Source organism: Eublepharis macularius, chromosome 17 (genome assembly GCF_028583425.1).
Source record: "Eublepharis macularius isolate TG4126 chromosome 17, MPM_Emac_v1.0, whole genome shotgun sequence".
NCBI lineage: Eukaryota > Metazoa > Chordata > Lepidosauria > Squamata > Eublepharidae > Eublepharis > Eublepharis macularius.
The window spans coordinates 12,972,578-13,116,756 of record NC_072806.1 but is presented as its reverse complement, the minus strand read 5'-3'; the positions used below and the strand labels follow the sequence as shown (position 1 = coordinate 13,116,756).

The 144,179-nt window shown below is 45.1% G+C and overlaps 2 protein-coding genes across 3 annotated transcripts in view; both read right to left on the bottom strand.

The window, feature by feature from the left end:
- Positions 1–48,061: 48,061 nt before the first annotated feature.
- On the bottom strand, positions 48,062–115,391 carry PRDM2 (PR/SET domain 2). Its single transcript, XM_055001674.1, has 9 exons — positions 115,325–115,391; positions 105,093–105,166; positions 91,153–91,270; positions 89,005–89,108; positions 86,836–86,988; positions 76,827–76,953; positions 56,749–56,856; positions 51,258–55,683; positions 48,062–49,351 (listed from the first exon to the last, which is right to left on the bottom strand). Exons 2-9 carry the CDS (start codon positions 105,132–105,134, stop codon positions 49,339–49,341), a joined length of 5,091 nt encoding a protein of 1,696 aa, XP_054857649.1. The 5' UTR covers positions 105,135–105,166; positions 115,325–115,391; the 3' UTR covers positions 48,062–49,338.
- Positions 115,392–126,608: 11,217 nt separating this feature from the next.
- Positions 126,609–144,179, bottom strand: part of PDPN (podoplanin) — a 19,739-nt gene continuing 2,168 nt past the window's right edge. The window contains exons 2-5 of one of the 2 annotated variants that reach the window (XM_055001740.1): positions 136,901–136,965; positions 134,975–135,104; positions 128,201–128,312; positions 126,609–127,307 (exon numbers count right to left, since the gene is read on the bottom strand). In XM_055001740.1, coding sequence (XP_054857715.1) covers positions 127,301–127,307; positions 128,201–128,312; positions 134,975–135,104; positions 136,901–136,965 — 314 coding nt within the window. In that variant the 3' untranslated portion in view covers positions 126,609–127,300. The remainder of the gene's footprint in view (positions 127,308–128,200; positions 128,313–134,974; positions 135,105–136,900; positions 136,966–144,179) is intronic. The other variant, XM_055001742.1, reaches the window with a different exon arrangement.

Here is a 144,179-nt window from a genome sequence, read left to right as displayed (position 1 = left end):
TTTTTTGTTGCATGCAGGTGCCAATGAAGTGCAGCAGAGAAGGAGAAATGTGGAATGCAGAGATGCCATGTGCTTTCAGTAGTGGGCCCGCATGAGCCACATCATGTTGTCCAAGTCTTCTTTGGCGAAAATACACCCCCAAAATAAAGCCGGAGGAGGGATTGCATATCCTTTGATTCTTAAACTCCTGTAACCCCCCCCCCAAGACACTTTAAGGGGTGTGGAAATAAGCTTATCACAGCAATAGCTTTTCCTGCTTAATCCCTTGTGGTTTCTACTGATCAGACAGTAGTATTCTTTGGGGTGGAAGAAAGTGATGGATACCTGAGGCTTATCAACACATCTGAGCCTTATCAACTTAGCAAGAGCTGATTTTCAGAAAAGCTGCATTAACCCTCTCTGATTAATTCAGCTCTTTGAAATTTCTGTCCTTTTTGGTCTTAGCAATTCTCACGGCTGTGTTTTTAAACTTCCCAAGAATGACACAAGCCAGTAAAATGGTGTCACAAATACTTACTACCCTAATGAGTGTTAAATGCTTCGTTTCTTTGAAGTGGGGATTGGGTGAGGGGTGGGAAGTAATTTTAAATTGACACTTCCTTAAGAAACTATCCACCTTTGGTTCTCTTCAGCTTCAGGCGTTCAATGTGAAAGTTGTGTTTGAAAAACAAATGAGCAACAGTTTCGGTTGTAAACAATTACCTATGTGACACCAAGAACAAAGAATCCCAAGAGAAGGTCTAGTTTTGTAAAGCTATCTTTTGAAGATGGTTTCAGGTGGGTAGAAATCAAAAGAAGATTGAGACTTGAAAAAGCAGCTGTGAGGGAACTAGAAAAGATCCTTAAAGATAAAGATGTCTCTCTGGGAACCAAGATCAAAATAATCCAAACTATGGTATCTGCATTACCACATATGGATGTGGAAGTTGGACAATAACAACAACAACAACAACATTCGATTTATATACCGCTCTTCAGGACAACTTAATGCCCACTCAGAGCGGTTTACAAAGTATGCCATTATTATCCCCACAACAAAACACCCTGTGAGGTGGGTGGGGCTGAGAGAGCTCAGAGAGAGCTGACCCAGGGTCACCCAGCTGGCTTCAAGTGGAGGAGTGGGGAATCAAACCTGGCTCTCCAGATTAAAGTCCTGCTGCTCTTAACCACTACACCAAACTGGCTCTTCTCACGACAGTCACCCTGCGAGGTGGGTGGGGCTGAGAGAGCTCCAGAGCTGTGACTAGCCCAAGGTCACCCAGCTGGCTTCAAATGGAGGAGTCAAACCTGGCTCTCCAGATTAGAGTCCCATGCGCTTAACCACTACACCAAACTGGCTCTCTGAAGAAAGCTAACAGAAAGAAAATTGGTTCATTTGAAATGTGGGCCTGGAGGAGAGTTTTGTGGATACCATGGACAACCAAAAAGACAAATGAGTGGGTTCTAGATCAAATCAAGCCTGATTTCTCCCTTGAAGCTACAATAACCTCCATTTGGTAATTTTACTTTGGTTACATCATGAGAAGACAAGATTCTCTGGAAAAGTCAACAATGCTAGGAAAAGTGGAAGGCAGTAGGAAAAGAGGAAGACCTAAAATGAGATTGCTTGACTCAATAAAAGAAGCCACATCCTCCAGTTTGCAAGATCTGAGCAAGTCTGTTAATGTTAGGACATTTGGAGGTCTTTCATAAATAGGGTCACCATAGGTCAGAGCTGTCTTGATAGCACATAACACACACAGCCATGTTGGTCTGTAACAAGAGAACAAGATATGAGCTCCCTTTGTCAGAGAGCTCTGACTCTTGAAAGCTCGTACTCTGGAAATCTAGTTCAGCCTTAAGGTGCTCCTGGACCCGAATCTTGCTCTTTTAAAGACAGGCATTGTTAATATGGAAAGGATCACTACTGTCTCAGTTCTATGCTGCAACAATGACCACCACCAAGTGCAGGAGGCAGTATTGTGATTGCTCTAAAACAGCCCTTCTCAAACCAGGATATATTAGCATGGCTTGAGAAATCAGAAAATAACTAAATGTTCCTGCAAACAGGTCCTGGGACCTGTGGATCCGCGCGTGCAGAAGGTCCCAAATTCAATCCACAGCATTTCCAGTTAAAAGGATCAGATGGTAGGTGATGTGATCTCTACCTGAGATCCTGGAGAGCTGCTGATATTGGCCTTCATAGACCAGTGTGATTCCCTAATAGTATGTTTCACTATAAAGCAGCTTCATGTGAGTGACCCATAAGATGGATATCCAACTCACTGCTCTAACTTCCGCTCTACTAAAGTGGCCTTTGCTTAGGAGCTCTGTGCCCTGTTTAGGCATCAGATTTGAATGGATCAGTCCTGAAGGAGAGACTCAGGAGACTTATCTGCCCTTAGAAGAGGCTGCCTGATGCAGCTCTGCACGAGACCTTACTCTGGGCTTGCTGCTTTCGAATGAAGAGGCACGCTCAGGTCAGAGACTAAGAGCAGAACTACAAGTGACAAAAGGCACAGGTTGGACACTTGTCAGCTTCCCTCAAGCTTTGATGGGAAATGTAGGCATCCTGGTCTTACAGCTTCGCTCTCTGACTGCTGTCCAATGGACTTTTCAACTGTCACTTGTCCAACATTCCGCCAAGCTGCCTACATTTCCCGCCAAAACTTGAGGGAAGCAGACAAGTGTCCAATCTGTGCCTTTTGTCACTTGTAGTTCCGCTCTAACAGAGAACAGCAGAGTCCTATCTGGGGCACAATGATTCTTACACATATGCCTTCTAAAATAGTGAAGATTTTATCAGTTAGTAGCACTGAGCCATATTGGCACAGGCTCAAGACTTCCTGGATCAACTACTTCTCAGATAGCAGTGCAAGAGTATAAAAAGTACTTGTGATCCAGTTTCAAATGCTTAACACAGGCCCTTTCCACACATCCTCAAAGGGATGGCCCATTCACTGAACCATGGTGGTTTCCCCCCTTGACTCCAGACGTCTCCGTTTTCCAAATGACTGCAGGCTGTTTGGCTTCTGTTTTTTGGCGCCTTTTCTGGGACTGTGGGAAAGTGCGCTCCCAGAAAAGGCACCAAAAAATGGAATCCAAACAGCTTGCAACCATTTTGAAAATGAAAACATCTGGAGTCAAGGGGGAAAGCCACCAGCGTCCGGTGAGTGGGCCGTCCCTTTCAGGATGTGTGGAAAGGGCCACCAGGGCCGGCGCGCCCATGGAGGCCAGGTAGGCGGTGGCCTCGGGCGCGTGGGCATTGGAGGGGCGCCGGAGGGGGTGTCGGGGGCAGAGGCACGCACAGTGAAGCTGGCATGACTGGGCTGCAGCTACTGCTGCAGCCAGCCAGCCAGCTCCGTGCTGCCACCGCCGCCACCACCGCCACACACCCCAGCCGGGCACAGCCTCCAGGTGCCGCCCCAGCAGCGGCTCGCGGCTTGTGCGCCCAGCTGGGGTGCGTGGCGGCGGCAGCAGCAGCACGGAGCTGGCTGGCTGCAGCAGCAGCTGCAGCCAGCCACGCCAGCTCTGCTGTGCGCTCCTCTGCCCCAGCCGAGCGCAGAAGCCGTGAGCTGTTGCTGGGGCGGCGCACGGAGCAGCCTCTGCGCGCCGCCCAGCAGCAGCTTGCAGCTTCTGTGCTTGGCGCTCCGCGAGCTGTCCAGCCCCCCTGCGGCGCGTGATGACGTCTGCGATGTCATCACGCAGTCCGTGGCATGCACGTACGCAGAGCGCGTGCGCATGCCGCCGCGGGCACCAGAACCTCTTGAACCGGCCCTGAGGGCCACAGTCAGTTTTTGTAGTCAAACAGAAAAAATGAATGAAGCTGGAATATTAGACAGCCTTACAGGGTCATGACCATCAAGGAAAGAACATCATTTCTAAGTTAATTAATATTATTTTTCTGTCAGGTTTTGGCTCTGATGGCAGACAAGGGAGAGGGACAACCTGGGGAAGTTGTGAAAGGACACTCATTTGCAATATATTTTAGAACAGGCTCAATTGCTTGATAAAAAGAGAACATTTTTTCAAGCCTCAGAGGTGCTGCTTGCAGTTCTTAATCAGGTAGAGAAGAGATTAAGTGCTCTAACGCAGATTGCTCTAAAACAGAAGTGTGCCTCCAAGTTTCATGCTGGGGAAAAATGCGAGAAAAATTGATATAAAGTCAGGTACTGCCCAATACAAAAGGAAGAGCCAGCTCCAGTTTTCAACCTTTTCCCAGCTTTAAGCTGTTTTTCTATCGACTACTTGTGAAAAATGTTGGTGCCACTGATAGATTTAAGGTACTTCAGAGGTCACAGTCTGTCAGATTCTCCTTCTGCAAAAGTGAGTTTGGCCTTTAGAGCGATATATTTGGAAGCCTGTCTCGGCCACTTGGACAGGGAAATTAATTTACTGGAAGGTAAGAGGTGCTTCAAGTCACAGGCAATGCTGCTGCCTGCCTTTGTCTTGGCATTTCTTGTCCTTCACTTAAATTTTAGTGGAATCCTCCATGCGGCTGACCAGAAGCAGAAGATCACAGGAGAGATTCATCAATGAAGGAAGAGGAGCTTCTAAAAATACTCAGGAAAATGACAAGTTTCAGTGAAATCCTAAGCAGACTTACTCCGGTATAAGCCCATTGACTTCAATGGTCTTAGACTGGAGTAACTCTGCTTCGGATTTCACTGCTAGTGACCTTGGTATTTTGGCATTATAGGAGATTGTAAATGGCATCCCAAGCCCTCCTTTTGAACAGCTTAGGATGGTAAGGTGACAGAGCCCTATGTTGGCATATCCTAAAGCTCTGAAGATGGGCTGGTGCCAGTGTACAAAGAGATGGTGCCAGAGATACGTTGAAGGTGGAGTAGGATCTAATCTTGTAAGTGGCCAAAGCCACCAGTACAACATTCTGCCAGTTTTCATTCAAAAGCCCAATACAGCACAGTGAAAATACGGGTGGAATTTGGCATTACCCTAGTTATTAAAATCTTCATCACAGGTTCAGCTATTCCGCCATTCCCCCCACCCCCGCTTTTGAAAATGTGATGGATGATTAGAGATCCCACTTGTGAGGTTCCTTCTGCTCATTATCCTGATCAGGGGTCATTTTGTAGAAAAAGAGCTGGAGGAGCTCATTAGCATAACTCATTAGCATAACTCATTAGCATATGCCACACCCCTTGACAGCACCAGAAGTGTGTCATTAGCATAACTGATTTGTATATGCCACACCCCCTGACATCACCTATCTTGGCTGTTTTGGACCCAATCCTGGCCATTCAGGACCGAAATTGGGCCCCAAATGGCAAAAAAGTGCTGAAAATGGCCAAAAAGGGGCCCAAAAAGGTCAGGATTGGGCCACTGCTGAACAGGAGAGTGATCCACCACCTGTCAGGGGCCCAATCTGAGCCATTTTGGCCCCAATCAAAGACAAAACGGGCCCAAAATGGCCAAGAGTCAGGTGGGCAGGGCCACCTGACGTGACCTCTTTGGGGAACTGCTGGAACTGAGTTCCTGCATGTTTCCCCTTCGAAATGAGCCCTGATCCTGATGATACACCAATGCGCTGGTAGGGATAAGGAGTATACGCTACTCCAGCAGTGTAGCGTGGAGGGGGCAGAGAGGCAGTTGCCCCTGGCACAAATTTCATAGGGGGGCAAGAGACTGTGCCACACCCTTAGGGAAGCAGCCAGCACTGCCTGCACGCCAACGGGGCGGCCAGCTCACTGGACACCGAACTGGCTGCGGCAGCACAGACAGCTGCAACGGAGAGGGGTGGCTGCGCCCTGCATAACGATGTCACCGGAAATGACATCATCACACTGGCCCAGGAGCACACGTGAGGGAAAGCAAAAACCAAGGCACAATCCTTGCCTTGCCCAGGGTGCACTCAACCCACACTACACCCCTGCACTACTCTGTTGGGTACTGTTGTCTGCTGATATGGACATGTGCCTATTAGGGAGTTTCCACATTGCTAAATATGCCATGTAAATTAGTTGTGCTTTGTTTCAGAAAGATTTCATCTCTGTGCTCGACTTTTATGCTTGTTTTTCAAATTTTCTGCTACCCTATCCTATTGTATCTCTTTCACTGAATGTCCTAACGTTGTATTTTGCTCAGCGAATGTGCTAGCTGTTGATTATATTCTATTTTCACTCGCAGTATGTAATCCACCTTGGATCTGAGAAAGGCATAACAACTACAACTATAACAACAATAATAATTCCCTGTTCTTTAAATATCTCTCCAGGTGCTAATCCTATTTCTGGTTTTAATTAGTTTAGTTAGTTTATTCAATTTTTAGTCCACCTGCCTTGCAAGCAGGCTCAGGGAGGATTACAATGATGATATATCACATACAAAGATACAGAGAATAAACGTATATAAAATCAAGAGTCAATAAAATATACAATATAAAATAGAAGTTAGCAATATCAATCTAGATTATGGCACCTAAAATACAAATCAGACAAGGCACTCGAGTCATTGTAGGGCTAAAGTAGATAAGGATAAGCCAAGATCTAAACAGCAGAAAACAGAACAGAACCAGAGCAAGAGAGGCCAGTTTGTGGGTGTCATTTTTGTGAGCCCTTTACTGTTGTCTTATGATTGATTTTAAAGTGTACTATTAGCCACCTTCAAAGAGAGACAGGAAGGGGCCATAGCTCAGTGGCAGAGCATCTGCTTGGCATGCATAAGGTCCCAGGTTCAATCCCCTGCATCTCCAGTTTAAAGGATCAGGTAGGAAGTGGTGTGAAAGTCTACTTTCTACTCAAACTGAGAGTCACTGCCAGTCTGAGTAGACAATATGGACCTTGATGGACTGATGGTCTGATTCAGTATAAAACAGTTTCATATGTCCATGTTTTTTCATATGTCCACACAGGGCTTTTTTTCTTGGAAAAGAGGTGGTGGAACTCAGTGGTGGAACTCAGGACCACACAATGACATCACTTTGGGTCAGCTGGAAGAAGGGGAGTTTTTAAAAGTTGAAATCACCCTCTGTGAAAATGGTCACATGGCCGGTGGCCCCGCCCCCTGATCTCCAGACAGACGGGAGTTTAGATTGCCCTCCATGCCGCTGGAGCGGCATGGAGGGCAATCTAAACTCCCCTCTGTTTAGAGATCAGGGGGTGGGGCCACCAGCCATGTGACCATTTTCAAGCGGTGCCGTTCTACCACGTTCCAGCTGAAAAAAAGCCCTGTGTCCACATGTTTTTAAAGAAAATAAAACCGCTCTGACACCAGAAGGAAAACTTTTGCAGTAAGACTCTCCACACCATTCTGCCAGAGTATGAAACATTTACCTAGTCTTGGAAGAACTTAAATTCCAATTACAGGAGGGATTACAAAGGTAACAATATTACCTTCACTCAGAATTTGATTGTGGCGTTTTTTCATCAACATCAAGGCCTTGGGTAAGTTTGTCTAATAACAATTTTGCATATATTTGATTAGGATCTTAATTATATGTTTGCCTATCCAAATAACTGTTTATCTACCTGAAGCTTCTCTCCCAGAGGAAGCGCTGGGAAAACAAGCACTTCTTATCGCTGCTAAGCATTCAGTGGCGAGCAGCAGTTAAATGCTTGGCTAGGCAATTGTAAGGAAGCGGGAGGGCTCTGGTCCAGAGAGAAGCTCAGCAGTCACTGAACAAGACCTCTTGTGGGCTTCAAACTGCAATTCTCAGCAGGGGAGAAACGGGAGCACCATTTTCTAGTCCTTCTTGTGACATCAGTCAGGGGTGTTAAAGATTAGGCTTGCAGTTTGTACATCAGAATACAACAGTGAGTTTGCATCAATGGCAAAACTTACTTCACTGATTAGGGAAAAGACATTAGTTACATTTTTGACTGAATGAAACCCGTTTATAGACTTCGTACATGAAATGGATAATAAGGATTTGATGACATCTGGATTTATAGGTTAAGAACCATGAACAATAGGAAAAAAGAGGGCTTTTATGTTTAACTTAGAATAAGTGAGATTCTGAAAATGATCTATATTTGTGGTGGAGAACCTCAAAAAAAAAAAGAATAAGAATACAACAGTGGGGGCCTAGTGGGGTGGAGACAGAATCTGCCTTGGCACCTTGCTTGTGAGTAGAGATGGGCACAGACTGGAAAAGACCAAACCATGTGGTTCGTGGTTCTTCAAATTTCACAAATCATGAACCACAAACTTTCACGAACTTGCCTCTGGTTCGTGAATCAGTTTGTTTGGTTCATGAAAACGTCACATCCAGGTCAGAAAAACATCACTTCCGGGTCAGCAGAAGGTCACTTCCAGGTCAGCAGAAGGTCTGCAGGAAATCCATCCCCCGTTGCCTAGGAAACTGATTGATTGGCACCAGGCTGTCTGCAGTGACGAACCAAAAAATGAACCAAACGAACCAGCCAAAAGTTCGTGGTGGTTCATCAGAAATGGGATCTGACGAACAGTGGTTCATGAACCACGAACTGGCCTGGTTCGTGCTTAATTTTGGTTCATATTTCGGTTCGTGCCCATCTCTACTTGTGAGCTCCTTGGAAGCCTCTGGTGGACTCTTGCTAGGAAATGGGATGCAGCGCAAGGGGACAGGTTAGTTAGATCCATTTCTTAAGACACACATAGTTTTCTCCTTGCCCCTGGAAAGCTTCCTTGCACCGGCAGACTCTTTTGTCCAGTATAGTACAGGCCCGCTGAAGCAGAACCACAGGTAATGCACTGTGTCAGGAATATCAATATTGCTTCCTCCTATCTGAAATGTCACAGCAGCAGTAGCAATAGGGGCCTCGAAAGCAAGCAGAGACTTAATGAGAGACTCGGGGGGAGGGGGGACAGCGGCTCTTGCAGCAATTTCAAGAGGATTAAGTGAAACTCCATCCTCTGGGAATCCAGGAATGAGTCACACTTTACTTTTCCAACTTGTTTAAAGGGCAACTTAAACCTGCTTCTGGCAAACAGTGTGTGAAGCAGTAAATCAGACTGAAGGTGATAGAACACTCACTCGGAAAGGGTGGGGGGAGAAGACTGTTTCAGTTCTATGCTGGAATAGAAGGCTAGAAGATGGAAGGTGGAGCTTCCTTCTACAGGAACAGTCTACCTCTGAATATCAATTGCCAAGTAAGCAAGAACAGGAGGATGTTTGGGCCTTAGTGCCCCAGCTTGTGGGACCTCTGGGCCATCTAGTTGGTCACTGTAGGAATGAGGATGCTGAGCTTGATAATACTTTGTAGGGTTGCCAACCTCCTGGTGGGGTCTGGAGAGCTCCAGAAATTACAACTGATCTCCAGACAACAGAGATCAGTCTCCCTGGAAGAAGAGGCTGCTTTGGAGGGTGGACTCTATGGCATTATACCCCACTGAGGTATGACATTATACTCCACTGGCCTAATTCAGTAAGTCTCTCCTTATGATCCAGCTTGCAGAGTGGTACAGCTTCCTTGCTTTTCATTGTTGGTTTTGCAGTTGTGCATCTGTTGTGTGACCTGGATAGCCCAGCAGAGCCTGATCTCATCAGATCTCAGAAGCTAAGCAGGGTCGTCCTTGGCTAGTAATTGGATGGGAGACCTCCAACGAAGACCAGGATTGCAGAGGCAGGCAATGGCAAACCACCTCTGTTAGTCTCTTGCCAGGAAAACCCACCAGGGGTCGCCATAAGTCAACTCTGACTCAAGGGCACCCTCCACCACATTGTGTAGACATAGATGTTGTTATATAGGCAATTTATGAGAGATTTATACATATGACATACATCATTGATCTTATATCTAATAGTGATGGATCAAAACGTTCCCAATGAGGGGTCACCCAGAATATATCTTTCAGCAAATCTGGGGGAACTCCTAGGTTTGCACAAATATATGGATTGTTGAAAAAGAATTGAGGGTCAAGCCCCAGTGAAAGTCAGTATGATGTAGTGGCTTAGAGTGTTGGACTAGGATCTGGGAGACTTAAATTCAAAGTTGCATTCTGCCATGGAAGTTTGCTGGGCAACATTGGGCCAGTCGCACCCTTTCCACCTAACCTACCTCACAGGGCTGTTGTGAAGATAACAACAACATTCAATTTATATACTGCCCTTCAGGATGACTTAACACCCACTCAGAGTGGTTTACAAAGTATGTTATTATTATCCCCACAACAAAACACCCTGTGAGGTGGGTGGAGCAGAGAGCTCCGAGAAGCTGTGACTGACCCAAGGTCACCCAACTGGCTTCAAGTGGAGGAGTGAGGAATCAAACCTGGCTCTCCAGATTAGAGTCCTGTGCTCTTAACCACTACACCAAACTAGCGGAGGAGCGGAGAACAATGGAGAATGATGTAAATGACTTCTGGCCCCCCTTTGGGGAGAAATGCATGGTATGTAAATAAATCAACTAATTGCAATGTATGTGCATATGCAGACACTGCCAGAGATGAAGTAAAACCCAGCTGACACGGCAACACTAGATGCATGAAAATAAAGAATATCATGATTGATGCAGACAAAAAAGAAGGCAAATTAAAAAACATGGATTTGGGGGTTCAGTTTTGAAACCATCCCTTTGACCCTGATAAAATGCAGGAAGGAGAAGGCTGGCAACTAGGATTGCTAACCTCCAAGTGGTGGCTGAAGATCTCCCTGAATTTCAACTCATCTCCAGGCCACAGAATCAATTCCCCTGGAGAAAATGGCTGCTTTGGCGGGTGGACTCAATGGAATTACAGCCCGCTGAGATCCCTCCCCTCCTCAAACTCCACCCTCTCCAGGCTCCACCCACAGAACCTTCAGGAATTTTTTAACATGGAGCTGGCCACAGTACTAGCAACCTTCCTAGACATCCCCCCTCCCCCATCAGGAGAATCCCCGGGTTAAGATTCCCGTATTACTAATGCCGAATCAACGAATCTCAGCATTTTGTGCATGGACAAAATTTTGCAAAGGACTATCACTACGTCATCCAAAAATGGCTCCTGAGCAAGGCAGTGAGGACTGATTGCAGCGCCTGCACTTACTTGCTCACTGTACGCCCCCCCTGTTGGGGAGGCAACAATGCCGAAAACAAGATGAGCTAAAGAGATGCCTATTAGCAAGCTTTTCTTTTCACATGTCAGTACAAGTGCGACCGGGCACTTCCCAGAGAAACAGAAAACTGTTTCATTATGATCTAAACATCCCAGAAGAGAGCTTCCACTCCAATCCCAGGAGAAGCAATTATTTTGGACATTGATTATCTCCAGCGTGGGAGCAAAATATTTGCAGCCTCAACTCGCCAGAAATGACCACTCCGCTAGAAGTTCACCATCTCGTAAAGTAAATTAACTCACTGTGGAACAGGCAGGGGAACGGAGGTAAGTAAATGTCCCGCTTAATATGCAAATTAATTGACATGACATAACTCCATGTGTTAATTTAAAGTGTGATTAATTTATGAAAGAGAAACAAGGCAGGCGTTAGATAGAGCCAGCTCGTCAGTGTGAACAGCGATGGGGGGAGAGAAGTTACCATAGCAACCTATTTGGCAGAAACACAAGAAGTGGTAGATTTCCCCCCACTTTGCTCATCAATGGAGTATTAATGAGACATAGATCCAAGCAATTTAAATTAGTGGGGTGGAGGTGGAGGCCGAACTCGAGTGAAAGCGCAAACCGACATGTCATCTTGTTTATGTTGCACAAACTCCGTAAGAAAGAGGATATGAATCAGGCCACAGCTAGCAACCACCAGGAGCATATAAGGAGTGGGCACTGGGGGCGTACTGACATAGCTTCTGGTGGAAACCAGAAGTGACATCATGGGGCATTCTAGGATTTACAAAACTCTTCAGTTTTTGTAAACCGTTCGGTGTCTCATGACGTCACTTCTGTTTTTCACTGCAAGTGATGTCAGCATGCCCCTATTCCCCCTACCATTTCCTCCTGCCGGCACAACAAACTTGGTTGCCAGAAGATCTCCTGCTATAGGTATAGTCGGGGATTGGGCAACCCTAATGTGAATGGTCCTAAATAATCTCCTCTGATTTTTATTTTCCAAATATGAAAATTATGAATGACAAAGTCGGAAAGCAATTTCCAATTTCTGGGCAGTCTGAGGAACCTTGACAGAATTTTCAAAATGGATTCGCCCCTAATCTATCAGAGGCAGACATGCCATGTGGGCAAATTTGCTCTGATGAATGTCGAGTGTGGCAGCATGCATTAGACATTTGGGGACTTGCTCTCCTCCTCTAAATCATAAACATATTTAGAGGGATAGCTGAGTATCAGATTTGAGCCACCATTTGGGCAAGACATTTTCCCATCTCCAAATGGGTCACTTTCCTTGCCCAACAGCTCTTGTTGCCCAGAGGCTGAGGATAAAATGAATGGTATAAGCTGCTGCTTCTTCTGGTGGTGGAGAGTGCTGTCAAGTCATAGCTGACTTATGGTGACCCCTGGTAGGGTTTTCATGGCTATCAGAGGTGGGTTGCCATTGCCTGCCTCTGCAACCCTGGTCTTCGTTGGAGGTCTCCCATTCAATTACTAACCAAGGCTGACCCTGCTTAGCTTCTGAGATCTGACGAGATCCGGTTCACCTGGGCTATCCAGGTCAGGGTGCTTCTTCTCCCATCATTGCTTAATTGCTGAAAGAGAGTTTTAAAAGAGATAGAAATTGCCAAGCAGAAAGGGAGCACAAGCAAGGGGGCACCAGGGGTTGGCAGCATATCCTGGCCATGTGCAGAACTTAGCATAAAGCTGCCTTATAACAAGTCAGACTATTGCTCTGTTAAGGCCAGGATTGTCTATTCAGACTGGTGGCATATCTCACTGGTTTCAGGAAGAGGTCTTTCACATCATCTTACTTTCTGATCCTTTTAACTGGAGATACTGGAGATTGAATCTGAGACCTTCAGAGAGTAAAGTTGATGCTCTACTACTGAGCCAAGGCCCCTGTCCAAACTGCCTTATGATGCTGATCCCACAGATGACAGCCTCAGAGCCGAACTACACGATACGAATGACACACGAACAACACGTGAACAGACTTACATGTGTCTCCTCATTGCTTTCCTATACACGTGCCAGCGTGGCCAGACTGTGCTTGATCCTGTGTCTGTGCTGGCACAGGTTTCTTCTGCACTCTTCCAAGATGCAAGAATTTTATCCCAACAGGTACTGCCTGTTTGTGCATGCTTAAACTGTCCCCTGTAACCATCCCCTATCCCCTATTGGCTTTCCATGCAGGAAGAGGGAAGTGGAATCACGACTGTACAGCGGTGACTCGACTCGATGGCATGGTTTGTGGACACTCACCAATGTAAACCGCTTTTTTGCTGACACGTGCACAGAGCAGAGCCACGGACATGAGTTCATTGGGGTGGGGGGAGAACATGGGAAGGTGAGGGAAAAAACTGCATCTGGCCACTCATATAGATTCGTGTAATTCGCCTCATCTAGTTTGGCTCTCAGTTAACATAATCTTGGAGAAAAGGACAAGGAGCCAGAGAATGTTGACTGAGGCGGAATAATTGACTAGAGCAGGGTGTAAATGGTCTTTGCCCTATCTCCAACTCTATTTCGATCACACTTTTCCTCCAAGGAGGAAAAGTGCATGTTGTTACTCTCTGTTCTATTTTGTCAATGACAATCCTATGAGGCACGTTAGGTCGAGAGTGTGACTGGCCCACGGGCTCTCGCTGAATTCAGTGGTTGAGTGGATATTGGAACCAACCCACTCTTTTAGGAACAAGCATCTTATCTGTGCCATGTCTTTCATCTGCTGGGGTCACAAGTTCTGTGGTATCAATGCAATTGCCGGTGAACAAAGGAAAGCCTGGAGAATTTCGTTAAATAAGCTGCACTGATGATTCTGGGGACCAGCAGCAAATGGAGGGCCAAAATAAACTTGATGCTGGGAAAACCTATGGCTGCAAACTTCCTAGGTTTGCCAATCTCACTAGTGACACAAGCACGACGACACCATTTTCAGGGAAAGCCCAAAAGCAACGGCAGTAGCTCTAGGAATCACTGGAAACTCTATGGTAAAACCTTGGATTTTCTGGCAATTCCTAGAGCTACTGCTTGCATCTGCCCCCCATTTTCCCATCTCCAACCTGGCAACTAATTTGTACAGCACAGGGATGGCCTATGTGGACGCTGTCCCTGAATACCTCCACAGAAATTGGGTTTTTTTCTGCCCCCATGTAGACACAGCCATGTGCATTATGTGTTACTGGCCCTTGGCATAATTATTATATCATGGTGTCTTACGGCTACATTAAAGCATAAACCCTATTCCAAATCAAAGAGCACTCTAAAAATATGGCTGTATGTATATGGTAATATCAATATTATTAAGAGTAAAATTGAGTATACTGCAGGGCAATAAAGCCTTTTCAAGTCTCAAAGAAAAGGACATTGTTAAAATTATAATAAATTAGTTTTTATTACTTTATTACTCAGTGAAATGCCGTGGCAGAACTTCATGGCATTTCCCCCCCTCTCCGCCTGTCAAGTGTACGATGCTCCATCTAGTGGGAGAGACGCTTGATGCTGCTTTGTATTGAGTCTGACCATCCATCCAGCTTGTACACTGTGAATGGCAGCCTTTCTCCAAGGTCTCTGGCAGAAAAGGGTCTTTCCCATTCCCAAATGCCTTCTGACTGAGGTCTGGTCTACACCACACAGACAGGAATGAGATAGTAGCACAGTGGTTAAGTGGTCTGGCTGTGAATCAGCACTCCACTGGTTCAAATCCCACTACTGCCATGAGCTCAGTAGGTGGCCTTGGGTAAGCTGCTCCTCTCAGCCCCAGCTGCATTGTGGGGATAATAATAACACTAACTTGTTCACCACGCTGTCTAGAAGAGCGATATATAAGTGCAGTTATCACTATCGGCATCGTCGTCATTATTATTATAATAATTATTCAAATTCACTCTACCAATTCAGACTGCAAGTCCCGAGAACACAATATTAATGCTCCCCCAGGGAAACCATGGAAATAAAAACTGAACACCTCTATGATGACGGCTGCAGCTTTGCCTTTCACACATTGAGCTAGTTGTCCATTTACAGGGATTATTCTCAACAGGGAACTTGGGGAAATCAAAGAAATCCCTCACCTTACTCCCCTGCTGCCTTGTTACCATTCCACTGTGTGTTTATACTAGGCTTGAGATCTTTTAAGATGGTGTTTTGCCATCTTCTGGGCATGGAGTAAGGGTTACTTACTGGGTGTTTGTGTGGGAGGGGAGCTACTTATGAATTTCTTGCATTGTGCAGGGGGTTGGACTAAATGACCCTAGAGGTCCCTTCCGATCCTATGAGTCTATGATTATATACTGCCCTTCAGGACAACTTAACGCCCACTCAGAGCAGTTTACAACATATGCCATTATTATCCCCACAACAAAACACCCTGTGAGGTGGGTGGGGCTGAGAGAGCTCCAGAGAACTGTGACTAGCCCAAGGTCACCCAGCTGGCTTCAAGTGGAGGAGTGGGGAATCAAACCCAGCTCTCCAGGTTAGAGTCCCGCACTCTTAACCACTACACCAAACTGGCTCTCACTACATACCTGCTTCCAGAACATTGCAAAACGCAGCACAAAAAATGCAGAAGATAGCGTCTTCTCCCGTGAGTTTTGCGCGACGTCACACGAGTTTGCTGCTGCTGCAGCCAGCCAGCCAGCCAGCCACATGCCGCCGCCACCACACACCCCCAGTTGGGCACAGCAGCCACGGGCCAGGCACAGCAGGCGTCCGGGGTGGCGTGTGGAGCATGGGCAGCCTCTGCGTGCCATCCCAGCCACCCATCAGTCAATGGGGCTGGCTTTGCTGTGTGATGATGTCGTCATGTGGTGACATCATCATGCAGTCCAGGGGCGCACGCGCATACTATGTGCATGCGCATGTAGGGGCAGCCGCGGGTGCCAGAAACGCTGGTGCCGCCCCTGGTCATCACAGCCAGTGGTAGTGTAGTTTGTCTGTACTGTATAAGTGTGTCGCTTATATGTACACTCTGCATCATTTATAATATAATACACATGTAATATATAATGCTGATTAACTGAATGAGTATAGTTTATGGGGGGAATGCTGCAAGGAGACACAAAAGGGCGTAAAGTAAAGAAATGGGTTTGAGTTGCAGAAAGAGAAGCAAAATTGAAATAGGGGTTGTTGACTTGGATCAGAAGACAGAAGTAATTCAAAAGCATCCCTCATTTGGCCACTTAGCTCAGTGAGGTAGACAAGGGGCATTAGCTCAACCACTGATATCATCTCTCCCGAATAGAAGCAATGCAGAAGGCAATTGTGATCTAACCCCATTTGCCACTGCAGAGGAGGGATCTGAGCCAAGCAGTGCTGGAGGCTCAGGCAATGATGCTGAGGCTCAGCTCAACTATCTCCTGGCCATAGGATTGCTAGGTCTCCTTACCCTGCCAGCAGGAGGGAGGGAACTCGGCACTTACTTGGCGGAAATCTCTCTTGTGCATTTTGTGCTTGCACATTCCCGGCAGGCACGATGATGTCACTTCCGGAAGTGACATCACTGCACCCAGCAGTGGGCATGGTCCCAATTTGGGCTCCTGTGAAGTACGGGAGCCAGGTGCGGTGATCTGATCCCAGTAACCTGTCCACTGGTGATACTTTCCCCAAGATTGCATGTTCTGAGTCACGCTGTGCTAACGGCAAGATTCTAGCATGCCAAAAACATACCAAAAACATCACATACTTGTTTTCTTTTCCCCCTCCCATACATTTTATTAAGAATTTTTTAACAGAATGAAAAAAAAACCCTTTAAAAAAGAACACAATTATAAAGAAAGAAAAAGGTCTCTTCGTTGTGGAAATATCACCTTCCTCACACATGATAGTGTTAGTAAATTCACCAACAAAGATTCTATCATCTTTACACCCTCTCTTCTGTATGCTTTAACTTTTCTTTTTGTATCTGCAATCTGCTGTTTTAGTAGTTGGATTATTGAAAGCTTTTAAAATTGCAGATTGTACGTGCTTTGTTTCCTCTATTCTCATTGCGTCCAGCAAATAGCGAAGAATTTCTTGGCCATCCTGTTGTCGAAATCCTTTAAATTGTTGGGTCTTTTGACTAGAGATGGGCACGAATCGAATTACAACCCCCCAAAAATGCACAAACCAGGCCAGGTTTGTGGTTTGCGAACCAGTGCTTCGTGGAAGCTTGTTTGAGTCATATTAAAGGGCAAGTTTAAATGGCCATTTCCTTAGGCAGGTCCCTTTAAGCTATCAGCTGGCAGGCAGCATCCCCCCATCACCTGCCAGCTGATAGTTTAAAGGGACCTGCCGCTTGCAAGGCAGGAAAGGGTCCTTTAAACTGTCAAATGCTCCTTTCCCTGCTGCTGCTAAGCGGCCGGAAAGAGGCATTTAAACCTCACGAACCACGAACCATGAACTGGTTCGTAAACTTGCCCCAGTTCGTGCCAGTTCATGGTTCGTGAAAACCCACGAACCACGAACCTCATGGGGTTTTTTTTGTGTGTGTGGTTCGTGCCCATCTCTACTTTTGACAGAGCTTACTGAAAAGAACTTTGGGAGAAAGAGGATCCTTTAGACTGTGGTTTTAACTTTTGTATTCGAATTATGACACTGTGTATTTTACGGTGTATTTTATTGTGTATTGTTGTTTTAATTTATTGTATTACAATATAATGTTGTAACCTGCCATGAGCTCACTCGTGGGGAGGGTGGGCAAGAAATCTAATAAATGAAATGATTATCTTTCACCAGGCCTGTAAGACAGAGATGTTCTGCCAGGCATATGGCTGAGGTTGGGGCATGGGCGAGCTCCTTTGCCAATCTCCTGTTGAGGGGGGGGGAATGTAACCTCCCCCCCAGTTGTCTGCCACCTCACTTAATGTGTATACCATCTGTCAGTTCATGGGATGTATTGGGTTGGGGTTGGCATATGGGCCGCTGTGTAGAGTTGCTGCTTTCTTGTGCTGAATTTTATGTTTTTAATGTCTTTTAATGTGGCTTTTATTACTTGATGTTACCGGCTCTGAGCCTGCTTGTGGGTAGAGCGGGCTATAAATCCAATAAATAATAATACTAATAATAAGTTTGGCTATACTTGCCTTCTGGCCATCATATCCCCAATGATACTCATGCGAATGTAACCTGAACGTCTTGTATAGGTGTTCTTAGGGTACCAAACGGACCTGTGAAATAAAATGCTACCATAAACCAAGTATGTCCCTTCTTTTAAAGAAAAGAAGTAGTTAGATTTACGACCCAGGATGGAATCATTCCTCCTTTTCCACAATACAACAACTCCCCTATTATGATTTCTGGAGGGGATAATCTATAGAAGAATAATGTTTCTTCTTTGTGATTACATTACCATATGGAGTAATTTTTCCCGACACAAAGGTCATTTCTTCTGATGAGTTTTCGAACAGAGTTAACGGGTATTTGCTTCCTCTGACAGCAAAGGGCAAAATGAGTTATTAACAAGGTGACAATACTGATTTTTTTATTAGTCAATTTCTCATTTTGGTTCCCTTGGAAGCTCAAGACATGAATTGGCTTGGAAAGTCCCAAAGGAAATATTAGCGAGGGTTCGATTGAGTGGCTGTTATTCTGAGGAGGAAAATCGTTTGAAGTATGGAACTTCCAGATCATCTTCCCCCACAATTACCTTTTATGAGGATTTGTTCAACCAATAAAAATGGAACTGTTATGGCCAAATGGCCCACAGATCAGAGGTCAAGTCCGGGTCAGAGACACCGTCAAAACGGAAGAGAGAAAATCTGTGGATGCTGATCATTCCCCTGGCCTGAATGGACGCATGAATGACCTTTTAATATACTGTAAGGAATGCGATGAGAACAAATCCAAGTTTTAAACACCCTTACTTTTCAGGAAAGCGATGTGGGAAAGAGGAACCAAGCCTGAGAGGAAAGGCGGCACAGAAATATTTTAAATAAATCAATGAGTCCTGCTGGTCATTCAGCAGCAGTCTGGGAGGATTGTTTGGGGCAGAAATTTTTCGGCAACCGGGTGTTTTTCAAGTCCAAAGACTTCCTTTTGTTGAAAGGCTTTTGCAAACAGATAAGGAACATCTGATAACTGGAGTCAGAAGAGATACCAAGGGCTAAAGGTTTTCAAATAATGATTTTTGGGGGGCTTGGCAGATTTAACTCTTTTCTTTTCAAGACAACTGCATCTGGACATAAACTACAAAATCTTAATTAGTTCCAAAAATGCCAGCCTTCGGCTTACTTGTGGGTGCTCCAGACTATTAAAGAAATCAAAGCAACTGCATCTTTTCATCTTCTGCTTTCCTTGATTTTCAGGTCTTGTAGGTGACCTGACTGCGGCCAAGGTTGTTCAAACCATTGGTTTGAAAAACAAAGAAGAGAAATAGCGTCCTTCACAATATAACTAAACATTCAAATGAGCAGAGAAACTTATTCCAGGAGCTGAAATTCTTAGACACAAAAATAATAAAAATCATACTAGTATGCATGCAGACGACGCAAAACGCTCCACTAGTCTGCACCTGTTCGCTGCCTTCGCCCAATGAATTTGCTCCCAAGATGTCCTTTTAGGATGCTTGTGCAGTGGAGTGAGTGCTGACAGAAGGAGGAGTCCAGTAGAAAGGATGTAGATATCGAGGAAAGGGCCCATGAAATGGGTAGCTCAGGTGAGACTGATCTCGTCAGATTTCAGAAGCTAAGCAGGGTCGGCCTTAGTTAGTAATTGGATGGGAGACCTCCAAAGAAGACCAGAGTTGCAGAGACAAGCAATGGCAAATCACCTGTGTGAGTCTCTTGCCTTGAAACCTCCAGCAGGGGGTCACCATAACTCGCCTGTGACTTGAGGGCAGTCTCTACCACCATCAAGGTAGAGAAAACATCTGCTATCATATCTCTGCATTCCTTGCCGAACTGAAGTTCCTTCTACCATAAACGTACAACTGGTAGGGCATGTTATCCAGTAAACGTGCAGAAGTGAAGCCAGTCTGGATCAGGCTACTGCATGGTTAGGAGATCTCCTGGGAAGCCTATGGACCGCACCTTGAGTTCCATGAAGAAAGGCAGGATATAAAGTAGAGGGGTTTTCTCAGCCCCAGTGTTGCAATTTGGTTTCTCCCTCGTGTGAACTGGCCCAGCAGGTTTTTATTCCAGAGTCAGTTTTTAAAAAAAATATCTTTGCATCTAATTTTCCCATTAACATGAATGCATTTTAATGCTATTTTGGCATATAAAAAGCACCGAACGCGTAAAAAGGCATTACATTGCAAATTGTAGTATTGATTTTGTGGTTTCGATTATGCATTGTAACTCCCTTGGAGAGCAATGTGTTGCCAAGTGAGGCATACATTTCCCAGTCAAGCAAACATGTAAATTTTGTACAAAGATGCAAATGCACAACTTCACATGAACTAGAATGAAAAGGGTTACAATTATGGAGGCAACCTGTCCTCAATGCCTCCCCCACTGCTCACTCATTTTCCCTCCCCCTCCAGCCCAATCACCACCTACCCCCCTGATAGCTGCTCCTTTTCCTTGCTCCCATCACAGCCCATCCCCTGGAGGAGGGCAGGTGAAGAGAAGCATCAAAGCCAAGCGACACCAGGGGCTGGCCTTGGGCCCCCAGGTGAACAGGAACCTTTGCAGGTGTCTTATTCACTAGAGGTGGGCATGAACTGAAATACAAACCAAAATTCATTACAAACTAGGCCAGTTCGTGGTTCATGAACCAGTGGTTCATCAGAGCCCGTTTCTGACAAGCTTCCATGAACCGGTTCGTTTGGTTCGTTTTTTGGTTCATCACTGCAGACAGCTTGGTGCCAATCAATCAGTTTCCTAGGCAACAGGAGGAATGGGCTTTCTGCAGCCCCAGAAGTGACCTTCTGCTACCCTGGAAGTGACATTTTCACGAACCAAACGAACCGTTTCATGTACTGGGGCAAGTTCGTGAAAGTTTGTGGTTTGTGAAACGCGATGAACCACGAACTGCACACTTTGTTTTCCCCCCAGGTTGTGCCCATCTCTACCTATGACCTATAACCTATGACACCCATAACACACAATTGCTCCCCCCACCGTGTGACTATAGCAGCTGATTGTGGTCAGTTGCATTCTGTAAGAGCCCAGTTACAAGCGATGGCATCCACAGGTCCATCCTGTGGCCATTGTCACCATTTTAGAAGCATCTCCAGATCCAGAGCTCGAGCCCAGGACAGCATTCCCAGGAGCTCGTCTTTCTCCCCTGCATCTTTTCAGGTGCTGATGCAGTCTTGTAAGAATATGACGAGGGTCTTCTTAATCAGACTTTATGAACCGCATAAATCAAGGAGAGCAGAATGAGGCCCATTAGAGTCCTTCATAGCTTGCTTAGATCCAGATTAACAAACAGACATTAAAACCCAGCACGGAGCTTCTCCAGATGCCGGTAGCCTGAAACTATAATAAAACATGGAGCCGAGTTCTGAATATTACAGGATCTCCTCCCCTGAAATAAACACCAAGATGCTCTGAAGGAATCAATAGTTTCCCCTCGCAATCCTGGCTACAAATTATACTCTGCCTCCCCCTCCTGGTTCTTTTTACCACTTAACATCACAAAGACTCTTACCTCTGCAAGGCCCTGGTGTCCATCTCAAACGATATACCTCTCCCTTTTAAAAAGAGACAGTGTGGTGTAGTGGTTAAGACAAGGGCCTGGGATACCCAGTTCGATTCACCACTCTGGCCTGGAAGCTTACTGGGTGACCTTGGGCCAGTCACACGCACTCAGCCTTACTTACTTCAAGATTTACCCTGAAAATCTTCTTGTTGGTCTTTGTGGCACAACAGCCACGCTAACCCATGAGCGCTGCCCCTTCTTGGCTTCTGGGGTGTCTGGAGTTCAGCAGAGCAGTCCACCTGGCATGTGCCATCCATGTGGTGCCTCCCAATCTCCAGAGGGACTTTTGCTCCTTCTCTCTTGTGCCCGCTGCCATGACTTGGCCTTTGTGGGAATTGCCCTTGGGGAGAATCAAGGTGTCTCACTCCCCTGTACAGGCTTGCCACTCTGAGTTCTGCCTTGTGCCCAGTTTCTTGCTACCCAGCACCTGGTTGCTGCACGGACTGTTCACGGCACTTGCACACCACTGGGAGAGCAGACTAAAGTGCCACTGGACTCAAATCTTGTTGTTCTGCTGCACATGGCTACCTACCTGAAACTACCTCACAAGGTTGTTGTGAGAATAAAAGGAAGGGGGGAGAATGACGTGAGCCACTTCGGGTACCCATTGGTGAGAAAGGCAGGGTGTTCAGTGAGTAAATAAAATTAAAAATAGGCTTCTGGAACCACCATGAGCTAGTTGGTTTAGCCCAGGAAGGCAGAGTTAGTGTCTGGAGTTGTGCAGCCGAAGAGGCGGAACTTGAAAACTTTTTATGAGCCCTTATTACCTTGAATAAGGTAATTGGAACGACATTGTATGTGAAAACAAATGAGCAAAAACAAAGCCTGCCTGAGGAGGTCAGAGAGCCCCCACTCTCCTGGCTTTCCGCAAATGATGCAAAACTGAACTATTCAAAAAGGCTTTTTACTCAGATAGGAGGGCTATATTGTAGGGAAGGGATCTCAGATGCTCTGCCAATGAGTTAGGAACCAAAAACTTCACCACTATGTTGTACTGGATTCCTGCTAATGCTGTCTTTGTGAACTTGTATCTATTTACCTTATGGTATTGCTTATGGAAATGTTCTTGATATTGACTGTAATCCGCCTTGAGGCAGACTATAAATAAATAAATGAAGGAAGGAAGGAAGGAAGCAGGGCCTTTGCACATTTAGAAAAACTGATAAAATTACTTATAAAACCTTGATATTATATTTTTCCCTGGGTTTGTATATAGATAGTGTCTGACTTGTCCAGGGGATCCCCTCTTGTTGTTGTTGTTGTTGAAGGCCCACAGCTCAGCAGTGTGTCCACTGCCAATGTGTGGCCCATCTTCTGATAATGGGAGAACACAGCAGCAGTGGAAGAAAGAGTGCGCAAGAAAAGGATGCACTCTTGCTTCTTCCAGGTTCATCTCCTGTCAGGAAATGGGACCTCCCCCAGAGATCCAGGCTTTATCTGAAGCTCCTCCTACCACTGAACAATCAACCAGCATCCTGTCCTCCACTCCTGAATTTTTTGTAACCAAAAGAAAATAGGAAGAGGGAAGGGGGAAATGATCTCTATCATTTGGAGAGCTGTTGTAATTCAGGGAGATTGCCAGGCCTCACCTGGAGGTTGGCAACCCTATTTTGAAACAACCCACATCCTTTGTGCAACTCTAAACATGAGCGCCTTTTGACTCAGCCATCTGTCCGTAAGAATTTCCAGTTTGGGTCAGCTTTTACCCTTTCATTTGTGGCAACGTGCCATCATTAGAAGGCCGATAGCAATCCACAAGAGCAAAAACAGCAAAATGCATGTCTCCCTTTTGCTAATCTAATCAGCCCTGTGCATTTGGCTTGTTACCCGAGCATCATAAAAAGGAAAATCGGATGATTGCTTTCAATTTCCAGGAACGACGATGACCGCTCAAGAGCATTAATTGCCCAAATTAAATCTTTCCATCAAGAAAGGAGATGAACGATCCCTGTTATCAAACCGTAGGGAAACCAACTGTTGAGTTGCTTTGGCCTGGATGCCTCTACAACAAAGGCCGGCTTAGAGAATACTGCATGTTTTGCTCAGTTCCAAACCAACCCGTGGCTGCTTCAGAAGCAGAGGGGCATTAAGACCCAGTTGCCACTGAATCCAGCCTCTTGATTGGCCTCACACAAGCCAATGAAAAGCTTGTTTGCAGATGTCTCCTTTATAAACAGGATGGGACACAGTTAAGGACACTTGGATGCTCTTGGTGGCTCTCCAAGATGTGGCTAGCAGGCTCATGGGTGTGTAAGTTGAATGCTGTATTAAGAGCTGGAAGCGAAATCCTTCAATTTTTGTCTTTGTAAACTTGCATTTATTTACTGTATGGCATTGTTATTGAAATATCCTTGATATTAAATGTACTAATTGCACACTATGTAATCCGCCTTGAGTCTCAGTGAGAAAGGTGGACTATAAATGACAAGAAAAAAATAAATTACTGCAACCCAGTTCACTCTCTTGGAAGTGCTAAAATTGAGCCGTCAGAGGGTATCAATATATTAATAACACTATCCTGTTTTTCTGCCATCCTAATCATCACAGTTATACCAGGTTTTCCCCCAAATAGATGCTCAAAATGGCTTACAATTGAAGCATTAAAATCAAACAAAACAAGTATAAATCAATCTGACAGCAGCAAAAGATGAAAAACATCAAAAAACTAAAATTCACAGCAAGTTAGAGCAACATGGGGCTTTCAGTTTCAGGCAGAATTCAAACCAAAGGCACAAGCAATTAAAACAGTAAAATGCATCCTAATCTCTCTTTATCTGGGAAAATTACTTAGGCAGCTGTCCCTGGAATATCAACGTGCCTATTTTTGCCTTTTGTGGACACGTTTATAAAAAAGTTGCTAGTGTGAAATGCTGGAGTTCTTTGAAGCTCAGCTTCTTCTCTGGAGTCTGCAAAAGTCACACTTGTGAATGGGATGGTGATGGATGCATCTTGACCCCAGTGGATATAAGCATGGCCTGTAATTTTAGCTTGCTGAATTTGCTTTGATGCATAGGTCTCAGAGTGTATTCTAAGGACACATGATTAGAGATGGGCACGAACAGCAATACGAACAAAAAAAAAGCCACGATCAGCCCAATCTGCTGTTTGTGAACAAGCTGTTTGTGAGGTCCCATTCTAAACAAACAGGTGGCCGTTGCGAGCCTCGCTCATTGCTGTTCGTCAAGCCAGACAATCTGGCACCTGCAATCAATTCCCTTGGCAACTTAGGCAGGGATTGTCTGAACTCTGTCTGAACTCCTGCTGTTGCCCTGGAAACACCAATCTAAGCCCAATTTAGCTTGAAAGGCAGGTCTTCCTTTCAAGTGTGGAGCTCCAAATTTGTTACAAGGAAGCAAAGACCTGGGGGCTCCCAGCTCTGACTTTGCAGACAGTGGAGAGGGAGAGAAACAGTTGCTGTTGGCATTTTGATAGTGTACATTGGAGCTTGAATTTTCTGTGTGTGTGGTGGGGTAGGGATCTACCCCTTCAAGTTCCAAGGCTGCTGCCAGGTTCTGGGCCAAGCTGTTATTTATTATTGGTACCTTTCCTGCTGCCTGCTCAGGTAAGGTTTCTGGGAGTGGTGCGGTAGGGATCTACCCCTTCAAGTTCCAGGGCTGCTGTCAGGCTCTGGGGCCAAGCTGTTATTTATTATTGGTACCTTTCCTGGTGCCTGCTCAGGTCAGGTTTCTAGGAGTGGTTCAGTAGGGATCTTGACTTGGATGATGGTTGGAGGAGAGCCTGCTGGCCCCCATGAACAGCCAACCACAAACATGTTCGTGAACAGGGCCATGTTCGTGGTTGTTCATGAGTCCCTGTTCGTGGATGGCAACGAACAATGAACATCATGTTTGGGTTTTTTTTTTCTGTTCGTGCCCATCTCTACACATGATACAAGCACCTTGCTCTAACTAAGCAGGTGTGGCTCTGGTCATGTCTAAGCAGAAGAACTTGTGGGAACGCTAGAATTCCTCTTTGCATTGAAAAGGTATTTTATACAAGTGTAGGCTTATGTTACTCTGTCTGGTGCTTTTCCGTTCCCCATTGTATCTTATATAATTACCTACTTGTGCTATTTCTTATTTGCCTCCTACTTTTCTTCCATCATAGAATTCAAGGCCCCTATTCCTGTGGAACGACTTGTCTGAGGAGGTCAGGAGAGCCCCCACCCTCCTGGCTTTCCACAAACTGTGCAAAACAGAATTATTCAAAAGGGCTTTTTTCTCAGATAGGAGGGCTGTATTGTAGGGAGGGGGTCTCAGATGCTTCATTAATGAGTTAGGGACCATAGACTTCACTACTATGTTGCCTTACATATTATCTGTTGCTTCAAGTATGTGCTCCTATGTGCTACCTGTGCTTCAAGTATGATCCTACTGGGTTATTCTAGACTGTCTAATGTCAGCTCTAGAATTGCTTATGCTCTGTTTCAGCATTTCTTCAACTCTGTATCAGAGTTTTGTCTTGTATTTATTTACCCTAGGGCATTGTTTATGGAAATGTCCTTGATATTGACTGTACTAAGCTCACACTGTGTAATCCGCCTTGAGTCTCAGTGAGAAAGGCGGACTATAAATGACGTAAATGAATAATGAATAAATAAATATCGGGGTCTCTCTTAGAGAGGTTCTCTCATCCTGGCGCTGACTAGACCCAAGAAGAAATAACAACGACAAAAGTTCCCCTCTGTACAGTACTCCAATAATAAACACGTTCACCAAGTACAAAATGAACTATGAATCAGTAATATATAATGAAGTTTCACACTTGTAATAAAGCAGTAAATCAATACTGAATAGATGACCAGAACACCCATCAATAATATCACAATAATATCACACCCACTATAGTGCAACCAGAACCAAATAAAGCATGTAACAGCCCAAAGTCATGAGTAGAAGGGGTCAATCACAATAGTGCTGTCAGCAAGTCCAAAGGTTCAATAAGATGGAAGAAATGAGTGTCCGATATTCCTTTCGCTGTATCCAAACCGGGGTGGCCGTAGCTGAATGAGGTCCAAGAACTCCCGGAGGCAATTGGAGATGGTTCAGCCCGACACACTGCCAGCAAAGACGTGTTTCGCCACAAGGGCTTTCTCAGCGGCTTCAAATGTATAATGCAATCTGACGCTCAAAGGAATATGAAGAATGGTCTGGTATCAGTGGCAACAATGGCCGTTGTTGCCACTGGCGTCAGCGCCTAGCAAGGTAGGGAAGCTACCAAGGCCTGTGGCTTCTGGTAGAGCATATTGCAGCTGTCTCCCTAGTCACACATCTGCTCTGATGCTTGCACCCATATTCTTCCACCGCCTGCTTGTGAGTCACCACTGCTCCCAGCTGCATAGGCTGCCTAGAGCTGCTGGAGAAGGGCATGTGGGTGGCGCACAAAGCACCAGCATGCCTGCTGGCCGTGACACTGGCACTCCTAGTTGCACCACCACCCAATACCCATTGGGAATGGGCGTGCTGGCAGGGTGAGCTGCTGTAACTGCAGGTGGTGGGAGAGCTTGTAAATGGGCAAAGGAAGACTGCACAGGTAGGTGGGGGCACATGGTGGGAGGGCAAGGGGAGCCTAGCAGAGGATGTAGGGGGGGCCCTAAGCACTCTCTGCCCAGGCCCTGCAAGTCCTGGAACTGGCCCTGACAAGCAATGTCTAGGAAAAAGCAACTTGTCCAAGGTTACCTTGCAAGCTTTGTGGCAGTGTTGGAATTCAAACCCAATCCTTCAGGTCTTGGTCCAGTACTCTGTCTGCTACATGATGTCTTTTAGAAGTTAGGGTTTCAATCCTGGTCTTTCTTTGTTTTCGCTTCATTTATCATCCACCAGGTTACAGAATTACAACTCTCAAAATGCAATAAAATCGGAATATGCAATTAGAGAACAACGAATTAAAGACCGTGTAAGACATTCAATCAACGGTGCAGTATGAATGGGGAGGAAAAACGGAAAAAGGCCTCCAATTTTCACAGCCAATTAAAATCACAACCCCGTTGCCTTTATAAAAAGTGTCTTCCTGCCCGTCTCTGCCTTACCACATCCTTGTTTTATCTCATCCTCCGGTGATGCGCTCTCTCATTGCCTGTAAACATTTATTGCCCTTCGATGTTTCTTTCCTCAAATTAAGTTGACCCAGCATTGCATCTGCATATATTATACCAATGAACCATCTATTGTTTAGCATGGTGTATTGCAACTGAAAACTATAAAATCCGGCCTGCATAGAATTCCTGCGTCCCACGGTGAGCCCTTCCTCTCCCGGCCGCCCATCCACATAACTGCTTTACCCATCAACTCAGAAAGGACTAGTTCAGACAAAATCACTTTCAATGACCAGCCAGTAGCTCAGTGCAAGAAGACGAGAACAGACGTCAGGAAGGGCTGTGTATTTTTGGCTTCCGTATGCGCAGAAGGGGGGAAAAAAAACTTTCCCTGTGGCAAAGGATGCTCTCTGCTTCCCATCAGCAGAACAGAGACAGCCAGCCGTACTGAGCAGCTCTAGAAGGAAGGGAGATCTTTCTTATGCAGGGGAATCAACACCGGGGAGGGAGAGGCAGAAAAAAGGAGCAGGCCTGGCTGCAAATTCTCAGGGCATCCATCTGGCATCTCATCCCATGCGCCCATAGCCTTTCAAGGACAGCAAGAATGATGAAGCATTTTGCAAAAATTAGACACTCCTCGTTTCCCTGTGAAGTAAGACTTCCAGAGGCTACCCCAGCTTAAGTAATAATAATAGTAATAACAGCATTCGATTTATATACTGCCCTTCAGGACAACTTAATGCCCACTCAGAGTGGTTTACAAAGTATGTTATTATTATCCCGACAACAATCACCCTGTGAGGTGGGTGGGGCTGAGAGAGCTCTGAGAGAGCTGTGACTGACCCAAGGTCACCCAGCTGGCTTCAAGTGGAGGAGTGAGGAATCAAACCTGGCTCTCCAGATTAGAGTCCTGCCGCTTTTAAGCACTACACCAAAGCAGCGATCCTTGGAGGTTTTACGGCATCTCCTCTTTATTTGAAATGTACAAGTGTGGCATTTCTTTGCAAGAAACAAACTGTCTTTATCCTATACTTCCTTCAAGGAGCCCAGAGAGGTGGACATCATTCCTCCCCCCCAATTTATCCTCACAACAACATCCCTGTGAGGTAGATTAGACTGGCAGAGGCCCAAGGTCACTAGGTGCACTACATAGCTGGGTAAGGGGTTGAGCCCAAATCTCCTGGGTCCAAACCTCTGACCACTACACCACATTGGTTCACCATCCAAAAGATCACCTCGGGAGGAGTTAAGGAATCACCTCCCAAGATTGTCCTAGATTCAGTGAATTCCCATGGAAACTTTTGTGTCTGGTTCTCAATCTTTGTTCATTCTTATTGCAAAACTTCTCTCTCTCTCTGTGTCCTACACACATGTACACATCCTCAACTGGGCAGGAGTAATGTCACGGAAAATTCCCAGTTATGCAGACCCTGGACCTATCAAATACACACCTAACTGCTAATTTGAGATTAAATTGCCCATTACAGGAAGTTTTTAGATTCTGCCCATCTTTCCCTGGTCACGCTCTAGTTTCTTCTCCTACAGGGAAGAAAAGAGATTTAAAAACAAAACTCCCAGGAGTCTGCATAAGCAATTCCCCCCCCCCTCCAAGTTTGGAACCCCACAACAACTGAAAGTCAGCATTTTAAAAAACAAAACCCTCCCTTTATCAGTCTGAAAATGATCTTAGCAGGCCAAGCCTAGAAGCTTTAGGACAGAGAGTGTCAAGGCTTTCCAAAGCACATTGATTGAGCTATTAATCTTTCATGATTTTAACCTATCATAAAAACAAGTCCTCAGGGCAGGTCCATGTTTGCAAATCATTAAGCTTGCTGCATTTATAAACACACCCCTCTGTAAGTTAACAGGCAATTGCGCCATGACATAGGGTTACCAACCTCTAGGTGGTGCCTGGATATCTCCCAGAATTGCAACCAGATCACAGACAACGTCAACAACATTTGATTTCTATACCTCCCTTCAGGACAACTTAACGCCCTCTCAGAGTGGTTTACAAAGTGTGTTATTTATTATCCTCACAATAATTACCCTGTGAGGTGGGCTGAGAGAGCTCTGAGAAGCTGTGACTGCCCCAAGGTCACCCAGCTGGATTCAAGCGGAGAAGTGGGGAATCAAACCTGGTTCTCCAGATTAGAGTCCTGCTGCTTTTAACTGCTACACCAAACTGGCTCTCAGAAATTGGTTCCTCGGAGAAAATGGCTGCTTTGGAAGGTGGAGTCTATGTCCATGTGAAGCTGCCTATATTCACTCTTCATCAGAGGCCTCCCCGGGTGGTGCTCTTTTGGAGGTGAGAAGAGATGGGGCCTTCTCTGTAGCAGTATCACATCTTTGGAATTCCGTCGCAGAGGATGTTCCCCTGGTGCCTGCATGGTTATTGTTTACGTGCAACGCTGCACAGATGAAAATAGGGACACTGTCCTAGCCTATTTTCATCATAAGGTTCGCTCGTAGCATCTTTACCCACACAGCACTCTGTGATTATATAACACATTGTTGAAGAAGTTTTAGGAGGGTAGTCATGTGAGTCTGCCATAATACAACAGGATTGGACACCATCTGATGAAACGATCTCTGATTCTTGAAAGTATACACCCTGAAAATCTCAAGACAATGCACCCACCTGGACTGAATGGAGACCTTGGCTTCCTGTTTCATTACCAATGCTGATTTCTCCACACCCACCACCCCTCTGCATACCGCCCCACCCTATTCAATCAATCATTGCCATTCACCAGCTATTATCATTCGGCTTCTGTAATCACTCCATTCTCCAAGATACAAGGACAGATGGACTCACATTTTAGCTGTATCTGAAGAAGTGAGCTGTGGCTCACGAAAGCTCATACCCTCCCACAAATTGATTGATTGATTGATTAGATTTTTAGCCCGCCCTCCCCACAAGCAGACTGAGGGCGGGTTACAATCATAAATAAGTTACAATAGACAAAACCAATAAAATAATATCTCAGTGCAAACATGAGCATCAACATTCCAGATGGGGCACCCTTCCCCCTTTCCCTGCCCACCATACACAAGGTAAGAAAAGGGTGGAAGCATGGGTTGGTGAAATTCTAAGGCATGGGGGGGGGGCAGATGGACCATATGTTCCCCCCCCACACACACACACTGGCAGGAGGCTGATTAGATGGATCCTCTGCTGGCCTCAACCATATGCCTGGTGGAACATCTCTGTCTTACAGGCCCACCGAAAAGATACAAGATCTTGGCGGGCCCGAGTGTCTTCCAACAGAGAGTTCCACCAGGTCGGGGCCAGGACAGAAAATGCCCTGGCCCTGGTTGAGGCCAGCCGAGCCTCCCTGGGGTATAGGTGTTTACCTGCAGATCTAAGAGCTCTCTGTGGTACATACAGGGAGTCTTGGGAAGTCTTTGTTATAGGTGCTACTGGACTCTTGCTCTTTTCTCCTGAAAATCTTGTTGGTCTCTAAGATGCCACTGAACCCATATCCTATTGTGGAAGCATCTACTTGAATCTGCTGAATGCAGAGTCCAGTTAGCTCCTCAAGAAGCCTGTTGATTTAACAGCCACTACAGTGTTTCTCCCTTTGATTAAAGAAGATAGTTGGCCCATTAGGGCTGCCATCCTTCAGGTGGGACCTGGAGATCTTCCTGTATTACAACTGCCCTCCAGATTACAGAGATCAGCTCCCCTGGTAGGGTTGCCAGCTCCAAGTTGGGAAATTCCTGGAGAAACCTGGAGAAAGTGCGGTTTGGGGAGGGAAAGGATCTTGGCATGGCAAAATTCCATAAAGTCCACTCCCAAAAGTAGCCATTTTCTCCAGGTGAACTGATCTCTGTGGCCTGGAGACTAGTTGTAATTCCAGGAGATCTCCAGCCACTACCTGGAGGCTGGCAACCCTATCCCCTGGATAAAATGGCTGCTTTGGAGAATGGATTCTATGGCATTATAACCTACTGAGCTCCAGACCCTCCCCAATTCCACCACTAAAATCAACAAGTATTTCTCAAACTGGAGCTGGCAACCCTATCAAGGGCTGCCATCCTCCAGGTGGTGGCTGGAGATCTCCTGGAATTACAGCTGATCTCCAGCCAATAGAGATCAGTTCCCTTGGAGAAAATGTCTGCTTTGGAAGGCAGAGTTCATGGCATTATACCTCATTGAGGGCCCTCCCCTTCCCAAACCCCACCCTCTCCAGGCTCCACCCCCCAAATCTCCAGCAATTTCCCAACCTAGAGCTGGCAACCCTAAACTTTGCTGAAGGTAAGCAGGTCTGGATCAGCCCCTGGATAAGGGAATCCCACAAATGCTACTGGGAGATCCACAACAAAAGGAAAGGGGATACAAATGAAGTCAGTATCTGACAAATCATTTTAAAAATTTATTTATCCCACTAAAATACCATGCCTGTAGTTTGCTTTTGAGAATGGGCCCCCACCAAGGACCATCAGTTTTACATACCCTTGGGCTGTCAAACAGATCAAGATGGGTAGCTGTGTTAGTCTGCCTGTAGCAGCAGAAAAGAACCAGTAGCACCTATAAGGCTAACACAATTTGTGGTAGGGTAGGAGCTTTCATGAGGCACAGCTCACTTTACCGACCCCAAATTTTGTTAGTCTTATAGGTGCTACTGGACTCCTGTTCTTTTCTGTTGCTACAGACAGACTAACATGGCTACCCATCTTGATCTATTTGATATCACAGGACATGAGCTTTCGTGAGTCACAGCTCACTTCTTCAGATATCTGAAGAAATGAGCTGTGTGACTCATGAAAAACCCATACCCTACCACAAATTTTGTGAGTCGTATAGGTACTACTGGATTCTTGCTCTTTTTGTGTGCTGTCATGTAGCTTCTGATTTAAGTTGACCATATGATTCATCATGACCTCCAAAATGTCCTACCATTAACAGCCTTGCTCAGGTCTTGCAAACTGAAGGCCATGGCTTCCTTAATCGAGTAGACACTTAACTGTCTGCTAATATGGCAGACTGAAGGTCAGCAGTAGCAATGTTTCATTGCTGGAATTTATTCTACTCTCCTGTCGCAAGAGAAAATAATTGTGTATAATTGTAGTTTCCAACAGTGTTTGGTACTTCACATGGAATTGCCATAGACAGAATTGGACCATTGGTCTACCAAGGTCTATTCTAACTGGCAGCAGCTCTCCAGGGTCCCAGGTGGAGGTCTTTCAGACCATGTCCTACTTGACCCTTTTAACAGGATGGAGAGACCTGGAGTTGAACCTCGGACCTTCTGCATGCAAAGCAGATTTTCTACCGCTGAGCAATTACTCGTGACCTTCAAGACGTATCTGCAAGGGATTCCATTCTTTCTCCAGTCCTTCCCGTTCAAGGCCATCTCAAAACCTTTTGTTGTTCCCTCATGTCCCATGATCCGTGCCATACCTGACACTTTTAAGGTGCCATGGAGGTGGGACCTTCTGTGTGCAAAGTGGCTGCCCTCCCACCGAGCAAAAACATTCAAGACATCTATGAAAAAGCTTCCATTCTCTCTCAAGCCCTTCCCATTCAGGGCCATCTCCAATTTTTCTCTCCCTCCCCACAATCACATAAGAGCCCCGTGGCGCCGAGTGGTAAACTGCAGTACTGCAGCCCAAGCTCTGCTCATGACCTGAGTTCGATTCTGGCAGAAGCCAGGTTAAAGAGGCCAGCTCAAGGTTGACTCAGCCTTCCATCCTTCCAAGGTCGGTAAAATGAGTACCCAGTTTCCTGGGGGTAAAGTGTAGATGACTGGGGAAGGCAATGGTGAACCACCCTGTAAAAAAAAGTCTGCCAAGACAATGTTGTGATGCGACGTCCCCCCATGGGTCAGTAATGACTCAGTGCTTGCACAGGGGACTAGACTACTGTTACCTTTACCTACCCCACAGACAGCCACACCCCATGATATGAAAGGGGTGCTTAGCACCTCCTACAGTGTTGCAAAGGATGCTGGGTGCATCCAAGAGAATGTTTATTGGTGGCCCTAAAAATACTGCTCCCCCCAAATGATACGTTTCTGCAGGTTGGCCGGGCCTCCACTTACCTGCCTCTAGAAGTTGACATTGCCTTCCAAAAACCTGAGAGAAGGTCACGGGTCCTGCCACAGAACTGGGAGTCTCAGCAGACGCTTCCATGGTTTTGACAAGGTCCCTTGCGTTAGTCGTGCACACAGAGCCAAGCTGTGAAGTGGCTTCTTCTCTTCCTACCACAATTCTGGTTGGAAAATACAGCCAAATGGAAGCAGGTAGACAGTTGAGTCGACTTTGGTCTGAGGAATACTGACAGCGTCAGGGTCCCTTCTCACCTCAATGGGACATCTCATGCGCTACTGTCCTCTGTCGCCACGAGGTCCAGATCTCAGGCCAGCTTAGTTTGAAGCGAGTTGAATTTCTGTTCTCTCTTGCAGCCGTTACTGAGAAATGTTTCGTTCCCCTCCAGTGGCACCAGCTCCTTTCTTGGGGCGATGCTTGGAATGTTTCCCATCAAGAGAATGGCTAAAAGAGATTTTTGCAAAAGATTTCAGAACAGATGCGAGGAAGCCACCGTCATTTCAACGGTGGATTTTGGACACAGCCGCTGCCGCCCCACCCCAAGGGTGGTTGTGTTCTGCTTGACCGTCACAAGAAACGAAGATGCTCCATCATCCTTTCTGGCATCCAAGTCTCCAAGAGCTGTTGACAAAGCAAAATATCCCTTGACATCGGCCAACAATCTGAGATGGAGACAGATCAAAGCGATAGATGCCCGCCACCACAGCCACCCCAGCCAGCCACCTACCTACTGGGTGTCCTCTTTGCTTCTCAAGCCCAGATCATATCTCAGCTCGGCAACAGCATGATTTCACAGTCCAAAGCTTTGCACTGACGGTACATTCTGGCCTGCTTTTTTGGCACCGGTCCCTGCTTAGTGCTTCCACTTGAAATCTCTCTCTCTCCCCCCTTCTCTCAGCAGAAAGAGAGAGGCAGGAGGAGCCAGCGAGCATCACTAAATTACGTTGCATCTGAATTTGCTGCAGTGTTCTCTCCCCACCTTTCTGTCCCACTTCACTCGGCAATACATTAAAAAAAAATGCTCTCCTGGAAACAGATGGAAGCGCCAGCCGGGAGATGTCGGGGTTAGGTTCTTCACTTTTCGTTCTTGCTGCCCAGCTGCATTTCTCAGGGAGGCAAGAAGCAGGGAAGAAAGAAGATCAGAGGCAAGGGCAGAAGCGTCACACAGGATGAAGTCTTAGCTCTTTACACAGGAGTTGCACCTGAGTTCTAGTTCCCAGGTCTATGAAGAAGGATGGATTTAGAACGTTGTTCTGGAGGCAGTCATAAAAAGGGGGCTTGGCTGTAAACTGGAGGGAGCCAGGAATAATTCGATGTTTGTCATTCCTCTTCTTTCAGCCTCGCAACTCTCTGTTTTCATTTTACCCAAAAGAAAATAGGAGATCTGTTCTGCTCAGATGTAACAGCAGAAGCATTTGGAGAGATGCTTAGAGTTTTGTTAACTAATCTGAGTCACATTTCCAGGCAGGGCTTTGAAGAAATCAGTTGAGAATAATTCATTTTCTTATGACCAATAGACTGAAGTGAAACTCAGAATCATCTCCCCTCCCCCCGCCCCTCAAAAGGTCTATCACTCTTCGCTCTTCTACCTTCTTCACAAACTATTAGCCTGGTTGCCAACTTCCAGGTGGGGCCTAAAGTTCTGGAATTGCAGCTGATCTCCAGATAACAGAGATCAGTTACTCTGGAGAAAATGGCAGCTTTAGAGGGTAGACTCTGGTATCATATCTCCACTTTGCTCCTTCCTCCCTTCAAACTCTACCTTTCCTAGGCACCGCCACCAAATCTCCAGGAATGTGCCAAGCCAGAGTTGGTAACCCTACTTGTTCCCCATAAAAATACATAATACAACTATGTGTGTATGTGCCATCCGGTTGCAATCGACTTATGGCGATCACACAAGGGGCTGCCAAGGCAAGTGAGAAGCAGAGGTGGTTTGCCATTGGCTTCTTCTGCAGAGTCCTCCTTGGTGGTCGCCCATCCAAGTACTGACCCTGCTTAGCTTCCGAGATCTGATGAGGTCAGGCTATACCATGCTGCCTTCCCTCCCCAATACAACAAAATGGAAATTACCTAGGTGTTAGTGCCTGATTCACCTCCAATCCCATTTTACTAGAGCAGGAGTCATAGCTGTCCAGGGTTGAGCACCTCAAGCACCCCAGACTTGCCCCAGCCCCCTTACCTGAAAGCTGATGGGACGCCAGCGGCAGGCACAGGAAGCCCCTGGGAGGGGGGTGCAGCTCCAGCCAGCAGAAAGGGAAGGGAAAAAAGCCAGAGGGAGAGACCAGCCAGGGGCACGCTGCCCAACCCCACCCCAAAGGGCAACAGGCACCCACTCCTGTCCAGAGTGCCAACAAGGGGGTAGAGGTACTGGAAGCCCCTGCCCAAGCCCTGGGGGAGAAAGAGGCAACCCAGCTGCAGGAAGGTGGAGCAACTCCCAAGCCCCAGAGGATCAGAAGGAGCAGGTGGAAGCCAGCCAGCCCCACCCTCCAGTGGGAGATTAAGGGCCCTGACAGGGGAAGTAAGAACAACCAGGAGGGGGCCAGGGCAGAGGGAGAAAGTACAAGAAATAGGGGCAGCCAGCCAGACAGCTACCTTACCGGCAGGACAGCAGAAGCAGCACAAGGCCACGCCCCAAGCTACAAACAGGGAGGAAGGGAGTAATAGAGACCAGCTGAGGTTGCTGGAAGCTCAGAGCAGAAGAAGCTTGGTAGCCAGCCAAGAAAGCACATCTGTAGCTGTCCAACGCAGCCAAACTAGCTACCCCAGCTGCAACTGCTTGAGGCAGGCCAGGCCAATGCTAGAAGGCAAAAGAGGGGTGTGGCCTGGCAGGTGGAGCCTGGGACGAGGGGCAGGATATAAGGGAAGATTTTATCTCACCAAAATGAGAACGATATTGCCTACCTCCTCCAAGGTACAATTTGAAGAGCTGCATGCTATTTTTAAAATTTTAAACAGGCTGGGACTTGGGACTTCATTTATATCTTGCCTGTCTCATCAGTGAGGAACTAAAATGGTTCATATAGTCCTGCCCTCCTCCATTTTATCCCTGTGAGGTAGACTAGGCTGAGAATGTGTGACTGGCCCAAGGTCACGCAGCAACCTTCTATGGCGGAGTAGGGATTTGAACCTGGGTCTCCCAGATCTTAGTCTGACACTCTAACCACTACACCATGGTAGTTCTCAAGGAATAGGAGGGTTTCTGTGGCAGCACCTTGGATACAGAACTCTCTTCCACAGCTTGTCACCTGGCATCTAATTTGCTTAGGTGCCAGGCAAAGATCATTTTATTGAGCTGCATTTCATTGGTTGAGAGTTTTTGTTTATTGTGGTTTGCTGCATGTGAGGCTGTTTCATTTTTATCAGTCTGTTTTTATTGCTTTATTGTGACTTTTACTGACTGTTTATTGAAAGGGTTTTTAACGGCACTTGCGGGGGAAGCCTTTGGCTGAGATAGGAGCTATCGATTTGCTCAAATCCGTCAATAAGTGTACTGAACCCTTTTAAACCGTGGACACTGCCTGGGTTCTGCAGTGCAGACTCTGATCATGTGTCCAGCTCTGAAGTGGGATCGGATTGAGTAAGGTTTTAAGAGTTTGTCCTTCCAGAGCATTACCTGTTTTGCAGCAAGGAGGACTGGGTTAGCAGGGAGGGCTGTCAGAAGCTCCCAAGAGGATCCAAACTCTTAAACGCCACCCGACACAGTTGCAGTAGCGGCAGCCATACAACCACAGGAAGTCCCTTTGGCTGCAGGAGATTGGTGCTCATGCCATCAGCATGCCCCCATCTATTTTGGACCCACCATGGCCAGTTGGGATTCCACAAAACATTTCCCATATATTTTCAAAAGAGACTGAAGTCCAAGTAGACAAAATTCACATAAATGTGCTGCAGAAACAGCCATCTCACCTCTTCTTTAGTACCCAGATACTCCTCTCCTGATGTTGCGTGCACCACAACATGCAAAGAGCAGACAGGCCGAAGGAGCACATGTAGGAGGCAGGCCTTGTGACTGCTGGCCCCACCCCCAGCAACATTCATCTGTTCCCCCAAATCTGCACCTAGGAGTCCCCAAATGGTTGGAGCTGGTTTCTGTTGTGCTCCTGATTTGCAAAGAGAAGGATATGCACATAGAGGTTGACTCAATGCATAAGGTTGCCAACCTTCAGGTGAGACCTGAAGATCTCTTGGAATTACAGTCTCCAGACTACAGAGATCAATTCCCATGGAGCAAATAGCTGCTTTAAAGCGGGCCTCTACGGCATTATACCTCAACTGGCTGAAGTCCCTCCCTTCCTCAAACCCTGCCCTCCCCAGGCACCACCACCAAATCTCCTGGAATTTCACAGATCAGAGTTGGCAACCCTAAGCAGTCTGTGTCAGGTCCAGTGTATATCTAAACTGTACTGACTCCATTTTCTAATGCTTCTAGTGTTTAAGTGCTTTCTTCCCAGGTGCACCAGTTCCCAGGCAGCATTCCCACCGGAGGCGACTGTTGTGTCTAACACCGTTCCACCAAGCATTGGCCTTGAAGGAGAGCAGCTTCCCAGGACTGAGAGATGTTGTTTTGAGAACTGTGGGGGGAGGCAAATCCAGATGGGTATTGTTACTTTGTACCTCATGCTTTGCTCTTCATTGGTAACAATGACTGTGTACCATCCTGAGTCTCCTATTCAGGACAGTGGACTATAATGGACCTTTTCTGCAGTAAAGTTTCCTTGTTCAATCAATGGACTCCTGTTTGCTTTTGAAAGGGAACCTGTAGGAAGAGCCTTATCTAGCCACAAGCTGACATTTTGTTACCAATCGTGCCTGAGTCAGGCCCAGCGGAATCCAAGGTAGTCCCGGACAGGGATCCTTTGTTTGATCCGTATGCGTCCCCCGACAGTCAAACAGTGCAGCCCCAAGAATCTCATGTGCCAGCCGGGGCTGGATCTTCGACGTCTACACCGCCTCTCATCGACCTCAGCAGTGAAGGGACAAGGCCGACGGCTACCGCTCTCCCCTTGATCTCGCTACCCACCCCGTCGGAGTGGGGAGCCAGACCCCGAGAAACGCGAGAGCGCAGGGCCGGAGGGCTTCATCCAAGAGTTTCGATGGACGGACGCCGAAGCCTAGAGACTGTCCCTGAGCTGGATAGCAGCCAACCGTGGCTGTTTTGGAACAGGACGACCGAACAGACGGACGGGAACACATCTCGCCGCGGCGCCCTGAGTTGGGATTATTCGGAACTTGCCCCATGGAAAGAGCCAACGGAAGTTCCTGAACATAGTTGGGTGCAAATGCAAAGTCGCACCCATGCTGTAGATTCCGGCATCTCGGCAGTGACGGGCCTAGCCAAAGGAATCCTAGCAGCGAGATCACGAATCGATCAAGGAGATCCTCCGCCTTGGGGGCCGTTTTCCCCGGTGAGTACAACCGAAGGAGGTTCCGTGATGGGGCAACCGGGTCCTAGCCGAATGCAACAGTTGGAAGCTAGGCTGATTGATATGGAGGAAAGTTTGGCTCATGCCATTCACCTAATCTCAGCAATGGGGGCAGGGGAGAGAATCTCACCTGAAGAAATGGCAGTACAAATCGCCACCCTCCAAAGTGTCATGTCCTATCCAGTGGAGGACGCCCCGCAGCAGCCGCTGCCTTCGGGAGAGGAGGAATACTATCCTGGAGAACCGGGAGAGTCGCCTGCGGAACTCCCTAGAAAAGACGAAACCCCGCCGCACGGGGATACTCCAGCTGAGGTACCTGGAGAGACCCCGACGGAAACCCCTAAATCGGACGGGGATCCATCTCCCAAGGAGACTCCAGCGGAGGAGCCTAGAGAGGAGGAAGAAGGGCCAACCCGTCCAACCGAAACGACGGTGATACCCCCTCCCGCTTCTCCAACGACAGTTCGGCCGGATCAGACAGAAGAGCCTCCGGCCCCTTCTGAGGAGGAATTACCGCAACGACCGCTAGAAGTGGTTCCCATTCAACAAACCCCGAGCGCCCCGACGCCACAAGACCAGCCTTTGCGTCCCAGAGACCCGACGCCGAGAGGGGCAAGCCCGCGCGGCCCACCACCCATCAGGCCTTCGCCGCTGCGGCCCCCTCCGCTTCGACCGCAACTAACTCCTTCGCAGCAACCGATACGTTTGCCACTTGAGCAGCCCGTACTACCACCTCCGAACCAACCGGTGGGGCCTACGCCACTACGACCCCACCAACCCGTCCCTCAGCGGCCGGTCATTACTCAGCCGCACCGGCCACCTCCACCTCAACCGCTACTGCCAGCACCTCCTGTATTGCCACCACCAGCCCGACCGAGATTGCAGCCGCCTGTCCGACCACGACTGCAGCCACCGCCAGCCCAGCCGAGAGCACCACAGCCAGCCCAGCCGAGGCCGCCACCCCCGGCTCAACCGGTGATGCCACCGCCAGCGCAACCAGCACCGCTACCACAACCGGGTCCCCCCATACCTCAAGTGCCATTGATGCTTCCAATGGACTTCTACCCAGCACCGGCTCCGAGGCAAGACCTCCCGATGGGTTGGGTGAAACTGGAAGCTACTTTTGATGGGGATCCCTCCAAACTGGGATTTTTCCTAGTGCAAGTCGTGCAATTCTTCAACCGGTGGGGACACCTCTTCGGCAGCGAGGCCAGTCAAATTGAACATCTCGGCTCCCGCTTACAAGGCAAAGCAGCGGACTGGTATGTAGGACTATACAATATCGGGGCCCCGGAACTTAATACTCTCCAGGGGTTGGTGGATGCTATTCGAGCGCAATATGAAGACCCCTTAGAGGAAACCAGGGCCCGAACAGAATTGCAAGCCATTAAACAGGGCAGCATGTCGGCGAGAGACTATATCACGAAATTCCGACAATTGGCTGCCAAATGCCCTAGGTGTGAGGAGTCCACCAAAATCATTCTGTTCAAGCAAGGACTAAACCCGAGACTTTTGGACAGAGCCCTCATGCAGGACAATCCCCCTACGTTGCTAGGTTGGATCCAACTTGCATGCGAAGTTGAGAATCGCATTTTGGAAGTCCGTTTGGTTGAACAACAACAACAAACGGGACAAAGAAGACCCTTGACTTTACAGAAGGGAGGACGGGGAGCTGGATACGCCACCCGTGGAGCGAGAGATGCTAGATGGCAACAAGGGCTGTGTTTGCAATGCGGACAAGCCGGTCACTTTGCAGCACAATGCCCCTACCGGCCTGTGCAAAGACCTCCGCTTCAACTACGGCGCCCAACCCTTGCTCCATTTCCTACTCTCAAACGCCCGATTCCCGCGCCACGCGCGAACAGAGGCCGCGGCGCTTCCCAAAGGCCCGCCTCAGAGAGAGGGCTGGAAGCGGAAGAAGTTATGGAATACGACCCCGCTTCCCCAAACGCAGAAGTCAATCCAGAAAGCCCCCAGTCGGGAAACGAGATGGATCTGTCGTAAAAGGGCCCAAACGACAGATCCGCCCCAAGCCTGTCCCTGCACGGAACCGGCCGCCTGGGTCCATCTTATTCATGCCAGTAACTCTAATCAACCCAGAGAGAAAAATGCACATCCGAGTGCAAGCCCTTATCGACTCGGGCTGTTCGAGAGACATCATCGCCCCAGCTCTAGTCAATGGACTAGTCTTACCAACTCAGGAATTACAAAATCCAGTAATCTTTGAACAAATGGATGGCACCAATATGAACCCTGTTACCACTGAGACCATCCCAGTGATCACAGGCATGGGACAACATTGGGAAAAAAGGTCTTTTGTCATCAGCTCCACTGCCAAATACCCGTTAATTCTAGGCAGCAAGTGGCTATGTGATCACAATCCCTACATAGACTGGGCAAAAGGATGTATCACCTTCAGTCATGCCAACTGCAAAAATCACCGTTGGAACCAAAACTGGGGCAATGATCCAACTCATACTGAAAAGGCCCTTCTTACTCAAGAAGAAATCAACCAAATACCCGAACCGTATTGGCCTTTTCTAAACGCTTTTTCCGAGGAGGAAGCTGATACTCTACCCCCGCACCGACGAACGGACTGTGCGGTGGAAATTTTACCCGGAGCCTCACTGCCCAAAGGACGACTCTATCCCATGAGTCTCCATGAACGAGAAGAGCTCCGGAAATTCATCGACACCAACCTCCAACGCGGGTTCATCCGCCCAGCCAACAGCCCCCACGCCGCTCCGGTTCTCTTCGTGAAAAAGAAGGATGGGGGACTACGACTGTGCACGGACTTTCGAGGACTTAATGCAGTGTCCACCAACAACGCCTATCCTATACCACTCATCCGAGACCTTCTCAACGTCGTGGCCCAAGGTAAGATCTTTACAAAATTAGACTTAAAAGATGCTTACTTCCACGTCCGTATCAAGGCAGGGGATGAGTGGAAAACCGCATTTAATACGCCCCTCGGACAATATGAATACCTAGTTATGCCTTTTGGATTGACGGGAGCCCCGTCTGTATTTATGTCCATGATAAACGAAGTTCTGCACGAATTTCTGTACAAAGGGGTGGTGGTGTACCTTGATGACGTCTTAATTTATTCAGACACAGAGGAAGAACATATTCAAATGGTACAAAAGGTCCTGGCCACCTTGATGAATAATAAACTGCCCATCAAGTTGTCCAAATGTGAATTCCATAAAACCGAACTCACTTACCTTGGGTATTGCATCTCCCAAGAAGGTTTAAAAATGGATCCAACCAAAATACAAGCGATCCAAGAATGGCAAACACCCACCACCCGTAAAGAACTGCAATCCTTCCTGGGTTTTGCCAACTTCTATAGAGACTTTATAGCAAATTTCGCCCAAATCACGCTCCCCTTAACAGAATTATTGAAAACAAAAGATAAAGGGGACCAAGCTAAAAAACCCTCATCCAAACTACAATGGACCTCCGATTGCCAAACTGCTTTCGAATGCCTAAAAAAGCAATTTGTAACGGAACCCATCCTCTCCCACCCCAACGAACAGTCCCCTTTCGTAGTGCAAGTCGACGCCAGCGATACAGCAATAGGGGGAGTTTTACTGCAGAAGGGGGAGGATGGAAAGTTGCGGCCTTGTGCGTTCTTGTCTAGAAAATTTTCGGAGGCGGAAAGGAATTGGAATGTGTGGGAGAAGGAGGCTTTTGCAGTAAAAGCAGCCCTTACTAACTGGAGACATTGGCTGGAGGGGGCGCGATACCCCTTCGAGGTTTGGACAGATCATAAAAATCTGGAGGCCCTCCGAAGCCCACGCAGACTGAATGCCAAGCAATTGCGATGGGCGGAATTCTTTTCCAAATTCAACTTCACTCTAAATTACCTCCCGGGCAAGACTAACTTCTTGGCAGACGCCCTATCGCGCATGCCCCAACACAAGAGCAAACGGGAGGAGACTATCGACACGGTCTTCTCGCCTACGCAACTTGGGGGCGTGGTGACTACTCGCAGTCGAGCCAAACAGCCCCTCCCGGCCAACCAGGAGTGGAAATCGAAACTTAAAACTGAGGTGGAAAAGGAGGGGGATAAGGCTCCGCGAAGCAAACTGGTCCAATCCCCACAGGGGGATTGGCTAGCTGGGAGCAAGTTTTATGTCCCAGACAGCCTCCGGCTGGAGGTTTTGCAACGCTGTCATGATGCTCCCACTGCTGGTCATTATGGGTATCTGAAAACATTGCATCTAATCCAAAGGCAGTTCTGGTGGCCGGGCATGCGCAAAGACATTTCCCAATATGTTAGTTCCTGCCCCGTTTGCCTCAGCGCCAAAACCAGAAAAGGAAAACCTCCGGGTCTCCTGCAACCATTGGAAACACCCAACAGACCTTGGGAAATAATATCTATGGACTTTATCACTGATCTACCTATTTCAAAAGGACATAATTGCATTTTAGTCGTGGTAGATCTATTCTCCAAACAAGCTCATTTTATTCCCTGTACTACTATACCCACCGCTCGAAAACTAGCAGATTTATTTTTAAAACACATCGTAAAATTACATTCTTTTCCGTCTAAGGTGATTTCGGATCGCGGCGGACAGTTCGTTGCCAACTTCTGGCGGGAGCTTTTGAGAATGTTGAATATTGAGCAAGGCATCAGCTCAAGCCACCACCCACAAACCGACGGACAATCCGAAAAAACAAACCAGATACTAGAACAGTTTCTTCGTTGCTACATTAATTTCCAACAAGATAATTGGGTAGACCTTCTCCCTCTGGCCGAATTCTCATATAACAACAGTGTACACGCTTCAACTGGAGAGGCCCCTTTCAAAATTGTCTATGGAGCTCACTTCAATCCCTTCCCGTTGGACGCTCCCCCTCTCCATTCCTCTAATTTGCCAGATGTATCTTCGTGGTGGGGGGAGGCGGCGCAACAATGGACTCTTATTAAGAAACATCTTGAAAAAGCCAAACTGGATTACAAAAAATATGCAGATCGCCATCGTGTGGCCGAATGGGAATTACAACCTGGAGATCATGTGTATATTTCCACAAAGAACCTGAAACTAGCTCAAACAAGCCGCAAACTCGCTCTGAAATTCCTGGGACCTTTCCCTGTGCGCAAAATAATAAATAAAGTGACTGTTGCTGTAACTTTGCCCAAGAACTTACGCCACGTACACGATACGTTCCATGTCAGTCTTTTAAAAAGAGCTCCTACCGATGACAAGTGGCACATCAAAGCTCCACCCATTCCAACGTTGATTGACGACCAGATACACTATGAGGTGCAACAAATTTTGGACTCTAAACTCAAACGAAATCAGCTTTTTTACCTCATTAGATGGAAGGACTTTGATTCTGGGTACGATGAGTGGGTGAACTCTGTACATGTTCATGCTCCTAGATTAACCAAAGCTTTTCATACTCGCTACCCATATAAACCAGGGGGGGATCTGTTTTAAGGGGGGCAGAATGTCAGGTCCAGTGTATATCTAAACTGTACTGACTCCATTTTCTAATGCTTCTAGTGTTTAAGTGCTTTCTTCCCAGGTGCACCAGTTCCCAGGCAGCATTCCCACCGGAGGCGACTGTTGTGTCTAACACCGTTCCACCAAGCATTGGCCTTGAAGGAGAGCAGCTTCCCAGGACTGAGAGATGTTGTTTTGAGAACTGTGGGGGGAGGCAAATCCAGATGGGTATTGTTACTTTGTACCTCATGCTTTGCTCTTCATTGGTAACAATGACTGTGTACCATCCTGAGTCTCCTATTCAGGACAGTGGACTATAATGGACCTTTTCTGCAGTAAAGTTTCCTTGTTCAATCAATGGACTCCTGTTTGCTTTTGAAAGGGAACCTGTAGGAAGAGCCTTATCTAGCCACAAGCTGACAGTCTGATTTTTTCTGTGCCTGGCCAGTGAAAGGATGCTTGAGCGCTGATGGCCAGCCCAGACTTCGGGTCTTTTTTCCACTAGCAAGACATAGCAACAACAACATCAGCATTAACATCTGCATCAACAACATCAACAATATTTGATTTATATACCGCCCTTCAGCGCAACTTAATGCCAAACTCAGAGCAGTTTACAAAGTGTGTTATTATTATCCTCACAACAATCACCCTGTGAGGTGGGTGGAGCTGAGAGAGCTCTGAGAGAGCTGTGACTGACCCAAGGTCACCCAGCTGGCTTCAAGCAGAAGAGTCAAACCCGGCTGTCCAGGTAGAGTCCTGTCGCTCTTAACCACTATGCCAAACTGGCTCTCCCTAGGGAAGCCTGGAGGCCATGCTTTGCTGGGCCCATTCTTCTTTTAGACCCATTGGCGGTGGCAGGTCTAAAAGGAGCCAAAAATATCACCGCCATGTTACAAGGACTTTTGGACCAATTCAGAGGGAGACACCCCCCCCCATCTCCATCGCATTCGCTGGTTTTGCCGCCACCTCACGCTGCTGCTGACTCATGCCCAGCAAGCAATCACAAACTGATCATGAGTCAGCAATGTGATGGGGCTGTTGAAAAGGCTAATGCAATTTTTGGCTGCATCAACACTAGCGAAGTAATTGAAGGCATGGGAAGCAATAGCTCTACTCTGTTGTGCCTTAGGCCAACCTCATTTGGAATACTGTACCCTGTTCTGGGTGCCACAGTTTAAGAGGAAGGTAAACAAACCGGAACAGGTTCAGAGGAAGGCAACGGAAATGGCTGCAGGGCCTGAAGTCAGACCCTAGGAGGAAACGTTGAAGCAACTGGGTATATTTATCCTAGAGAAGTTTTGGGACAGAATAGCTTCAAAAATCTCTGCAGGGCTGCCACATGCAACAGGGCAAAGGCTTTTCTCTGTTGCTGGTTCAGAAGGCGAGATTAGCTCAAACAGGCTTAAGTTATAGAAGGATGGATTTTGTTTGGTTGGATGTTAGGAGAAACGTTCTAATTTGCAGTTCAACAATTGGGATGTGATTGCTGGGAAGGCAGGGAGAGCTGAGCTGTCCCATGCTGGACCTCTTTGAGCAGAGGCTGGAGAGACATCTGGTGGGAATGTTCTAGCTTTGGGTTGCTTGCGCTGATTGGATTGCTTGGACCCAATGGCCTCTAAGAACCATTCCAGCTCTGAGTCTATGACTGCTCGGAACCTGATTGGAACTGCTTTCCCTCTGCCACCTTTGCTGGGAAATGGGAGAGGAACCCAGAGTCTCAGGTGGGCCAGCTTGAGGGCATCAATAGGTCCTTGATGCTGGCCCTCTCCTTGACCCCATACCTATCCTTGATGCCAGCCTTGCCAAAGCTTCTCTCAGTCAGCTAACAGTGTAGTAGATAAATGAGTCTGCAGTTGCAAAGGACAGCATTGCTTAATGCTCCCAAATGCCCAGGAAACACTTTGGGCTGGAGCGTGACCAATTGCTTGTTACGAATCACCCAGCCGATATCTGGTCTACGTGGCTTTCTTGTGGCACATGGTTACAAAAGGAATTGCTAGTCTTTAAGCCTTTCCAAAAGGCTGCCTTGGATGCAGTGTGGTTACTGTCCCGTACAAGACCCAGGGCCACCCAGGTTCAAATCCTGACTCATTGTGATGCTCCCTTGGGCCAGTTATTCTCTCTCAGCCTCACTTACCTTACAGAGTTGTTTTGATGAGAGGGGAGAACCAGGCAGGCCGTGGTGACTTCACAGGTTTGCCAGCTCTGAGCTGGGAAATTCCTGGAGATTTGGGGGTGGAACCTGGTGAGGGCAGGGTTTGGGGGGATTCTCCTTAGACTTCATTCTCCAAAGCAGAATTTACTCTAAGGGAACTGATCCCTGCCATCTAGAGATTAATTATAATTGAGAGATCTCCAGGCCCTGCCTGGAGCTTGGCAACTTTATAATCTTGATGGGCTGTGGAAGTGCTGAAGTAGTGGCTGTCAGGTGAGATGAATCAGGCCCCTGTGCCTTCCTCATGAGGAAAGCCCCCTTCAAAATACTTAGTTTTATTTGTCCTTTTCGCCAAGATTTCTTGTCTACCCACCAACATTGGCCAGGTAGAAAAATACAGGACAAGTTTGTGAATGGGTAGGTTGCGTGCCACGTATTTTGAAAAAAATGTTCCCAATCTATGCTTGCTGTCATTAATTTTATTAAGAAATCAGAGCTTTAGGAGGAATTCCCCCCAGCCCCCAATCCATGGGTGGTCATTAAAACAAATTGATTCCCAGCTCAAAAGGTGAGATTCAGCCTGACTTGGACAAAACAAGCATACAATTAATTCCCCACGAGGTGGCACTCTTGACACGTAAGAACAACCTTGCTGGATGAAAGCACAGTGCGTCCAGTTTCCCTCTTCCGACAGAGGCCAGACCGAAAAAGCCTTCCAGAGTTTTACATCCCACAGCTGTGCTGCCTCTGGACAGCAAGATCTGTGGCTCTCAACAGTTTGCTTCTTTTGTATATAGAGCCAGAGGAGTTAGCCGTGTTAGTCTGTAGTTGCAAAACAGTAGAGAGTCCAGTAGCGCCTTTAAGACTAACCAACTTTATTGTAGTATAAGCTTTTGAGAACCACAGCTCTCTTTGGCAGATGCATCTAATGAAGAGAGCTGTGGTTCAATCTTGAAAGCTTATGCTACAATAAAGTTGGTTAGTCTGAAAGGTGCTACTGGACTCTCTGCAATTTTGTATGTGTATTTATTTTAAAGCTAATGCGATATAGTGGTTAGAGCATCTGTGGTTATGGGGACGTCAGCGTCCATTATAGCCCCCCTCATGAAAAAATGGAGATCTCCAATGATGCCACATTTGAAAGAAACAACCCCTTTTATATGGCAAACTGGAAATTTTAACGTTTTCAGTCGGAAAGCCTTTGGATCATTCTAAAACTACGGATAACAGCAAACTTCAATACAGAACAAACCTCCAGGTTAATACTCCCCCACCCAATAAACAAACCCTCCCTCAAATAAATGAAAAATGTCGATCACATGCAACACAACTGAAGTGTCCAAAACTGTTTAAATAATTTTAAATATTTTATTTTTTTCAAACTTGCTACAAATGCTTTATACAATAGTTTGACATAAGAGTCCCCATGAACCAAAAAAAAAAATCTTAATCATAAACAGAAAAAAAAACCCCAAACCCCTAGGGAATGATAATGAAAAGGATGGGTGTTAAAGTGGCACAAATTCACCAAACAATATTAAAAACTACAAATTTTAAGAGGTAGATTACTTTTTTTAAAAGTCAAGAACAAATAAAATACGATAAAGTAAAAATGGTGGTGGGGGGAGCACAAATAAAACTAGCTGCTTTTCTTCGCCAACTGGATTGATGTCTAGTTCACTCAAAAAGGTGTGTGAAAACTATTAAATTTCCAGAAAGTAAATCTTGCTTACCAACTAGGAAAAATTTGTAGCTCTTAAGTTATTAGGTACAGATACATCCGCCAATTCAACGATCATTTCATCTGTGTAGACTCGTTGTGCTATACATGTTTTATACGGTGAACAGTTCCTTAACAAATAACCTGCTGACAACATCTGCTTTTAGAGATTTCAGAAATGGAGGCCATGAGGCAGGCTAAACAAATCTCTCTTCCCCCCGCCCCGCCCCTTCCGGCATCCCCACATCCTTGGGGAAAGTTACAGCAACGTCCAGGTCTGGTTCCCAATCTAACTCTACCCTGGCACTTGCCGGTGGAAGAGTTTGGAGACGAGGAAGTTTCCTCCATGCAAACGTTCTTGCGGTTTAAAACACAAAGGCTTTTCAGTGACTTGATGTGCAACCAAAAAAACCCCCCAACAACCACCCCACTTTTTTTTTTTAGTGCAGTTAATGTGTCATCCTGGAACATACTGGGAGCTTCCGAGGAGAGAAGGAGCTGGTTTTGCATACTCTGGGGGATACACCATTCTTCACGCTTTCCCATGCTCTTCCATCAGGAAAAAAAAGCAACAAGTGGAAGCACGAGCTATGGAATCTGTAGCAAGATCCACTCAAGTTTCGCTCGTTGAACTTCCTTGGCAGAAAATTTTTTTTAGATGGGGTGGGACACCGTGTTCCCTCTCTCTTTCTCTCTCTCTGCAGCCAAGTACTCCTTTAGCGTGGCCAGACACAGCTCCGGCCTGAGCAGTCTCTGCTGCCTTGGAAGGGGAGGAGTGGTCGGCTCTGGCTTGTTCTTGCAATCCTGGCTTATTGGGCTGCTGTGGCCGCAGCGCTTGCCTGCTGAAGCCGAGTGCGGAACGCCTCAAGCTTCGCCGGTTAGGAACTTCCTTTCAAAAGTCTGTTTTACTGCTACAGGAGGTTCCTGGAAGACAAGAAACAAAGTCAGAATATTTGCAAAGCTGGACAAAAAAACCAAAAGTTAAGAGCTAGATATAAAATATGTTTTTAAACATTTTAAAAAAGAAGGGGGGATTTTGAATCAGACTCTCAACCCATTGAGCACAGTGCCGAGAATTCTGGCTTGCTGTGGCTCTAAAGGTTCTCCTTCCGGCCTTAAGGTGGAGATGCTGGGAACCAATGCCTAGAGAACTGATTCTCTGCTAGTGAACTATGGGCCCCTCACCTAAGACAATTCCAAAGGGGTGGCTGTAATAATCTATTGCAGCGCCTTAAAAACTAAAACAGCATTTATCGCAGCATGAGCTTTCATGAGTTAGAGCTCGCTTCCTCAGATGCAAAGACAGAAAGAAAATCATTTCCCTCATTTGTATGCAGAAAAGGAAGGGGAAAATGGAAGGATATTAGCAAACAGAGACCTGGTATTATAAATCAGGTGTGGCTCTCTAGATTAGAGATTTGAACTGTTTTTATACATAATGGATGATGAGTCAGAGGTTCTAGCCTGGCTCTCTGGCAGTGAAAATAAACAAAAGTTCCTCCATCCCTTTGCTAGTTTTCTGCATAAAAATGGGGAACATGATTTTCTTTCTTTCATTGCATCTGAGGAAGTGAGTTCTGACTCATGAAAATTCATGCTGAAATAAATGATACGAGTCTTGATGCCACTGTATTTCTGTTCCGTTTAACTCCCCTAAGAGACAGGCTGAATTTATTATTTTTAAATTTTGTATTTACTTTATTTATAGTCTGCCTTTCTGACTGAGACGCAAGGCAAATGACAGTGCAAATAAGCAATGCAATCAAAAGCTGGGACATCCAATAAACAACGCAAAAGGGTTGGATGGGGACTGTGTGTGTGTGTGTCAAATAATCTGATTTGGTATAAAGCAGTTTCATATAACTATGTGAAGCTGCCTTATATTGAATCAGACCTGTGGTCTGTTGAGGTCTGTATTGTCTACTCAGACAGACAGCATCTCTCCAGGGTCCCAGGTAAAGAGGTCTTTTGCATCACCTACTGTGTAGTCCTTTTAAATGGAGATGCTGGGGACTGAACCTGGGACCTTCTGCATACCAAGCAGATGCTCTACCACTGAGCCACGGCCCTGCCCATACATCTGAGTGGAAGAGTGAAGAGTTGAGATGAGGTAGTGGCCAAGCGAATCAACCTCCTATGAGGACCTTCCCACTCCACTCCTCTCCCAATGCCAACAGCCACCAGCGAAGACACCAGAGGGAAGGGGAGGGGATTCAGAAGTCCGAATCAAGCTCCACCCATTAAGTGTTCCTCTATGTTGCCCTGAGTTCACCTCGCTGGCTGCTCTTCCATGCGGTATTTCCAACTCATTTGAACTTTTGAGGCCGCAAACTGAACTGGCAGCTGGTTTGTGTTTCTTAATCGAGTTGTTTTTGCTTTTCTGCAAACAAAGTGGGGTGTCTATGGGTTCCTGCACTGCAGTTCTCCCCCTGCAATTGCTGTTTCTTTCCCCCTTCCTACTGCAGCTCTTCTAGTAAGAGCAGCATGCGACTATCACCCACCTCTGAGCCTCCTTTAGAACAAGAAAGAATCAATGCAATGGTGATGGAGCCTCTGAGCCAACTGGGAAGGTGCTTAGAGGAACAAACAAAATGTGATTCTTTTGTGCTCTTCTTCCTCTGCTGCCTCTGGGTGCTTCTCTGATCGGGAAATGGAAGACAACTGACTCAGTGTCTCCAGTTGGTGGTGGGCCTTCTGTCAGGATGTGCCCTTGACACATGCTCAACCATGCCCCCCCCCCGATGCCATCTCTAGCTATGAAGCTCAATCTCTAAGCAAGAAACTTTTTCAAGACAGAAGTGACTGTTTCAGCATGAACAGAAAAGCTTACCTGAAATCTTTTAACTCCTGCTTTGTGCTAGTTTCTTCCTTCTTGTTCTCTGGGAAGTCTGCACTGCTTGCCTGCTGCAAGCTCCGGGTGACGGGTCCTCCGGTCCTTTCTCTCGACTTCGTGTTAAATCGACTGGCCTTTTTTTTGCTCGATGACGACGACTTGCTGGCCAGGGCCACTTTGTTCCGTTGTATTCGGACATGCAGTTTGCGGGACGTTTTGCTTGAGAGTCCAGAGGAACCGTTCTTCGAGATCCCTTTTGCTTTTTTGCCATCTGCCAAAGTCACTTTGGCCACTCTGACGGGGCTGCCGTTCCTGGCTGCCAAGGTCATGCCTGGTTTTTTGGACCGAACAGGCGGTACAAATTTAACATTTTGCTTCAGTTTGAAGGATGCTGATGGCAGCTGAACTGGTGCGGGTCCAGAGCTCCGAGCTCTAGTCTTGCCCAAGTGAGCCTGCGAGCTTTGCATCTTGATCTCTGCGTCTGCTGTCCGTCTGCGCTGGTTTCCACTTTTGTCACTGCTGGAGGAGGAAGTGGGGCTCTTCTTTTTAGTGTTTTTTTTAGAGGATGGGGAAATTGGTTTTTTGGGACAGCTGTAGGAGGCATGCTTGTTCAAACTTCCAATGTACGTGAATTCTCTGTTGCAATAGGGGCAGATGTGAGCGCTGGGCTCTACTGTGCTGTTCCTCAGTTCCGCCTTCTGCTGAGACTTCTTCTTCTGCAATATTGCTTTCTGGACAAGTTGGTTCTTCCTCTTCAGGGCGCTTAGCTTAAGTTTGTTGGATGACATTCTGCTCATCTCAACACTGAAACTGAGTCTTTTGGGTTGACCCATGCGCCTGAAAGCATTGCTTGCAGGACCCGGAAGGATGACTCCATTTTTGGGGCGTACTGTTTGTTTTAACGGCACTGGATTCTTTTTCGGCGTATACCGTTTCTTGTCGCTGGCTGAAGCGCACGCTAAGATGTGTTTGTGCAATTCGGGCATGTTGTCCACGCTCTTCCCACACTTTGTGCAGCGGATGGCAGTGGTGAAAGTTTGCGGAATATTGTGAGTGGTGAAGTTTGTGGCAGTGACTCCAATCCCATTAGGATTGCGATGGTGATACTGGAATGGAGGGGGTTTAAAACTCGGGTAGTGCTGATTGAGCCCCATACGGACATCGGGATCTTTAGATTTGACCCCCGAAGCCATTATTTTGATGGTGGTATAAAGCTCTTCAGAAGAGTCATTGAGTTCTTCATCTTCCTCCTCTTCCTTAGTTGGGTCAGTGGAATCATTGGGTAAAATGTGCATATGGTCAATGTTTGCCTTACTAGGATCTGTAAAGTTCTGTGGCCGTAGAGTCCCGCTTTCAAATTCATGGTGGGAGCATTCTTTGTCAGGGTGGAGATCTCGCTGGTGCTGTTGCAAATTGCATAAAAAGGCAAATTCTTTCTTGCAGACAGAGCAAACAAAAATGTTCCCGACTCCGTGGAGCAAAAAGCGATGCTCGGACAAGTCTGCTTTATCCCTAAAAAGCTGTACACAGAATTCACATTTGAACGGCCAATCCTCAGCGTGAATGGATAGGTGCTTAGTTAGATCTTTAATAGAGAGGAAAGGAGACTCACAGACATTGCACACAAAGTTCTTGTTAAAGGTTTCCTGAACGAGATCCGTTTCGTTGGAACCATGTGGGTCTTCCCTGGGCTGCTGAAGTTCATTCTCCATGTCCTCTTGCTTAAAAGACATGATGGGAACGGAGTTTTCTACATTATCACCTGAGGAAAGGATTGAAGAAACTGCAGAAAGGGGAGGAGGGGAAGGAGAAGAGGAGGAAGAAGAGGAAGAAGAAGGGGAGGAGGAGGAGGAAGAGAAAGAGGAGGAGGAGGATGACGAGGAGAGATTGGGAGGCCCAGGTGAAGCACAACTAAGAGGTTCTACAGAGGGTACTGGTGATGCTGAGACAGTAGGAGAAAGGATTGGAAGAGGGGACTGAGCAGTAGCATTGGACAGGGGAGAAGGACATGAACTAGGAGTGGCGCTAGCATGTTCTTCTGGGAGTGGTGAAGGGACGGTAGGAAGCAGAGGAGGGGGTGGAGTGGGAACCTTTAACATAGGGGGGCAGGGTGGTGGGGAAGGAGAATTTGTGGGAGTCAGGAGAGGAGGGAGCTGACATGAAGAAACAGTGGATGCCGGAGGTACAGTTTTCTCGGCAGAAGGGCTACAGGAACCCAACTCAGAAGCTGGCACATGGACTCCAGCATGGAGAACGGGACCTGGAGGAGCTTCGGTGGATTTGCCAACACTCTGGCTGGGATTCGTTTCAGCTGCTGAATTTTCCAAGGCTGAATCAGTCCCGTTGTATTCGTTCAGCAGAACTTTCTGTAGCATGGATGTGGTTGGCTTCTTCTTAATGCTACTACCTGCCGGCTGTACCAAGTTACCCTCCTTTGCATCCTTGGACTCGGCATCGGCAGAAGGCTTTTTATGCACACTAAGATCTAACACCGATTCCCAAGGAACCTGGGTCCTGTTCTTGCAATTTGACCTTTGCTTGACGCTGCTGGATAAATCCAAAGGCTGCTGGTTGCATACATTGCCGAACGGAGGACTGACCATCCAATCCTTTGATGCTTTATATTCTTCTACGCAAAGGGGGCTCATGGTCTCTTTTTCTTCCCTTCCTGACAAGCTCCAGACAGGAGAATTGTTATGGTTTTCTACCTTGGGCATTTTTGACCCTAGTGCCGCATCATTCCAAATGGGTTTCCCCTCACTTGCTTTGCCAAAGTCCCGTAGAGCTGGACTGTGCTGGGGAGAACTGGGAGGAGAGCTGGTTCTCCTTTTGAACCTGCTTGAGGCTGTGGACAGAGGAAGTGGAGATGAGGCCGGAAGTCCCAACTTGGGGATTTCAGTTGATGACGATGGCGGGGACGGAACTACCTTATTATTGTCCTGAGTCTGGAGAAGCTGCTTCAGCTTTGACGATAAGAAAATACTTTTCTCTTTGGGAAAAGATAAGCCATCAGTGGTTGATATAGTAAGAGGAATCGTCAGCGAGCACAGTGATGTTATCGGCTCCGGCTCCATTTCTGTTTTTATCTTCGGGAGGAGAGGGGGACTTGCGGTCCTCCGCTTTTTAGGTTCACTGTTACTAATGACTGGGGATTCTTTCGGTACATCGGTCAGATGTGTTTGCGTGGCCTTCACATTTGAGGATATTTCCACCGTTACGGGACTAAGTAAACAGTTTATTCCGTAGAGCTCTGCTGAGCTGGACTCCACCTCGATCACTTCACAATTGCTTGTGCTACTGTTGGACTGGATCTTGCCATCAATATAGTAATTGAGATTTTCAGATATATTGCTGGAAACGTCCATAATATACACATCATCAGTCTCTGCCTCCTCTTCTAAGTCTGTGCTGGCTACATACACATTCTGGGCTTGCTGGGTTTGTTCTGCCGGAACTTGTGGTTCTTCCGGTTTTCTTCGGACACCTTTGGGGATCAGATGACGCTCATGAACCCTACGCTGGTGCCTGCGCATATTGGTATGGGTTCCGAAAACCTTCCTACAATATTTGCATGGGTGCATTTCTTTGGGTTCCCTGCTCTCTTCAAAAAGAACAGGGTTTGATTTCACTTGAGAAATGTTATCGTTCTCCAAGGACACCGAGTCTTGCTTGGTGTTAGTTTCCTCTTTTACACTATCTTCTGCAATCACTCGACTTTTAGTGCCACCGTCCAACAGTGGAGCTGAAGCAAGTGATAGGGATGGCTTCTTTTTTGGCCCGGCCTCGTGGCGCCGTTCGTGCCTTCGCCGATTGATCTGTGTGCCGAAGGCTTTGCCACAATAGCGGCATTTGAAAGCGTGACTAATGGCCGATATGTGGATGTGCATGTGGCGCTCGAGTCCCTGCTTCGTTGTAAATTTCCTCTCACAGTGCTGACAAGGGAACATAAAAGTTCCCTGGATATTGCCATTTGATTCCTCCTGGACTTTAGGAAATTTCACCATGGGCTTTTTCTTGGGGGAGCTTTCTGGAGATTCTTCAGATATGCTGCTCTGCTCTTCCACAGATTCGAGCTTGTCCTCACACAAAGACATGGTCTCTATCTCAGGGATTTCTTTTGGCAAGTTTATATCTTCCTCCTCCTCTTCATCATCATCCTCTGGCTGTTCCTCCTCCTCTTCCTCCTCCTCCTCCTCCTCCTCTTCCTCCTCCATTTCCTCAAGCTCTTCCCTCTCCTCTAGAATGTCAGATTCGCACGTTATTGCTTCTTGTTTCTCTTCAGTCATTGTGTGCGGCTCACTGACAGGACTGGAGATTACTAAGTTTGGAAGCGTGTCTTGATTTACCATCTCCTGGATCACAGCAGTCTGTTCTAGAGACAGCACAGCTGAAACAGAAGGACTTGCATCCTCCTGTTTGTGGCCTGTTTTTTTTTTTTGAAAAGGAAAAGAACAAATCAATTTAGAGAACATGCTTAGATGCAGTTTTGCAGGATTCTATTTTCTCCCCTTACTTCAGAAATTTGTGCGACTGAGTTTGCATCAATGGCAAAACTTACTTCACTGATCAGAGAAAAGACATTATCTAAATTTTTGGTTGAATGGAAACAGTTTATGGACTTTTTACATGAAATAAATAATAATGACTTGATGATATCTGGATTAATAAATTAAGAAGAATAGAAAAAAAGGGCTCTTATATTTAACACGGTGAAGAGCCCCATGGCACAGAGTGGTAAGCTGCAGTACTATAGTCCAAGCTCTGCTCATGACCTGAGTTTGATACTGGCGGAAGCCGGGTTCAGGTAGCCGGCTCAAGGCTGACTCAGCCTTCCATCCTTCCAAGGTCGGTAAAATGAGTACCCAGTTTCCTGGGGGCAAAGTGTAGATGACTGGGGAAGGCAATGGCAAACCACCCCATAACAAAAAGTCTGCCAAGAAAACATCATGATGCGACGTCCCCCCATGGGTCAGCAATGACTCGGTGCTTACCTTTATATTTAACATAGAATAAGTGAGACTTTGAAAACAGTATATATTTGTTGCAGAGAAAATCAGAACTCAAATTGTAGTTTAGTTTTAGTCTTTTTCTTTTCTTATCTTTTTAAACTGTATTTTTCTTTATTATTATTAGCTACTTGTTTGCTATTTTATGTTTATATGTATTATTAGTGTGTTTTTAAAAAATAGTGTTTTTTATCTTTAGTATTTTATAGCGTTTACATTTACTGCTTATAGTTTAAATAAAGAAAAATTCTTAACCCCCCCCCCCAAATTTGTGCCACCGAGATACCACTGGACCATTGCTCCTCCCTTTGAAAATTTTAAGATGTAAGAGGTAAAACTAAACTTTAACAGATTATATTTATTTTCTAAAAATGGCCACAGCTGGCACTGGATTGTTTCTTAGCATCCTTGGACTCTGATTCTAATCAATTAACTTTGAGTGGAATTTAAATAAATACACACATCTATGTAACGATCCTTACCTTCTTTAGGGTCCCTCATATCTTCAGGAGTAATATCTGAAACAGTCTTCTGTTTTTTGTTTGCTGCTTTCTTTCCTTTGTTTTTTGCCTCTTGGGATTTTTTCTTCCCTGAGCAAAGGAAAAAAAAACAACATAAAAGGGAATGCACTTTTAATGCTTTGCATTTTTTAAAACATTACCGTAACCAAATAAAAAATGGGTGGGTGAGAAAGAACACATTATTTAACAATTTAGAGTGATTACTTAAAACATTTTTGCCCCAGTCTCTCAATTAATGCTCTCAAGGCAGCTACCAACAAATCTGTATGAAAGCAGAGTCAAATACAAAAACATCAAAAACATCAACATCAAAATGTTGATGTTTTTGGCCTCGTAAAGTACAAAATATTTTTGCCTGTAGTTGAACAGACTCCGGAAGAGTAGGCCTGAATTCTTCTCCTATAGCTACTTTCTTTTACCCCAGCCCTTTGCTTTTTTAATCCATTTAATATACTTACATTTCATCCTCCTGCCACACTCCCCGCCCCATGGCAGTGTTACCCAAAAAATAAACTAAAATTCCAAAAAACATAACCAAACAAACAGCTAGTTGCAGAAAACAGAAGAATTTTTAAAAAAACCAATCAGGAGGTCCTATTAGAGATTATTAAATGCCTAGGAACTGTGACTAGCTGATACTTAAGACCCATCAAAGTAGTTGAACAGATATGGCGCAGGAGTTCCATGAATAAGGCACCACCACCAAGAAAGCCCCAGATTGTCATTTCCTCCACCTCTGAAATAATTCGTGTTGCTAAAGTTGTTTTTGAGCATACCATGTCTGTGACAAATATAAAGTATTTCTATTTCTATTTCTCTACTGTCCCATGTGTATCCCCTCCTTAAAAAAAACCCTTTGCCATTCATGGTTGATTTTCTCTGAGGATCTTGGGGTTATTTTTGCCTTCTTTTGGGCACAGAGCAGGGGTCACGGGGGGGGGTAGCTAGCTGTGAATTTCCCCCTGCACTGTACAGGGGGTTGGACTAGATGACCTTTGGAGTACCTTCCAGCTCTATATTTCTACATTTCAGAATAAACAACAACAAATTACAACAAGAAAAATAAAAAGTAGGATATGAATCCACTATCCTTAACTGTTCTGTAAAGCACCCTCGAAATCAAATTAAAAATGACCCGTGTATCATGCAGCCTGCTTGCTCATTTCACAGTTAACTCCCAAAGGGGTACTTCTATATTAAGTGTTACAGTGCCCCAAGGTCTTAGGGGTGGGTGACATTACTTTCTATCATTATACCAAGAAGAAGAGAACTTGACTCTGAAGTACGCTACCTAACTTCTTTCTGAACTAGATCTGAGATGAAGGAGTATACACAACTGTTGATCCTGCTCTTAGACAAAGATGGATAGTAAAGTTTAAAAAACATTGGGGCGGGTGAGAGAAGAAAACAGATAGTGAAGAATCACTCCATGCAGAACTCTGTCCTAATTAAAGTTGGGTCCGTTCATGAATCAAATGAAACCAAGACCCCTTGAACTGGACCCCAGTATCACATTATCATTTAAAAAAAAATCTGAAATGGGTCAGGACACCCAAACTGAGAAGCAAAAGAGAAATCATAAGCCGTTTCCTGCAAGGATGTTCTTCACATGTTAACCTATCTACAATCAATTACGTTTCTGTGTGTTACTCTTATCCCTGACCGACACATCAGTCTCTTGCTTTAGGAAAGTCTGATAATTGGCAAACACAACAGGTACTTGTAAGCAAACCAGCAGCAACTCGCATTACTAGCAACCCCCCTCCCGCCAACCTCTCCATATTATTGAGGTTAAAATCTGTATTAAGTTTGAAAAGCTCTCTGAAACGGTGCCATTTTGAGATCTGAAAGTCAACACTGATGATGCTAAACAAGATTCTCTGGGAACAGAATTTCAGTTGTGATGTCACTAATCAAAAAAGCTCTGCATCATGCGCCTGAAGGACTGGAAACATCGTTATCAACATATTTAATTCTCAACGTGGCCCTATCTGCGAATTCTTAAATTGGAGATTATTCATAGTCTGCCTTTTTTGCTGACAGCCAAGGCAGATTACACAGTGTAGGTCAATATACGATCAACAGCTGGCACATTCAATAAGCAATACAATAGGGTAAGAATTGCAGAAATCAGAAAGTTTGCAGCGACCCGATACGAAGCTGAAAACAAATGCTGAATGAAAATATAACCAGATTGACATGACATATTACATGACTCAGAACTATCTAGTAGCATACTTACAGTAACAGATAGTACACAGTAGTATAGTCTACAGCCCCATCCTGTCCCAGTCCATCTCTCTTAACATAGTCCTATTACCTGTGCAAAAAAGCCCTCCTGAATAATTCAGTTTTGCATAGTTTGTAGAAAGCCAGGGGAACGGGAGCTCTCCTAACCTCTTCAGGCAGGCCATTCCATAAGCTGGGGGCCACCACAAAGAATACATATGTATGGGCAGCTGTTGACTTTGCCCACATATAAGGTATGCACCTGCAGAAGGCTGTGTTCAGAGAAGCAGAACTGTCATGGTGGGGCATAGGGAGAGAGGTGGTCCTGTAGCTATGAGGGACCAAGGCCATGATGGGTTTTGTTTGTGATAGCCATTATGTTGAATTGAGTCCGGTAACTGATTGGAAGCCAATGGGTGACTGCCGAATGGGACTAATACGCGTGCTTCGCCTACCTCCTGATAATAGTTAAGGATTGGTCGGTTGGACTCAGTGCTGCTACGTACATGTATATATATGTATTTTAACTACGTAATTTTGGAAGTTTTATGGCATTTTATGGCTTTTAAACTATAATAATTGTTTTATGTATTTTAATGTGTATGTTGGTTGTAATCCACCCTGAGCCTGCTAGTACAGGGAGGGCAAAAAATAAATCGAATATAAATAAATAAATAAATAACTGGGCTGCAGCATTCTCTACCAACTGGAGTCTGAGTTGACTTTGAGGGAAGACCCATGTATAGTGCATTACAGTAGTCTAGTCTCGATGTTACCATGGAAATGGATCCAAGTGGCAAGATTGCAGCAGATAACAGACAAGTCAGTGGATGACCTTGGGCCCATAACACACTCACCCTAACCTGCCTCACACGGTTGTAGCGAGGATATAATGGAAGAGAGGAAAATGACATAAGCTGCTTTGGATCCCCTTTGGGGAGAAAGGCATGGTATAAATGAAAAGAATAAATTCAACAAAGAATTTCCAGTGGTGAAAGGGGGACTTTTCTCTCGCCTTTCATGCAATGTTACCTTCTCCTCTCTTGGCCCCTTTTGTTCTAGGGTACTGGAACCTAAGCACAAAGAAACAACCCAATGTACATGAGCTTATGTACTGCTGTTAAATGGCTCCTCACCCCCCCCCCCACCAAACTAAATATGAAGAGGATTAGGAAGGAATAAAGCTTGGTTTATTACCACACATGTAAAGCACACAGTCCCAAAATCACTCAAACTGTACAGCACAGGACACAGAGTTCTGACATCTCATCTTCTGATTCTATGCCTTATGGAAAAGGGCAGAAGCATTTTGAATGCCACACAGATAGACACCCGGAACATCTGGTGCTTCTCATCCAAAACAGAACTTTTGCATCTTCCCCAACAACGGGGACAGTTTGCAAGCCTCTCTCTGACAAAGGAAGAGGCAGAAATTCAGTTGCAGGCACGGTGGCAAACCACGGAACCAGGAGGTTTAAGGCAAATCGTATTTCAGGTTCTCCTTCTGTGTGTGTGTGTGTTTTTTTTTTCAGATGTGCAGTTTTAGGAGACAGTCAAAAAGCAACAACAGTGTATTACCTTTATTGAGATCAACTAGAATATCTCAAATGTGGCGAGAAAACTTTTGAGTTCATTAGAACTCTTCTTTCAGTGGGATACTATGCACACAAAGGGGAGAGAAAAAGAAGATTCGACTAATGAGGAACACACCACAAACCTGTTTGCTGACTGTAACAGATTCGAATGACTGCCAGCTTTTTTATTTTCAAAGCAAAACCAGCCTTTGCTGCAGCCTAAAATATTTGTGCAATTCAGAGAGGCCTGACTTAACCAAACGTGCATCTCATCTCCGCTCCTGTAACGATCTGCAGATTTCGGCTTTTCGTCCCCTTAACATCCATCCTCAAGAAGCTCTATGGCTATGTTGAACTTGAAAGCTTAGGCTACCTTCCTATCGATGTTTTTATCAGTCTTACTAAAGGATGTATTGAGATTCTTTTTGAACGGACTGAAACAGCTACCTGCCATTTGCCTTTTTAAGAGATTCCCTAAAAACTGCTCGCCCCAAGCCATCAAGCTATCTTGTATAGAAATATATCAAGCAACCATATACACAACTGGGCCACTGGTCTGCTGAACTCAGTATTGCCTATGGTGACTAGCAGCTCTCCATAGGCAGGGGAAAGTTTTTCCCTAACACTGAATACCTGAGATTTTTAACTGGAAATGCCAGGAATTGAACTTGCGATGTCGGATGCAGAACACATGCTCATTCATTGAATCACAGCCCCTTCCCATCATCAGTTTTGGGAGAATGATGGTAAATTTGTCCCTCACAATTTCTGCCTCTTGTTCCTTATGTGTTGTACATGGTGGGGATATTTGCACCCCCTGTTCCGGTTACCAATGCTGCTATGTGAGGCTGCATGAAATAGAAGGTAGCTGCTGGCAACTAAGTTGAAAAGCAGAAAGAAGTTCAAACTGTTAAGGGTGGAACCACTAGGCATTTCTCTACTTTTTGCTAGTTTTGAGTGGCAATAAAGAAGTAAGTAGTTGACCTGTAATAGCTGCTAATGGGGGTGGGGACCAGAGAGAGAGAGAGAGAGAGAGAGAGAGAGAGAGAGAAGATTCACAGATAATGGAAGAGAGAAAATTTGCCAAAAATCCATTCAGCCAATAGACCTTCCTGTTTGGAGGAGGGAAAAACACCATTCCCACCATAAGTTTTGCATTATGGAAATATTCCTAGGAAAACACACTGCAGGCACACCAATCCTGCATTATCACGGGAATGGAAGGTGAGCGTAAAGTAAGCCAAATGGACTCTTAAGACAATCGAAACATGCATGCTTCTTGTTTAAAGCATGCTTAAAGGTTCCCTACACAAACACCAAGAACAACAGACATACTCTAGAAAGCTTCCTCAACAGGATCCAGACGCAAGGCCCTCAACATTCACAGAAGTAGGCGCCTGATCGCACAGAGAAAACTTGCCCAAGCCCCTATAGAGCATGTCTGTTAGTGGGGTTTATTTGGTTTAGGCTCTGGGGTAATGCAATTAGCATGGTTTCTAAAGTATATGTAAACCAGCAGTTAGTATAGACAAAGAAGGGAAAGGAGGTCAGTGAAAAAGCAAGAAGAGTCGAGTGGATGTGGGTAGAAGGAAACTCACTTGCAACAAGTTCTACAGAAAGCCAACCAGGACTGGACATGTGGAAGGATATGTATAGTGGATTTTGAGTGAGTTAGAAGGCTGGAGCAGAAACAAACGGGTCTGAGATTAACCTGGAGAAGTTCTACGTGTTGATTCATTTGAAATATGGTGCTGGAGGAGAGGTTTTAGACAGCCAAAAAGAAAAATAAGTGGGTACTAGCCTGAATCCTCCCCAGAACCTAAAATGACAAAACTAAAGCTATCATACTTTGCTCACTTCATGAGAAGACAAGATTCTCTGGAAAAGTCAATAATGTTAGGAAAAGTGGAAGGTAGCAGGAAAAGAGGAAGACCTAAAATGAGATGACTCAATAAAAAAAGCCACGTCTGCCAGTTTGCAGGATCTGAGCAAGTCTGTTAACGATAGGATGTTTTGGAGGCCTTTCTTTCATAGGGTCGCCATAGGTTGGAGGCGATTTGACAGTGCACACGTGCCTGCGTGCATGTGTGTGTGTGCATACATGTGCGTGCACACACACACACACAGAGTACATCAGCTTGTCTAGTGAGATCTATAGCTCTCAGTGAGCAATTCAAGCCCTCCTGCCAGCTCAGTATTTATAAGGAGAGCCCTAAGACTTTCTATATTCTCTATTACTGGGGTTGCTTTTCAGAGGGTAGCTCTCCCCTTTTTATGCACCTCCTTGCCAGGCCTCTGGTCTGTTTTCTTTTGCCTCTGACCAGGGTTTGTGCTTATTAGCCTTCTGAACAAATAACCATATAGGTTGGAAAAGCCTCAAGAGAACTGAAGAAGCTCTTAAGCGGCACAGCAATTTCAAACACTAGCTCCGGAATTAGGCCTTTTGTGACCTTAACACTGAATTACCCGGGAAGAGGTGATTCAGCCAGCAGCTGCTCCGCCGCTTACTAAAAACAGCCAGAATGACAACTTGAGTGCAAATGTAACTTTAGATCCACTGGATCAGTGTCTGAGAAGCAAGTGGAAATAGCCAAAGCTTGTTGGCGTCCTCTCCTTCGGTGCACTTTCTATCCTTCTTCCAGCCTGTTTGCCTGAACAGAAATTCTTGCATGTGCTAGAGAAACTTCAAAGAACCATCAAGCTTATTCCTGGGCAAAACTTACCATTTCGGCACGATCAGAACTTGGACACATTGACAAGGTATGACTGAGCCTGAAATGCTGCACTAAGGATTTAAAAACTTTGTTACAGGAAAGGGCAATAGTACAACTGGGGTAATTTATACAAGACAGGAAAATGTCCATATATTTAGCAGAATTTTGATGATCTTTTTAAAACTTCCATTTCTGGAGCAGGCATCTGTAACTACTGGAAGCTTTCCAGCCCCATAGAGGATCTCATGCATTCCCCCAAAGACCTAGGAAATGATAGAAAAGATCTGCTCTAGGCCTTTTAAAAAAAAAAGAGTTTATTTCATAGGATTTCACTCTCTGCAGCTTAGCTGATACTTTTATTTCTGGTATTCTTTCTAGTCCGTGTCTGGTGTCTAGGACAGAACAAAACTTGGTAAGATGCCACGAACGGGGGAAGTAACTCCGGGTATTCTTTCTTACTTAGAACTAGAAGTGGCTCTCATTAAAGAAAAAAAACTGGTGACCCCTGACACTGAAAGAGAAGGTGCAAACCTGTTAAAAACACTGAAGGAGAAATCACAACCAATGCGGAGTGTCCCGAGCCAGGACTTCTGAAACCAGTGTGCTGAAGTGGTTAGAGTGTCAGGATCTGAGAGAGCCAGGTTCAAATGCCCTTTCTGGCATGGGAGCTGGGCGCTAGTCACATTCTCTTATCCTAACCTACCTGACAGGGTTGTTGTGAGGACAAAAGGAAAGAGAGGACAATGCTGTCATTAACTGCTTTGGGTCCCCATTGGGGGGGGGGAGAAAGCGGGGCATAAATAAATAAACCAACCAACACTGAGACAGTTTCTAGAGTAGCAATGGATAAAAACACCGCCTGCTGAAAGAGTTGCGCGCTGTTCAGTCAGAGAGCAGCATTCCAACGTCGCCAGAGTGGCAGCCTAGTGACGTGACTAATGCCTGGACTACACTGAAAAGAGCCAAAAGGCCACCTTGCCCACTTTCCTGGCCCAAAGGCAAGACCGGCCACCCATTAACCTCAACCGAGCAGCTTTGCAACAATGCAGACCACGCTGTTTTCTGCCAACAAGGCACTGCAGAAAGAAGCCCATGGAAGCAGCAGCAACCAAATAGCTTATGCTGTGGGGGGGAGAGACACAACCTTCCCCTAGTTCCGCTAGCAGGTGTCTAATGTGAAATCACACGCCCTGTCACACTGCGTCCTGTTTCAGGTTGGCGAACCCATACTTTGTAGCAGGACAACTTTGGCATATTCTATTAATCCTAGGAGGACCTTGGAAAGGTCACTTCTGGAATGTGACATTTGGACGTGGTTGCAGCAACAAACAGTCCAGAGGCTGCCCCCCCAGGTTTCCTGCCTCAATTTTGCTATTCAAGTTCAACTTCTTGGCATTCCTCACCAGCCAATATGTCACGATTTAGAAACCAGGTTCTAGACTCTAGAAGATGGACTCACTGCCATTATAGCGCAGGTGTCTTTAAAAGAACGATTAGGTAGATTTAAGAAGGCATGGTTTATCAACAGAAAACTGCACTGGTATCTCCATCTTTTAGAGTCTGTATACCTCCGAATACCAAGATTCTGCGGAGTAACAACGGTGGGCGAGGATCCGGCCGATGTGCCCTGCATCTTGGTCTTCAGGGAGTAGGAGACTAACTGGATGAGCTTCTAGCCTGCTCTTAGCAGCAGGCCTCTTCCTATGTTGTCCTTAAAACCGAGAGCTACACACTCTCCAGGACTCAGTTCCCATCCACCAGAAGTCCGCAGTCGGCAAAAGCCACATCTAAAAACCTGGTAGGAAGCCTGATATAAGCACACGAGTGCACTTACCATCAGGTTACTGGAGGCTCCTACATGCCTGCTACTGCCAGCTGGCTCCTCCAGTTGGTCTAAACAAGAAAGATACAGGAATGAAACACAAGGGAAGTGGAATGAGAACAGCGATAAAAAGAATAAAAATGAAAAAAAAGGACCAAATGAGTATATGCATGTCGACAGAGCAGAAGATTACTGGAGGAAAGAGAGAGAGAACAGCCGTGTTGGTCTGTCGTTACAGAAATCTTTCGAAGGGGAAGACTCCTGCCCACCTCACCTGATGGCGAGGGCCAGGGTTTTCTTTAAAAAAATAAATAGGGTTTAAAATTGAATATATAGAGCTAGCATGGCTCAAGTGACAGCTCACTGACCCAGGAACTTAGCCAAGAGCTCCTTTTGGGAAATGGGATCAGTAGTGCTCTTTCTCACAGGGACCCTGGAAGGATTAATGAAATAAACAGATTTACAGCGTTTTGCTTACTGTGAGTGCTATATAAATAACCTAATTCTCTCATTTGCTCCCTTGCAACCTCTTTATAAACACATCAAAGTGACAAGAACCTGCTTGTTCTTGACCTGGAGGCTGGGGTAGGTTTCTGATCCAAGATATGTGTGCTTTGAAAGGTGCATGCTAGCCACTTGTGGGACTACACTACTCCCACTCATGGCAAAGCTTCAGAAAGCCATCAGGTTACCTAGCGAAGTCCCTAACTAGTAGGAGGAAGAGGAGGAGAAGTCCCATTTCTAAAAGTCATACTCTGTGATCGCTGCGATGCAGGTTAACAGCCTAGAAATACAGCAACACCAAAAATGATCTTTGGGAATGGCTTGACACTACTTGCTTGGGGATTGTGCTATCGAGTATCCCTTTCTATCGGGCATCCAGAAAGCTGAAGGAGTTTGTGTCACAAGGATTCATTGCTAGGAAGAAGCGCAAAACAAAACCAGGAACTCTCAAGCTTGCCAGGTCTATAGAAACTCAGAAAAACCTGCCGGGTGTTTAGCAAAAGAGCAGGAATAAAGCCAAAACCATCCAACATGATGAAAGCCCAATTTTCCAATTCTGTAGCCGATCAAAAGCCGCCTCTGTTAAGGCACAACCATCAACTCATTTCAAAACTTCTAGGATTTAATTATATTTCCAACTCAATATATTACACCTATAAATTACATTTGGCTAGGGAGTCCTCCCTAAACAGGAATTTTCAGAAGCAAATACAAGTTGAAAAGATACTGGCTTAGGTCCCAAAAACTTTGGTGTGCCTAAGGACTTGTGTGTGCACAGCGGGATTTCTGACTTTTCATTTTTTCCTTCGCCAATGCCCCCAAACCTTCCTCAAATTAACGAACAAAAAACAAACAGCTTCCCTCGACACACAAGACTGTAGTTTAAGAAATGCAAAGCCCATCGACTCCATTAGATGCACAGAAATAGCTATACAATCCTTTGGGTTCTGGGCCCACTTCTCAGCAGTGAATGCTGAAAGCTGCCATGAAAAGTTAACAGCAGTTCAAGCTTAAATGCCTTTTGCCGAGAGGTTTACGGAAAAATTCCAAGAGGGTTACGTCAGCCTTTCGACATCTTTAGAGTCCAACTACAGAATATTCGGAGCTTGACAAATTTACCTCTGCACCTGTTAGCCTCAAAGCATGCCTATTAGAGCATAGAGGGGGAAAAATCTTTCCTTTTTCAGGCTTGTTCAGAACTCAGCAAGGCAGTTGGCACCAGCTATGTGAGAAATGGCACCGAGCAGGGACTGACAATGGGTCACAGTTCACATGTGAATGGGTCTGATTCCGGAAATCTGAAAGTTTGGAAAGGAACCAGTCCCCTTTGGAGGTTGCCTTCTCCTGTCCTTCCCTCCCCTGCTCAGAGTCACTTTTGATTTTATTCATTTTGTTGATTCATACTGTGCTCATCAACTCCCAGGAGAACTCAAGGCAGCCTAGGCTAAAATAGATACACAAAGTGGGGAAAAAATCTAAAAGCTGTAAATATTCAGTAAGAATATAGTAAAACTCAGTAAGAACTTAGATGAGGCAGATCATAAAGATATAATTTTAAGCAGTAGCGAGAAAACCAAATAGACCTGATGTTATCTTTGCAGCATTCTGAGCAACCTCAGAGCCGGAGACTTTGAGAAAAGTTATATCCCCAATGAACAGACAAAGGGCATTGCAACAGAAACAGAAAATACAATGTTACTGCAAAGAACAGCTTGCCATTACACCAGAACCAGCCAACTATGGCTTGTGTTTGTCGTCCAAATGGGCTGCAAAATCAAAGGGGCTAACTATGGACGGTGCTAAAAAGTAAGTAATTGACACATGAGAGGAGGGAGGAAGAAGAGGCAGAAATGTGACAGCAAAAGCTAATTCCAGATCCTCCGAGCCACAATTTTGGAAGACTGGAAATGGTATATGAGGACCAATCCGACATATCCAGCGATGCCAAGCTGATTCTAAACTTTGAGCAGATTATAAATTCAAAGCCTGCACCTATCCACAAACATATTGTAATGCAAGAAGCAAGTCCAAATGCTCTTTGGACTTGCTTCTTGCATGGGACCTGGGAAAAGCAGAGCTTGGGGACAATCATATTAGAACGGGGATGAGGAGGCCCATGTGGGGTGTCTGCCCCCTTGAGGATGAAGAGCGGGCTACGGCCACGCTGCCCTCAACCGTTATCTTCTTCCCCAAGAGAGACCACAGGAAGCGGATGGTTCCACCCCTTGGCTCCAGGAAGTGAACAAATATTTATTTAAAAACAATCAAAACATCATTAGAAATAAATAAAATAGTATCAGATTCTAAGCCAACCTAGAAGAATGTCAAAATCTAACCCCCCTCAAAGAAAACCCAGTAAAACAAAGTTTAAAAAATTAGGAGACAGTGCTCAGAGGAGAGGTAGTCAAGTGCCTGTGAAAACAACCACCTGGGTGCCTGAAAGATCAGGCGCCACATGAGTAGTTGTGGGAGCAGGTGGTATTCCAGAAAGCAAGGAGCCATTACAGGAGGAGCCCTCTTTGGCACTGTGCAATTTGGAAGGTGTGGACAACACACAGAGAAAGGTCTCAGCCGGCGACTTAAGTGAGGTCATTTGGGAGTAGGTGGCCCTGAATGGCCAGCTGTCTCTTGAAGATGCCACTCTAGGTCTCCCCCTCCCCTCCAGCAGTCTCTCCATGCAAGATGCCTTAGCCGCTCCACTGGGGCTCACTATTGCCTTTCGTTAAAACTGAGGACGTGCAGAAGAGACTGTGCGGCCTTTTGCAACGGGGAAATAGCAGCTCAACAGCAAACTAGGAGCCAAGCATGCACCCCGAACCCTCGAGGACTGAGAGAGCGCCTGCACACTTGTCCAAAACAGATGGACTGCCCTGAACATACCAATACAATGAGCGAGAGGAAAGAGCACAAGAAACTCTCCCACAGTCTCAGTCCTTTCCACAGACTCTGGCTCAGTGAAGATGACTGGCCTAACTCTGGACTGTACACATTCAGACTCCCCCCGCCCCAATACCCTGCATGAAGAAAGCTAGTATGTCAGATAAAAAACTAGGCTACAGCCCATCTCCTTGACATGCTAGTTGTCTACAGGCAGGGATCCTCTTTTAACAGATGAGCAGTCAGTCATGTAGGCCCCAGTCTTCAATTTGGAGTGCTACTGCCAAGACTCCGGGGGCTGTGTTTCAAAGTCACAAGGGACAGGAATCCTATTTTGGGAAAAGCCTCGAGGCAGAGCATGGGGTCATCTTGTACCTGGTGTTGGAAAAGAGGAAAAAGTCACAAGCTGGCAGGAAAACTGTACTGGCCAGGAAGCACGGCTCATCTCCATGGGAGACTGGTCATTTACTGCCCCTTTTTGAGAGTACGATTCTGTGCCTCAAAAAACCCCTGCCCAAAGAAAGGCTGGGAAAAAGCCAGGTTAAAAACAACAAAAATAAAATGCAAACTGGATCCCATGAAGACAACAGACAACAAAATAAAAAGACAGAGAAGAAAAAGCAAAATGGATAAAGATTAAAGGCCTTGCTTTTATTTTTTATTATTTTTGTCGATAAGGAGAAAATTCCAAAGATGCTGCTGTGCTGGTCAAAGTGTGGGATGAGCAGGGTGGCTTCTGGTCCCCTGCCCCTGGGGAAGATAATCTTGGCACCAATAAACGTTTTATCTTTAAAAGGTTCCAAATGATGCTCTATACAGGTACAGAGTCCATGTGTGTGAGTGTGCAGAGATCATGAAGAAAAAACGTAAGTGGGCACAAATGTATTTAAAGGACATCTTTTCTATATTGTGGTATAGGTGTTAAGAGTATCAGACTAGAATCTGGGAGACCCAGGTTCGAATCCCCCGCTCTGTCATGGAAGCTTGCTGGGTGACCTTGGGCCATTCACACACACTCAGCCTAACCTACCTCACTGAGTTGTTGTGAGGGTAAAACGGAGGAAGGAAAAACACAGTAAGCGACTTTGGGTCTCCACTGGGAAGAAAGGCAGGGCACTTCATGAAATAAATAATATTCCATTCTATACTGTCCTGTGATCAGGCAGATGTGAAGGGCGGTGATAACAAACCAGTTGTGGTCGGTGAATTCAGATATGGCAGCAAACCACAATTTGTATTACTTGTGGTTTGAAATCCCAGTTTGGCGCCAACCAACAAATCCCAACTTGTTGGTTTATCTATCTTATGTCCTATGTGCACATATTCGGAAGTAATCCCAGCGGGTCCCGTTGGTGAGAATACATGAAAGGGATGGAAGTGAACGTTCAACTGAAAGCCATATAACTTGCATTAGTTGCAACTAACCCATGCCTTTTTCTGATTAGGGCCTGTCAGTTTTGATATAGAATCAGAGGGTTGGAAGATACCTCCAAGGTCATCTAGTCCAACCCCCTGCACAATGCAGAAATTTACAACTCCCTCCCTCCCTCACCCCCAATGACTCCTGCTCCATGCCCAGAAGATGGCAAAACCCCTCCACGATCCCTAGACAAACTGGCCTGAAGAAAATGCTACCTGACCCCAAGGTGGCGACCGGCCTTACTCTGGGCATGTAAGAAGGGGCCACAAGAACTAAGCCCTGATGTAACGCTTCTTGCCCTCTCTCTCATGATCTGCCTAGGTTAGCAGTGTGCATTTTTACCACGGTGAGGGGATATCAATGCCTTCCAATTCACATCATTATATTTTATACAAAATAATAAAATTCTTCACCTATTAGATGCAGCCATCCAACATTGTTTCAATTTTTCCGAAATTTGTGTTACAGAGGGAGAAAACATACATATCAGTCTCTGTAATTAGCCTATAACTTCTGCAGCTGGCCTAAATTTGTGTTCTATTATCATTTGCAAACATCCCAAACTTAAGCTCAAATCCCCCCCCCCATTCATATTATTAGAAACTCACCGATTATCAGATCCAGAGGAGTTAGCTGTGTTAGTCTGTAGTAGCAAAATCGAAAAGAGTCCAGTAGCACCTTTAAGACTAACAACTTTACTGTAGCATACTGGACTCTTTTCGATTTCCCCGACTATCAGATTCTCTCGGTTACTAAATGATGTTGGGGACCGTTTGGGTGACGAATCCGAAAGATTTAGCTACTTTCTTCACTCATAGTCAGCATCTGCAGCAGTTAGGAATTCACAACAGTGCCCAGAAACCAACAGCAGTTTTAACCTGATACAGAGAACGTGGAACAGAGTTTGCGCCCTGACTAGGGATGTGCGTTTCGGCATTCAGAATGCCGAAAGAATGCCGAAACAAAAGTGTTTCGGCTTCTTTCGGGGAATGCCGAAACGTTTCGGGGAATGCCGAAACGTTTCGGGTAGCCGAAAGAAAAAAGCCGAAACGTTTCGGGATTCTTTCGGCTTTCTTTCGGCTTTTCTATGGGAAAATGCCTCCGTCTTCCAGGACGCCTGGAGGAGGCATTTTCCCACCGAATAAGCCCAAAATTGGTGGGGACCTTCCTCTAACCCTTCTCTAACAACCACCCAAGTTTCAGACAGATTGGACTTTGGGGGGCCATGTTATGGCCCCCCAAAGCAGGTCCCCCCATCCTCCCATAAGAAAGCGAAGGAGCAGCATATTGTTAGCATGCTGCTGCTGATCTTTCTTCATTATTTCCTATGGGGAAAAAATGAAGAGGCAGGCTTCCTTTGCCAGGGGTGGCATTTTGCATGCAAAATGCCCCCCAGCCCTCAGGGGCCCTTCTCCCACCCCTCCTCCCACCCCCCACCAAGGCTCAGCCTGCTCCCACTTGGGGGGGCCATTTCATGGCCTCCCCAAGTAGGTGCTCTAATCTCTACCACTGACAGCTGGGGGAGGCTTGTGTTGCCAGGGGTGGCATTTTGCATGCAAAATGCCCCCCAACCCTCTGGGGCCCTTCTCCCACCCCTCCTCCCACCCCCCACCAAGGCTCAGCCTGCTCCCACTTGGGGGGGGCATTTCATGGCCTCCCCAAGTAGGTGCTCTGCTCTCATCTCTACCACTGACAGCTGGGGGAGGCTTGTGTTGCCAGGGGTGGCATTTTGCATGCAAAATGCCCCCCAGCCCTCTGGGGCCCTTCTCCCACCCTTCCTCCCACGCCCCACCAAGGCTCAGACTGCTCCCACTTGGGGGGGGGCATTTCATGGCCTCCCCAAGTAGGTCCTCTCAGCCCCTAAAGTCCACCCCTTACAGCCCCACACAAACCCAATTCCCCCCCAGCTGCCACACACAGACCCAAATCCCCACATTAGCCCCTCACAGACCCAAATCCACCCCCACCTGCCCCACACCCATAACCCCAGGAACAGGCTGGCAAAGGCCAGCCCTCTCCCTTTGTTCCCTGTGCTGGGAACTTCTAAACTCTCTTTCCCTGGGCAATTCTGCACAGCCCAGGGGTGCCACAATGGTGGGCACACTTCTGAGTGCCAGCTGGTCCCTGTGAAAGAGCACCTGAACCACAGACACCCTCCCTCAAATTCCCCCACCACCTACAGAGATGGCTGGCCAGCCAGCCCCATTGTTCCCTATGATGGGAACCAACTGCACAACAAAGAATAAAACAAGAACAACACAAAATAAAGTTTTAAAAAAATTATATTCTCCCTTCCAAAGTACAAGTAGGCAAAGCATTATGACACATTACACCAGCAGTCCCCCACACAGAAAAATTAAAACAAAACTCACTTAACATCAGAGAATCACAAAGCATGATTCCTGTCAAAAACACTTTATTTCTTGAACAGCTTTAGGTTACACAGCAGGGGGGAACACCAAAGGGCATGGCAGCACTATCTTACACAAAAATAACACAACTCACTTAACATCAGAGAATCACAAAGCATGATTCCTGTCAAAAACACTTTATTTCTTGAACAGCTTTAGGTTACACAGCAGGGGGGAACACCAAAGGGCATGGCAGCACTATCTTACACAAAAATAACACAACTCACTTAACATCAGAGAATCACAAAAACACAATTCCTGGCAAAAACACTTTATTTCTTGAACAGCTTTAGGTTACACAGTAGGAGGGCACAACAGGGCATGATAGCAATGTACTACAAAAAATAATACAACCCACTTCACCGTTTTTGACAGCAATTGTGTTTGTGTGATTCTCTGATGTGAAGTGAGTTGTGTTATTTTTGTGTAGTACACTGCTTTCCTGCTCTGTGGTGCCTTCCTACTGTGTAACCTAAAGCAGTTACAGAAATAAAGTGCTTTTGACAGCAATTTTTTGGGGTGATTCTTTAATGTGAAGTGAGTTGTATTATTTTTGTGTAAGATAGTGCTGCCATGCCCTTTGGTGTTCCCCCCTGCTGTGTAACCTAAAGCTGTTCAAGAAATAAAGTGTTTTTGACAGGAATCATGCTTTGTGATTCTCTGATGTTAAGTGAGTTTTGTTTTAATTTTTCTGTGTGGGGGACTGCTGGTGTAATGTGTCATAATGCTTTGCCTACTTGTACTTTGGAAGGGAGAATATAATTTTTTTAAAACTTTATTTTGTGTTGTTCTTGTTTTATTCTTTGTTGTGCAGTTGGTTCCCATCATAGGGAACAATGGGGCTGGCTGGCCAGCCATCTCTGTAGGTGGTGGGGGAATTTGAGGGAGGGTGTCTGTGGTTCAGGTGCTCTTTCACAGGGACCAGCTGGCACTCAGAAGTGTGCCCACCATTGTGGCACCCCTGGGCTGTGCAGAATTGCCCAGGGAAAGAGAGTTTAGAAGTTCCCAGCATAGGGAACAAAGGGAGAGGGCTGGCCTTTGCCAGCCTGTTCCCGGGGTTATGGGTGTGGGGCAGGTGGGGGTGGATTTGGGTCTGTGAGGGGCTAATGTGGGGATTTGGGTCTGTGTGTGGCAGCTGGGGGGAATTGGGTTTGTGTGGGGCTGTAAGGGGTGGACTTTAGGGGCTGAGAGGACCTACTTGGGGAGGCCATGAAATGCCCCCCCCCCAAGTGGGAGCAGTCTGAGCCTTGGTGGGGGGTGGGAGGAAGGGTGGGAGAAGGGCCCCAGAGGGCTGGGGGGCATTTTGCATGCAAAATGCCACCCCTGGCAAGACAAGCCTTCCCCAGCTGTCAGTGGTAGAGAAAAGAGCACCTACTTGGGGAGGCCATGAAATGGCCCCCCCAAGTGGGAGCAGTCTGAGCCTGGGTGGGGGGTGGGGGGAAGGGTGGGAGAAGGGCCCCTGAAGGCTGGGGGGCATTTTGCATGCAAAATGCCACCCCTGGCAACACAAGCCTCCCCCAGCTGTCAGTGGTAGAGATTAGAGCACCTACTTGGGGAGGCCATGAAATGGCCCCCCCAAGTGGGAGCAGGCTGAGCCTTGGTGGGGGGTGGGAGGAGGGGTGGGAGAAGGGCCCCTGAGGGTAAGGGGGCATTTTGCATGCAAAATGCCACCCCTGGCAAAGGAAGCCTGCCTCTTCATTTTTTCCCCATAGGAAATAATGAAGAAAGATCAGCAGCAGCATGCTAACAATATGCTGCTCCTTCGCTTTCTTATGGGAGGATGGGGGGACCTGCTTTGGGGGGCCATAACATGGCCCCCCAAAGTCCAATCTGTCTGAAACTTGGGTGGTTGTTAGAGAAGGGTTAGAGGAAGGTCCCCACCAATTTTGGGCTTATTCGGTGGGAAAATGCCTCCTCCAGGCGTCCTGGAAGACGGAGGCATTTTCCCATAGAAAAAAGCCGAAAGAATGCCGAAATAATGCCGAAAGAATCCCGAAAGCTGAAAGCCGAAAGAGATTCTTGTTTCGGCTTTCGGCTTTAACGATAGAGAATCTTCTTTCGGCTTTCTACTTTCGGCTATAGCCGAAAATTTTTGGCTTGCACACCCCTAGCCCTGACCCTAGACAACACTTCCCTAGTTATACATTTACATGCAAAACTGTGCTGATATTGCTTGAATCTCTTGTGTGGCATATACAACTACCTGCGAGAAGCCTGAAATGCACCAGGATCACTGTGCTGAGCTATCTTTTAGCATCACAACAAACTGGAAACTGATGTTGCCCAGTAACTGGGAAAACTCCTGAGTTTAAAACAGCTACCCACGTAGAATGAGATACTGAATTGCTTGATCATTGGTCACTTGTGCAAGTATCAAGAATAATCTAGTGCTGAAAGCACATTTGGCTGTGTGATGAGCACACCACCATCAGAGAATTACTATGAAATTCAGCTTTCACTGGAAAACTTTAGTGTTCCCCCCTCCCAAATCAAAACATATAGAGATGTGTGTAAACAAGCAACCCCCACCCCCCCAATATTCAAAAGTATTATTATTATTATGGACTGGTTTTGCTTAAGACAGCTAACAAATCCAGCTTGCCAGAATCAACAGAGCTTGGCTAGTTTGCTGCCCAGTCGCTAGACGTGCAGACTGGTATTTACTCTGCATGGAAGGAAGTTCCAACTTTGACAGGCTGTGGCTCTGGGGCAGGGCACACATTCCCTTGCAGCAGGTCCCAGTCTGACCTTCACATCTTCAAGAATCTCAAGCTGGGCTTGGAAAAGAAGTTTCCCTGCCTGAGAACCAGAAGAGCTGTTGCCACTCAGAGTGGACATCAACCAAGTTAGATGGACCACTAGGTCTTGCTAGGGCTGAACCAGCTTCATACTTCCAATGGGATTACTTCTAAATAAGTGCACAGAAGGACTCAAATAGGGTTTTTTTTCTTTCTTTCTACACCATTCTCTTTTGTTGAATTCACCTAGTTTTCTGCCAGTAACTGAAATATCATGCATTATGTTCACTGGGACACGGATGGCTTCTGAAAGGTGGATCTGATTGAAATAAAAACTAACTTACTGGGACTCCTTTCTCCACATGCAGGACAGAAACTTCCCAAAACAGGTAAAAAGAAGTAAACTCAATGTTATTGTTAGTAAATAAAATGCTTTTTTAAAATATCAAAACGCTTGAGGATCGTTACTATGACAGTGGCTACAATGACCCTGAAGTTCCAATTCAAGACGATCTGCAAATAATCAGTCCCAAAAACTTGGTTATACTGGAACAGGAAAGCCTAAATATGACAGCCATTTTTTAAATTATATGTTTTTTTAAAAAAAACCTCTGGCATACTCCGTTTTAGAAGGGGGGAGTCCTTTTTCCTTTTTGCCTGCCCTGACTTTGTTTCAGTCAAAATATTTCCAATCATGGAATCCATTAGCTAAAATATGCTTTTAACATGCTTATATGGGGACTCCCCCCATATCTCCCCTGAATATTGACTAATCTTTTCCTAACAACCTTCAGAATAAATGACAGTGGGCATGTCTGCCGATCAGCCCCCAGCCTGTTCATTTGAAAAGCAGACCCCAACCATATCCAGACATTTAAAATTAAACACCAACGTCAGCTTTCCAGCATAGTGTTGCAAATATACTGCTGTAAAGAAAGAACGAAGGAAGGCAAGTGCCATGTCTGATGAATCATCCCCCAAATTTCAACATCACACAGATATAAACTCTGAATTCAACATGGACAAGTTCTTCAGAAAGAGAGGTGCCATTTGCTACCTGAGTTCATAATATTTAACAAAAACATCCCCGTGCTAGTATAACAACTCAAGTTGTTTGTGGCCTTCATGCCATCAAATGTGCTACGTTTATAATCTGCAGAGTAGATCTGCTAACAAATGCCATAAAACAAATGACAGCAAGTGCAGCGAAACCACTCTTCAAGCAACTGGAAAAACAATTGCTCCACTCTTCAAAAATGTGTGAAATGAGGACTTGTTAAAATTCTTTAAATAGAAACTAACACAAATCCCCATTAAACAAAACTCGAGTCGTGTCATTCCCTCGTTCCCAAGTTTAACCAACTTCTCGTTTCAAAGCTACACCCCTACAAAGAACAGTGAACTCCCTCCTGCCCGCCTTAGAATTACAGAGAACGAAGATGATCTTAACTGTGACGAAGGGGAGGGGAAAGGGGGGGGGGGAAGAGACGGCAGAATATGTTCCTTTAACTGAAAACTAAATTGAGCAGGCAGGCAGGCGGGTCTAGAAAAGGTCACACAGAGCCGGACATACTTGCTTGTCCGACACTCCTTGCGGAAAGTATTAAGAGTGACTTTTTAATGGCCCAAGCAGGATCTAGGGGAAGAGAGAGAGAAGTCTGCCCTTTTCATCATGCCACTCCCAAAGACGTCTTCCCTCTCCTCAAGTCAGCTCCATTCCCCCCACCGGAGGAGAGGCAAAAGTTCTTACCTTTCTTCGCTTTCGGAGAGTTCCTCTTGCTCCGGTTGCTGGCTCTCTCTTCTTCAATAGCAGCTGCTATCTCTGGGTTGTCTTCCCCATTGTACCACACCAAAAGCTCTTCGCCAGGCTCAATTGGCTGGAGGAATAAAAAGGGAGACGACAGGACACCAATCAAGCAGGAGGTTGTTAGCAAGAGGGAGAGAAGCAGGCTCAGGGCCAGAGGGCGTGGAGCTTGCTGTGCGGATTACAAACAGCTGTACTCTGCACTAAGAACAGATTTCCTAACTGCCTGCCTGGCCAAACAGGAAGGACTCTTTAACCCTTCGAGGCTTGTGCAAGCCGATCCATCCGTTCTGCCGCGTCACAGAGAGGCTGAGCCAGACAGGAAAGAAAAGGAAATTGCAACAAGCCCCTCTGCTGGAAGGAGGACTACATTTACCCAGTGGCACCAGCCATGACTTGCCAATTTAATGAAAAAACAGCCATTCTCCGCCTTAGTCAGCAAGGAGCTTTTAGGACCAATGCGGACAAGCTGCCACAGCCGACCCACTTTGGAAGGCAAGAGGAGAAAAACAAAAATATAATTAACACAGATTACTAATCGCTGTGTGAGCTTCTTAGCGAGGAAATGGGACTGCATTTAGCACTGACGACTGTCATCTCCTACTATAATTTACATATTTAACAATGGAAAAAACATTACAAGGTGGAAAGGATGCAAATATTTAGCAAGGTTTGCATTTTCTTTTTAAGTCTGATCAGCACACACATTCCCCCGCCCCCGAAGGACAGTGTGATGCAGTGGGTAGAGTGTCAGATTACCAAAACCCCAGTTCAAACCACACGCACTACCATGAAGCTCGCTGGATGACCCTGGGACCCTACCTTGCAGGATTGTTGTGAGGGTAAGACAAAGGACCTCAGTGGAGGAAGGCAAAACCCCCAAATTTACGCTGCTCAAAAAACTACAATCTCTCTATGTGGTCACTGGCAAGCTTCTCAGCCCATCACCCACAATACAGGGATAACAGCAGTGGCTTAAGATTGCTGCAAAGGCATGAAACATTTCAAACACTGCAAAATGTGCTCTGCAGATGCAGTGGTAGACCAAGCACTGATTCACAGACAAATTATTTATTATTTGCTTCATTTATGCTCTACCTTTGTCCTCCAATGGGGGCCCAAAGTAGCTTACGTTGTTCTCATCCTCTTACATTTTATCCTCACAACCACCATCCCGAGAGTCAGGTTAAGCTGAGAGCATAACTGGCCCAAGGTCAGGGGGGATTCGAACCTGGATCTACCAGATCCCAGTCTGACGCTCTATTCACTACACAACACTGATGCAAGTAACCCCAAATGAATTCATTTTGGATTTTAAACATGATTTCTAACCACTACAAAACTACAGTTCTTTTCCTGGCTAGGGAGAGGGCCGGACTGGAAAAAGGCTGCATGGATGCCACAGGTGTCACCCCCTCCACACTAACGGGGTTTTTTTTTCAAAGGGAAGTGAAAACTGACGAATCCAGAGGCTCCATTAAGCCCCTTGTCAGTTTCAGTCCTTACACCACATTTCAGACCCCTAATTGATGCTGGGAGTGAGTGAAACTGACTAAGGGCATGGCTGTACTTGGCCTAGAGGCTACTTAGCTGTGGCTCAGGGGAAGGCTCCAGCACTGCAGTGGTTAGAGTGAGCTGCTGAGAATTTATTTATTTTTATATATTTATTTACGTCATTTATAGTCCGCCTTTCTCACTGAGACTCAAGGCTGATTACACAGTATGAGGTTAATACAATCAGTATCAAGTACATACCAATACAATAAGGTAAACAGACACAAGTTTAAAAGACGTAGCATTAGCAAGGATCCAAGACAGAGTAGAAAAAATACTGGAGCAAAACATAATCAGTTCTAGGACTAACATTAGACAACATGGAGCACTGGTGGTACATAGGAGTACATATTTAAAGCAGCAGCAAATATATAAGGCAAAAATAGTGATGAAGTCTATGATCCCCAACTCATTAGTGAAGCATCTGAGACCCCATCTCTACAATACAGCCCTCCCATTTGAGTAAAAAGCCTTTTTGAATAATTCGGTTTTGCATCGTTTACGGAAAGCCAGGAGAGTGGAGGCTCTTCTGACTTCCTTAGGCAGGTCATTCCACAGGATAGGATATAGATTGCCACCCATCCATGAGCCATGCTCATAAGGTGAGCTTGGGGCAGCCACCCTTTCAATCCAATCTATTTTACTAAATTGTTGTGAGGGCACAGCACAGGAGGGGAGAACCGCATATGCCAAGACGAGATCTGTGGAGAAAGAGTGGGATAAAAATGGGACAGAAGAGCCTCTTCTCTGCTCAACTCCCCCACCTGTACACATACTCAAAGCTTGGCTGAGGGGAAGTCAACATAAGCCCCTTGCAGTAATAGATATAGACTTTGTCCCCCCACATCTTTGTTGGCCTCCTTCAGATACCAGGCAAAAGCTCTCTGACACCAAAGGGTGACTGACACACGTTGGTTCTCTGTAAATTTTTGTGGCAAATAGGAATGCGCGCTTTATGTGGTTTCTTTTCTTTCCCCTTTTTTCCTGCATACCTTTTGTCATTTTACAAAGGTCTCTTTTTAAAACTTGGTGAAATGAGAACCTCACATCTACATCATATACGAGATCTCTGGATCTCAGAAGCTGATATGGGTCCGGCTTTGAAGTGGGCACATGCAAAAGAAGCCTGGTGCAGAGGCTAAGGAACTACTTTGCGGGCACAAGAGCCCAGTTTTGCTCCCTGCCACTTCTGGTTACAAGGACTTCAGTGAACGGGTGACAGGAAAAGACCCTTCTCCACCTGGGATCCGGGAGAGCCACTGCAAATCATAGCACACGATACTGATGCTGACAGAGCAACAGTCCAACATGGCATGAAGTCACTTCATGTGCACATCAGCTTATGCTCAGCATGGTGTCTTTGAATGCAATACAATATTGGACGCAATATTGTATTGCATGCAATATGAGGCCCATCCCCAACCCCTAGAAACTTCATCTGGCAGTGCTTCAGAAATTTTGCTCTGCATTGCCCACAGACTTCCTATTTTTTTAAAAAAATTACACACTATTTTCCCATGCTGTCAAATGACGGAAATTTACAACCTCAACACTGATTTTTTTTTTTAAAGGAAACAGAAAGCAAATCCTTATACATCAATCAAGATCAAACCCTCTAGAGGTGAACCTTTTCAGAAGCCAGACACGAAAGGAAGTTTTTCAGACTGCAAGCAAAAAGGAATGATTCCTTAATTTCAAAGGGAGGCCATAGCAGTAAAGACCCTGCTTCCAGGAGAAAATGTCCCTACAGTGTGGAGAGGGCCTGGTTTGGCCAGAAAGAGGCTGGGAGGCTCAATATAAAGAAAGAAGGCATCTCCGGTCAGGTATTACGCTGGGCATTCTCTAAATAGAGTCCCCAGTGTTTTGCTTTTCTTTAAAAAGATGTGTGGGGACCAAATTTTGGACTGGGAAGCGGGGGGGGGGGGTAAAGCCTTTCCTTCTGCACTATTTTCCTGACATGAAATGGCTCTGAGGAAGCATTACACCACTTTACAATACTGGTACTTGCATGTTTGTCTCAGTGGGCCAAAGAGCATCTCCAGGATGCTGCTTCTGGTTTAAAGAAAACCATCTATTTAACGAAAAATAAAATGCTTGGAGCCCTGTTCACAGAACGTGTAGTATCACGTCTCAGACTTAGGTCTCAGACCCTATAGGATTTTATAGGCCCAAGCCAACACCTTGTGATGGGCCTGCAACCACCATGGGAAGCCAGCACAGCTACTGAAGCCAAAGGTGCAGAGGCATGCATCTCCTTTCATTTTAGCTTTTTGTCCAGCTATCCAGGCCATAAAGTTGTTTTGCATTTTTTCTAATGACAGCTAGGTGCTACAAATAAAACACTAAGTGAGCTGTGACTCACTTCTGAAGAAGTGAGTTGTGACTCACGACAGCTTATATCCTTCCACAAATTTTGTTAGTCTTGTAGGTGCTACTGAACTCTTGCTCTTTTCTAGTAAAGGACTAAGTGAGACAGAGTGAGTTCTCCTGGATTGGGAAGAGAAAAGGGCAAGAGATTCTGTCTGATTGTCTCCATCTTGGATGGAGATGTCTCCATCCATGAAGCCAATCCCTCTGCCACTAAAGAAACCCAAGATCTTCTTTATTTACACAAAGGACTTTCGGACAACAACTCCAAAGTTAAAAAAGAAAAGTAGTAAATGACCACGTTTCACCAAAAGAAGGGCCTCAATAAGAGGTCTTAAGAATGGAAGGTGTGGAGGAACCATTCAGGAGATGGTGTTCCCTCAAGATCCCCAGGACACGTGAATTGTTATAGGTCAAAACCTGAACCTTGAATTGGGTCTAGAAACAAACTGATGGCCAATTCTGATGCTTGATGGCTGGCATGTGCTTCGCCAACTCACACCCGCTATCAGATGGGCAGTAGCATTCTCTACCAGCTATTATTCCTGTACAGTCTTCAAGGGTAGCCTCAGGCAGTAAGAGCTGCTGGACTTCTTACAGAAGGCCTGTTGCTCAGGGGGCACGGATTAAGAAATTAAGAAAGCAGCCTTCTGTTTTATTCCTATGTGCTAAAGGAAGCACTTCCCTTCCTTCTTAGAACTGTTCTTATTCCTGGTGCAAACCTCCCTCTGCAAACCTTGAGAAACATTGCCTCTTTTGACCATGAATCACACATTTCAGGCTTTGGAGGCAGGAGTAGTAACTCTAGTCATCCTCCTCCTGACCTGTCCCAGAGCTGCCACTGGGGTGGAAGGAGCCGCTGGGAAGAGTACAGTTACTTACTGTGTACTCAGAGCAGCAGCAGGAAAAAAAAATAACAAGCTACAGAGGCTGATCTGAAACCACCGGAAGTCCTGCCGAAAACTGAACTTGGTAGCACCCTCAGAATATCTTCCACGTTCCATATTGACCCATCGACGAATACATGAAGTTGTTTTTGTCCCAGCAGGCACCACTTTATAAGGATTTAAGGTGAACGATGCAAAACTGAATTCTTCAAAAGGGCTTTTTTGCACAGTTAGGAGGGCTGCATTGTAGGGAGATGATCTCAAAGAGATGCTACTCTAATGAGTTAGGGACCGCAGGCTTCACCACCACTATGTTACCTTACATCCTATGTGTTGCTTTCAGTATGTGCTCCTATGTACTACCTGTTGCTTTAAGTATGACCCTCCTGGGTAGTTCTATGCTGTCTGATGTCAGTCCTAGAACAGTTTATGCTCTGTTTCAGCATTTCTTCAACTGTGTTTTGGATTTCTGCTAATGTTATGTCTTTGTAAACTTGCATTTATTTACCCTGTGGCATCGTTTATTGAAATGTCCTTGATACTGACTGTGCTAATCTCACGCTATGTAATCTACCTTGAGTCTCAGTAAGAAAGGCAAACTATACATGATATAAATAAATAAATCCTGTTTGCCACTCCGATGCTGCAGCCTTTCAGACTACAAGTGGGCCAGGTTTGCCGGCGCAGGAGTCCAGACAATGAACCCCTCTGTTTCCCTCCACACATTCCAAGGGTGCATTTATGCTTCCTTAGAACTGACAGGTTGCTAAGTCTATTATTCTCTGCCCAGCAACACCTTTCCTGGATCCTTGAGCTCTGAGAGCAACCCAAGATCCTGGAATACTGTACCCTTAGTCCCTACTGTCAGTGGTCTTGAAGACGACTTGACAAAATCTGGCCATTCTCAGGCACATTCAGTGCAGTTTGGGGCCCCAAGATCCACATCACTGTTTTGATTCTTTCAAGGACGTCACCCCTCATTTGGGGTAACCCTGGTACTTCAACCAATAATCCCAAGGGCGCTATTTATCTTTCTCTTCTTAAATTGCAGGCAAAAGTAGCTCAGGCTTTGACTTAATTAGAAAATTATCCTAGCCCATGCAATGGAGAAAAAAACATTTCATCTTCAGAACATGTTCGAGCCAGTAATTAATACTGGGAAGGGCAGACAAATTTATTGCGAAACCAACACAAGCCGCAACATAGCTTCCAAAAGACCTTCTGGATTATTTTGCCCAAACAACATCTTGTTAAATGATTTTAAAAAATCCAGCAAGTGGGTTTTTTGGCATGCTAAACAGATCAGAGTAATCATTAGTGGTTAAGCCACATGATGCAGAGGAAAGTAACAACTACACTGGTGAAGGATCAATTAAAATTGATACTAATGAATCCTGTAGGCTTCTGAGACACCCCGGAAGACGCATGGGCTTATTTTGCAAGTGTTTCTGCCTTTCATTTGGTGGATCTACGGAATTAAGTATACCTTAAGTATCTCTTAAGTAATCCCATCAGAGGTCCAGGTATCTGTCCTGGACCTCTGATGGGATTGATCTCCCATGATGTAAGGGGAGCTATGGGAAACACAACAACAAAGGAGACGGCTAAAGTGGTGGAGAGCTCAGGCCAAGCACAATCTAACACAGTCTCTACACGAGACATCTGGCACATGAAGAATACATGTTGGGAGATACAATGGTAGCTGGGAAGGGTAGTTTAAAAAGACAGAGCCGGTGGCAGGGCTAAGGCTTTGCTATACACTGGCACTGTGTGAAGGGGCTGTGAAATGCCAGAAGGGAAACTTCTGCCCATTATAACCTCACCAGGTCCAATCCCGGCTCTGGAAGGCAGCTCCAGCCCATTTCTATTCCTCACTGCCCTCTGGTTGAGATCCCACTCAGTTTTAGACGGGAGAGGTGAAATTGTCAGAGCCTTGGGGGAGGCAAAGATGAAATTAACAAATCCTCTGAGGAACGATCTCTGCTGGCCCTGTCTTTTTAAACTATGCTTCCTGGCTAATATTGCGTCTCCTGACACTTGATGAACACGCGCCGAGGCCTCTTGTGTAGAAAGACTCACAGTTGAGAACTCACTTAAAAGCCTATTCTGGGGCAGTTAAGGGACCATTTCCCCCCATTAACACTATCTTCACAATGCCTTCTGGCAAAAGTTTTCCAAATGGTACAAGGACTTTTTTAAAATCTAAGCCCTATCATGAACGGATGCCCTTACTGCTGCTCACTGTGACAATTTCTAAAAGCCGTTTTTGCAAAGTGAAAATCGCTTCCATTTGCTTCAAAACTTTTAGCAGCTCTTCCAAAGGAGATGTCTGATGAATCCATTTGTCAGGTTGTTCTGGATTACAAGCATCCATGGAGAGTTGTGAATTCTTTCATGCTTACTTGACCCCGGCCCTTCCTGGCTCTTTGTATCAGGCTGCAAGACAGAAGGCCCTCTACTAACTGCCACAGTGAGTACAGTATTAACAAAGAGTGCGATGCCTGTGGTATTGAAAGAGGCCAAAACCAGCTTCCATCCTTAAGAGTGAACTCTTAGGTTAGTCAAAGCCTTGAGGATTGTACAACCGTTTCCAGCTTGCCATTAGGCCACAGCACAGTTCCTGGGTCTCTTAGATGACACCGATTTTTCTACACCCAGTTCAGTTCCAACCATAAACTAGCTGGTCTGGAGGATGAACGGCTGGCTTTCCGCAAACGATGCAAAACTGAATTATTCAAAAAGGCATTTTTCTCAGCTAAGAGGGCAGTGTTGTAGGAAAGGGGTCCCAGATGTTTTGCTAATAATTTAGGAACCACAGATTTTACCATTATGTTGCCTTACATATTATCTGTTGCTTTAAATATATAGTCCTATATACTACCTGTGCTTCATGTTGTTTAATGTCAGTCCTGGAATCGATTATGTTCTGTTTCAGCAATTCTTCAACCCTATATTGGATCCTTGCTAATACTATGTCTTTGTAAATTTGTATTCATTTACCCTAGGACATTGTTTATGGAAATGCTCTTGACACTGTATGGAAATGCCTGCCCTTGTCCTTGCCACTGATTGTACTAATCTCACACTATGTAATCCTCCTTGAGTCTCAGTAAGAAATGCGGAATATAAATGACATAAATAAATAAGAAAATAAACTAAGATGGTAGAGTTTGAGGACAGCAACCATGTCAGTTCTTCCGGACTTCTCAGCAGCTATAGATACAATTCACCATAACATTATTTTAAGCTGGAACAAGTAGAAGCACAATGTGGTGTCCCTATACTTGTTGAGACAGTCTCAGGGATTTATAACTGATTCCCTAGATCTCCATAGATGTCTAATTCTCTTTCAGGGTACCCTCTGTGTGACAGGACATGTGGGAGGGATGGAATCCACCAAGTTTGTGTACTTTTTTTCCTGTTGGGGTTTCTGTTGAAGTGTTGAAACAAGAGAGATCTAAACACAAAATGCTTCCTGCCTTTAAGGTGGTACAGCTTCCCTTAAACTGGAGAAAGGAAGAAAGGAAAATGCCGTGAATCAATGAAAGGGTTAAAATTTAAGAGAAAATCTGAAAGAGAATGCGGAGGCCGTCACGGACAGAACAATGGGAGGGAACAAAGCAGTAGAATCCACAGAGAAAGACAGGAGAGCAAAATCATCTAAAACAACCATGTTGGAAGGATCCACAAATATTTGATAGACATGGGTCACTATCCATGATATAAAGTAAACGTGTAAATCAAATCTTCTCCTGTAGGGTAATGCAGGGTTCCAGCACCAATTTAATATCTATATGCAGGTATGCATATCTATATGCAGGTTCCAAAGTTTGGCATCACTGATACACCGATGACACAGGAATACGCTGATGATTTAGTTACTTCTCAGTAGCATACCACCCAGGAATGAATTTCTTAAGTCAGTGACTGGATACTGGGAGGGCACAAGACTGAAAATGCAACCAGGTACGTAGTAATGGGTGATGTAGCGATGGATAGCGTCTCTAGGGACATGAGGAGTGTGAATGTTGGCGTTGGATGGTGTCACAAACCCACGTCCAACTCAGGCTTAGGGAGACCTTCCCCTACCCGGAGGTAAAACTTCTCCTCTTTAAGCCTGTGAAGCTGTATACTGGGCTGGGAAGCCTCTGGTAGCGTGGTTGATGTTAAGCTCCAACTTTCCTTCTTGCCCTACCCTTAAGGATTATTAAAAATGGTTACCCAGCCAAGTCTTAATAGGGGACAGATCAGGGGTTTGTGCTTCCCTTGAGCAGAAACTGGCACACAAGGCTTGGGGAGGTTCAAAAGGCAACAGGAGGTTTATTTACAGTAGGTTAAAGTCAAAAGGCAGGTAGGCAGATGTTTGAACTGAAGTAACAGAAAGGTTTTTGTATAGAAACTTCACTGGTGTGAGGCACTACACACTTGGTGTAACTCTAAGTTGCTGGCTTATTTCAGAGGTTTTGCTTATCAAATGCTCTACTTTCAAAGCACAGCCACAGCACGACTTCCCCTCCTCTCCAGACCTTAAGGGTGCTCCACTGAGACAAACCCTTCCTAGATACTGGGGAGGCGTTATATTATGAGCTATAACCCTGTTCCTGGCACTGAAGGGGAGACTCCTCTCTACCCACTTCCTTGGCCCTCTATAATTCCCAGATCTCTTGAGTCTAAGTAGGAGTTGGTGCTGGTTTTCCCCACTTCAGTCCTGGGACTAAAAGTGCTTCACAAACATTATGTCCTCTCACAGAGGATTTTCTGGCTGACCCTCTCTGGTCTAAAGCCAGGCTCCAACTCCCTTCCACTCTCTTGTTTTCTCTCCCACTCCAACTGACAGCTTCTCCAACATTCCATCCCCAACTGCCATTTCAGGCTAGCCACATTGGGGGCGGGGGGGGGGGGAGGAAACATGTCAATCATAGCTCACTGACTGGAAAACTCAGCATCTGAAGCTGAATCCGTCACAGATGGTATCACGCTTGCTCTAAAGAAAAAGTCTGACACAATCTTATTCGGAACATGAACTTTGTTACCATATAGATTGTTTCCCCCTTCCAGCTCCAAGCCAAAGCAAAGTTTCAGAGCGAGCAACAAGAAAAAGAACACAAAACAGGAATTAAACAAGATGGACACAGACGCATGGCTACCTTTAAGGTTTTGTAGTAAATGGTTCTGTTGATCTCCAAAGGGAAGAGATTCTGCTCTTTTCCGGAACGCGCCCAGTTTATATACCGGAGCCAGTTTCCCTTCTCTGGATCAGTAGCATCGACACACATCCACCCCAAGTTTGGGTAGTAGACCTTGGATAGTTGCATGGAAGGGGAAAAGAGAACAAAAGTTAGTATACATGAGAGAGTACACTACCCAGTTACATCCAGTTCGATATTTCGGTACTTCACTGGAGAAACAAAGCTTGCATTTTTAATACTACACAGGCGCTAACCATACACAGACCGGACGTCTTTAAAGTTTGGAAGCAACTCATGGTAGATATAAGCTGCTGAAACAAATCTTGCACTTTAAAAATGGCAGATAAGTGTATGAAGAAGCAGCTCTTGCCATTTATATTTTTAAAATCCCTCCTATACTGGTAGAAGGAACAAAGATTTTGTTAGATGACTAGCTTGCTCTTCCTCCAAGGAGCCCCATGTGGTATACATGGCCCACTCCTACCATTTATCTGTACCAAGCTTGTGATGATACTTATAGGCTGCACCCACATGGTGAAGATTCTCTAATTCCCTGTCATTGTCACTGAAAATGATGCCCTTGAGCAAGCGGCCATTGAGCATTGAAAGTGACATGTGATTGTGTTTGATTTTTTTACTCTTGGTAACTCCCAGGAGGAAGGGGATGACAGAAACAGGATTCTCTCGCTAGCAAACCCGTTGCAGTTACTATTGATTTGTGAACTATATATGTATCAATTGTTAACTACGATGTACTGAAGGCTTATTGCTGAGACTTGAACTTGGATTATATTGTATTCGGCTACTGCATGTAGCTCATGAAATTACTGTTTGAAATTTATGTGATTTAGGAAGCTGTGGTTCCTTTGCACTATGAAAAAGGAATTTATAAGCACTATCGCACTTTGAATTTTTGAAAATGTATGCTGCTGCTAGCTGCCTTAGATCTTATACCTTCAAAAATTGATTCCTATTGGAAAGATATTACTTCAGACCTGATATTTTCTATAAATTGAGGTGTGTTCATGATATAAAGGAAATCTGTTGACTGTGTTACATTGTGCCTTTAAATTGTTATAGTAAGAAGGTCACGGTTTATTCTTTTGTATTGGATGGCTGAAAATGCAGAGGCGTTCAAACTGGCAAGAGGGCATCCGCTTGTGAGTTTTCTGCTCACTTTCCTTTATCAGCTGCCATTTCCCCTGCATTTTCCAGTTTATCTTTCACCCATGGAGATCTACAAAACTGAATTATTGAGGAGGGCTTTCTTACACAGGAGAAAAGGGCTGTGCTGTAAGGAAAGGGTTCAGAGAGATGCGTTGGTACAGGGATAGGGTCTGTAGACTACGCTACTGTATACTGTCTGTTGTAAATATGCCCCTACTGGATAGTTCCAAATTTAATATGTCATATCAATATGCTTATGCTGTGCTTCAGCTTCATTTTTTCAGCACTGTATCAGATTTCTGCTTGTTTTCAAATTTCTGCTACTTTTACCCTATCGTATTGTTTATTGAATGTCCCAACAGTTGAGTGTCTTTGCTTTTTCTATTTCATCCGCCTTGAGTCTCACTGAGAAAGGCGGACTATAAAAAACACAAACAAAAAAATAAATTGGCATTACACTGATAAGAAACTGAAAACTGCAGTATCGGTGCGCTGATCAGGCCTGCAAAAATCTAAAAGGTTTGTAGGAAGTTTGAGGATTGCAGACAGCTCTTAAAAATACCTCTTGCTTCTTTTTATGCCTCCGCAAAGCTTGCTCCGTAATTGGCACAAGCGAAGTGTTATCTGAACCACTGCTGATCTGTGTTTCAAGGCCACACAGCCAATACACTGACAGCTAATTACAGTATTATCACAAGAGCTTTGCTGTTCCAAAACTAGCACACAGCCTTGGTCTGAAGCTCCGAAAGAAGCAGGGCATTTTCAATAACAAACGTTAATGATAATGTGTTTTCATGTTGCTTTGAGGGTTTTATGCATTTATGTATATGTTTTGCAGTTATTGACAGCTGCTCTAGGAGCACTTTAACAGCCAGGAAGCAGCAGAAAACGTTACCGTAAGAACAAAAGCTTTCCCACATGTAACTTTCTTGCTGGATATACTCTTTCATCAGTTCTTACCTCCCACATGTATACATTGCTCTTAACTTGAGATCTTTTCTTCTTGTCACCAACAAAGGGTCCAAACTTTCTGCCTTTGAAAATTGGTTTTGTTGCCCAGACACCTGTAGGTCAAACCAGAAACTCCAATTAGCCTCTTCAACTCAGGCACTTTTCACAGTTCCAGGACTTCGCAGAGGTGAGTGCAGATGGTTTATGGGGCTGCCAGAAATGACTGCATTATATGAATAGTCCACCTTCCCTTTCATCAGGGTATTCAAGTCAGTGTACACGGCATGCCCCAAGAGGTTTCCCATTCTAGAACCAGTTCTAGGTTGAACACAGAATTGCTCAGCTTCAGCAAGGAAGCTGCATGCTGTTCAAGCCCATGTCTTGGGACTCACACCACACTGTTGCCTTTTTCTGGCTAAACGTAACTTAATTAAGGAGGGACAGGAGAAAGACTGAAAGTTATTCTTCTGCAAGAAGGAAGTGAGAACAAAAGCAATCCCTTGGAACCAACAGTTTGAAATTAAAAGACTTTCGGCTAAACATTAGGAAGAACTTCCTGATAGTTAGAGCAATCCCTTAGTGGAACAGGCTTCCTCGGGAAGTGGTGGGCTCTCCTTCTTTGGAGGTCTTTAAGCAGAGGCTAGATGGCCATCTGACAGCAATACTGGTTCTGTGAACCTGGGCAGATCATGAGAGGGAGGGCAGGAAGGGTTACATCAGTGCTTAGTTCTCGTGGCCTTTTCTTATATTCCCAGGGTGAAGCCGATTGCCACTTTGGAACCAGGAAGCAATTTTCCTAAGGCCAGTTTGGCTAGGGATCCTGATGGTGGCATGGAGTAGGGGGTCACTGGTGTGTGTGTGGGGGGGGGGGGGAAGGTAGTTGTGAATTTCCTACACTGTGCAGGGGGTTGGACTAGATGACCCCGGAGGTCCCTTCCAACTCTATGATTCTAATTAGCTTCCTTTTTTTTAAATTACTGGGAAGCAACATTTCTAAGAGGAAAACGTAGATTTGTTGAGCATTTTAATCAGAAGATGCCACAAACTATAAATATAATGCAGCTCCTTAAGCGGAACACTCAGTAAAAGCTATCCAAGCAAGACAGAGAGATGCTACTGAAGAGTGGAATTGCCTCAACCTGCTTGAACACATGAAGCTGCCTTCTTCTGAATCAGACTATCGGTCCATCAAGGTCAGCATTGTCTACTAAGGACTGACAGTAGCTCTCCAAGATCTCATGAAGAGGTCTTCCACATCACCTACTACCTATCTCTTTAACTGGAAATGCCAAGGATTGAACCTGGGACCTTCCGCATGTCAAGGAGATACTCTACCACTGTGCCACAGTCCCTCCCCTCTGAAAACATGGGACTGAAAGATCCAGAGCTCACTTTCTGGTTCACTCTGAAAACAAACCTCTTCCATCATGTCCCATCTGGGTGTCCAAGGGTAACTTGCTACTGCCTTCCATCCGTTCGAGGTGGCTGGTCTCCTGGAATACTCTCCCCACCGCCAGGACTTTTTAAAGATGTAAGTTGTTTGGGTTCCAGGAATGAGTTTGAAAGTTTCAGAGTTACACATATTTGTGTGTGTGTTTCTCTTTAAATGAAATGCAGAATTGGTTTCAGCATAGCTTTCCAACTTCCCGACACGGGTGGCTTGCCAAGAGCACCGCACGCTAACGAGTAACTCTGTGCCTCGTTCACCTGCTCAAATGTCAGGGAAATGTTCTGTTGCATAAACCATCGCAATCCAGACTTTTATTCCGACTTTGCAAAAGTCAGCTGAGCTAAACAGGGCTTATTCTCGTCAGTTCTACTGGATCTAAATCAAGGGTAGACAACAGTCGGCCTGAATCAGATGCTAGACACCTAAAACATTTCAAAAGATGCCCATTCAACTTTTCCTCAAAGCTTTCAGAGGAAAAAGCTTCTACAGCTCTCTCTTAGGATGAGGAACCACTTCCCAATTTATCTGGGTCTGTTTTCTTGCAGTTCTTGTTCATTAATTCTTGCCTTAAGAAACATAATCAAAGTTTCCCCTCTTTTCTTCTGAATCTAAAGAGCCATCAACGTATTTCTTTTGTTCACCAGCCTCAATTCCATCAGGTCAACATTAACTTCTTCTCTTAACCATCTGCTTCTACGCATGCTTACCAAGCCGTGCCTTGTCAACAGCAGAGGGAAGAAGTTTCACTTCCTCAGGAAGTCCTTTCAGCACCTGTTCAGGTACATCAGCCAATGTCTCAACTGATACTGCAGGCTCTGATGGGATCTACAGACAAGCAAACGACAAACAAACGAAGAATTAAAGACAACAGATCATGAGCCTGTGACAGATTGCAGTGATCCACGAACACTGCAAAATAACACAACAGCAAGCTTCAATCAATGGCATTTCAAGCTCACAAAACACTTGTTGTTAATAAACACTTCTGAATTTGAAGCGGGTCTGGAATTATACGTAGTTATATGAAAAAAAACCCCCTCACAATATTCAGTTTACTTGGGGAATTTGTTTCAAACATACGTTATGATGGCCACTATGACAAGGGGCTTTAATCCTATCACTGTTAACAGAAAGTTGGTCCCTATGTGGATTATGTGTTCTTCACACCAAGACCATCCACAGACTTGGAAGAGGTCTCTCTACCTAGTTGGGAGATTCCTCAGGTATGGGGAAAAATAAGAATTTGTACAATAAGGAAAGAGTAAAGAAAAAACACTGAAAACATGCAATGTTTGAAGCCCTTGGGAACTTAAGAGAGATTTTCAAATGGTTCACCCTCCCTGAGATTCTTAATGTGCTCCCAGTTTGTCCTAGTTGAGTTTTGTCTGTCAATGGCTATTGGACATTATAAACAAAACAGCAGCTTCCATTTTCAAAAGGCAAACGTGGACAAGAGGGAAAAGATATCCCCACTGTTTAGCCATCTAACCCCATTATGCTGTGTTCGCTTTTCAGTTCCTGTCTTCTTTCCTAAAAAGGAGCCTGTGACAAAGGGATTATGAAGGGTCCTCATCAAAGTTTTATTCTAAGATGTCCATAGCATCACAGCATCTGTAGCAGTCATACATAGTCTGCTCCCCCTTTATTACTTTTTATTCCCTAGGACACAGCCCTGCTCTTTCACTATAAGCATTTCGACTTCAAGCTCCTTGGATAGGAATCCATCATTTGCTTATGTTATCCCGTAAAGTCCAACATAATACATATATATATATATGTGTGTGTGTGTGTACATATACACACAGATTATATATATACATACATAGATACCTATATAGTTTAGATATCTATATACATATACATATAGATAGATAAGTATACATAGAGACAGAGAGAGATAGTGATATAGACAGAGCATGATGGTCTATAAATAAATGATAAAACTACAGCTTTGCTTTGAAAAAGGAGTGATGCAGCAGGAAAAAACCTTGCGCTACGATTGCTGTGGAGAAAGCTGCTCTCCCTTCTCAGCCCCCATGTGAATTCATGCAAGGAGCTGAAAGAGGTCCAGCACAGCCTTTGCTTAGGCACCAGGTGAATGCAAGGACTGGACGCACCGCAGGGGAACGTGCCATCCCTGGCACAACATCCCAGTAGAAACACAGTGGCTGATTCAAGCAAAGCTGCACATTCAAGTCGTCATATTATCACTGCAAAGCATACTTGAATGTAGGTATATACAGACTGGCCTTCAGATAAGAGGAGCGCTACCCTGGTTAACACGGCACCATCCCAAAAGCAAGTCAGACCCCTCTTAAAGAGAAACACAAGAGGAATTAAAAGGAAAATAATGCAGCGGTGGGTTTGCTTTCCACGGACTTTCCTGCGATGCTGTGAAACCACTTGCATAGTTCCATTCTGTGACACGGACAATGAGAATCTGAACGGCACATTCTGGAGAGAATCCTGATGGGGGCAGAAATCAGAAAGCATCCTAACTGAACCCCACACGAAGCAAGGGGCAACAATGCATTTTCTAATTGAACCCCAGAACCACCACTTTTCAAATTAGCAACGTATTGCCAGTTTAATTACGTCCCAAGGAAAGCTATTTTCCAACTGGATGAACACCGAGACAGTTTCACAATAGCTCTCTTCTAGATTACTATGCTAAAACCGCAACAGTTACGATAAGGAAGGTGGCCAAGGAATGAAGTGTAGACTGCAAGGACTCTTGGGAGTTCTGCCCATGCAAGTTTAACAGGCCAGGCCACCCACAGTCACGACTGGGACCCAGTGATGTGACTTTTCCAGCTAGAGCTAGTTTGGTGTAGTGGTTAAGAGTGACAGGACTCTAATCTGGAGAACCGGGTTTGATTCCCCATTCCTCTGCTTGAAGCCAGCCGGGTGACCTTGGGTCAGTCACAGTTCTCTCAGAGCTCTCTCAGCCCCGCCCACCTCACAGAGAGATTGTCTTGAGGATAATAACAATACATTTTCTAAACTGCTCTGAGTGTGGCATTAAGTTGTCCTGAAGTGCGGTATACAAATCAAACGTTGTTGTTATTATCGTTATTAATTCTGAACTGGAAATGTTTTTGATGACATAAATCAATTTTGATCTATATTCAGAAAGCAGCGTTTTTTTAAAGTACACCGTTCAGCTAATTTATCACAATATACAAGTCCCTCCCTCCTCAATAGCCGAATATTATCACTATCATCATGAATTATTCTAACTTTTAACAAAGTAGGTCAGATTTCTATCAATGCAAATAATTCAAAGAGCACTTCTTTTTGCGCTGTATGCTGGAACGCACAAAGGCCAGCCTACGGTTCCGAAATTTAAAAAAGAAATTTAAACTCAAACAAAGTGAAATAACAGTGACAATTAGAAAAAAAAATCAAAAGTCAATATTCAAGGTAGCTGTGCCAACTATGCAGCAAGCCAGTTCTGATCATTTCTGAGGATACTTGCAGTTATAGGAGGCAGGGGGCTACTCTCCTGGCTAGAGGATTCGTAACTATCATTCAATACCTAACAAATAATGACATACAGGAATTAAAAAAGGAAAGCTGCCACTTGCAGAATGGCTACGAGCTAAACTACAAGAGACGAATTACACGAGGATGCTCCTGTGAAGGGAGTCACAATGTTAGCCAGGAAGCCGAGTTTTAAAAGACAGATCAGAAGGTTTTGTCAATGTAAGCTTTGAAGATGGCTCCTCAGAAGATTTATTTCCTCTTCACTTCCTGAAGGCTCTGTCAGTTTCACCTCCCCTTCTAGGAGGCAAAGAGGAAATAAACAAACCCTCTGAGGAGCAATCTTTGCTGCTCTGTAGAGAGGGGAAATTGACAGAGCCTTTCAATCAGTCTTTTAAAACTTGGCTTCCCGGGTAACATTGCGACTCCCTTCTCGGGAGTGGCCTCGTGTAATTCGTCTCTTGTAGTTTAGTGCTACAATCTAGTCACAGGCTATTAATTGACAAGCGTGGGAGCCCTAGAAACTGGTCATGCAAGCCAGCTTCAATTTATGGTCTGTAATTCCACTTTGGAGGGGAGGCATTAACCATAGCCTGCTGGTTTGGATCTGACAGTAAGCTAACAGATGTGCTAAATTGGGAGTCACTAATTAATTCTGAGTGTGCAGGGAAGGGAGGAGAAAAAGACCACAGCCCTTAATCACATAGCGTCACTTCAGGGTCTGATGTCACATTTCAAGCAACACAGATTCCCAGGAGTGAAGAGAGGCCCAAAGCCACTAAGACCACTCCTTTAGCTCAAGCAGTTCCATGCTCTCCTCCACAGTGACCCTCAAATACACACACCCACATTATCTAGATGACCGTATGGCCGCAGGAAGCCATTGGTTGCACATCAGTTGGCTTGCACAACACTCCAGTGAGTTAAGCAAGTGACGTAAGGAACACACTACATAGCAAACACAACCAAAGGACGAAACCTCAGATACCCAGGCTGGTCACTGGCTGACCTCCCAATACCTTCCAGGGACAGTGACCAATGTAAGAACCTTTCGAAAACTACACAGCACTTCAACATGTTGTGCTAGACTCCAATGAGAACAAATGTCCCAAGAAAAACAAATTAATCTCTGGACTGTTTGCTTCTATAAACAATTTAAATTGCCTTAATGGTCTATGATCAAGGCATTTAAAGGACTGCACATGTCTCTCTCCAGAAATGTAGGCTGAGGTCCATCTCCAGTTACCACCCCCCTTCTTTGTGTACCTTGGGAGGCAAAGAGGGCACCTAACAAACACGGGGCCTTTTGACTGGTGGCTCCTCATTTACAGAACTCCCTCCCCTCAACAACCCGCCAGGCACCTGATCATTGTCACGAGTGCAGTTTTTATTTTAATTCATGCAGATATTTGATTGTTTTGATTGCTTTGATTCTTCTCCCTCCCCTCGCTTCTCCGTGCCATGGCTTCATATTTTTATCTTCATTGGCTGATAGTGGTTTCATCATTCTTGGTTTGAACATGCTGCTATTTCATTGTATTTTTATTCCATCCTTTCTCCAAGGAACTCAGGGAAGCATACCCAGTTATCCCCTCTCCTCGCAACAGTTCTGTCAGTCTCAGAGACAGTGAGTTGGATCCAGACTTAAGTTTTCCAGTAGCAGAATGAAGCTTTCCTGTCTCCCATGGTAGCCCACTGATCTCTAAATAAATTACAAAGTACGTGGGTACAGATACTGAACTCTTAAAAATTTAATAGAAAAGAGCAAGAGTCCAGTAGCACCTATGAGACTAACAAAATTTGTGGTAGGGTATGAGCTTTCATGAGCCACAGCTCACTTCTTCACATGCCATCTGGTATCTGAAGAAGTGAGCTGTGACTCACAAAAGCACCTACCCTACCACAAATTTTGTTAGTCTCATAGGTGCTACTGGACTCTTGCTCTTTTCTACTGCTACAGACAGGCTAATATGTCTACCCATCTTTAATGATTTAATAATCCATATAAACAGCTTGGTGTGAAATAACATACAATATATCTGTAGTCCAAACCATCAAAATACACAGGTTTTCCTCCTCAAAAATAACATAAAATACAAAAATTACACATATTTCTTCTATTGGGAGAGAACCTTAAGGCAGTATCTTTAAAGCAGTAACAAATCCAGTTCACAATTCTTCTTTCAATAGGAACAAATCCAGTTCAGACGGGTTGCCAGCTCCATTCCCGTTTCGAGTCGATCTTCATCAGGTTTCCTCTTATCTTACAATTCCAAGTGCATCAATAACATTCTTAAATATTAAATTTTTCAAAACAGGAGATTGTCTGTCCTTGGATTTGTTATTGTCATTGAGTTGTCACTGTCACTGTATGTTATTTCACAACAAGTCGTTTATATGGATTATTAAATTGTTGTTAATTGCACAGTATTTTTTACCCTACAGCCTCGTACTTTGTACTTTATTTATAGGTCTTATTGTGGCTGGGCTACTATCCTTATCACTGGCCCACTGATTGCCACAAAATGTTGTTCCTGAGGAATGGCATGGGAGTGTGTGTGCAGAGGGAATGGGGAGCCAGTAAAAAACTTCCAATTTAATTTGGATCCAAACGAGTGACTGATCCAACATCGGCAAGGGTAAAGGGGGGTTGAACCTGGATCTTCCCAATCCTAGTCAGTTGTTCTTGTCACTAAATATATTTAACTTTACCTCTTTTTTTTTCAGGAGGATTTTTTTATATTGTTGTTGGTGGCCTCCCCGAGAGCCTGACAGCTAACGGTGGCAAAGAATACCCTTGAATATGTAAATGTCTTGTCATTCAAAGCATTATCACCGTGACCATGTCCCTGAAGATGTTTCAGAAACATGCCTCAGCAAAATTAGTTTCTCAAAGTATTTTTAAGGAACGTTAGTAGTAGCTGAATGGCAAGGGATGGAGTTAAGAAGATAGTGAACGTTAGGACAGTTTGAGGGCAGCTAAATTCCCTACTCCACCCTCCTTGCCCCAAGATCTATCACAAGACAACATGCAACGTCTTCCACACAGTCTTAAAGACACCTGAAATGTAGCAGATTAAAACACTGACATTTCAATCATTACAGTTTTTAAAAAGCTCCCCAAAGACATCCCCTCTCCTCCCCGCAAAAAAATTCCGGCTACAATTAAGCATAAAAAAAGTAATAGAAATCACTCTCAGCAGTCTAATTTTAATAAACTTACAGTCTTACTTTATAAAATTCTTTTGCTGGAGTTTTCCCCCCCTTTATGGGGGAATGCATTAAAATTATCTAAAACTAAATCCAATTCAAGATCTGTATTTCTTAACATTACAGATAAATTGCACCATATTTAAGAAGCTATTCCCAGACCTCCTTCAAGAATGTTGTGGAATAAGATGCTGAGTCGTAAGCCCCCTTTTCATAATTTGGGAGAAGATAATAGCTGAGTTCTAAGCTGGCAGTTAAAAGCAAAGAGAAGGCAGGACACTTGAAAGATGCGTCAGGCATCAAAGACAGTTTGTATACAGACCTGGCAATACCACTTGTCAACAAAGGCACTGCAAGAAGAAAAAAGAAGAAAAAACAAAACACAAAACAATAGAGTTGATTCTGAAGGAAATGCTTGATTTTGGAGAAGCTTCTATATTTTGTTTTACGTCCAGTAGACCCTGAATACACTAAAGCCCCAAATATGGATGAAAAATACCGAGATTGTTTTTTTAAATTAAAGTGTTTCTGAAAGCAACCTATGTAGCAATGTACTAAGAGGTCCTGTGGTGGTGGTGGTAGGTTGCTTTTGCTGTCATCTGGTTGTTGGTGCAGCCCCTAAATGTCACAGTTGGAAGAAGCAGGGACAAGTGTCCTGACCTGACACTGGTTGAGATCCTCTGATGCTAGAGAAGAACAAAGCAGAAAGAGGGGACCAAGAAAGGAGAAGCAGCAGCAGCAGGAGTGACTGGCATAGGCAAGGAAAAGACAGCAAAGCAATGCAAGAAGGAAGTATAGGACAGGAGGACAGGAAGCAGGAATGGTCCAGGAAAGCACCAGAGGGAGGAGTCAACACGTGGTTCACATGTGCAGGAGAATGAAGTGGTAGAATGGACTGTACCACTTCAGAATGCAGGCGGTGGATTTCTTCTTTAAAATATTTCTTTGCACACATCCTTATCCATGCAAGGAGAAAACTAGCACAGCTAATCCTGCTCCGTCTTTTTGCCTGCTGTGCTGGCTCTCTGTCTGCAAGGAGCTTTTAAACGTAGGGGAGCATCCAATTCCCCCCAATGGGCTTCTGCTTTGTTCTAACACCTCAGGTCCCTGCCAGATCCTTGCCACTTCTCTCTCCTGTATATCTGAATTAGGCCCCAAATCAGGAGACAGGAGACACAGAGCTAAAGAGCAGCCATGGTATGAAACCGTATGTTGATTTGAGATAACCAGCCAAAAATCAATGCCTACACACCTCTAGGTTTTAATTTTTTTTAAGGGGGTGTTACAGGAAAAAACACACACGTCCCAGGAACTCAGCACTAACTTCCTTTCTCTGTTTTATTTGGTACATAAATATAATCTTACAAAAAAGCTGTAAGCAAAAAACTCCCAGTGCTGGGAGTGAGTATGGAGGGAAGGCAGACCACAGTCCAACACTGGCTAATTTCTTGCAAACTACCTAATGCCACTAGTTGCTAGGATCCTTGCAAGGGAAAAGTGCAGACAGCCGCAAATCCAGCAGCTGATACAGCCACTGGCATTGCTATGGACAGCTCTGACCATGCATTATTTTTGCTTTGGCTAGGAGAGACCACACTTAGCTGGCTGGACAGACTCCTGGGACAAGCGACTATTCCTGCCCTGCTAGGCTCAATTCCACTTTAGAGGTATCAGGTAGAGGAATGAGGACTCGTGCCCCTGTCCCTAACGTGGCTTTGGGAGGTGGGGAGTAGACAAATTCAAGGAGGAGAAGTCTAGCAATAGCTAGTTGTCCTAACAGCCCCCAAACCAAGTCTCTGTGATCAAAGGGGGTAGATACTGAGGACAAATAAAACAGGAAGGCTATTGTTAATATGTTTATGGCAAAGCTTCTTTGCCCAGTGTGAGGATGAAACACCGAACTGGATGCGGTGTGATCCAAGCAGGCACTTCTTCGTTCCTTCAATTTATAAAGCGAGAGTGCACAGCACGATCATCACAAAGGTCTCTTAGCACAGAGGCCTTAATCACAAACATGCTATGTGCTTTGCTTTGACAATTTAACATATCTCAAGAGCATCACTAAGAAGTCAACCTTTGTGGACCTGGGGTCGGCCGACTCCTAGCCTGGATGAGTGTTGGCAAGATAAACTAGTTGGCGCTATAACCTGCAAAGAAATGACACACTGCATGGGTCCTGTTCCTTAGGGCCCTCAGATATACTACGGCATATTTTTAAAGAATTATATTTCCCTTTTCTTCGCAAGCCATTGTATGGAAGATGGCAGTAAAGTCTGCACTCAGTTAATAACAGCTGAGAGGGTCAGGAAAACAGGGCATGCTTTGGACATTTATGTCCTTTGCAAAAATGTTAAAAAAAATGAATAACAGGCAACAGTCTGGGACAGATTTTGTGATCATTAAGAACAGCAGGGAGGGGTTGAGAAGAGAGGAAAGAAAGGACAAAGGGTACAACTTCCTGCTGCTATCTCCCCCCCCTCCCATCCCCTCATGTCTCTACCTGCCTTTGCTGTTTTTCCTACTGGTTAATTTACAAAGCATCCAAACTTACACCTTGGATGAGGCTCCGGCATGGCCATCGTTTTTATTTTATGCACGTGCCAGTTGCTCTTCAACTGAAGAACGCTCTTAACAGTGATTTACAAAGTGGAAGAATGTATCAACGCAACCCTACTTAACAGCCGCTGGTGGTACAGGTTGCTCTTACACAGAAAGAGAGGCCATATCCTCGTGGCTTCTTTGGAAGCTGGTAGTACCTAAAATGTGCTAGCTGAGACATTGAGAGCAGAAGGTGAGATTCCCCAGGAAAGAGCAGAAAGGATGCCGGGAGGATTCTGCAGCACCCTGCACTAAGAGCCTTTGACGGGTACATGCGCAGGAGGAAGGGAATGCACAGCCTGCAAAGAATTATTTTAAATCAAAATGCACGAAGTTGCATGGGGGCATCAGCAGCAGTCATTTGCAGGCCACATCAGACAATCATGCAGCACTTGCACAAACACATTCCAGACAGCAAATACAACAACAACAGCAAAATCTCTTTGGGGCAAGAACTTTTGGTTTTGTTTTTTTTACAAAGGTATCTCAACAAATTATTAAGATGTGGAATTCGCTGTCAGAGGATGTAGCGATGGCCACAGGCACAGGCAGCTTTAAAAGGAGATCGGACAGAGGCATGGAGGAGAGGTCTATCAGTGGCTACTAGCAATGGTGACTAAAGGGAACCTCCGCATTCAGAGGCAGTCAACCTCTGAACACGAGTGCCAGAAGGTACTGTCAGGGGAATGCCTTGACTTCTATGCCCTGTTGTAGGCCCTACATAGCAACTAGTTTGTCACTGTGTGAGACAGGATGCTGGACTAGATGTGTCACTTGTCTGATCCCACAGAGTTCTTCTTATGTTCTTATATATAAAAGGTGGCAGCTGGAATACTGCAAAAATGCAACAGTGCCATAATCAAAGTGGCAATAATACTAATACTAGAATTCTACTAATACTACCAATGAAGTGGACGGTCAACAGGTTTGAGATAGACAAAAGGAAATACTTCTTTGCTCAATGAGTAATTAAACTGCAGAATTCACTACCAGTAGATGTAGGTGGGAGCCACCAGGTGGGAGCCTTTTCGGTCCTGGCTCCCACCTGGTGGAACGCTCTGTCTGCTGAAATCAGGGCCCGGCAGGACCTACTATCCTTCCGCCGGGCCTGCAAGACAGAGTTGTTCCACCAGGCATATGGCTGAGGCTGGGCCTCCGCCGGCCTGAAAAAAGGGGTGTATAAAATCTTAACCCTCCCTGTGAAGGCTGTCCACTATCCTGTTTTAAATATGTTGTTTTTAATGTACATGGATTTTTAATTGTATTTTTAATATGTTGTTATCCGCCCTGAGCCTACTTGCGGGGAGGGCGGAATAGAAATCTGAAATAAATAAATAAAATAGCAAATGCCACAAGCACGCATGACTTTAAAAGGTGGTTACACAGATTCATGAAGGATAGGTCCATCTATGGCTATGAGCCATGGTGACTAAAGGGAACCTCCATGTTCAGAGGCAGTCAACCTCTGAATACCACTGGCAGGAGGCAACATCAGGGGAAGGCCTTGGTCTGTCTGCCCGGCTTATTGGCCCTGCAGAACAGTCAATGTAAAATAGGATGCTGGACTAAAGGGACAACTGCTCTTGCTCTTATCCCACAGGGCTGCTCTTATATTCTTAAGTGCAGTCAGAAAGAAATACCTATAGACTGATCAAGCAGGAAACAAAGTGTAGACTGGATAAAAAAGCTTGGCTATGATACATAACTCAAGTCCCTTTCCAAAAAGGGATTGACTCCTCTTGAAGAAATAGGGATGTTTTAGAATTAGAAGTACATATTTACCCTTTGTTGAGGGGCCTTTTCAAGTGTGTACAGAAAAATTAACCTGTTGTCACTCCCAAAAAAACTGGTGCAGTGGAAAAAGTGGTTTTATTCCAATAAGCTGCCCATACTTGTTTCCAATATATCCAATTATTCCAATACTAGCAACAAACCCCATTGCGTGAAAAGATGCAATGGGCTCTAGCAAACAGTTGGGAGGGGTGCACCATGCCGGGCCTCCCTGCCGCTGCCACAGCCTCCAATGGGACGCGCTGCCTCGCTGGGCCTTCCTGTCGCGGCCTCCAGAGGCAATGTTTCCGATGACTCAGTTTTTATCCTGGTGCACCTGCACAGGAGCACCTGGATAAAAACTGAGTTGTCACCAACACGGCTTGCCTTTTATATAATAGGATAGTGTCCCTGTGTGAGCGTGACAGACTCAGAGAAATGGCTGCTGTAGAAAGCACCTGATATGACTATATAGCCCCTACTGCAAAAGCATCAGCAAAACACATAGGGGCAGTATATTGGAATAAAACTACTTTTTCCACTGCACCACTGTCTTTTTGTTTCTTGCTTTGTTCTTGAGGGGGCCCTCTTCTCCATCAGCTCCTCAAAAGACATCCCTACCCAAACCTCAACTGCAAGTAAATTTAGAATAAACTGCAGCTGAAATTTTATGCATAATTACTTTGGAAGTAAACTTCCACTGCAATCAGTGCTAATTACTTCCAAGTAAACATATCATAAAACTGGGCTTTGATTGAAAGAACATCCTCGCAAACATTGAAGAGTTTAAGACAAGAGAAACAATTGCTCAGCCATGGGTTTGGTTGAGGCATATCAAGGTCTGTTTTTCATAAGGGAGCTGAAATGGCAAAATAGTAAAACAAAGACTTCCTACAGGTTGCTTTTTATCAATGGCCTGTGGGGTCACAAGGCATGGTGGGAGGCACACAATGTGGCAACCTTGCTAAAGCTAAGCAGGGCTTCAGCACCCATGCTAAAGCTAAGCAGGGCTTCAGCAACTCTGCTAAAGCTAAGCAGGGCTCCGGCAACCCTGCTAAAGCAAAACCAGCAAAGCAGATTTTCGGCAACCCTGCTAAAGCAAAGCAGGTCTTCATCTCATCAGCACCCTGAATAGGGACCTGCTGGGAATCCCATGTAAGCAGACTTCATCTCCATAAAGAAAGATGCAGAATGTTTGAATCTGTCATGGTTGGGTAGGATTGCAGCAGTTAAGATGAATGTGCTACCAAGAGTAATGTTTTTGCTACAGACAATACCAATCATCAGAGACTCTAAACAATTTGAAAAATGGCAGAGGAAAATATCAGATTTTGTTTGGGCAGGCAAGAAGCCTCGAGTGAAAGTAAAAGTTCTACAAGATGCAAAGGAAAGAGGCGGAATGCAACTGCCCAACCTGAGACTTTATCATGATGCAATCTGCCTAGTTTGGTTAAAAGAGTGGATGACGTTAAAGAATAAGAAATTATTAGCCCTAGAGGGATATAAAAAATTTTTTGGATGGCATGCATACCTATGGCACGACAAAGTAAAGGTCAACTCGATGTTCCTACATCATTTTGTAAGGAGAAGTTTATATACAATCTGGAAGAAGTACAGAATTTACTTACAAGAAGGAACCCCCTTGTGGGTGGTTCCATACGAGGTGATAGATCCGAGAGCTGTTGATAATGAACAACAATGTTTAACATACAAAGAAATAACTAAAATTGAAGTATCTAAACTTAGAATAAAGACGCAAGAGGAACTATCACCTAACTACGATTGGTTCCAGTATAGACAGATTAGAGATTTATACAATTCGGACTCTGCAAAAGGGGGTACACGAACAGAGAACTCGGAACTAGAGCAGACCCTTCTTAAAGAAGACAAGAAAAGAATATCCAAGGTATACCAAGTACTGTTGAAATGGTATACTGAGGATGAGATAGTTAAAACACAGATGGTGAAATGGGCTATAAATTTCAATAAAGAAATAACAATGGAGGCATGGGAATACTTGTGGAAAACTACAATGAAGACAACGACATGTATCAATATTAAAGAGAACATTTTCAAAATGATCTATCGTTGGTACATGACACCAAAGAAGATTGCGCTAGGGAACTTGAATACTTCTAATAAATGCTGGAAATGTAAGAAACATGAGGGCTCCCTCTACCACATGTGGTGGTCGTGTGAGGTAGCTAGGCAGTTCTGGGGAGAAATAATAAGAGAAATGAGTGAAATTTTACAGTTTCAAATAAATAAGAATCCAGAACTCCTGCTGCTAAACTTGGGAATGGAGGGAATTCCAGCCCATCATAGGACGTTGATTTTTTATATGACTGCAGCAGCTAGACTTTTGTATGCGCAGAAATGGAAAGTACAGGAAGTGCCAACTATTGAAGATTGGATCTACAAATTGCTGTATATGGCTGAAATGGACAAGATGACAAGAAAACTGAGAGATCTGGACTCAGGGCAGTTTAACACAGACTGGGAGAAGCTGAAACAATATCTGGAGAAGAAATGGGAGGTGGGAGGAAAACTGTGGCAGTTTGAGAACTACTGAAGTATAATAAAAGTATAAAAGAGAGGGGTGACTTTACCGGGGGAGGAAGAGAAATGTGAATTTATAAGCAGTTAGATTAATTAATTAATTGATTGAGATATATATAGATATATAAAGGTTAATTGATAGAATATTGATAGAGAATAATTAACGGTTTAAACATGAGGATTGAGTAATTAACAATATTTTTTTTATTTTATTTGATAAGACTTATATGCACCAAACTGAATGTATAGAAGAGTTAAAATGACTGACTATGTGATGAGTTATATAGAAATACTATAAAAAGAAGAAATGATTAATATATAGAGAACAAATCAAATTGTTTGATTTAAATGTGGGAAATTTTTATGGTTTATGACATACAGAAATATTCAAAACTGGAAAATGGGATAAATTGTTTATCTAAAGAAGTATAGTTTGGATGTATAGTAAGTAAAAGAGTTAAAGATGTACTGCTTAATATAATGGAGAATATATATTTGTTTTAGATAGAGGAAATTAATAGAAGTAAGGGAAAAGGGACAGAGGGTGGGAAAGCTGTTGGAAGTCAACAAAAGGGGGGGAAAGGGAGGGGGTTAGAAACGAAAAATTAGGGGATAATTGAATGCAATGTAATGTAAAAATATTAATGTTCTAACCCAATAAAAATTTTACAAAAAAAAAAAAAAAAAGAAAGATGCAGAATGCAAAATGTAACAACTAATACATGTTCTATTAACACACTAACTAATGCTTTTAATGGAAAAGAGTTCTTGGCAAAGAGATGGCAGTGAAATTATTCTACAATCAGATTAGCATTCATTCACATAATAAAGGCACCTAAAAAAATCTTAATAAAACTGAGCTATACATTTTCAATACAGCCAGAGAGAGAGGAATGTTGAACATGCCAAATCAAGGGGATTTTCTTTTGGGATTTGTCTTGGGGCACTATTTCTACCCAGAGAGTGTAGATAACTGTTCCAACATCGAAGCAATTTACTTTTGAGAAAGTCTTGCACTTAGACTCACCTGATTCATTCTGAAATCCTGTTGTGTTCTGAAAAGATACATACAACAAAGAAACTCCTGTGATTACATGAACCCTAAAAAGAAAAACAGAAAATTGTAATATGCGCCTCCCTACAGGTTGATAAGTGAACTGAAGCTGTAGTGAAATCAGTAGCTATAAGGGCTGGAGAACGTCTTTCCTTCCCTGTCAGGAAACAGTCTATTGATTTATGGAAAAACAAGATCCCAGCTGCCCTAGGTTCAAATTGAACAAATTTTAAGTTTTTCTCATAGTGTTTTGATTGGGTTACTGTTGAATTGGTTGCTCAAACATGGCCCACTAACTATTATTATTTAACCAAATATTGTCAAATAGTACCTAAAACCAACAGTTTACCTTTAAAAAAAATGTTCAGCTGCTCTTTCTCATAAAGGGCAGGACCGAGGGTCCCACGCCCAGCAGCCGACAGGGACAAACCTAGCAGCTCAGCAAAACTTCTCCAGCTGGCCACCATCTACAACTGAAATGGCCTCCAAAGCAGAAGAGCTGAGGTGCTGCCTGTCCCACCTGTCTTTAAAAACAACTGAGGGTCTTTTAAAAAGTTGTTGTTACTTTGCCTTATTACTGTTTCCATGAGTCTCTACACGAGACATCTTACATGAGAATGCTCAAGTGTAGGGAGATGCACTGTTAGCCGGGATTCGGAAGCATCGTTTAAAAAGAGCCAAAGGCCCTGTCAATTTCATCTCTCTACAGAGCTGGCAAAGATCCCTCCTCAGAGGGTTTGTTAATTTCCTCTTCACCTGACAGAGCCTTTGGGGAGGGGAAGAGGAAATTAACAAACCCTCTGAGGAGGGATCTTGGCAGGCTTTGAAGAGAGAGGCGAAATTGACAGAGCCTTTGGCTCTTCTTAAACTATGCTTCCCGGCTAATATTGTGTCTCCCTACATTTGAACGTTCTCGTGTAAGATGCCTTGTGTATACAGACTCCATGTCATTTTTATTTTCAGTTCTGAAACTGTAGGCTAACCCTGGATTTCCAGAATCAATGACGAAGAGGACCATCCAGTGAACTATTCCCGTTTAGAAATGCCTTTGCTAACACTGATGTAATTACAATACAATTTTTGAAGGTAAGGATGCTATTCTTTCATGAGAAACAACTAATCTGTTTTAGTAATTGCCACACATGGCGCACCTGTCGATGATAAACATGTCCTTGTCCTGTCTTGACTTGCCATGGACAGCAGGAAAGGCTGAAGACAAGTATTTGAATAAATACATATTTTTGTTCTAATAAAATGAATGCTTTTGAAAAAGAGGTGATCGTATTAGACTAAGCAACTGACTGATGAAATGGTCAACCCTCACTTTATAAAAAAGAATTGTAAGGGTTGCTAGCTCCATAAGTGCTTCAATACTTTACGAAACATATCACACAACACACTTCAATATCAAGTTAATTTTTTTAAAAAGTCATATTCATTACATGCTTTTGAAATTTCATGTTTCCTAAAGCTGTGCTGCAGGACTCCTCATTTCTCAAAGTTGGAGGCAATAAACTCAAACTAAGATTGTTCAATAATATCTACCCATCTGTAATGTGGCACCTAATATGCTTAAATTACATTTTTCTAAGGCTGTTAAGTTAGCAACCGCCATGGGAAAGGACAACATGGCTCTTAGCACTGCACAAATAGCACACCTCTGTCCTCGGAGACGCATTTTCTCAATTCCACTGCAAATTGTCACAGCGGTTGCTGACCCTGAATTTGGAGCACAGCAATTCTGCTCTGCCTGACGCATCCTAGCATTTTGAATATATTCCATGGCTGAAAGCAGATCCTGCCACCTGAGAAATTAAGGAGTGAATACAGACAATAATTTACCAAGAGGGGACTTACCATAGTATACATTTGATTGATTTTTTAAAGTGGGGGTGGCTCTATTCTGAAACTTTAGGGAGGGGTCGTTGTTCAGTGCTACAGCATCTGTTTTACATGCAGGAGGTCCCAAGTTCAATCCCCGGCATCTCATGTTAAAAGGGTCAGATACTGTGAATGAACTCAATCTAAGACTCTGGAGCAGGGTTCTCCAACGTGACGCTGACTGGCACCACGGGGCCCACCAGTACTTCCTCTGGCACCTGCTGAGCTTTTCAGAAAGTGGGTGGGGCCATTGTAAGGCATGGCTTGTTACTGTTTGCCCAGATTCTAATGAAAGGGTTTTCTTCCATACTAAATGAATATGGACCCTGACCTGGCTCTCGTCAGATCTCAGAAGCTAAGCAGGGTTGGCCTTGGTTAGTAATTGGATGGGAGACCTCCAACGAAGACCAGAGTTGAAGAGGCAGGCAAAGGCAAACCACCTCTGTTAGTCTCTTGCCATGAAACCCCACCAGGGGTCACCATAAGTCAACTATGACTTGACGGCACTCTCCACCACCACAAATGAACACGGAGCTGACTCCAGGCACTCAGAAGAGGTGTCTGGGTTTATTCTGCCCTCCCTCTGCTGGTTCACTATTGACTATGGATTATGGCTCACTATTCACTATGGATTTGGAAATCAGTAAGGCCCTGATCTTCAGAACTTGGGCCATAAATAAAATGTTAACTAATTTATCACATTAGACAAAGTTTCAGTGCCACTGTCTCATTTTCTCGCCCCCACCCACAATCAATCAATCAATCAATCAATCAATCAACCAACCAACACACACATATACACATACACACACAAGTATGCTCTTATAACATACGTTACATAGAGGTCAACTGTTTGACCCAATCATAAAACCTTCCTGTCTGTAAATCAATGAGATTCTAAAGTAACAAAACAGTGTTTGCCTAGTTGGATAATATAACTTCCTTGGAGGAATAAAAGACTGCAGAGGTCCGAAAGAAAACATCAGACAAGGCTAGATGATTCAAAGGCGGCATTCAGAGCACCAAAATACACTCGGGTTTGCTCGGGACAAGATCAAGTTTGGTTTATTCTCAAGCACTTCCTCTCACCCGTGTTCCATTTAGAAACCTGCCTTGTTTGTGTATGTGTTAAGGCTTCTGAACATCTAAATTCAGAAATCACAGGTAGATTTCAGAGAAATGTCTTCAATTTCAACCTAGCAGGTGAGGGGAGGAGGAATGAGGGAGGGAATGTATTAGCCAGAGAATACAACCAGGCTTCTCACCATGAACAGTCAAAATAGGCACAAGGAAAAATGTTGTAAAGGGGAATTAAAAACTATTCCTAAGCAGCTGCTGAAATGCAGTCTGAGAAGAAACTCTCCCAGCCAGTAGGGCTACCATGTATTCCATGTTATCACATATTTCTCATGAATTGTGAGCTTGTCAGATTTATGGATTGGTGGTACAGTGTATATATCAACATTCCCAATCTCCGAACCATAGCTTCCTTTAACCATGGTACAGTGCTGCATCTCTATCCATACTAACAGGTCTCTTATATACAACACTTTCAAACCTGTTTTGAACTCTGGTTATCTTTTTAACTCTGGTAATTGACAGTAAGAGACCATCATGTGCTCTTATTGATGATGAGTACGTCATTGGGGAAGCATTACTGGAAATTCACGGTGGGAATCTCCTAACCACGGTTAGCAGATTGGGAACACTGCATCAACATGCATTCAGCAAAGAAGTTACTCTCTTACTTAGGGTTAGGGTGCATTTCTCTCCAAGATTACATGCACCTTCTATCTGGCTTCTGCCCAATTCCCTCGGAATGCAGCATGGAGCTAAGACTGTAGTTAGGAGCAGATGTGAAAAAGTTTATTTATTATTATCCATTTACTAAAAGTACTAATAGACCACCTTTCCTAGTTTTCCCAGCTGGCTTACAGAAAATATATCAAAAATTGTTACTGTAAATTAAAAAAACAGAATTATACTAAACAATAAAATCAACAATGATAACATCAGCCTGGACTCAAACTGTCAGCTTTTCTTAATGACTGACCCCCAACTCCCAAAACCATTTCCCTAATATTCAATGACTGACTAATCAAAGACTGATCTGAATATGAACATCTTATACTTTCCCCAAATCTGCAGAAGAAAGGTAACTTTGCTAAACTCCTTTGGAATGCAGTTCCAAAAAAAAAAAAAGTGCCCTTCTCCATGGTAGACAAACCATAGAGAAGGGCACTTTTTTTTTGCTCCAACTGATCTTACTTGATGAAACAAGGGGATGACACATAATTTAATTAATTAACGGCACTTGTATGGCCTCTTTCTCCCTGCAGGGACCCAAAACGGCTCACAAAAAATACCAATCCATCAATTTCAACAAATAGTACAATAAAATGATGAACATAATGCCTAAAGACTTGATCTTCGATGACACCAAAACCAATATGGAGAGATGGGGTCCTTCCAGTCTAAACTGAAGCACCAGCACTTTGAATTTAAATTGCAAGCACACTGGTAACCAATGTAGTTGGCAGAATATGCTCAAAGCAACCAGCAATTGTCACCAGCTGTGGCATTTTGCACCAGTCGAAATTTCCTAATTGTCTTCAAGACCATCCTCGCGTAGAACACATTACCATAGTCACGGCTGCAAGTTACTAACTCATGGATCAGTAAAGCAAGGTCAGATTGTCTGAGGACAGGGAGAACCTTTATATAAGATAGGTAAAGGTAGTCCCCTGTGCAAGCACTGAGTCATTACTGACCCATGGGGGGACGTCGCATTACGACGTTTTCTTGGCAGACTTTTTACGGTGTGGTTTGCCATTGCCTTCCCCAGTCATCAACACTTTACTCCCAGGAACCTGGTTATTCATTTTACCGACCTCAGAAGGATGGAAGGCTGAGTCAACCTTGAGTCAGCTACTTGAACCCAGCTTCCGTCAGGATCGAACACAGGTCATGAGCACAGCTTGGGCTGCAGTACTGCAGCTTACCACTCTGCACCATGGGGCTCTTTTATATCTTATATAAGATACAAATTGGGGAAAATGCCCTTTGGATCATGGCCCTGACCTGGACAGCCCTGGCTAGTCCTATCTCATCAGATCTTGGAAACTAAGCAAGGTTGGCTCTGGTTAGTCACTGGTATGGAGACCATCAAGGAAGTCCAGGATCGCTATGCAGAGGCAGGCAATGGTTAACCACCTCTGTTCATCTCTTGCCTTGAAAACCCTATGGGGTCGCCATAAGTCAGTTGAAACTTGACAGCACTTTGACTCCACTTTACACACACATACACCCCTGTTTCTCAAAGAGTAGAGCTGGATCCAACAGTGCTCCCAGATATGGCAACAAATAGCCCATCTATCACTAGTTAATTCAACCCACCCAGGGTAGCTGGATCTCTGATTTCCATCCCTTCTTGTTTTGCCTGGATTCAATTTCAGATTGTTTACTCCAGTCTCATCCACATAACCCTGGCCTCAGGGCACCGGTTTAGGAGACAGCAACCTGTTCCTGGGTCATTTGTTAGTTAAATACAAAGCTGGGTGTCATTGGCTTATTGATGATCCCTTCCCTTCCCCACTCCAGACTGATGCATGATCTCACAGAAGGCTGCATTCAGCCTTGAGGTTCTCCATGGACGAAATCCCAGAGAAGTAACCCGGCATCTCCAATGAAAACCCTTTGAGTTTACCCATTACAAAAGAACTAAAGGGCTACTCCAGAGTGTCCTACTACAATGCTCTAAAAATACAGTGTTAATGACCACAGCAAATGCAGCCAAAATATGTCACAACATCTTAAAAAAGAGGAAATCCATCTAATTTTTGCAAACAAAGATCATCTACCACCACTACCAAAGCAGGCTCTGTCCCACATCTAGATCAGAAGCCTAAATCAGGAATGCCTGAAGTTGCTCTTGCCCCCCAAAGCAAGATTTGATATAGATCTGAACAGCATCTGAAATCACTCCACTCTCCAAGATATAAGGACAGATGGACTCACATTATAGCTGCATCTGAAGAAGTGAGCTGTGACTCAGGAAAGCTTATACCCTACCACAAATTTTGTTAAATCTTATATAGGTGCTACTGGACTCTTGCTCTTTTCTACTAATATAGATCTGAAGTTAGCCGGACCAGATTTATCAACAATAATTCCTTCAGTAATGTCCAAACAACAATCTAGTTCAGCAGGCAGCTCTGCCATTAAGCTTTCACTCAATCCCCTGGAGCTTTCTGGAAACCAACTAGATCCATGAATTTCTGAGGGCAAGCGTCTGAACTGGACCCCCTACCATGCAAAGAAGAACAGCCCGGGTCAAATAAACAAGGTACGTGGGTTTTATTCTGACTGTAATGCTGACTTGCTTTTCAATTCTAGACCACCAATTTCTTGTTCAGTGCAAAGCTCTCAAATAAAGGGCACAAAACAACCTGGGACAGCTTCATGGCTGTCACTTTGCCACTACAATAAATTGTACATACCCAAACATAGTGAACTGTTCAAAATTTCATATTCTCAAATATTACACATCTTCCTGCTACTAAAACAATGCAAAAGACCTCAACAACATGCCAAACAATTCTAAAATGAACAGGGAAAATGCTGTATTACAGTTTAAATTTGAGTTAGATAAACAAGCAAGGAATAATTTTTCAACATGGAATATTAGTACCATTGCTCATTTAAATAGAGTGAAATAAATTCCGCACTTGAGTTTTTACCATTATTTCAAAGTTCTCAGTGTTTCACTCAATGCGGAGGGGAGGGAAGGCTGCAAGCATTCACGTTGCACAGAGAGAACGCCAAATGATAGAATCAATGAAAAAGTTGTTAGAACACATTTGATCTTGAATGTGCAATACAAGAAGAGGAAGGTTGTTATTACACCACTGACTTTCAGAGGTGGAGGGGGAAAACGCTGCATTTAGGGCTGCCATCCAATGCATACTTACTTGGAAGCAAATCTCAGTTTGTTCGTCAAGATTACTCAGTAAACATATATTGGGCTGCAAATTGCCAATAAAATACCCTATTTTCAATAATGATTTAAACCTGACCCAATTTGTACTTCAGATATCTCATAAACAAAAGACGTATACTTCCTAACTGGTAGATCTAAGCGTTGAAACATGCCGATTTATAACCAAATAGAACTTTTATATGTCTTCCAAAAGGGTACATTGATTTAAATTCTATCTGCACACACATACCAAGACATAAAGCAAAAGCATTTACTAAGGCTGCAATCCGAAGCAATGCCAAGAAATACGAAGCCTTTCAAGATGGCATACAAAAGACTGAAGCTAGTAGGTTTTGTAACTGAAAACAAATGGGATGTTGCCACACCAGAAAGGAACTGTTTTCCAATGAGCATGCAACAACAGAACACACCTGCGCCATTCGCTGGCCTCCAATTCCAAATCATGTATCAGTTCCGACAAAACATTACTATTTCATTCCCACCCCCCACTTGCAGTTAAATCCCAATATGATGTATTGTCGAAGGCTTTCACGGCCAGAGAACGATGGTTGTTGTGCGTTTTCCGGGCTGTACTGCCGTAGTCTTGGCATTGTAGTTCCTGACGTTTCGCCAGCAGCTGTGGCTGGCATCTTCAGAGGTGTAGCACCAAAAGACAGAGACTCAGTGTCACTCACTGACACTGAGAGATCTCTGTCTTTTGGTGCTACACCTCTGAAGATGCCAGCCACAGCTGCTGGCGAAACGTCAGGAACTACAATGCCAAGACCACGGCAATACAGCCCGGAAAACCCACAACAACCAAATCCCAATATGGTTGGAAAGATGGACAGGAGTAGTTACAGTTTTTCAGTGCAAGCAAACTCCCGGGGAAGGAACATCTCTCTCTGTCCAAAGACCTTGCATTTGTAGGTCTCCAACTTCCAAGCGCATCAATTACCAAGTATTTTTTTTAATATAACTGTTATGCTGTTTCTTGTCCTGCCAAAGACACCCAAGAAAATCAACACCTTAGGGGCTGTTACTACAAATAGAATGTGTAAGAGCATAATTTCCCGTGTTCTTAAATCTTTGGAAGCTATTCTTGGAATTGGGAGCACTCTGATACCACATCCAGTGAGAAAGAGGGACGTTCCAATAATTAATTCTGAATTTTGTTGAAGATGCATCCATGTCACAGAAACAATTCTACATCTCCAGAGCTACCTGACCCCAAATTTCTAGGCACACCGGGGTGCAGGCTGCTGGAATTTTCCCAGATTGAAATGGGCTGTAATACACAGGTACAGAACCAAAAGTACATCTGCAGTGTTTTCACCGATTAACGCCCCCCCCCCCTCCACACACACACATTTCCATTTCATGTAATGAAATACCCACATCGGATGAAACATACATTAGATTTACTCGTGCACAAAATTCAGGGGGAGACTGCTCTAAAGGAGTTTCTGGGATCACATGTAAAAAGCACCACATATTTCAGCTAAACATTTCCCTATTGTTCACAAAAGATTTTCTCTCCTTTCCATGTGTGTCAACAACATGCCTGCAGGCACACACATACACTACATACTTATATACACACACTGTCAACTCCCCCAGGCTCCAGTTTATATCCACGTATCAGAAGTACAGCACAATTCAGAGGCAATTTCCCCATGTTCTTAAGGACCTAGGATATGCTGGGATTAAGACTTGTCTCTGAAAACAAAAAGGGGGCAAGAAATCTGGAAACTGGCTCAGTCTTGACCTCCTGGCTTACCCCCCCCCCCCCACCAAAGATCTGCCTGAAGAAATGTCTTTTCATCCCCACCATTGTCACAAAGGATACAAGTATTTCCCATCTTCTGATGCTACAGGGTGGTGCAAAAAATTCAGAAGCAAGACCCCGCAGGTTGCTCTTTGAAAGGCTGCATCCCCAGTTCCCACTTTCCCACTGCTTTTGGGTACTGGGGGTGTCACTTGCAGTGCAGTTCTCCTACCCGCTTGAGATAAAATATCCTTCCTCAATCTATTTGTGTATGAAATCTCTTCATCTGCTCCCCGCAAACATCGTGCACCATGGGGGCAGGGGGCTTGCAGGTCCACTCCGTCCCATCCCTTGGGATAAAATATCCATCCTGGTATTAGTTTATAAATGTATCCTTCATTAGCCCCGCTCCCTTTCAAGCATCAGCCATCCAACTTTCAGGCACAGGGGGTCCCTCCTCCATCCATCAACGCCTGCTGGGTCCCTTTCAATTAGACATCCCCTTTCTTACTGGAAGGAGTTCCCAATCAAAGCCATTCTAAGACTCCTAGGAATAAAATACCCCCCACTTATTTATCAATCCTTCTAACTGCCCCCCATACACGACAGCAGAGCCTGATCAAAGCCACCCCACACACCTCCCTTGGGATAAAATAATCCCTTCCCCAACCACACATTGTTGCATGCATGCAACACTCCCTCTCTGACTGCAGTTGGGCTCCAACCCAAATCACTCCACCCGTGGGGGTGGTCCCATCCAAGCACCCCTCTCAAACAGGACTGAGGTCCCAGTCAATGCCACTGCACCACCCATCTATTTATGCAACCATGAACCCCTCTCCCTTTCCCCCCCCAAATACGAGCAGGGTCCCATTCAATTGCCGTGCACACGCACCTATTTATGCACAATGTCCCTCCCCCTCCCCAAATAAGACTCAGGGTCTCGTTCAATGCCAGTGCACTCCCACCTATATATGCAAAATGTCTCCCTTCCTCTGCTCCCCTCAAATAGGATTCAGGTCCCATTCAGTGCCACCGCATCCCCACCGATTTGTGCACACATGCCCCCTCCCTCTTCCCCCCCAACAGCAGTAGGGTCTCATTCAAGGCCGCTGCACTCCTACCTATTTATGCACAATGTCCCCCTGCCTCTGCCCCCCCAAACAGGAGTGGGGTCCCATTCCGTGCCACCGCGCCCCCAATTATTTATGCACACACGCCCTCCTCCCTCTGCCCCCCCAGACAGGCCTGGGGTCCCCTCCAACTGCACCCTGCACCCCACCTCCCCATGTATGCACACAGGCATCCCTCCACCTGCCGCCTCCATCCTCATTTGGCTTTTCAGCCCTGGGTGGGAGAGCCCCTTCTAAGGGGGGGGGGGTTAACTAGCCTCACGCCCCCAACTACTTCTGCAAGCCCCCCTCCCCAATTCATCCCCCCGACCCCCACATTTCCCCTCCCGGAATGGAGAAGGGAGGGGAGAGAAAGGAGACCACCCCCTCCCTTCCCACCCAGGGGTACAGCCTAGGCTTGAGAGGGGGTTGATGTTATGGAGGGGGGGGGGGCTGCGGCCTTTACCTGCTTCTGGCGCTGCCTCCCCCTGCCCGAGCCGGCTCAGTCCTCCGGCCCCAGCAGGCCCCGCCGGCCCCCTCCCGACGCCATTTTGTCTCCGGCCTCGGAAGTGACGCTTCGCGGCGGGGGGGAGGGAAAGGGGAGGGGGCGGGGAGGAGGGGGCGCTGCTCCCCCCACAACGGGCTCAAACCCCTGGCCGTTGAGACAGCCCCCAAATCCCCACAGAATTAGTGTCATTTTTACCTCAGATGGAGTGGGCTGGGGGAGGGGAGCCGGCCGTGTTCTTAACGCCCCCTCGTTAAAAAAAAATTGTGTTGGGTTGGTTGCCAACTCCAGGTTGGGAAATTCTTGGAGATTAAGGGAGGAGCCTGAGGGCGAGAGCGGGGTTTGGGGAGGGGGGTCACGGTGGGGTATAATGCCACAAATCCAGGCACCCCCACCCGCAACCATTTTCTCCAGGAGAAGAAAAGAGCAAGAGTCCAGTAACAGCTATAAAACGCAACAAAATTTTTGGTAGGGTAGGAGCTTTGGTGAGCCACAGCTCACTTCTTCAGACAAGAGCAAAAGTCCAGTAGCACCTGTAAGACTAACAAAATTGGTAGTAGCGTAGGAGCTTTCGGGAGTCACAGCACACTTCATCAGAAAAGAGCAAGAGTCCAGTAGCACCTATAAGACCAACAAAAAATTTGGTAGGGTAGGAGCTTTCGTGAGTCACAGCACACTTCATCAGACAAGAACAAGAGTCCAGTGGCACCTGTAAGACTAACAAAATTGGTAGTAGCGTAGGAGCTTTCGTGAGTCACAGCACACTTCATCAGCTGAGCAAGAGTCCAGTAGCACCTGTAAGACTAACAAAATTGGTAGTAGGGTAGGAGCTTTTGTGAGTCACAGCACACTTCATCAGAAAAGAGCAAGAGTCCAGTAGCACCTATAAGACTAACATAAGAGTCATAGCACGCTACATGGTTTCTGAAGAAGTGAGCTGTGACTCACGAAAGCTCATACCCTACCACAAATTTTGTTAAGTCTTATGGCTGCTACTGGACTCTTGATCTTTTCTACTAACATAGGTCATGGTTAAGATTGCACTACAAAGGTACTGGACATCTGCCTGAAAGATCAAGATGGGTAGTCATGTTAGTCTGTCTGTAGCAGTAAAAGAGAGCAAGAGTCCAGTAGCACCTATATGACTAACAAAATTTGTGATAGGGTAGGAGCTTTTATGAGTCGCAGCTCACTTCTCATAGGGCGTTGTTGTTTTTTTTAGTCTTAAAGGTGCTACTGGACTCTTGCTATTTTCTCAAGGGTCTCCAGGGGCAAGACTGTATTAATATCAAAATTTAATACTTAGCAAGGAGCAAAGTGCTAAGTGCTAAATATGTGCAAAGTAAGTCATCAGAAAATCAATAAGACAATCAATTAGAGAATTCAGTTAACAAAAACATCATACATAAGCCACCAATTTAGCAAGTACAAAAATACATTCCAAGCATATGGAAAATCCAAGCATAAGAAAATTAGTAAACAGAAACTCCGATTTCTCTGGTGAAAATAACTGGATGTTTGTAGGTTTCTTCTTCAACAAAGGTGTGTGCAACAGTTCATGCTTCAAATTAGTTCGTCATTGACGCAAATGATCCTCCACGCTTCGCTAAGGAAGCAAAAAAGCACAAGGGCTGAAGAGCACAAATGCTGATGGTAATGTCCAATATACAGCCGGACGGGTATATTGCCAGCGTGATGATCAATTCCCGTTTCGTATTGTCACTTGTTCACCGGCTATATTTGAATGGAGGCTTTACATAGAACATCCTATTCTCATGAGCATATAGCTTCTTCCTAGTGGCAGTTACAGGTTGCCAGACTCCAGGTAGTGGCTGGAGATCTGGAATTATAACTGATCTCCAGGCAGCAGGGAACAGTTCCCCTGGAGAAAATACCATGCTCAGGTGTTTTCTCTCCCCAAACCCTGCCTTCTCCAGGCTTAACCCCCCCCCCCCCTCCAAATCTCCAGGAATTTCCCAACTTGGAGCTGTGGCCTGGAGACCAGTTGTAATTCTGGGAGATCTGCAGCCACCACCTAGAGGTTGGCAACCATAGGAGGACCTCAGCAGGATCTAATGGCACAGAGTCCACCCTCCAAAGCAACCATTTTCTCCAGAGTCTCTGCAGCCTGGAGATCAGTTGAATTTCCAGGAGATCTCCAGGCCTCACCTGGAGGCTGACAACCCCATGGGAGGGTCATTCTGTCTAACTGCAAATGTGAACCCCAGATCTTAACCCCCCCTTTTTTACTTCTAAAAGTAAGAGGAACAGAGCAAACCATATGCAGTTGCCAGATCCAGTTTGGGAAATTCCTGGAGATTTAGGGGGGGGTGAAGCCTGAGGAAGGGGAGGGTTTGGGGAAGGGAGCAGAATATAATGCCAAAGAGTCCACCTTCCAAAGCAATCATTTTCTCCAGGGTCCCTGTCACTTGGAGACCAGATGTAACTCTAGGGGATCTCCAGCCACCACCTGGAGACTGGCAACCCTAACCCCCTTTTCTGGTTTGAATCTGCCATGGTAACTTTGCTTAGACCAGCAATGCCTTGTGGTCATTCTACACACACTCACACCTGCAAGGAAACAATCTGCTGCCAGGCTTTTTCTGTGGTTGCACAGATGTTGTTGGATGAAAAATAGAAGTTCAAAGTCTTGTTCTCTTGCTTGCTTGCCATTTTGGCGGGTTTTGTAACCCAGAAGATAACGGCTCTTTGTGTGTGTGTGTGTGTGTGTGTGTGTGTGTGTGTGTGTGTGTGTGTGTGAGAAATACGGCACTCATACTCTGTTCTTTTTTTGTTCTTTTTTTTTTTAAGAACTTTTTTTCCTGCTGGTTGTTTTAATTTTGTTCTCAGGGTTATGTTATCTTGCGTCGATTTGAGGCTTATTACCAGTCTTGGGCCCTAGTAATTATCTGAGAAAAAAGCAGACTTACAAACGTGTTAAAATTAAGTAAATTGTTAACAAGCGCTCTGCCAGACATGGTAAAAATGTATTGCTCAATGTGTTTGGTGTCCGTTGTGAATCTTGAGCTGTGAAGCAAGAGAGAGACCAAGAAACTGGGCTCCCTTTCTACGGTTGCCTGGATCGGGGCCAAAACGGCCCAATTCAGGCCCAAAATGGCCAGGATCAGGCCCAAAACAGCCAGGATTGATCCTGAAACAGCCAGGATCAGGCCTCTGATAGGTGGTGGATCACTCTCCTGTTCAGCAGCAGCCCAATCCTGTCCATTTTGAGCCCCTTTTCGGCCATTATCAGCCCCCTTTTGCCATTTTGGGCCCAATTTCAGCCCTGAATGGCCAGGATTGGGTCCAAAACAGCCAGAATAGGTGATGTCAGGGGGTGTGGCATATGCAAATCAGTCATGCTAATGACACACTTCCAGTGATGGCAAGGGGGCGTGACATATGCTAATGAGTCATGCTAATAAGTTACGCTAATAAGCTCCTGCAGCTTTTTCTACAAAATGACCCCTGGGCCAGTCCATTATTTCCTCAGCCTAACCCTACTTCACAGGGTTGTTGTTTCAGGTAGGCAGCTGTGTTGTTCTGCAGTGGCACCTCAGAGACCAATAAGATTTTCAATGCATAAACGTTTGAGAATCAAAGCTCCCTTCTTCAGGGTTTGGGTCCAGTGGCACCTTAGGTATACCTTCAGGTATTTGAAGAGGGGCGCTTTGACTCTCAGATGCTTATACCTTGAAAATCTTGTTGATCTCTAAAATGCCACTGCATACCAACATGGCTACGCACCTAATACTTCTTTAGGATTGTTGTTGTGATGCCAAAATAGAGCAGCGTCTCCTCGTCATTAGACAGTGCATTAGCAACCATTTGTATCTGATGAAGGGAGCTTTAACTTTTGAAAGCTTATACCTTGGGAAATTTTGCTGGTTTGCAAGATGCTGCACGAGCAGCCATTTGTCACTTGAAGGGTCAAGGTAGACCAGCTGTGAATGATTGCTGTTGTACAATGATGGGGCAGCAATGCCCAAGGATGTGCGCATGCAGCCCTGGGTTTAAATCCCTGCTGTGCTGTGGAAGCACCCCGAGTGACCTTGGGCCAGTCACTCTTACTCTCAGCCTGTTCTACCTCACAGGGTTGTTGTGAGATTAAAATGAGGAGTGAGACTGATGTTCTAGACTCCTTGGAGGAAGAGTGAGACACAAACGTGCTAAAGAAATCGATGGTGCACGTGTGTGCATGGAAGAGGATCCTTAGTTTTCAAAATACATCTAGGCAGCTACAGTACGTGAAAGGGCAGGCTGTCGCTCCAGTTGTCAATGGCTGGCACAGGAGAATGATAGCATAATATCCTATGATGTGTGGATGCAGCCATAGTCCTCAGCGACCACCACCTCTCCTACCCTCCCATCCCAAACATGCTCCTAGACTCCGTGGGCACAGCCTAGCCACTCAACCCCCTCAGAGTAAATATATTCTGACCACCCTAGTCAACCCCCACCATAAGAAGGAAAGGTTTCCGCACACACAATACACCCTGTGTAGTTCCTGTCAAAGGTATCCTAAGAAGCCTCAGAATAGGATTACTTACTCCAGGTTGGGAAATTCCTGGAGATTTGGAGGTAGAGACTGGGGCTGAATCCACATTACCTCCGCGCGTCCCGGTGTTGCACTAAACGTCCGCGAAACTCCCAGAAGTATAGCGTCTTTCAAACACGATTCAGAAATCGCGCTTGAAAGACGCTATACTTCCGGGTGTTTAGCGGACATTTAGTGCAACACCGGGACACGCAGAGGTAATGTGGATTTGGCCTGGGAATGGAGTTGTGCAGGCACATGATTCCATTAAGTCCACCCTCCAGAGCTGCCATTTTCTCCCAGGGACCTGAATTCTATAGGCTGGAAATCAGTTGTAATTCCCAGAGATCTCCAGTCCCCACCTGGAGCATGGCAACCCTCTCCTCCCTCTCCACCCTGCAAATTTGATTTTTTTCTTACAATTGTTTGTATTTTTTTTTACAACTTGCCTTACAGCAATATATTGCTATATCGATATATATTGTGCTATGAGCCTCTGATTTATGGCGACCCTGGCTGCTTCCACACACGTTGGATAATCCACTTTCAATACTCTTTAGTGAACATTTGAAACTGATTTTCCATGTGTGGAACAGAAAATCCACTTCAAAAGGATTGCGAAAGTGCATTGGAAGTGCATTATTCAACGTGTGTAGAAATGGCCCCTATGAATTAACAGTCTTAATATTGCAACAGATATAATCTGGGGAGAAGCAGGCCTGACCGACCTGGGTTAGATTAAACAAACACAATTCAACCGTCACAGTAATGTTAAGTCCTTAGAAGCTGAAAATCTCCCTGTAATTCAGGGAAGCACTCTTCTTTTTATAGAGAAACCATTAGGGTATACATGGAAGAGATGTTTGGGAAACCTGGATTTGTGGAATTTCTGCCTGCGCTGATCTCCCCAGCCCAATGGCAAATGACCAAAGTAAAGTGTGGGTGCATGGAGCACCGTTTGTAAGCAAACACAATTTGGGAGACTGTTTGACACATTTACTGCTAACAGGGTTTGGGAATGGTGTCATTTGTTGTTTCTGTGCTGTTTGGTGTGTGGCTGAATTTGTAAGTTTCCTAACTCTTCTCTTAAACCAAAGATTTTCTGAAACAGACTTTCAGTTTAAATAGCCCCTAAAATTATTAGATGCTGTGTAAAGAAATAACAAAAGAGGGACCCATCACACACATTTGTAACGCTATACAGAACATGGAGTCAAAGTAAATGATAAAGGGCCTTTGGATCAGTGACCCCTGCACCTCCCCACACACTTAAATTGCATGTCCTTCTTGGTTCCTAATGGATTTCCACTCATTCTTGCCACTAGCTGGTGCTAGAATGCTGTTTATGAAACATCTCACAAACCTGTGTATCTTGCCTTTGCAAAGAATCACCACTCGTTCTGTTTTGGGCATCAAATGCCCTTTAAATCCGATGTCCAGTTTCATTAGCTACCCCTATTCTGCAGTCCCTCAGCAAATGATTTGATGTATTTTATTTGCTGGTTTCCAGTTATTTTATGTTCCCACTTTAATTTCATTCGCGTTGTTGAATTTTCTGAGGCTTTTTTGAAAGTGCTATCTCATTCTTGCCAGTTATTTACCATGGGATTTTATTCTTCTTTGATTTTCTTTTATTTCTTTTATTAGATTTATATCCCGCCCTCCCCACGAACAGGCTCGAGGCGGCTCACAACTGTTTATCTTATTTATTGTATTCGTATTGTAAGTCACTTCAAGAGCCAATTCACCTTGGGTATAGATATCTTAGGCTATAGTCGTAAGAACATTTTGTCTAGGGAGTAAGCCACATTGAATAACATGGGATTTTATTTCTGAGTAGATCTGCCTAAGATTGCCCCATAAAACAAACAAATCAGATGTCTGTGCCGTGTGGGGCAAATACTTTTTACAAACAGAAATGCCACCACCTTCCTTTTTTTGGAGCACACCAATGTTTACTGTTTCTTGAAAAAAATGAAGTTAATGCTGTGCTGAAATATATAAATTCTTACCAGTTCTGTCTTTCTTCCTGGGCAAATAGACCTTAAATATTCTACCAATTCTATTTATTTTTAAGAATTAGAACATCTCTCTCAAATGATCTTTCAGGCTGCTGGCGGGACGAATGCTATTTTGGGATAATTGGGCCCAATCAAATATTTATTCTGGTTCACAGTAGTGTACAAGTCCGTTGAAGGGGATACTTAATTTTGTCCTAAAATGAACTCTAAGGAACAAGCCTAAACTGCTGTGCAAAGGAATTGCCTGTAGGGCACTGCTCTCTGACTACATAACAACGCCTCATTTAATCCAAAGCTACATGATAATCAGGAAAATTACTCCAGCCTAAGCCCTTTAAAATCATTCTGTTTAGATATGAGTAACTATGCATAGGATTTAACTGTTAAGGGCATATTAAGCCTTTGTACATCACTCGTTCATTTCAACAGAGCTTGTGCAGGTGAAATACCTAATGGATCTGGGACCCTGAATGGCTTGGGTCCAGGATGTCTAAAGGAACCATATGTACTAGGCTACTGTCTGAGGTCATCTGGGGAGGCCCTGCTTTGAGACCCCACTATGGCCATGAAATGCCTGGTGAAGACCCTCTTTCTCGATAGCCACCCCAAATCTTTGGAACAATCTATCCTATGGATTGCATTTGGTTCCCATGCAACATGCCTTCCAAAGAGTTTTAATTCAGAGTCTAAGATTTTTTAAAATTAAGACTCCAGTTCGTTACCCCTGCCCTCAGTCGGCCCTTCCTGCTGCCACTCAGATGGGTGAAGAGAGAAAACGGGGGAAATGGAGGCAGATGCCAATATCCCAAGATATTGATGTCACTTCCGACGCAACTGGAAGTGATGTCAGGTGCATCACTGGCAACATTCTGGTGATCAGTCCAAACTCTATGGTTAAATTATATGATTAAACCATAGAGTTTTGGCTAATGCCAAAGCATCAGCAGCTATGTCACTACATCAACGGGAGGTGAGTCTCCCGCTGGCAATCCTAATTTCAAAATAAGTTTTGACAGAGTTTTACAAAGCAGCACATACTTGAAGAAGTCTGCAGTCTACAAATCTCCAGAAATTTTATGGCTTGCTACAAATCTAGCAGTTAGCAGGCACTAGAAAACCGGCTTTCGTCTGCATGAGAAGATCTGCTGATTGAATGGGGACCTTTGTCTCCCAGCACAACTGCTGGTTTGCCATTGCTGTTTGGAGGTCTGTGGGTTTGGTCAGATGCCTGAATCCACAACGACCAGACAAAGGAACACACAGATAGCAATGCAATGCTAGCTTTGCTAAGGCATCAAGACTTTGTGACTGTGGGACATGTACAAAGGGGTCATTCAAACATCAGATGTTGTTATTACAGTCCTTCAGCTTGTGTGGCCCACCTCTGCAACTCAAGAACCAGAGCAAAATGGTGGGCAAATTCAAAACCTATCCATATTTCTTGTTCTGAAAATTAGATGTTTATACTTCACAATCTGAAACCTCCTCCATAAACACATTGTGTGTCTAATCGCCCAGTTCTGTGCTCACAATAGAATTACTGTGTAATCCTAAAAAGAGTCCTATCCTTCCAAGCCAATTGACCAATGGACTTAGAAGGGCGTGACTCTGTTTAGGATAGCACCATTAAGTGTCAGCCCAGAACTGTATACTCATATAAGACGTCTAATTCCTCCCACTTTGAGCCTCCTTACTGACCTGAAATGATTTGCCACTCCTGTATCCTGCACGTCCACGCAAAATAAGGTGAGATTGGTGGTTATACCTGAAAGTGCTTTTTCAATGGGGGCTTCCAAGCTTCAGAACACGATTTCCTGGGAAACACCTCCTGCCCCTTTGCTCTAGGTCTTCTGGGGATCTGTAGACTGTTTTTCCTTTGTAAAAGAAGGCCATTTTACAGCCATAAACTACAGTTGATTCTCTGCTGTGGTGTTGATTTATTCTCTCCTCTAGATCCTTTATCAGCTTCTCCGCTGCTTGCCTACAATTTGTGTGTGTAAAGTGCCGTCAAGTCAAAACTAACTTATGGCGACCCCTGTGGGACGTTCAAGCCAAGTGAGAAGCAGAGGTGGTTTGCTATTGCCATCCTCTACAGAGGCTTTTTTAGTGGTCTCCCATCCAAGTACTGTTCTTGCGTAGATTCCGAGATCAGACAAAAGCGAGTTATACTATCCTGCCTTCCCTCCTGCCTACAATTTACTGCTGTTTTTATGTAATGGTTAGAGTGTTGAGGTTGGAGTCAATGCTTGGAGACCCAGATTTGAATCCACACTCTGTTATGGAAGCTAAATGGGTAATCTTGGGCCAGTCACTGTCTCTCAGCCTAACCTACCTCACAAGGTTGTTGTTGTGGAGATAAAAACGGAGGAGGGGTGAACAATATCATAAGCTGCTTTCAGTCATCATTGAGTATTAAAAATGGAGTATGAGCACATTTGGAAGAACGTATATAGTTCTGGTCACCCCAACTGAAGAAGAATATTGTAGAGCCAGAGAAGGCAAAGAAAAGGATAAGCAAAATAATCATAATCAGGAGGAGTTTGGGACAGTTTAGGTTAGAGAAAAAGTGACTAAGGCAGCGGGGGTATGATAAAAGTATGCATAGTGGAGAGAACTTTGCTGCCTCTCCCACAGTATTAGAACTTAAGATAACTTTATGGACAAAAAATTATAGTACTACTTCATACAGAGCATGGTTATCTAATGGAACTAATGACCACAAGATGTAGCGATGGCCACAAGCTTAGATCATAGAATCATAGAATCATAAGGTTGGAAGGTACCTCTAGGGTCATCTAGTCCAACCCCCTTGCACAATGTAGGAAATTCACAAATCCCCCCCTCCCCGCACACATCCAGTGACCCCTGTTCCATGCCCAGAAGATGGCAAAACACCATCAGGATCCCTAGCCAAACTGGCCTGGGGAAAATTGCTACCTGACCCCAAAGTGGCGATCGGCCTTACCCTGGGCAAGTAAGAAGACTCCATGAGAACTAAGCCCTGATGTAACCCTTCCTGCCCTCCCTCTCATGATCTGCCTATATTCACAGATCAGCACTGCCGTCAGATGGCCATCTAGCCTCTGCTTAAAAACCTCCAAAGGAGAGATGACTTCCAAAGACATCTTTCAAATTCAGACAATCAGCTAACCCACATTATTCGATAGCTTCTACGCTTGTCTGTTTATTGCAACTCTTACACATATGTCTTTGCCCTGTCTTCTGCTTGCTCCACTCCATTCTCTGGTGCTGTTAGTTGGACAACAAGCCCTGTGGGTGTAGATTTGGGTGCTACCACTCATGGACACAGCCTGGCCTCAACACTGAGACTCAAAGTCAGAATCTTCAATTCCGGTGCTTGAAGGTCATGGCCAGCACCCAGAGAAGAGGAAATGCCTGAGAGTGGAAATATTTTATTAAAAAGGGAAATGAACGGCTGTGTCATTATCAGACGGTACAATCCAGGACATAGTTTCCAAAGCGTAGCTCCCTTTCGATGACAGATCAAGGCAGTTCCTCCAACATGAGCTCACTCCAGGGATCCGTTATGGGATAATACCTATCCCAATCCTTGCCAATATTTGCAGGAAGTGAGACAGGATAGTAGCTGTCCAGTCCATCCCACCCTCTGCTTTAGCTGGTGTTGGGAAACCCAGGCCATGGCCCTATGTCATGCTTAATTCTGCATGCATGCATGGCAGCCTTTAGTCTTCATTGCTGCGCATGATGAAGGCTCAGGCACCAGAGAGAGTGGATGCCAAAGGTCTAAAGGTTCTGTAATGGAAACTAAGCCCTTCCACGATGGAATCTCCACTGATCCGGTTTTATTTTTTTTTGTTTCCTGTTTTTGTACAGACCGTGCCATAGTTTGCAGTCGTTTCTTCTGCCTTTCCTCCACCCACAGTACCGAAGCAATCTTGATGTCGTCCTGTGTATAATTGAACTGAAGTTCTTTCGGCATGTTAGCTTAATGAGGCAGGGTTTGAAGCAGGGCTTTTTTCAGCGGGAACACAGTGGAATGGAGTTCCGGCACCTCTTGAAAATGGTCACATGGCTGGTGGCCCCGCCCCCTGATCTCCAGACAGAGGGGAGTTTAGATTGCCCTCCGCGCTGCTGGAGCGACGTGGAGGGCAATCTAAACTCCCCTCTGTCTGGAGATCAGGGGGTGGGCCACCAGCCATGTGACCATTTTTGCAGAGGGTGATTTAAACTTTAAAAAACTCCCCTCCCCATTCCAGTTGACCCAAAGTGACGTCATTGTGCGGTCCTGAGTTCCACCACTGAGTTCCACCACCTCTTTTCCCAGAAAAAAAGCCCTGGTTTGTAGTATGCATCTATACATGTTGGGCAAAAGAACCTCCATGCAATTGTAAAGACTATGGCATCAAGACTGCTTTTTTTGTTTTTTCAGAGTTGGCATGAAGAGAAGGACACCGACCCTGGCTCTAACTAGGCTATATCTTTCTGGCTATAACTAGGATTCAAGAGGAATGAAAAACAGATGGAATATGTTCTCAGAACAAGAAAATAATGGCACCAGGGAAACATGTGCATCCATATTTAATCCTGGAGGAAAATGAAGGAAGCCCAGTTTCCATTTCCATCCCCCCTCCCCCAATTCTCCAAAACCCTTGACGTTCTTTGAAAAACTGAATCTCAAAAGCAGAACAAATTACATACCGCTAAGCATTTTTGCACCATTTATTCTTCTTGTAGAATCTCAGTTTCATGTGTTCAGGTTCCAAAGTTCAAACTATACACAGTTAAGTTTTAGACCCCCACCCCTCCCCAGTAAGGATCTGTATTATATCACAAGATATCCATAGGGTTGGATCCAGCCAACTTTTTTATTGGTGAAAAGGAAAGTGGGGTCCCCTTTATACACCAGGAAAGGCAATGCTGGTGATCACGGGACTTGCATATGCAAAAGCCATGCAGGGCAGGGGCTGTTAAAAGGACTGAGTGAAAATGCTGGCTGGATCCAGCTCATTTTTAACAAAAAACAAAAAAACCAGAATAATACATCATGCAAAGTGCAGAAACCACCTTGCTCCATGAGTTCTATAAACTGTTCCTAGCAACCTATTTTGATTGCCTGTAAATGGCATCATGGAAGTGAAACCCCCCCCCCTTTTTTTTAAAAAGAAGGCCCTAACTGTGCAAAATTTTCCATTCTGTCTATAGCTATTTTAGGTGAGCAGTTTTTCATTTTTGGCACGCGAAGCATCCCTCCAGGAAACTGTGTCGGATCTCCGTGGGCTGGCGGCGAGTCCACATTTCACCGTTCCCACGGGTCATCTTCCATTGTCTGTACATGAGGAGAGATGTTCAGAAAGGGGAAAGCACATTTTCTGATTTTATTGCCTTCTTTGTTGATTCTTAGGGCCTGTTGAAACAAGGGGGGGGGAGGGTTAATTTGATGAAATTTGGTTCCTGTTCGGGTGTACGAGAAAACCACTTTTCTCCCTCCAGTGTTGCTGCAATGAGGGAGGAAGGACCCATATGGAAAGTAGCTGCAACTGGTGGGGAGAATGGAATTACAATAGGTGAAACAGAGGTGAAGTTGGGGTAGGAGAAAAACTACAGCTACAGCTGGGGAAAACACTGGTGCAATAGGAGTATGGGGAAGAGAGCAGAGCTCTAACAGTTGAAGGAGAAGGGATCTGTGAATAAAGGACCCCTGCACCCCTGTGCCCAAAGGGCCATACAAATCTGCAGCCAGCCTGCCTATGGCTCATCTCTACCTATGGGACCGCCTTTCCCATTATGTCCCCTGCAGGGCCTTGCACTCTGCAGATAAGCAGATTTTGGTGGTCCCTGAGGGACATTCGACTGGCTTCGACTAGTGCCAGTGTCTTTTTTGCCCTGGCGCCAGCCTGGTGGAATGCTCTCCCAATGGATATCCAGGCCCTCCTACAGTTCTGCAGGGCCTGCAAGATGGAGATGTTCTGCCAGGCCTTTGACTAGGGGCCAGCATTTTGTCCCCCTTCTGATGGCCCTGCCCTCCTTTTGTGGCCGCCCTGGCGGTGCCCGTGGCTTATGTTGACTTTGCAGTAGCCTGATTAGCTTGATGGCGCCTGGACTTTTTCATATTGGACCCATGCGGTTATAATGTTTTTATTGTATTTTTAACGGCATATCCTGTTGGAAGCCACCCTGAGCCCGCTTGCGGGAAGGGCAGGGTATAAGCTGAACAAAATAAATAAACAAAGCCTTCGACAATAAAATAAATAAACAAATCTCCTGGTCGCCATAATGCCTGCCTTGAATAGTACTTACGAGTACCTGCCCGACATTTTCCTTGCAACAGTGATTATGATCCCGGTGACCACGCCGATTGCAACGACAATGCCGATGATTATCCCAACCAGCGCAGCTGTTTCCAAACCATCTAAAGGGTGGAAGAAGGCAGCCAAGTTGAGTGTTTGTCCCAATGATCTATTTCAAACAGCGGAGCTAGATGACATGTAAGAGACGTACAGCTGAATGTGGGGAGAAAACCTTACATTTCTCCCGAAGCAGCCACTCACTTTGGATTGGGGCCATAGTGCTATCCATTTCTTCCCTGCACTGTTTCCCAGGAGAAATCGGCACTGCTAAGCTACTGAAAAACCCTGCTGCAGAAAGAGGGCTTTTCCGCACGCTCAACTTATTCCTGGTTTTCTTAGCAGTTAATCCACAAGCATTGGAATTGCTTGGGTCTGGTCAATGAGCCTACAGAGCTTTAGAACACCATGGTGCTGATCCAAAGCGGATACTGTAGCGCCTGTTTTGGTTTGTTTGTACTGGAGAAAATTTAAGCTGTCAGGACGAGACCTGCTTATGTCTCATCTAGGTAAACCCTGATGCTGCAAGTTGCTATTTTTGAAAAATCCAGTTCACTGGTATTAACCAGGTGGAAATGCATGAAGTCACCTGAGACACACCTTTTATAAAGAGTGAACTAGGCTTAAGGATTCCAGGTGAATGGCTACCTCCCAGAGCTCTTAGCAAGTATGTGTGGTAGAAGTGGGGCACACTGGAAAGATATTGAAGTATCTGCACCAGGGCTCATTTCGAGGGGGAACGCACAGGAACGCAGTTCTGGCAGTTCCTCAAAGAGGTCACATGTCAGGTGGCCACGCCCACCTGACTCTCGGCCATTTTGGGCCCATTTCAGCCTGGATTGGGGCCGAAACAGCCCGGATCAGGCCTCTGACAGGTGGTGGATCACTCTCCTATTCAGCAGCGGCCCAATCCTGACCATTTTGGGCCCCTTTTTGGCCATTTTCAGCTTCTTTTTGCCATTTTGGGCCCAATTTCGGCCCTGAATGGCCAGGATTGGGTCCAAAACAGCCAGAATAGGTGATATCAGGGGGTGTGGCATATGCAAATCAGTTATACCAATGACTCACTTCCGGCAATGGCAAGAGGCATATGCTAATGAGTTATGCTAATGAGTCCCTCCAGCTCTTTTTCTACGAAATGACCCCTGATCTGCACCATTTAAAAGTCTCGGCCGCCCTTCCCTAGCTCTTGAAATCTTGCAAGGTACATCCATAATATGTCCCCAGCTTGGGCACTTGGGTCAAACCCCAAGGAAACTGAAGACGAATAATCCCCATATATTCCTCCAGACTTGGGATCACATCCTCTAAAACTGTTGAGATAATTGACACCTCTTACATCAGCGATCATCAAAGGATATCATCCACCCACCTTTCAATGAGAATGGTGGAGGTACCCATGAACACACATAGAGCTGCCTTGCAGTAAGCCAGGCCTTTCGAGGTCAGTTCCGTATTGCCTACTCTGCTTGGCAGCTGCTCTCCAGGGTCTCAAGCGGAGGTCTTTCTCATCACTTGCCACTTGATCCTTTTAATGGGAGATGCTGAGGATTGAAACTGGGACCTTCTGTATGCAGCAGATATTCTGCCCCTGAGCCCCAGTCCCTCCCTAGATATCAGACACCTTGTGGTGGAGAGTGCGCCCAAGTCATTGCTGATTTATGGCAATCCCTGGTGGGGGTTTTCAAGGCAAGAGACTAACAGAGGTGGTTTGCCATTGCCTGCCTCTGCAACCCTGGTCTTTTTTGGAGGTCTCCCATCCAATTATTAACCAAGGCAGACCCTGCTTATCTTCTGAGATCTGACGAGATCAGGCTCACCTGGGCTATCAAAAGAAAAGAACAAGAGTCCAGTAGCAACCATAAGACTAACAACATTTGTGGTAGAGTATGAGCTTTCATGAGTCACAGCTCACTTCTTCAGATACAGCTAGAATGTGAGTCCCTCTGTCCTTATATCTTGGAGAGTGGAGTGTTTACAGAAGCTGAATGATAATAGCTGGTGAATAACAATGGCAGGTGTGATTGAATAGGGTGGGGTATGCAGAGGGATAGTGGGTATGGAGAACTCAGCATTGGTGATGAGACAGGAAGCCTAGCTCTCGATTCGATCCAGGTGGATGCATTGTCTTGAGTTTCCTTATCAGTTGCAATTCACCAGTCTCTCTTTCTAATCTCCCTTTGAAATTCCTCTGCAGGATAACTGCTACTTTGAGGTCAGCAAGGGCTATCAAGTTCAGGGTATCAGACTGCCATGTCTCTGCACCTTCTTCCTGATGCTTTTAAGTGGAGACACCAGGGACTGAAACTGGGACCATCTGCGTGCAGAGCAAATATTCTACCACCGAGCCACGGTCTCTCCCAATGGCACAAGCACACCATCTCTAATGTCTTTTCTGGGCAAAGTGTGACAGAAGGCAGGATTTATCTGTGATTACTAGAAAGTGTAGCCTCTTCAAGTCTTTGAAAAAAGCATAATTCAGTGTCTGAAAGATCAGAGGCGAGAGATGTTTATTTGCAGCTCAGTCTTGTGCACATTTACTCAAAAGAAGGTTCCACTTTATTCACGGGGAACGAGTGTTCCTCCTGAGATCTCGGAGCACTGTTCCAGCCCCGCATCAGTCTCTTGAAGCAGAGAGTGCATTAAGCTTTGGTTGCAGGGATATCCTCTTGTTGACAGCGGACTCCCAAACGGATACATGATCCATCCATCCTGAAGTGACGTAAGCATATATTTCTAGAGGCATGATGGTGAACCTAATGCTGGAAGCTAAAAGAAGAAGAGCCTTGTAGGATCAGGCTACAAGTCCATCAAATCCACCATCCTCTTTCTAACCAGATGCTCCTGGAAAGGCAGCATGCTGCAGTGGTTAGTCTAGGGTCTGGGAGACCCAGGTTTGAAGCCAGGGAAGCTTCCTGAGCCAGTCACCAGCCTAACCTACTCCACAGGATAGTTGTTGGGAGGAAAATGCTGGCAACCAGGGGTGGGGGTTGGGGGTTGGGAAGGATTTACCGGCTCTGGGCCTCACTGGTATTGTTATTATGTCACTGGCGATGTGCTGACATAAGTGGAAGTGACATCAGCACGTTGCCGTGGAATGCCACAGACAGGATTTTGCCCAAAGACTAGAGCATCTCCAGCATGCCCTGGTGACATAATGACGCCACTTCCAGGTTTCCGTCACTGGTGATGTGCCAACATTCCCGTTGTTACTGGCAACGTGCGAACATAAGTGGAAGTGACATAAGTGGAAGTGACATCAGCACGTTGCCGTGGAATGCCACAGACAGGATTTTGCCCAAAGACTAGAGCATCTCCAGCATGCCCTGGTGACATAATGACGCCACTTCCAGGTTTCCGTCACTGGTGATGTGCCAACATTCCCGTTGTTACTGGCAACGTGCGAACATAAGTGGAAGTGACATAAGTGGAAGTGACATCAGCACCTTGCCGTGGAATGCCAGGGACAGAATTTTGCCCAAAGACAAGAGCGTCCCCAAAGTGCCCTAGTGACACGACGCCACTTCCAGGTGTGTGGGGAGTGATGTCAGCATGGTGGGGCATTGCTGATCCCCCCTCCCCATTTCACGCCATTTTCTCCCATCGGCCGGCTGAGTGATGGCAAGAAGCACTCACTGGTAGCCAGGGATTCTCCACCACCAGTGGGGATATGGTAAGCCTTCTCTAGGATTACCGACTTTCAGGTGTGGCCTGGAGTTCTCCTGCAGGTACAACCAATTTCCAGAACACGCAGACCAGTCCTCCAGGAGGAAATGACAGCTTTTGAAGGGGGAGGGGCAGACTCCGTGGCATCAGATCTTTTCTGAGTTTCCCACACCTCCCCAAGGCTTGTTCTCCCCAGGCACCAGCCCCAAATCTACAGGAATTTTCCAAGCAGAGTTGGCAACCCTAGCTGACTGCTCAGAGTCACAAACCCCAGATTCCAGCAAAATGGTGCCGATGCAGACTCTGGATGGCCTGCCATTTCAGATCAGCCATTCAAAGACTCACTTAACCAATGATATGATGCCTTTCTGTGCTGACCTTCACTGGAATGAGACACAACTGGGGTTAATGGGGGACTTGCAATCCTTTGCCCCAGCAAAGAGAAGCAGAAAGCTGATGCTGTTAGGCTGCAAAGAACGGAAAAGTCTTTTTTTCTTTTGCTTGTAATAGCTTAATTTGTTTCCCGGGGAGTTCTTTCGTGCACATCTTGTACTTGTTGTTTTGGAAACTTGATTTCCATTTGCCTTGCAAAATCTGCAACACAGCCCAGGTCTGCAGCTCCTTTCCCTGGATCTATCTTTCCATTTCTTTGCTACCCTCAGAACTTGCAAGAGGAGAGAATTCTTTTACACTGCCTCTGACCTTCTCGGGTGCCCCGCGCAAAACGAGAACGGTCGGGTCAGCCAGCTCTTTGCCTGTTTCAGTGGGCTGTAACGACTGCCTGACCTCACCACTTTCCGGAGTCGGCCCTAGCCAGTATTCTTGATTCTGACTTTAACTTGGAGAGGATTTCACCCAAGAGTGGATCATGCCATCATTAATCTCCTCTAGCCCTGATCTTCTAAACACCCCAAAAACTCGGAATGCAGGCATGCATCAGACAAATGTAAATGCAGAATCAACGGAGACAGCCCTTCCGGTATCTGGGCCAAGCTTGGTGTGCCAGTTATAGACCCATTTCTTTAAAGCCAGATCAGCTCTGGAAAGGACAGTGTGTGTGAGAGAGGTGACTTTAAAATCCTTCTCCAAGCCTGCTGCTTATGTCCCCAGAATGTATGTGGAAATTGGATGCTAATTCTTTGTGCCACTTTTTGGGCAGAGTTAGGGCCAAACTACACGTTACATGTAAGACGTGGTTCCGACAGGGACTTGTAACAAGATGCCAGCTGTGAGTTCCCTGTGGCAACTCAGTGTAGCAGTGACATGTGGAGTATTCTGGGCCCGTGAAGCAGTAAAAACAGGGTGGGGGGACTCCTCTTGTGCTATTGTGACATAGAGAAATTGGCTTGAGGAGAGAAGGAGGAGCCCCTGAGACGGGGCTCTCTTTGATTTTTTAACAACCCTTACTTTATAATGGGATTGTGACACGATGACGTCAGAAATCGCACCAGGAAGACGCCCTTGTTGCGTGAGCTTAGTGCTATGCCAGGACATGGGGAAACGACCATTGTTTCAGTTTCCTATGTGGAAGAAAATCAGAGCCATCTGTAGGTTGTCTTTCTGACACCATCTCCAACAGCTGTGGAGGGTTTGAGAAGTGCAGTTGTGGTGGCTTTCTTATGGCCTGTTGTGGTCGCCATTAATTTGCACTCTGTCCTGTGTCATGGCGCTAATTAGTCAGCAATGACTTGGCGGGAGCAACCTCCTCGACTTGGCTGTCTTCCAGGGACTGCCAAGAGGACCTCTGCTTCATCAGGAAATAGGATGTGATGCTACCCTCCTCTGGTTACATGAGAGAGCCGAAGCTCATTAGCATGCCTAGAGGTTCAAATAAGGATTAGGGTAACATAAGAAAGCCACTTAATCACTCGGTACCATCCTCTGGAGTAATTTCAGACAAGCGTCTTGCGCATCAATTGCTTCAACTTGAACGGACTGCATTAGAGTGGAATCAGGGAAGCACCAATGAGGTGAACGAAGACTTTATGGGATGTCCCTTTGGCTGGCTAATTTGGGATGTTAACTGATATGTTGTGTTGGCTTTGTAAGTGATAATTTGTGATCTACCAGTAACTGAAATCTCCACTTCCAAAGTGTTTGACCAAACATAGGCTGGTCATGGAGGGTGTGTTTGATATAGAGGTATGCTGAATTTTGAATAGGGAGACCAGCGGTTAAGTCTCTACTTGAGCCAGGCAGGTCCTTGGTTACCTTGGGTAATATTTATTTATTTAAGATATTAAGATCCTGCTTTTCTCCCGGTCAACAGGACTCAAAGCAACTCATATCCAATTAACAAACAAATACATTCAAAGAAATTCAAGCAAAGAGAGGCAAGACACAAACTCCCCTCATGGGCCACCAAACACACACTGGAAAAGCTCAGAGTCTCCGTGGCTGAAGTTTTCTTCCCATCCTTGGAAATTAGTTCTACAAAACAGGAGCAGCTCCTGAGAAATCATGAATCTAAGTAATATCAGGTTCTTACTAACCTAAGAGGTGATATTACGGATCATCCCAGGTCTGATTGTCAAGAGGACTCCCTTGTGGGAACATATGGGTGGAGGCAGTCCTACATATATGAGGGTCCCACATAGTGAATGGCTTAACACCAGGTTAACACCAGGTTAACACCAATACCTTGAATCAATCATTGGCTGCAAAACTGGCAGCTAACATAGCAATCTTAAAAGTTCTCAGGTAATATTTCAGGACACTTAACCCTTATTAGTGGTCTAGCTGCTCCATCTATGTTTATATGTTGTCTTCAAGGGACACCCCATGTGGAGTATGTTACTGTAGTCAAGTCCTGACATCACTGTAGCATGAATTATTGTGGCTAGGTCAACTGAGTCCAAGAAATGGAAGATTGGGCCAGTCTTTCTTTCTGACCCTCAGTTATCTCTCAGTGTTATTGTGGTACAGGAATGGAATCACCCCATCTGGGAATGAGATTATACCCCACCCCGAGCTCCTTTCAGGAAGTATAGAAATCTGGTGAATGAACAAACTGGTAGGTAGAACAGAAGGAAAGCAGACACCCCCACCCCTCCCAAAATACCTTCAAAATTTTCAGGGACTTCTGGGTCTGTTGAGTTATCGCTGTCTTCGCTAGCTGACACAGCACTTTCTGTGGTCATCAGTTCTTCAAAGTGGGAAATATTTGTTAAGGCCTGTAGTTTCGTAGGTAGCTACAAGAGTGGAGAGGTTGCAGATATAGGGGGAGCAAAGAGAGAAATAAAGATAAGACCTATTCCCTTCTTAAGTTTGAGAAGAATGTAATATTTCTCATACGTTCTGGGTCTTCTCTGGAAACAGGGTTTTCCCTGCAGAGGCACTGAGATTACTGCAAAAATCTCCACATTGATTTTGCTTTTCCTATCAGTGAATCAAATATTTTCTGCCACTTTTATTTTTTCTCCCACTGAATATTTCCATAAATGGACACAATTTCCCCTGATAGGTGTATGTCTATAAAGCAGCATTACATACACTAAGTATATAAATGAAATTCAATATAAACTGCATATCGAAACTGTGCAATATACATTCACAATGCAGATAATCTCCAAAACCCACAGCAAAAAATGAAGAACACAAACCATTGATTAAAATATAAGTGAACAGAAACAGAAATTAACTTGGAAACCTTTACTCGTGCAAAGGAATGGGTCATAAGTCGTCTTGAACTGGCTGATTCATGGGTTGCAGAATCTGGGAGTAACAGTATAAACTAGAGATGAGTTAATTTTGCACTACAAGGGGAATGGTGCAGGCAGCACATTTCCCCATATAACTCTGCAATAAAAAGAGCTAGAGATGTACTTTTTAAAAAGCAACTAGGACTTCAAGGATTATGGTAATGTAGTGTTAGAACGCTAGTTCACAGTAATGCAATAGCAATTACTGATTGACCCTCCTCCCCCCAAAAACCCTTCATTGGCACAGTGGGGAAAATGACAGTCACAGCAGCATGAAAAGTCAATTGTTCTGTAGCGCACTGCTAGAAAGGAATATTGTGAAGAATGAATGGTGGACAAACAGATGTAATCTTTCAAAAAATTATCTCCTTGTTCACTACACTGGTCATGTTTGAGTATCCCTGTTATAAGCTGCCCTAAAAGAAGGAAGACGGAATGGAAGCCCTGCATTTATTTAAGTATTACAAGTTTTGAAGTAACTGAGGAAGATCAAAATCACCCACTGCACAAATTAAAACAAATCATTAAAAGCTACAACTAACTGAACAACACAGCAGATTGAAAAAGTATCACTAAATCTCTTTAGTTGGTGTTTAAATCCAAGGAGGAAGCCAGACAAATAATCCACAGTCACGGTGCCACAGCAGAAAAGGCCCTGTCTTGAACAGAAGATCTGCTGTGATTTTGAGGGTTAGAAGTTGGTGCAAAGCCTGCAAAGATCTTAATATGCACTTAGAGGTTATTTAAGAGAAGGCAAGGTATTGGGGGCTCAGATTGTTGAGGATTCTCATGACAGCAATGCACACTTTTTTGAGGAAACAGCACACTTCAGTTTTCTAGGAGACGGGCCTGAGAAAGCAGCGAAGATGCATAGAGGGAACCCCAATTCTGCAGACTGTAATTATTTTAAGATGGAAAGGAGGTGATACAGATATCAGTCCTAAGCAAGTGTACTTTTATTGAGCCGGGCATACCCCCAAGAAAGTGTTCTTAGGACAGTAGCCTTAATTAAACTAGACAATGTGAGGGGGGAAAAGATCCCCGATTGACTGAGATTAACAGCAATGGATGTTTTCTTTCAGAATATGTAGAAACCAGCCAGTTAATCTGCCTCTGGCAGAAATTAGAGAATGGAGACAACGGACCGTGATAAAACTAGCTTTTTCTTCCTACCCACTGGTCTGATGTCATACAGCAAGGCCCACAAGTAATGGACAACTCTTTCACAACCTGTGATACAATGCAAGAGAATTGCATATCCTGCATCTGCCCTGAATGATACTTACCGGAGTTGGTTGTGAGCCGTTGCTGCTTCCAGTCGCTGTTTCATCTTCCTGTAAAACGGCACTTTCTGAACAAAAGAAGAGTAAACAATGGTGTCAAACAGACAATAATCCATCACAACCAGTAAAAAAGAGCAAACACATTGGATTGTATCCTGCTAGTTTTTCTGCCGGCAAAGAGAGAAGGAGAGTTCCTTTTGGCTACAGGATCCATGTGGGCAAAAGCCAGCAGGGAACAGGGTGAGATGGAGTGGGAAAACGGGGAAGATCCCTCCGTTATCAGTAACAACAGCACACATAATCGTTACAAAGTGACTCAGTCCAGCTATCAGTGGGCCCATAAAATTAAAGATAATTTAGCAGCATCAAGTAAGCCGCAATTAAGCAATTTTATCGTAGTCAACAGGGCTGCGGAGAGGTAATCTGGTGTAAAATATATTCTTGGGACCGTGCTGCCCCTGACCCCTTATGCAAATAACATTGTATAGTCCATGGTGGCTATGCCAAGACAGGCAATGACAAACCACCTCTTGCCATGAAAACCCTGCAGGGTTGCCATATATTGGCTGTGACTTAATGTCACTTTCCACCACCATTTTAAGTCCATGAAATATCATCATAGGCGAGAGTAGGAGGAACTTGGTGCCCTGAAGCTGTGTGGGGCTCGTGTCCTAGACAGAACCTGGAGAAAAGGACCAGATTGCTCTGGGAAAAGGCCCCACAGAGAGGGGGACTTCTTTATAAGGTCCACTAACCTGTCTACATGCTCCCTTTATTCAGAGAGTGCTGAAGGAGTTCTGCACAACCTGGGTAAAGGTTGTAACCGTAAGGCTTCGGACCGTCGTTTGCCCACTTTCTCCAAAGAAAAGGTGAAAGGTTGGACAGGTAGAAGATTGTTTGTCTAGTAGTCTAATATGAACTAATATGATGGGAGGGGTTGGTCCTCAGCCGTGTGGGATTCTGGGGCACCCCTCCGGTTTGTCATTCCCAAGTAATCATTAAAATGATCTAAATACCCAGGACTCAGAAGAAAGAATGGGTCAGCATTAAAAAAATTCCTGGGCTAAAATTCCTGGGCGAATTCCTGGGCTAATAAAGTTTTCACCTGGTGCCAAACAAAGGGATGAGATGAGAGCATTCTATAGCTGTGGGGCCACTGCAGAAAAGCCCCCGTGTCACCATATTCCAGCGGGAAAGCGTGCACGCAGCTGACACAGTCAGCCCCTCCCTTCTCTAAAAACAAGAATTCCCGAAAGCTTACACAATACCATCTGTGACTTTCCTCTGTTTCGACCACATCGTAAACCTTTCATCTTTCATTTCCCTCATGAATTTCCGTCTGTCTTTCTGCACCTCAAGCGTCCAAACGGCATTGTTTTGTTCAACCCTCTGCATGTCCAAATGTCATCATACGTAGGGTGATGAGTGAAGAATTCGTGAGGTTGCAAGGTGAACTCTGTAAGCCCGGAAGCTTCAGTCTTTACCGCTGACTGTTTAGCAAGTTCACCCCAACGGGCAATTTCAATGCATTATCGAAAGGAAAGGAATTGCTCAAGAGAGGAGAGAGGGCTTTAAAATTAAGCTGCAAGTCTTTTAATATTCATTTGTTTGTCTTAATTTTTTGGGCCCCAACTTGTTTATTTAATGCATCCAGACAATGCATGAGATTTCCCTGGTGGTGTTGTATAGTGGTTACAGTGTTGTACTAGGATCTGGGAGACTCAGGTTCAAATCCCCTGCTATAGAAGGTTGCTGTGTGACATTGAACCAGTCACACACGCTCAGTCTAACCTACCTCACAGGGTTGTTGTAAGGATAAACTTGCAGGAGAGGAGAACGATGTAAACTGCTTTGGGTCTCCACTGAGGGGAAAGGCAGAGTCTAAATGAAGTAAAAGTAGGGAGCTTGTCTCAAAGAGATGCTTGACGAACAAATTAGGGACCATAGACTTCATCACTATATACTACCTGTTGCTTTAAGTATGACCCTGCTGGGTAGTTCTATGTTGTCCAGTGTCAGCCTTAGAATTGCTTATGCTCTGTTCCAGCATTTCTTCAACCCTGTTTTGGATTTTTGTTAATTTTATGTCTTTGAAAACTTGCATTTATTTGCCCTGTGGCATTGTTTATCGATGCCGACTGTGCTAATCTCACACAGACTATGCTAATCTCACACTATGCCTTGAGTCTCAGTGAGAAAGGTGGAGTATAAATGACATAAATAAATAGCCCCACCCTTACCATGAAACTCCTCATTATTACCTACAAACCTCTCTTCCGTCTCTTCTCTCTCCATCCTCATATCATAAGAATATAATATGGGCCCAAATGGAGCACATTGCCTAGTTCAGGGGTCTTCGACACCTGCAACCTGAGGACTGCTGAGTGGGAAGCACGTAACATCAGTTGTGAGGTTCGACCAGGACGAACTACAGTTAACAACCTCATTAGTGCTGTGGTGCTATCATTGATCCAGGATAACATTTTAGGAGAAGAATCCATGCCACCTCAAGCTACTTGGAGTGGGAGGGAGGGATATAAATGTACTTAATGCGGGAAGGGGAGAATTCAGCGCTGTCCAGTTCCTAAGTTTTCAGAGAGGGACAAACCAAAGAGTTAGAAAGTTAGAAAGGTCAGGGCACTCTGTTTACTGCTCTGACTGTCCTTTGGTATGTAGATGGCTATTCTCAGGATTTCTACCTTCTGGCTTCCTCACTCTCTTCTCTTCCTAGCTTTATTCCAGGCAACACCCCTCTCCTTCTCCTCCCTCCATCTTGGCAGCATGGATTCAGACCTTGTCCTGCCATCCATGTCCGTCCTTAGACTAGATATGTAGTTAGGATCTGTCTCTCCTCCTTTCCTATCAGAGTATGGAGTTCCTATAATAAAGAGCTCTTACTTCCTTTCTAAATATAAGCGAGTGTATGCTTTTGTTATTTTCTCTCCTGCACACGCACCAGCCAGCAGAACCAGCTCACAACCACCTATAATCACGCTTCCTCTGTTAAATGACAAACTCTGCTAATGGTCCAAACAAGGAATCCTTTAATTAGGTTTCTGGGGCCAACACACAATTTATTTATCACTTAATAATGAATAATAATAACCACATGCTAATCAACTCTAGAGATACAGGGGACAGAAAGGTCAACAGAAAGGAAGTTCTGGAAGCAAGGTCAGTATAGTTCTTGTTATAACTCAGCAGAAAGAAGGAATCTTTCCTGAAACTCTAGATAATACACTTTCAATACACTTTCGCAATCGTTTGCAATTGAATTTTCCTATTTAACTCAAGGAAATCCAGTTGCAAATGATTGCTAAAATACATTGAAAGTGCATTATCTAACATGAAAGCAGCTAAAACTGTTTACTCCTGAAGTTCATGCCTAGTCTTCTGGATACAACAGGTGTCAAGGCCAGGACCAATGGCAGCAGACCAAGAGAGCTAGCGACAGGAAACATAAGCTGAGTGCTGTTATGAGGGATGAGCCAAAGGTCAACTCCATGGAGGACTCATCTCTACTGCAGAACGACCTCAACTTGCTGTCCCTCTCAGCAAGCATGCAAAAAGAAGGAACTGTGTTACCCTTTCTCTTTACACATGCACAAGCAGCAGGTATTTTCAAAAGGCATAACGGAAGCCCTAGAGGAGCCCTCAGTCTAGTAGATGAGGCACTGTGGCACCCCTGAAGGTCATGGGTTGGAGACTTCTCTCTCTGATCTGGTCCAGCATAGTTCCTGGTTTGATCTGAATATTCCTGTAACAATTGGGTTTCTCCTGAGCAAACACAGGAATCTTGATTTCTCTGCACTTCCTCTAAAATGTATGCATTTTTTCTACATCATTTGTCTAGCAATATATACACCATGGTACATACGATGACTTTATAAATCGCATGGAAAAAACAAAATCACCAGTACCTCCAATGCAAAGGGGAAGATGGAAACTGCTCACTGTGACAGTGTAAAGAATCACAGAGGATCAAAACAAATGAGAAAGGACCTATTTGTCCATCCCAGATCCAGCATCCCGTTTCCAAAGTGGCCTGCCAGGGCGCGAAAGCAGCCTCTTTCCATTCCACTTGAGCAACTGGTATCCAGAGACCCCAGGGTTAATTCTCAGCGACTCCAGTTTAAAAAGGATCAGGCAGCAGGTGATGTGAAAGATTTCTGCCTGAGGCTCCAGGCAGCTGTTGCCATTCTGAGTAGACAATCCTAGCCCAAATGGACCAATGCTCTGAGTCATTATAAAGTACCTTCTTCATTGATTAGAGAAAGGACATTAGTTAACAACAACAACAGCATTTGATTTATATACCTCCCTTCAGGACAACTTAATGCCCACTCAAGAGCGGTTTACAAAGTATGTTATTATTATCCCCACAACAAAACACTCTGTGAGGTGGGTGGGGCTGAGAGAGCTCTGAAAGAGCTGTGACTGACCCAAGACCACCCAGCCGGCTTCAAGTGGAGGAGTGGGGAATCAAACCCGGCTCTCCAGATTAGAATCCCGTGCTCTTAACCACTACACCAAACTGGCTCTCAACTTAACTTCTTGACTGAATGGAAACCATTAATAGACTTTTTACATGAAATGGATAACAAGGATTCGATGACATCTGGATTTATGGATTAAGAAACATGAACAACAGGGGGAAAAGGGCTCTTATGATTAACTTAGAATAAGTGAGACTCTAGAAATGATATATATTTGTTGCGGAGATAATCAGAACTCAACATGTAGTGTAATTTTAGGGTCTATTATTATTATCATCATCATCATCATCATCATCATCATCATCATTAGTATTGGTATTAGTATTAGTATTAGTACCGATATCGATATCGATATCGATATCGATATCGATATTGATATCGATATCGATATCGATATCGATATCGATATTATTTTACTTGTTTATGTATTGTTAGTGTGTTTTCTGTTTAGAATGTTGTGTTTTTCATATCCTTTATGTTTATTGTTTATAGTTTTTATGTTATTGTTTATAGTTTATATAAAGAAAATTCTATATGCACGCACACAAAATATAAGGTGCCTTCTTATGTTCACATGAGTTTTCCTCAAAGTCAGAATGATGGAGGCAGACTAATGACGGCTGCTCGAATCTCAGCTTTTTTCCTATCTGGGAAGCAAGTGCCTGGAGAACCTGATCTTGGCAGATCTCAGAAGCTAAACTAAGCAGGGTTGGCCTTGGTTCTTAATTGGATAGGAGGCCTGCAATGAAGACCAGGGTTGCAGAGCCCAGCAATGGCAAACCTCCTCTGTTAGTCTCTTGCCATGAAAATCTCACCAGAGTAGTCGTAGGTTAGCTACGACTTGAGGGCAAGATTTCATTGTTTCATATTGGCCTGAAAGAGACCAAAAGTCCATTTCCTCTCTCCCCAAATAGATCACATGCCAGTATTACGATCTGCTGCCACTGGTCAGTGTAGTTGGATCTATTCTGAATCTGCATAAGGCAGCTTCATGATGTTATGAATGCAGCTATCCCGATGACTGAGATTCATGATGGGGCAACTAAAATTCTCTGCAAGAAGAGCTTTAGGCCATCACAGAGAGGAATGACTCAGAACCTTTATCCTGATGAGCTAGTTTTCTACTTGCAGGGTGGGGAAAACACTGCACAGGGGCTATCTTCCACTTGCAGACTTTCCACCCAGGCATCTGCCATGTCGGTCTTCTGAATGGGTTGGCTGCGCCAATGAATACAGGTCTCCACCAATTCCATTCCGATCTTGGGGACGAGAGCCCGCTTTGCAGCACAGCCTGCGGATATCTAAAATGTGCAACTATGCCTCCTCCCAACGTTTCTAAGCAGGCTGCAAGGTTGTCTGGGCTGCTTTGTAGAGGACTTCACTCTCCAACCAGCTTGTCTTTCCCCCTCCCTGCCACCCCACTGGTATTCCCCCCCCATAGAACTATTAGAGACATGGTTGACACACCGCAGTCTGCGATGCCAAAATCTGACGGTGAGCATTCCATTTCTAAGCCTTCGATGGCTCTCCTGTTACTCGTATTGAACTCCAGGTCAAGGCAGAGTCCAGCTGGGCTTCTGCTCATGCCATGCCCTGCAATAAGGGCTGATCACAACCAGGGCTTTTTTTCTGGGAAAAGAGGTGGTGGAACTCAGTGGGTTGCCCTCGGAGAAAATGGTCACATGGCCGGTGGCCCCACCCCCTGATCTCCAGACAGAGGAGAGTTTAGATTGCCCTCCGCACCACTCAGCGGCATGGAGGGCAATCTCAACTCCCCTCTGTCTGGAGATCAGGGGGCGGGGCCACCAGCCATGTGACCATTTTCAAGAGGTTCTGGAACTCCGTTCCCCCTGCGTTCCCCCTGAAAAAAAGCCCTGATCAAAACTATTCTGCACTGGGAAAGGTAATTCAAAATACTGGGTGGGGGGCATGGCTCAGTGGCAGAGCATCGGCTTGTTGTGCTAAAAAGATCAGGAAGGCGGAGCTATGATTCAGTATTAGGCAGCACCATGTGCCCACATTTTCTGGGGAGAGACTGTAGCTGAGTGGTAGAGCAAGAAGGTCCCAGGTTCAGTCCCTGGCATCTCCAGTTGAAAAGACCAGGTGATGTGAAAGACCCCTGCCCGAGACCCTGGAGAGCTGCTGCCAGTCTGAACAGACAACATTGACCTTGATAGAGCAATGGTCTGACTTCAGCTATAAGGCAGCTGCATTAATGAGAGGGGCCATAGTTCAATGTAGGGTGGGGCCGTGGTTCAATGGTAGAGCATCTGCCAGCACCCAAGCTTGCCAACTCCAGGTTGGGAAATCTCTGGAGATTTGGGGGGAGGGGTGGAGCCTGGAGAGGTGGAGTTTTAGGAGGAGGGGATCTCAGCGGGGTTTAATTCCATAGAGTCCACCCTCCAAAGCAGCCGTTTTTTCTAATGGAAAAATAATTATTGCCAAATAATTATTTGGCAATAATTTGTGAAATTACTTTACACACATCTTATTTATTCTGTATTTACATCTTATTACTATATATTTTTCACAAGCATATATATATATATATATATATATATATATATATATATATATATATATATATATATATATATATATATATATAAATGTTTTTCTTAATTGATTAGTATTGTTATTGCTGCCTTCCCTTTTTTTGTTTCTGGTCCTTGCGGGAAGAGCACACCCCTGTTTTTTCTTTGGTTTTTTCTAGTGGAGCTGATCTCTGTGACCTGGAGATCAGCTGTAATTCCGGGAGATCTCCAGCCACCACCAGGAGGCTGGCA

Bases quoted from the DNA above. Each gene is read 5' to 3' on its own strand.
- PRDM2 (XM_055001674.1), bottom strand. From the start codon at position 105,134: ATGTATCTTTTCAGAACACAACAGGATTTCAGAATGAATCAG. The intron at 91,271-105,092 runs GTGAGTCTAAGT...GCTTGTCTGTAG, and splicing joins AGGATTTCAGAATGAATCAG to ATCCCATCAGAGCCTGCAGT. The intron at 86,989-89,004 runs GTAAGAACTGAT...CAACTATCCAAG, and splicing joins GCAATGTATACATGTGGGAG to GTCTACTACCCAAACTTGGG.